The sequence below is a fragment of the Ranitomeya imitator genome, chromosome 2 (genome assembly GCF_032444005.1).
Source record: "Ranitomeya imitator isolate aRanImi1 chromosome 2, aRanImi1.pri, whole genome shotgun sequence".
Taxonomy (NCBI): domain Eukaryota; kingdom Metazoa; phylum Chordata; class Amphibia; order Anura; family Dendrobatidae; genus Ranitomeya; species Ranitomeya imitator.
The window spans coordinates 349,405,052-349,526,947 of record NC_091283.1 but is presented as its reverse complement, the minus strand read 5'-3'; the positions used below and the strand labels follow the sequence as shown (position 1 = coordinate 349,526,947).

At 45.0% G+C, this 121,896-nt stretch overlaps 1 protein-coding gene and 1 long non-coding RNA gene across 2 annotated transcripts; one reads left to right on the top strand and one right to left on the bottom strand.

Annotated features, from left to right (window-relative positions):
* Positions 1 to 223: 223 nt before the first annotated feature.
* On the top strand, positions 224 to 106,562 carry LOC138663750 (zinc finger protein 665-like). The gene is made up of 9 exons (XM_069750079.1): positions 224 to 354; positions 38,464 to 38,631; positions 38,761 to 38,940; positions 39,022 to 39,145; positions 39,225 to 39,322; positions 39,514 to 39,604; positions 53,217 to 54,121; positions 101,479 to 101,487; positions 105,304 to 106,562. Exons 1-9 carry the CDS (start codon positions 301 to 303, stop codon positions 105,988 to 105,990), a joined length of 2,316 nt encoding a protein of 771 aa, XP_069606180.1. The 5' UTR covers positions 224 to 300; the 3' UTR covers positions 105,991 to 106,562.
* Positions 49,642 to 71,356, bottom strand: LOC138663753 (uncharacterized). Its single transcript, XR_011318232.1, has 3 exons — positions 71,316 to 71,356; positions 63,613 to 63,671; positions 49,642 to 50,184 (listed from the first exon to the last, which is right to left on the bottom strand). It is a non-coding gene; the product is annotated as an uncharacterized lncRNA (long non-coding RNA).
* Positions 106,563 to 121,896: the final 15,334 nt, after the last annotated feature.

Below are 121,896 nucleotides of genomic sequence, written 5' to 3'. Positions count from 1 at the left end.
TGAATTTGATGCTGAAATACTGTGGAGTTCGCTGGAGCAGCTGTAGTACTAAAATTGATATGCTGCTTCTCTGAGTGGTCACTAGATGGCAGCAGAGTACTGTGGCTGTATTAGATGATGAGGAACCCAGCCACTCATGTGGCTCACTGTTCACCACTGCTCTGTGTGCCATGTGCAAAGCAGCAGCAGCCCTGCTCCTTCCTTTCAAGATGGCGCCGGAGAAGAAACCGACCACGTGGGGCACCCGGGCAGCACACCAGCACAGCAGCGCCGCATCCACAGAAGAGAGGAGCGACCCGGATGGAGGGGACCCCCCAACCAGCGTGGAGGGCCCAGGACACAAACCACGGGCAGGTAAGATGATTAAGATTAGAAAAGGATGGGTAGTGTGCCCAGTGGGAACACCGCAGGAGACCGGAGGCAGCGGGCAGCCCACAGTCCAAACACCGCCAGTGCCAGAAAAAAACGTCCGGGCGGGCGCTCAGGAAGGGGAGGGGTGTTCGGGGACTATGTGGGGCAGCTGCAGCTCATAGCAGACTCACCGCTGCCCCGCCGGGGATCCTGTCCTGCTTGATAAGGCACCTGGAGCCGAGGGAGAGGACGGCGCCAGACCCCAATCGCCCCAATCACATCCTCTGAGTCCTACTTGCCCAGCTCACCAGGGGACCGATAAGGTCGGTATAACTGGCCCGAAGTCTTCGTCAGGTATTCCAGAGGGGTCTATTCCGGCCCCCGGAGGATTTGGGCCAACAGGTATACTTCAAAACTAGTTTTATAGTCCCAGATGGAGCTCATGTGAAGTTTGTGCTCTCCTCTAGGCTACCAGGCCACGCCCCACAGAAGTAAATATTGATGATACGATCCATAATATGCATATTTTCATTTGCTTTTGTCATATAATTTTGTTGTGAAAAAAAAAATTATAGTAATCAAAATGGCCCTGGCGGCGGCGGCGCCTTCGCAGTAGCATCATTTGGAACACGATAGATGCTACTGCACAGGCACCAGGCTAGAGAAAAAAAATGGCGCCGGCTGTGCCTGAGCAGTAGCATCATTCAGATGCTACTGCACATGAGACATTGAAAAATGCTCAGGTGCAGGTGGCATTTTGATGGAGTTAAAAAAAATTTTTCTAGCAAAATGGGGCTGACGGCAGAGCCCGAGCAATTGCATCTATTGCGTTCCAAATTATGCTGCTGCACAGGCGTGGCCGCCATCGACATTTTGATAAGATAATTAGTTTTTCCCAACAAAATGATATTACAAAACCAAATGAAAATATGCATATTAAAGATTGTATCATACTACAGCACAGGCACGTGTATGATGAATGTACGTTTTTCAAACAATTTGATATGCAGTATGTAAAATAGGGGGCAGGTCACTGAGGGATTAGTGACCTGCCATAAGCCATCAGGATGAATATGTAAGCACAGCACCACATAAGACCCCCCACAGGCCTGCCCCAGAGCATGAGAATCTCATTAACTGAATACTGCAAGTAAAGATTAAGCAACCACAAGACGGATTTCATCAGCTAATGAATCATTGCAATTAGAGTTGAGCGACTTTTACTTTTTTAGGATCGAGTCGGATTTCGCGAAACCCGACTTTGTCAAAAGTCGAGTCGGGTGAAATCGGCCGATTATTTCGAAAAGTTGGGGGCCGACCGAAACACGAAACCCAATGCAAGTCAATGGGGAATCAAAGTCGGCAGTGAGTGGAGGACGAGGAAAACACCTACAGTGCCCATTTTAATGCCAAAAACATCAATTCTTATTTCTTAAGCTTGTCAATCTTAATTTACTTTATAATAGTAGTTAGGCACTGAAAACAGGAGGTCATTTGGCTAAAGTTGTGGGTGGGTGGGGCTGGCTCAAGATTTTTGTGGGCCCAGGAAACGCGGAATACGTCACGGCGGTGGAGCAGGGAGAGGTAAGTATTTCAACTTTGCAAGTGCTGAGATACTGAGCAAGCAGGGGGGCCCCACTCGTTGGCACTGGCACAGGGCCCCTCATAGTACGGCGGTGTGTTTGACGGCGGGTGGCGCCTCCCACTGCCAGAGACACTTTTGCGTACTATGAGGGGCCATGTGACAGTGCCAACGAGTATGCCCCCCTACCTGATGAAGGAACCTGCACTTTCATCTGCACCTTCCTCTTTGTCCCCGTGTAAGGTGGTATAGTATGCGGGAAGGGGAACCTGACTTTCAGCAGGGTCAGATTCTGGCTGTGTAGAGTGCAAGGGGAATATAGTGGTCTGGGTCAATGTACCAGCAGACTCGTATAGCAGTGGCTGGGGAATGGGCAGGATGAGGAGGAAACACAAATATAGGCCCAAAATAAAAAAGTAGGCTAAATGCAGTTCAAAATTGGTAACAGGACTAAACAGGCGGCATTGCTTTGTTCAGTGGAGGACAATTGCAACGAGTGGCGCAGACACAGTTAGTAGGCCCAAAATAAAAAAGTAGACTAAATGCAGTTCAAAATTGGTAACAGGACTAAACAGGCGGCATTGCTTTGTTCAGTGGAGGACAATTGTAACGAGTGGCGCAGACACAGTTAGTAGGCCCAAAATAAAAAAGTAGACTAAATGCAGTTCAAAATTGGTAACAGGACTAAACAGGTGGCATAGCTTTGTTCAGTGGAGGACAATTGTAACGAGTGGCGCAGACACAGTTAGTAGGCCCAAAATAAAAAAGTAGGCTAAATGCAGTTCAAAATTGGTAACAGGACTAAACAGGCGGCATTGCTTTGTTCAGTGGAGGACAATTGTAACGAGTGGCGCAGACACAGTTAGTAGGCCCAAAATAAAAAAGTAGACTAAATGCAGTTCAAAATTGGTAACAGGACTAAACAGGCGGCATTGCTTTGTTCAGTGGAGGACAATTGTAACGAGTGGCGCAGACACAGTTAGTAGGCCCAAAATAAAAAAGTAGACTAAATGCAGTTCAAAATTGGTAACAGGACTAAACAGGTGGCATAGCTTTGTTAAGTGGAGGACAATTGTAATGAGTGGTGCAGACACAAGTAGTAGGCCCAAATACAAAAGTATTGCAAGTGGTAGAGCACTGTTCGAGCTGGGGGGGAACACTCTCGTGGGCGGCGGTACTGGCATAGGGCCCCTCATATTACGACGGTGTGTCTGACGTTGGTTGTGCACCACCACCGTCAGAGACACTTCATTGTACTATGAGGGACCCTGTGCCAGTGCCGTCGCGCAAGAGTGGGCGCACCCACCTGTCCAGGCAAACGGCACTCGCACGGGTGCTTGTGCCAGGTCGTGGGTGACCACGGCCCTGTGGGGGGAGTCAGCCCATTTAGAGAGGTATAAAAATGGCCTATGGTGGACATTCAGCAGCTGCAGATGGAGGAATTGGAGAAGTCAGTATGATGAGGCCAAAAGCAAGACATTTTTCAGGCAAGCTGCGTGTCAACAGGGGAAGGTGGGGAAAAATAAATTGAAATCCATGATTGGTTCATTTTAATGAAGGGTAGATCATCAACATTATGGGTAGCAAGACGTGTCCTTTTTTCGGTCAGTATTGAACCAGCAGCACTGAAGACTCTTTTTGATAGCACACTAGCAGCAGGGCAAGCGAGCTCCTGTAATGCATATTCTGCCAATTCTGGCCAGGTGTCTATTTTAGATGCCCAGTAATCAAAGGGGAATGACCTGTGAGGGAGAACATCGATAAGGGAAGAAAAGTAGTTCGTAACCATACTGGACAAATGCTGTCTCCTGTCACTTTGAATCGATTCAGCAGTACCTGTCGTGTCAGCGGTCATTGCGAAATCACTCCACAACCTGGTCATATAACCCCTCTGTCCAACGCCACTTCGGATTTGTGCACCTCTAACACCTCTGCCATGTTGCCCCCTACGGCTCGTGTGAGAACCATCACCGCCACTGTGTGCTGAGAATGCCTGAACCAAACAGTCTACAAGAGTTGCTTGTTTAGTAGCCAATATTTGCTCAAGGTTCTCATGTGGTATGATATTTTGTAATTTTCCTTTATATCGTGGATCCAGGAGGCAGGCCAACCAGTAATCGTCATCAGTCATCATTTTGATAATGCGGGGGTCCCTTTTTAGGATACGCAAGGCATACTCAGCCATGTGGGCCAATGTTCCAGGTGTCAATTCACTGCTTGTGCTGGGTTGAGGAGCACTTTCTTGCAAATCAACATCACTTGTGTCCCGCAAAAACCCTGTACCTGACCTTGCAACACCACCAGTTTCTATTGCCCCCTGAGAAGCATCCTCCCATAAATATTCATCCCCATCATCCTCCTCCTTCTCCTCTTTATCCGCCACTTCGTCCAGGAGAGTTCCCTGAGCAGACAATGGCTGACTGTCATCAAGGCTTCCCTCCTCGGCTGCAGACGCCAGCTCCTTAATGTGCGTCAAACTTTGCATCAGCAGACGCATTAGAGGGATGCTTATGATGGCGTCGTCTGCACTTACCAGCCGTGTGCATTCCTCAAAACACTGAAGGACTTGACAGAGGTCTTGGAGCTTCAACCACTGCACACCAGACAACTCCATGTCTGCCATCCAACTGCCTGCCCGTCTATGTGTATCCTCCCACAAATTAATCACAGCACGCCTCTGTTCGCACAGCCTCTCAACCATGTGCAGTGTGGAGTTCCACCTTGTTGCAACGTTGATTATTAGGCAGTGCTGGGGAAGATTCAGCGATCGCTGATGGTTCAGCATACGGCTGGAGTGTACGGGCGACCGGCGGAGGTGCGAACAAAGTCTTTGCACCTTCAGGAGCAGGGCTGATAACTCCGGATAATTTTTGAGGAAGCACTGCACCACCAGGTTCAAGGTGTGAGCCAGGCAAGGTATGTGTTTAAGTTCTGAAAGGGCTATGGGAGCCATAAAATTCCTTCCGTTGTCACTGACTACCTTGCCTGCCTCAAGATGTGCACTGCCCAGCCATGACTGAGTTTGTTGCTGCAAATACTCGGCCAGTACTTCCGTGGTGTGCCTGTTGTCGCCCAAACACTTCATTTCTAAAACAGCCTGCAGACGCTTACCACTAGCTGTTTGATAATGGAACACCTCGTGTGCAACACTGGCAGCTGCGGATGGAGTGGTCATGTGATTGCGCTCTGTGGACGAGCTTTCACTTCTGGAGGAGGAGGAAGAGGGGTGGCGAACGCCTACAGCCATCTGTTTCCTAGACCGTGGGCTAGGCAGAACTGTCCCATTATGGCTGTCCCCTGTGGACCCTGCATCCACCACATTAACCCAGTGTGCCGTGATGGACACGTAACGTCCCTGGCCATGCCTACTGCTTCATGCATCTGTTGTGAGGTGCACCTTTCTACTGACTGATTGCCTCAGTGCATGGACAATGCAGTTTTTGACATGCTGGTGGAGGGCTGGGATGGCTTTTCTCGCAAAGAAGTGTCGACTGGGTAGGTCATAGCGTGGCACTGCGTAGGCCATCAGGGCTTTGAAAGCTTCGCTTTCAACCAACCGGTAGGGCATCATCTCTAACAAGATTAGTCTAGCAATGTGGGCGTTCAAACCCTGTGTACGCGGATGAAAGGATGAGTACATCCTTTTCCTAAGGAAAGTCTCTTGTAGGGTGAGCTGGACTGGAGAGGTGCATATGGTGGAACTAGCGGTGGTGGTGGTGGTGGTGGACATGGCGGATTGAGAGAGGGTTGGTGATGGTATTCTCGATGTTGGCCTACATACAGTGTTTCCTACCAATAACCTTGTGATTCCCTGACTGCTTTGGCCTTGCGACGATACCTCCACATTTGCTGCTGGTGGTGTCCTAACCGGTGGGCTTACAGTCAGGGAAGCAATGTAGCGTTGCTGACTACCTTCATTCTGAGCAGGTGCACCAACGGTATGGGACATTTGGTAGTTAGTCCAGGCTTGCAAGTGCATGCTGGTTAAATGTCTAAGCATGCACATTGCATTTAAATTGTGAAGATTCTTCCCTGTGCTAAAGGTCTTTGAGCATTTCTTACAGATAACTTTTGACTGATCATTCGGATCTTGGTTAAAAAAATGCCACACTGCACTCTTCCTACTATGGAATACCTTTTCAGGCATTGCACGCTGTGCTATTTTCACCGGATGGCCACGCTGTCCTACAACTGTTTTTGACAAAAGTTTTTGGCCTGATACGGGCCTGCCAGATGACAGCTGTTGCGATGTAGATGACTGCGGATCATCCTCCTCCACTTCTGAGCTACTGGCAGCGGCACCCTCTTCCCCCAATGGCTGCCAATCTGGGTCAACAACTGGGTCATCTATCACCTCCTCTTCAATGTCATGTGCACCTTCCTCTGTGTCATCGTGTAAGGTGCTGTAGCATTCGGGACAGGGCACCATAGTCTCATCAGGGTCAGATTCTGGCTCAGTACACTGCGAGGGCAATGTAGTGATCTGAGTCAATGGAACAGCATTATAATCTAGCTGTGGCTGTGCATCAGTGCACTCCATGTCCGATTCATCTTGTAATGGGCAATTAACAATTTCCCTTTCTAACCCAGGCACGGTATGTGTAAAGAGCTCCATGGAATAACCTGTAGTGTCGCCTGACGCATCCTTCACTTTTGGTTTTGGTGAAGGACACAAGGAAACGTCTTGTGTTATGATCTGGTGGTTTAGGAGCAACATGGAACGAGCTCTAAAGGAAGTGGTATCTGTACTGACCGCAGTCCCTAAGCTCAACACAACACTAGAAGTAGCCGTGGGATGCTCCTAACTCTCCCTAGGCACCTCGTCACAGCCTAAGAGCTAACTACCCCTAAAGATAGAAACAGGAAAGCTATCTTGCCTCAGAGAAAATCCCCAAAGGATAGATTAGCCCCCCACAAATAATGACTGTGAGTGGAGAGGGAAAAATACATACACAGAATGAAACCAGGATGAGCACAGGAGGCCAGTCTAGCTAGATAGAGAGGACAGGATGGAATACTGTGCGGTCAGTATAAAACAATACAAAAATCCACGCAGAGATTACAAAAATCTCCACACCTGACTAAAGGTGTGGAGGGTAAATCTGCTTCCCAGAGCTTCCAGCAACAGAATTAAATCATACTGACAAGCTGGACAAACATAGCAAGCACAGAACGGATAAGTCCACAACCTGTGGACAGAAAAGAGCAAGCAAGAACTTAGCTTTGCTGAACTGGTCAGGATAACAGGGAAATCCAAAGAGATGTGAATCCAACCAGGAATTATATACAAGTGGCACTGGCTGAAGAAAGAGCCAGGCATAAATAGCCGAGCAGAAAAGACAATCAGTGGCAGCAGCTGAAGACAGCTAAATCCAAGGAGCAGCCATACCACTTGAAACCACAAGAGGGAGCCCAAGAACGGAATTCACAACAGTACCCCCCCTTGAGGAGGGGTCACCGAACCCTCACCAGAGCCCCCAGGCCGATCAGGATGAGCCAAGTGAAAAGCACGAACCAAATCGGTGGCATGGACATCGGAGGCAACAACCCAAGAATTATCCTCCTGGCCATAACCCTTCCACTTGACAAGATACTGAAGCCTCCGCCTCGAAAAACGAGAATCCAAAATCTTCTCAACCTCATAATCCAACTCTCCCTCAACCAACACCGGGGCAGGAGGGTCAACCGAGGGAACAACGGGCATCACATATCTCCGCAACAAAGATTTATAGAAAACATTATGAATGGCAAAAGAGGCTGGAAGAGCCAAACGAAAAGACACCGGATTAATAATTTCAGAAATTTTATAAGGACCAATAAACCGAGGCTTAAACATAGGGGAAGAAACCTTCATAGGAATATGACGAGAAGACAACCAAACCAAATCCCCCACACGAAGCCGGGGACCAACACACCGACGGCGGTTAGCAAAACGTTGAGCCCTTTCCTGAGACAACGTCAAATTGTCCACCACATGAGTCCAAATCTGCTGCAGCCTGTCCACCACAGAATCAACACCAGGACAATCAGAAGGCTCAACCTGCCCAGAAGAAAAACGAGGATGAAAACCAAAATTACAAAAGAAAGGTGAAACCAAAGTAGCCGAACTAGCCCGATTATTAAGGGCAAACTCAGCCAACGGCAAGAAAGACACCCAATCATCCTGATCAGCAGACACAAAGCATCTCAAATAGGTCTCCAAGGTCTGATTAGTACGCTCAGTTTGGCCATTAGTCTAAGGATGAAACGCCGAAGAAAAAGACAAATCAATGCCCATCCTAGCACAAAAGGCCCGCCAAAACCTAGAGACAAACTGAGAACCTCTGTCAGACACAATATTCTCCGGAATGCCATGCAAACGAACCACATGCTGAAAAAACAACGGAACCAGATCTGAGGAGGAAGGCAACTTAGGCACAGGTACCAGATGGACCATTTTAGAGAACCGGTCACAAACAACCCAGATAACAGACATCTTCTGGGAAACAGGAAGATCTGATATAAAATACATGGAAATATGCGTCCAGGGCCTCTCAGGGACCGGCAAAGGCAAAAGCAACCCACTGGCGTGGGAACAGCAAGGCTTGGCTCGGGCGCAAGTCCACAGGACTGCACAAAAGCACGGACATCGCGCGACAAGGAAGGCCACCAAAAGGACCTAGCAACCAAATCTCTGGTACCAAAAATCCTAGGATGACCAGCCAACACTGAACAATGAACCTCAGAAATCACCTTACTTGTCCATCCATCAGGAACAAACAGCTTCCCCACAGGACAGCGGTCAGGCCTATCAGCCTGAAATTCCTGAAGCACCCGTTGCAAATCAGGGGAGATGGCAGAAAGAATCACCCCTTCCTTAAGAATGCCAGCCGGCTCAAGGACTCCAGGAGAATCAGGCGAAAAACTCCTAGAGAGGGCATCAGCCTTAACATTCTTAGATCCCGGAAGATACGAGACCACAAAATCAAAACGGGAGAAAAACAGGGACCATCGAGCCTGTCTAGGATTCAGCCGCTTGGCCGACTCGAGGTAAATCAGATTCTTATGATCAGTCAGGACCACAACGCGGTGCTTAGTTCCCTCAAGCCAATGTCGCCACTCCTCAAACGCCCATTTCATAGCCAACAACTCCCGATTGCCGACATCATAATTGCGTTCCGCAGGCGAAAACTTTCTGGAAAAACAAGCGCATGGTTTCATCAAAGAACCATCAGATTCCCTCTGAGAAAAAACAGCCCCTGCCCCAATCTCAGAAGCGTCAACTTCAACCTGAAAAGGAAGAGAAACATCCGGCTGACGCAACACAGGGGCAGAAGTAAATCGGCGTTTAAGCTCCTGAAAGGCCTCAACAGCCGCAGAGGACCAATTCGTCACATCAGCACCTTTCTTCGTCAAATCAGTAAGGGGCTTAACCACACTGGAAAAGTTGGCAATGAAACGGCGATAGAAATTAGCAAAGCCCCAAAATTTTTGAAGGCCCTTCACAGATGTGGGTTGAATCCAGTCATGAATAGCTTGGACCTTAACAGGATCCATTTCCATAGACGAGGGAGAAAAAATAAAACCCAAAAAAAAGAGACCTTCTTAACTCCGAATAGGCACTTAGACCCCTTCACAAACAAAGCATTATCACGAAGGATCTGGAACACCATCCTGACCTGCCTCACATGAGACTCCCAATCATCGGAAAAAATCAAAATATCATCCAAATATACAACCATGAATTTATCAAATAATTGCGGAAAATATCATGCATGAAGGATTGGAACACAGATGGAGCATTAGAGAGCCCGAATGGCATCACAAGGTATTCAAAATGGCCTTCGGGCGTATTAAATGCAGTTTTCCATTCGTCACCCTGTTTAATACGAACAAGATTATATGCCCCTCGGAGGTCAATCTTAGTAAACCAACTAGCCCCCTTAATCTGAGCAAACAAATCAGAAAGCAAAGGCAAGGGGTATTGGAATTTGACCGTGATCTTATTAAGAAGACGATAATCTATACAGGGTCTCAAGGAGCCATCCTTCTTAGCAACAAAAAAGAAACCCGCTCCCAATGGTGATGAAGACGGCCGAATATGCCCTTTCTCCAAAGATTCCTTAACATAGCTCCGCATGGCGGCATGCTCTGGCACAGACAGATTGAAAAGTCGGCCCTTAGGGAACTTACAACCTGGAATCAAGTTAATAGCACAATCACAGTCCCTATGTGGAGGAAGGGAACTGGACTTGGGCTCATCAGATACATCCTGGAAATCCGACAAAAACTCAGGGACCTCAGAAGAGGGGGAAGAGGAAATTGACATCAAAGGAACGTCACTATGTACCCCTTGACAACCCCAACTAGTCACAGACATAGTTTTCCAATCCAGCACCGGATTATGTTCCTGTAACCATGGAAAACCCAGTACAACAACATCATGCAGGTTATGCAACACCAGAAAACGGCAATTTTCCTGATGTGCAGGAGCCATGTACATGGTCATCTGCGTCCAGTACTGAGGTTTATCCTTGGCCAATGGAGTAGCATCAATGCCCCTCAAAGGAATAGGGCTCTGTAAAGGCTGCAAGGAAAAACCACAGCGCCTGGCGAATTCTAAGTCCATTAGGTTCAGGGCAGCGCCTGAATCCACAAATGCCATGACAGAAAAGGACGACAATGAGCAAATCAGGGTCACAGATAAAAGAAATTTAGGCTGTACAGTACTAATGGTAACAGACCTAGCGACCCTCCTAGTACGTTTAGGGCAAACAGAAATAACATGAGCAGGATCACCACAGTAAAAACACAGCCCATTCTGACGTCTGAATTCCTGCCGTCCTGTTTTAGTCAAAATCCTATCACATTGCATAGGTTCAGGACTCTGCTCAGAGGACACTGCCATATGGTGCACAGCTTTGCGCTCGCGCAAACGCCGATCAATCTGAATGGCTAGAGACATAGATTCGCTCAAACCAGTAGGCGTAGGGAAGCCCACCATAACATCTTTAAGGGCTTCAGAAAGGCCCTTTCTGAAAATAGCAGCCAGAGCATCCTCATTCCATTTAGTGAGCACAGACCATTTCCTAAATTTCTGGCAGTATAATTCTGCCGCTTCCTGACTCTGACACAAGGCCAACAGGGTTTTTTCTGCATGATCCACAGAGTTAGGTTCATCATAAAATAATCAGAGCGCTTGAAAAAATGCGTCTACATTCAGCAATGCCGGATCCCCTGATTCAAGGGAGAATACCCAGTCCTGAGGGTCACCACGCAGCAAGGATATGATGATTTTAACTTGCTGAATGGGATCACCAGAAGAACGGGGTTTCAAAGCAAAAAACAATTTGCAGTTATTTTTAAAGTTCAAAAACTTGGATCTGTCTCCAAAAAACAAATCAGGAGTAGGAATTTTAGGCTCCAAAGCCGGAGTCTGGACAACATAATCTTGGATACTATGTACTCTTGCAGCAAGTTGATCCACACAAGAAAACAAACCCTGAACATCCATGCCAGAGCACAAATCCTGCACCACCCAAATGTCAAGAGGAAAAAAAAGACAAAAGAGTGCACAGAAAAAAAAATGGCTCAGAATTTTTTCCTTCTTTTGAGATGCATTTAATTCATTTTTGGCCACTTATACTGTTATGATCTGGTGGTTTAGGAGCAACATGGAACGAGCTCTAAAGGAAGTGGTATCTGTACTGACCGCAGTCCCTAAGCTCAACACAACACTAGAAGTAGCCATGGGATGCTCCTAACTCTCCCTAGGCACCCCGTCACAGCCTAAGAGCTAACTACCCCTAAAGATAGAAACAGGAAAGCTATCTTGCCTCAGAGAAAATCCCCAAAGGATAGATTAGCCCCCCACAAATAATGACTGTGAGAGGAGAGGGAAAAAGACATACACAGAATGAAACCAGGATGAGCACAGGAGGCCAGTCTAGCTAGATAGAGAGGACATGATGGAATACTGTGCGGTCAGTATAAAACAATACAAAAATCCACGCAGAGATTACAAAAATCTCCACACCTGACTAAAGGTGTGGAGGGTAAATCTGCTTCCCAGAGCTTCCAGCAATAGAATTAAATCATACTGACAAGCTGGATAAACATAGCAAGCACAGAACGGATAAGTCCACAGCCTGTGGACAGAAAAGAGCAAGCAAGGACTTAGCTTTGCTAAACTGGTCAGGATAACAGGGAAATCCAAAGAGATGTGAATCCAACCAGGAACCATATACAAGTGGCACTGGCTGAAGAAAGAGCCAGGCATAAATAGCCGAGCAGAAAAGACAATCAGTGGAAGCAGCTGAAGACAGCTAAATCCAAGGAGCAGCCATACCACTTGAAACCACAAGAGGGAGTCCAAGAACGGAATTCACAACAGTCTTGTTCCTGACCGGGAGCATCCACTGACGACTCGCTGCTTTTATATTTGGAACTTTCTGAAGAGGAGGCGAAAGAGCTAGAGGCTGAGTCAGCAATGAAAGCCAAAACTTTTTCCTGCTGCTCCGGCTTTAAAAGCCGTTTTCCTACACCCAGAAAAGGGAGCCTTCAAGGCCTTGTGTAGCCAGACGATGAGGTTGGCTCAACACCTCCAGCCTAAGGTGCTATTGTGCTTTTGCCACTACCACCAGATGCACCACCACCATCAGTACCAGCTGACAACCATCGTCCACGGCCTCTTCCACGAGACTTCCTCATTTTTTGGAAAATCTAACCAAAATAACAACCATTATATGGTACTGTAAAACAAGGTAGAAGGTGTATATAAACTTGTTGAGAATTTGAATCTCCCTTTTTTGGGGGGGAGACTGACCAAAACTCAGGCCCAGTGTATAAAACAACGCAATCTAAGTGGCAGAAAGTGGATGGCTGACATACACCAAACTAACAGGACTGCAGTAGATCCACTTTGTGAGAATTTGAAACTCCCTTTCTTTGGGGGAGACTGATCCAAAACTCAGGCCCAGTGAATAAAACAACGCAATCTAAGTGGCAGAAAGTGGCTGGCTGACATACACCAAACTAACAGGACTGCAGTAGATCCACTTTGTGAGAATTTGAAACTCCCTTTCTTTGGGGGAGACTGATCCAAACCTCAGGCCCAGTGTATATAACAACGCAATCTAAGTGGCAGAAAGCGGCTGGCTAACATACACCAAACTAACAGGACTGCAGTAGATCCACTTTGTGAGAATTTGAATCTCCCCTTTTTTGGGGGGAGACTGACCCAAAACTCAGGCCCAGTGTATAAAACAACACAATGTAAGTGGCAGAAAGTGGCTGGAAGATATATGAAAAAATACAAGGACTGTAGTACAATTTCAATGTCCCTACAATGATCTCAGGAAAAGTATGGCAGCAATAAAAAGGACTGCTGCACACAAAAGTGTGGACAAATAAACAAGATAACTGCAGAAAGGAGCAACAGGATTTTTGCTTTTAAAAAAGCAGTTGGTTTGCACAGCAGCGTGCAAACAGCAATGCAGCTATCAGGGAGCCTTATAAGGCAGCCTAATAAGCTACAGAGCCGATGCACAAAAATATAGCCTCCACTGTCCCTGCAAACAAATGGTGGTGTTGGACAGTGGAAATCGTTACAGCACAAGCAGTTTCGGGGCTTAATTTTCCCTCCCTAACTATATCCCTTCTTCTGATGAAGCTGCAGCAACCTCTCCCTATGCTAAGATCGGCAGAAGTAAGATGGCGGTCGGCGTGCACGCCCCTTTATAGCCCCTGTGACGCTGCAGAAAGCAAGCCAATCACTTTCATGCCCTTCTCTAAGATGGTGGGGACCGAGACCTATGTCATCACGCTGCCCACATTCTGCGTCCTCCTTCATTGGCTGAAAAATGGCGATGAAAGTGTCATACGAAACGCGACTTTGGCGCGGAGATCGACGACCTCATGGCCGATCCCACACTAGGATCGGGTCGGGTTTCATGAAACCTGACTTTGCCGAAAGTCGGCGATTTTTGAATTTGTCCGATCCGTTTCGCTCAACCCTAATTGTAATCAGTATAATGGCGCCAACCTGACACTGTCTGTAGTTTACTTAGCTCAATCCTGCTTACAGGTTCACTTTAAAGGGAACCTGTCACCTGAATTTGGCGGGACTGGTTTTGGGTCATATGGGCGGAGTTTTCGGGTGTTTGATTCACCCTTTCCTTACCCGCTGGCTGCATGCTGGCTGCAATATTGGATTGAAGTTCATTCTCTGTCCTCCATAGTACACGCCTGCACAAGGCAAGATTGCTTTGAATCAAACACCCGAAAACTCCGCCCATATGACCCAAAACCAGTCCCGCCAAATTCAGGTGACAGAGTCCCTTTAAGACACTTTTCTATTTTGGAAATTATTCTTTTTTTAGGGGACCAGTATAATTACCTATCATTGCATGGGTCTATAATGTTTTAAGAGCTTTCACCAGTTTTAGTGTGTTATCTGGCGACATCAAATAGAGGCTGCAGAGCTTAGTAAAACTTTAGTTTTATTTTTTTTATTTCTCTTCCCCATTTCATACATATACATTAATATAGTGGGGAAAATAAGTTTTTGTTACACTGCCGATTTTGCAAGTTTTCCCACCTACAAAGAATGGAGAGATCTGTAATTTTTATCTTAGGTGCACTTCAACTGTGAGAGACAGAACCAAAAAATAAAAAAACAGTCATATTGTACGATTTTTAAATAATTAAATTGCATTTTATTGTATGAAAAACGTATTTGATCACCTGCCAACCAGCAATAATTCTGTCTCTCACAGACGTGTTGGTTTTTCTTTAAGAAGCCTTCCTACGCTGCACTCATTTCCTTTATTAATTGGACTTGTTTGAACTCGTTACCTGTAGAAACAACTCCTGTCCACAAACTCAATCACCCTTCAACCTCTCTACCATGGCCAAGACCAAAGAGATGTCTAAGGACAAAATTTTAGACCTGCACAAGGCTGGGCTACAGGACAATAGGTAAGCAACTTGTTGAGAAGGCAACAACTTTTGGCACAATTATTAGAAAATGGAAGAAACACAAGATGGCTAATGTAATTGAAGAAACTTGGCACTGACGAAGAAGTAAAGTATGAAGAAAAGTTCCATTTATTGTGCATCCAAAAATTATCGTTGTTAAACGTTTTCGGTCCTGGTATGGACCTTCATGAGAACTGATAAATTTGCAGAAATTCTATTTCCCAGTGTAGTTGTCCTGTCGTCTAGTGGTACTTAAACAAGGACTCGGGCTGCCTGGATGCCACATGAGAGAGAGGAGGAACTCAATGTTTGGCTGGCGCATAGGTAGTCGGCGATCTATGTCGCTGGGGTTGTTGAAGTTGGTTGACTCTATGCAACATAGATGTGAAGCAGTTCTAAAAAATGTGGGTATAAAACTAAATATTAGATTAGTGATTCACAGAAATGTTAAATAGTCAAAACATAGTACATATTGTGAGTTTGTAAAGACAATAACAGTGTCTCAATAACTTGTCATGTGACCTTGAGCATCAATTACAGCTTGACAACGGCATCTCATGCTGTTCTCAAGTCAAGTTATTGTCTGCTGAGGCATGGCACTCTTTTTGAAGGTCAGCTCTCGGATCATTGAGATTCTGGGGTACAGAGTTAAAAGCCTCTACATGGCGACTCAGTTGATCCCATAGGTTTTCTGTGTGATTCAGGTCAGGAGAGAAAGTGCAGGCCGCTCCATTTGAGGTACCCCAGTCTGCAGCAGCCATTCCCTCATGCGACCTCGATGAGCTGGAGCACTGTCCATGAAGATGAAATTATGTCTGTGTTCATGCAGAGGCACAATGACTAGATTAGTGATGTTATTCAAGTAGTAGGGGTTTGTCACTGTACTATTCGCAAAGTGTAGGGAAGTTCTGTATTGCCTGGACAATCTTGACCACACTGTGACACTACCAAAGGCTTTTAACAACAGTGGCTGATGCTTTACGCTCTCCCTAATGTCTATGGCAGCCATCATTTCTGCGCAGCTGGAATTGACTTAAATCAGTGAACAGCACTGTTGCCCACTGGTCCCTTATCCAGCGCAGATGCTCCCTGGTCCATGCAAGACGATGACGTCTGTGCCTGGTGGCGTGGTCTGGTACTCTTTCAGATTGTCTATCACGCAGACCACACTGATGTAAACGTACTGGTGGACACAGACAAGAGAGGGCCATTGTGCAAGAATCATAAACGGACCCTTTGTAGCCCCATAGTTCATCATAATGCACAATTCCACCTGCTTTAGAAGTGGAAATGGCCCCCCTTACCTTTTGGGCCCCTCTGCGACCTCACAGGTTGCAGAAATAATATGTTGGCCCCTGTGTAAACAGTTTTGAATGGTCTGACATGACACTTGGGAGCCTCTCACCTTTTTAAAATGTGCCTGGAGTTGTGTGGCATTTATCATCCTGTTTCGAAGAGCATCAGTGTGGGATGTGGCTAAAGGATGTCCACTTCTCTGCTTTTCTCTGGCTCTTCCAGTCTCTCTGTATCTCTTTTGCAATCTTATGCTGACTCTGTGACACTCTAAGCTCAGTGACAACTTTCGTCTGAGATCCCCCTTGAAGCCTTGCAATGGTGAGGTACTGATAATCAATTGATAGGTGTCATCTTGGTTTCATGATGTCAAAATGTGAACAGCATGATGAGCAGGACTGTTTAATACCAATTTTAATTGAACCCCTAAATTAATTGGCCAACTTATGGATCAAATACCTGTTGTGAATTTCACCGTGCAGCTCCTTGTTGGAGAATAGCAAGTTGTGTGAAAAGTACTGAAACAATGAACAGATGGACATGTGCATTCAAAAGTGTAGAGAAGGTCACCTGAAAAGGTTATACTGTATTTTAGGTTCATCCTAAAATTTCCCCGAAAACCAAATATCCCTAAGGCTAGGTTCACATTGCGTTATGGTGGTACGTTTAACGGACTATGTTACACCGCGGCATAACACGGTGTAACGTAGTCTGTTAACGCCGCCATTGAATGCAATGTCGGGACGCATCGCTAGCGCACGCCCACAATGGGCGTGCGCTAGCGATGTGCCGTCATTGAGTGACGGACCCGAGACGCGGGCTGCAGCGTTTCCGGGTCCGTCACTGCTAGCGCAGATGAGGCTAGCAGATGCTCCATCTGCGCTAGCACTGTGCAAAGTCGGCACTTGCGTTAGCGCAGTCCATTTAACGTATGCGTTGAACGGACTGCACTAACACAATGTGAACCTAGTCTTAGGCTGGTTTCACATTTGCGTTTTTTTGCGTTTTTGCTAAAAAAACCGCAAAAAAAGCATGCGTTTTTTTTCCCTATACTTAACATTAAAAACGCATGCTTTTTTGCATGCGTTTTGATGCGTTTTGACAACGCATGCGTTTTTTCTCTGCATGCGTTGTGTTGCAGAAATGCAACATGTAGTAATTTTAGCGGCCTTTTTTTGCCGCAAAAAAAGCATGCTTTTTTTGCGGCAAAAAAAACGTATTGATGTCTATGTAAACGCATGCGTTTTTATAGAAAAACACAAGAATACACACTGAAAAGCCACCCCCAACCCTAACCCTAAGGGATCCTAACCCTAGGTTCCCTAGGGTTAGGGTTAGGATCCCTAGGGTTACTAGGGATCCTAACCCTAACCCTAGGTATTTCTGTTTATAGTGGGTTTTCTAGTTGATTTTGATGATTGGCAGCAGTCACACACTTCTCATCATGCGTTTCAAAAACGCAAACGCAGGAAAAAACGCATGTAAACGCATCAAAACGCCGCGTTTGTGTTAAAACATGCAAAAACGCATGCGCCTAAAAAACGTAGCGTTTAAACGCGTTTTTTCACCAAATGCGTTTGCGTTTAAAACGCTGCGTTTTTAAACGCAAATGTGAAACCGGCCTAACTTTGTGTGAGTAATGTATGTATACACTGACGAGAAAAATGTTTTAAGCTTTTGTCTTTCACGCACCATATCTCACTATCCACTACTGCTTTAGAATGTGAGACTACATCAATTTAAAGACAATCATCTTGGCTATCTCGTACATAAATTTGACTATTTATTTATGCAGATTCTTCTCATGTCACTTCATTGTTAGGCTATGTGCACACGTTGCGTTTTTTTCGGGGTAAAAACGCTTAAACACTTACAAAACGCTTCCCATTATTTCTAATGGAATTCCGCATTGTTGTGCACATGATGCTTTTTTTCAGTGAAAAAAACGCATTGCGGTAAAAATTGCAGCATGTTCATTAATTTTGCGGAATTTCTGCATTTTTTGCCCCTATTTATTTTTTGGGGACGCTCCGGGAAAAAAAGCGCAAAAAACGCGATAAAAAGTGAGCGGATTTCCGCGAAAGGAGTCAGGTTTTGCTCAGCAAAATTCTTCAGACATTCTGCAACGTGTGCACATAGCCTTACTGTTTTGCTCATAAAAATCTACATTTTAATTTTTATTATTTTGTTAGTATTTTGTAAATCCATTTTTGGCTTTTAAGGCTATGTGCACACGTAGAATGGACCTCTGCGGATTTTTCCACAGCGGATTTTAGAAATCCGCAGGTAAAATGCACTGCGTTTTACCGCGGTTTTTATGCGGATTTTGTGCGGATTCCCCTGCGGTTTTACACCTGCGGATTCCTATTGTGGAGCAGGTGTAAAACGTTGTGGAATCCGCACAAAGAATTGACATACTGCGGAATGTAAACCGCTGCGTTTCCGCGCGTTTTTTCCGCAGCATGGGCACAGCGTTTTCTGTTTTCCATAGGTCTACATTGTACTGTAAACTCATGGGAAACTGCTGCGGACCCACAGCTGCAGATCCGCTGTGGATCCGCAGCAAAATCCGCAACGTGTGCACATAGCCTAACACTGCCTGAATCCTTCTCGGCATTCTCTCAAAAGACTACTTCAGACAGACTTGGCACTAGCCACCCCAAAGTAATCAATGCCAGACTCACAAGTATGAGGTTTCCCTCCTAACTCCCTCTGACAAAGTTCTTACAACCACGGGTCGCATTTCTTCTGACGTTGCTGTTCACTGCCCGTAGTTAGGCAAAGTTTTTCCTCTAGTAACAGAGACTGTGAGAGAGTCCGCAGAAAGTTTGGTTGTGTCATAGAGAAAATTAAAATGCTTACAGAGATGTTAGACAGAGCTTGCACTTTACTCTGTGTGACTGACCCTCTCCTTTGGAATTAGATAACCAAGGAAACTACTAATGGATAACAGATGTGAGGCCCTCCTTCAGGAATGTGGAGCAGATTTACAACCGAGTTAAGACTTTGAAAGAAAAAAATAACTTAAAGACCTGGGATTAAATTAATGTGTCTGTTTACTAGAAATTAAGGGAGGTTTGCATGAACTGTGTCAATCCAAAAGAAAGAAAAATCATATTTTCAGAAACATGATGAAGTGGTGAAAGCAAAGCATGATTTCACGTCACTGAGCGATTATCAGAATCCTTTCAATTGAATAAGGGCTTGATAGACGAGGCTACGCCTGTCATATTTGGTCTCTATGTAAATATAAAATCATGCTAAAATATATTATGCTGATATCAAGCACCTGCGACTCTCGGGAGCAAAGATATCATCAATGTTGTGAATCTCATAATTTTCTGAAACTGAAGCCAAGTCTCATGTCCATCCCTGGTAGGAGTCATGAAGGGTGAGGTGTGTGAGTGTAACTTATGAGCTAATAAAAGGCAAATGTGAACTTCAGGGCATCGTCATTACTTGGAGGCGAAGTTCACTGTTGGTGCTGTCCGTCTTCCTGGAGTGCCTCCCTCCATAAAATCTGAAACCACTGCTGTGAATACAGGCTTAGTAACTTTCTTTGTTTTATTCTTTTTATTTTCTCTTAATTGTACAGTGGGTACGGAAAGTATTCAGACCCCTTTAAATATTTCATTCTTTGTTTCATTGCAGCCATTTGGTAAATTCATAAAAGTTCATTTTTTTCTCATTAATGTACACTCTGCACCCCATCTTGACTGGAAAAAACTAGAAATGTTGATATTTTTGCAAATTTAATAAAAAAGAAAAACTGAAATATCACATGGTCATAAGTATTCAGACCCTTTGCTCAGTATTGAGTAGAAGCACCTTTTGAGCTAGTACAGCCATGAGTCTTCTTGGGAATGATGCAACAAGTTTTTCACACCTGGATTTGGGGATCCTCTGCCGTTCTTCCCTGCAGATTCTCTCCAGTCCCATCAGGTTGGATGGTGAACAGCCATTTTCAGGTCTCCCTGGGAAACAAAGTAATTGAGAGCTATCAGTCTGGAAAAGGTTTTAAAGCCATTTCTAAAGCTTTGGAACTCCAGCGAACTACAGTGAGATCCATTATCCACAAATGGCTATAACTTTGAACATTGGGGAACCTTCCCAGGAGTGGATGGCTAACCAAACTTAACCCAAGAGAGCAGCAACCAAGAAGTCACAAAATACCTCACAACAACATCCAAAGAACCACAGGACTCACTTGCCTCAGTTAAGGTCAGTGTTCGTGACTCCATCATAAGAAAGAGACTGGGCAAAAATGGCCTGCATGGTAGAGTTCTAAGACTAAAACCACTGCTGAGCAATAAGAACATAAAGGCTCATCTCAGTTTTGCCAGAAAACATCTTGATGATCCCCAAGACTTTTGGGAGAATCCTCTGGTATGACTAGACAAAAGTTTATAACTTTTTGGAAGGTGTATGTCCCATTATATCTGATGTAGACGTAGCACAGCATTTCAGAAAAGGACCATCATACAACAGTAAATTGTGGTGGTGGTAGTAAGATGCTCTGGGGCTGTTTTGCTTCTTCAGGACCTGGAAGACTTGCGCACAACACAAACACACACAAGACATAATGATTGGATAAAAAACAAACTGAGCTCAGAGAGTGATTTCTTAACTAGCTTAGATTAGTGGTGTGAAAGTTTTAGGCTATATTCACACTTTGCGGATTTTGCTGCGGATCCGCAGCGGATTTGACCGCTGCGGATCTGCAGCAGTTTCCCATGAGTTTACAGAACAATGTAAACCTATGGGAAACAAAAAACGCAGTGCACATGCTGCGGAAAAAAACGCGCGGAAACGCTGCGGATTACATTCCGCAGCATGTCACTTCTCTTCTGCGGATTTTCACCTGCTCCAATAGAAAACTGCAGATGAAAATCCGCAGAAGAAACCGCAGTAAAAACCGCGATAAATCCGCAGTAAAAACCGCGACGGGTTTTCACTGCGGATTTTGGAATTCTGCTGCGGAAAAATCCGCAGTGGAATCTGCAAAGTGTGCACATAGCCTTATTGTCCCAATATCCATGTAAGATCAGAGACATGATGCCCTCACTGTCTCTGGAGCAGATTCCTTAGATTTAGTCCTGGGTGGAGGATATCACAGACTGTATTTATTTTTTGCTCCCAGACCCTTTGGTGTTTTGTGATTTGAAGTTGCCTTTTAATATGATAACTTTCATATTGGTGATGTGTCCTGGAGCACAGAGATGTTTGGCCTCGGGCAGATTTTTTTGTCTGTAATTATGTGGTGATGAGACTTCCTTCTTGCACTTAGATTCTGTCTTGTTTCTCCAACATAGAGTCCCAGTAGGACAAGTAGTGCACAGAATTAAGTACACCCCATTGGAAGAGGAACATGGGAATGTCCTAGGAATCTTATATTCCTGCTGGGCTGATCCTACTGATCTGTATCCTGTCTGTGGTCGTTACATGAGTGCAGGTTCTGCAGCTCCTCACACTGCAAGGATAAGTTCCTCTTGGGGGATCAGAGGGCACTGATCACGATATTCCTTATATTTGTAGGCTGTCTGTAGTAAGGGAGGGTCTTTGAATATTATTTTTAGCTGGTCACCTTTGTGTAGGATATGGGGAAGATTTTAGTAGTTTTTCTCCGCACCTCAAGTACACGACAGTCACACAGCTCTGCAACATATGCTCAGTAAACGCCTTACACACACGGCTCCGCACACTTCGTTCACACACGGCTCCGCTCCGTACACCTTGTAACATAGTAACATAGTAACATAGTTAGTAAGGCCGAAAAAAGACATTTGTCCATCCAGTTCAGCCTATATTCCATCATAATAAATACCCAGATCTACGTCCTTCTACAGAACCTAATAATTGTATGATACAATATTGTTCTGCTCCAGGAAGACATCCAGGCCTCTCTTGAACCCCTCGACTGAGTTCGCCATCACCACCTCCTCAGGCAAGCAATTCCAGATTCTCACTGCCCTAACAGTAAAGAATCCTCTTCTATGTTGGTGGAAAAACCTTCTCTCCTCCAGACGCAAAGAATGCCCCCTTGTGCCCGTCACCTTCCTTGGTATAAACAGATCCTCAGCGAGATATTTGTATTGTCCCCTTATATACTTATACATGGTTATTAGATCGCCCCTCAGTCGTCTTTTTTCTAGACTAAATAATCCTAATTTCGCTAATCTATCTGGGTATTGTAGTTCTCCCATCCCCTTTATTAATTTTGTTGCCCTCCTTTGTACTCTCTCTAGTTCCATTATATCCTTCCTGAGCACCGGTGCCCAAAACTGGACACAGTACTCCATGTGCTTGTACACACGTCGCTCCACTCCGTACACCTCGTACACACACAGCTCCGCTGCGTACACACACCGCTCCGCTCCATACACTCTGTACACACACAGCTCCGCTCCAAACACCCTCTATACAAACGGCTCCGCTCCGTACACCTCGTACACACAGCTCCTTTCCGTACACCCTGTACACACATGGCTCCGCTCCGTACACCTCGTACACACGCGGCTCCGCTCCGTACACCTCGTACACACGCGGCTCCGCTCCGAACACCTCGTACACACAGCTCCTTTCCGTACACCCTGTACACACATTGCTCCGCTCCGTACACCTCGTACACACGCGGCTCCGCGCCGTACACCTCATACACACGCGGCTCCACTCCGTACACCTTGTACACACGCGGCTCCGCACTTCGTTCACATGCAGCTCCACTCCGTACATATGGCTCAGCTTCGTACACACGGCTCCGCTCCTCGTACAAATGGCTCCGCTCCGTACACCTCATACACACGGCTTTGCTCCGTACACCTCGTACACACGCGGCTCCGCTCCGTACACCTCGTACACATGCTGCTCCGCTCTGTACACTTCATACACACGTGGCTCCACTCCGTACACACGGCTCCGCTCACCTCGTACACACGCGGCTCTGCTCCGCACACCTCGTTCACACGCGGCTCCACTCTGTACACACGGCTCCGCTTCATACACACGGCTCCGCTTCGTACACCTCGTTCACACATGGCTCCGCTCTGTACACCCTGTACACATGCAGCTCCGCTCCGTACACCTCTTACACACGCGGCTCAGCTCCGTACACCTCGTACACACATTGCACCATTCCGTACAACTTGAACACATATGACTCCACTCCGTACACCCTTGGCTCCGCTCCAAAAACACACCTCACTAGTCCTTCCACCTTGTTCACACGCGGCTCTGCTCCGTACACCTCGTAAACACAAAGCACCGCTCCGTACACACACAGCTCCTCTCTGCACACCTCGTGCACACACTGCTCCGCTCTGTACACCTCGTACCCACACGGCTCCGCTCCGTACACCTTGTACACACGCGGCTCCGTTCCGTACACCTTGAACACTTATGACTCCACTCCGTACACCCTGTACACACTCGGCTCCGCTCCACACACCTCACTGCTCCTTCCACCTCGTTCACACGCGGCTCTGCTCCGTACACCTCGTACACACGCGGCTCTGCTACATCCACACTGTAAACCCCTCCTGACCCCACACAGAAACTTCCCCTCATCCAGCACCATGACAACCAGCACAGCAGAGTCCTGCATACACTGAGGCCCCTGATCATGTGACCCCTGACTCCTCCCCTCCTGTGACCTCATCACAGGTCCTGTGCACACAGAGCGGCCATATATGTGGAGTGCGGCTCTGCAGGTGGAGGTAGGTGCTGGAGCTCCGTTATTCTCTATCAGGATTTGCCGCTGGTCACACTCGGCCATTTTTCCTCCCCATCAGAGGCGTAGCTAGGGTTTCAACTTAGGGGGGCGAAACATCTGAGTGGGCCCCTAACCAGTTAACCCTGATTACAGTTATGGTTGCGCACTGTAATTGTGAATATAGGGGAACCTAAGAATATGACCGCGCTGTTATTGAAAATAAATGTATATACAAAAACGAACATTGATTTTACCTCCATATTGTGACAATATGCAACTTTGATGGTCGCAATACTGAGTGCCCCTATAACAATACAGTAATGCTGAAGTGCCCACTTTACATTTAATAATGTCCTCTAAGTTCCCTCATGTACTGCTCCATTATACACAGTATGGTGAGCTCAAAGCTTCCATATACACAGTATAAGGCCCCCACAGCTCCCCTATACACAGTATGATGATTCTATAACTCCCCGATACACCGTATGATGTTCTCACTGCTCCCTTTACAGTATAATGCTGACAGAGCTCCACTATAGAAAGTATAATGTCCCCCAGAGCTCCACTATATACAGTGTAATGGGCCAACAGCTCCCATATGCACACTATGCCTTCACAGTTCCTTATACACAGTATGGTGGGTCCACAGCTCCTTTCTAAACAGTATGATGGGCCCGCAGCTTCCGTCAAACAGTATGATGCCCCACACAGTTCCCCTGTACACAGTATGATGGGGCCACAGCTTCCTTATACACAGTATGATGGGCCCGCAGCTCCCTTATACACAGTATGATGGGCCCGCAACTCCCTTATACACAATATGATGGGCCCACAGCTCCCTTATACACAGTATGATGGGCCCACAGCTCCCTTATACACAGTATGATGGGCCCGCAGCTTCCTTATACACAGTATGATGGGCCTGCAGCTCCCTTATACACAGTATGATGGGCCTGCAGCTCCCTTATACACAGTATGATGGACCCGCAGCTCCTGTATACACAGTGTGATGGGCCCGCAACTCCCGTATACACAGTATGATGGGCCCGCAACTCCCTTATACACAGTATGATGGGCCCACAGCTTCCTTATACACAGTATGATGGGCCCGCAGCTCCCTTATACACAGTATGATGGGCCCGCAACTCCCTTATACACAGTATGATGGGCCCGCAACTCCCTTATACACAGTATGATGGGCCCACAGCTCCCTTATACACAGTATGATGGGCCCACAGCTCCCTTATACACAGTATGATGGGCCCGCAGCTCCCTTATACACAGTATGATGGGCCCGCAGCTCCCTTATACACAGTATGATGGGCCCGCAGCTCCCTTATACACAGTATGATGGGCCCGCAGCTCCCTTATACACAGTATGATGGGCCCACAGCTCCCTGTCATGATTTGGCAGTCTGCAGAGATTTATTCCAAGCCTTTATCAACTTTATAGTAATAAATTGCTCATTATTAAAGCACCACTCTAGCAGGGTTTTTTCCACCACTGGAGTGGTGTTTTAAGCACAAGTCCCCGTCCCCGGTCATTTACTCATCCTCCGGCGTATTCACTATTTTATGGCACTGCTGCAGTCCCATGGCTCAAACTTGTGAGCGCAGCTTCTGACTGGCCAGAAGTTAGAAGCTATGTCACAAGCGCTCAATGTAAGACTATTAGGCTATGTGCACACGTTGCGGATTCGTGTGCGGATTCTTCCACACCGTTTTTGCAAAATCCAGAGGTAAAACGTGCTTCGTTTTACCTGTGGATTTACCGTGGATTTCCTGTGTTTTTTGTGAGGATTTCGCCTGCGTTTTTACACCTGCAGATTCCTATGCAGGAGCAGGTGTAAACCACTGCGGAATCCACACAAAGAATTGACATGCTGCGGAAAATACAACGCAGCGTTTCTACGCTGTATTTTCTGCAGCATGTGCACTGCGGATTTGGTTTTCCATAGGTTTACATGGTACTGTACAACGGATGGAAAACTGCTGTGAATCCGCGGCCAATCCGCACCGTGTGCACATAGCCTGAGAGTGAGAAAGAGGCCAGAACGAGGCTCCCATAGACTCACATTGATTAGTGACCTCTGCGCTGCTCCATGAAACACTGACGCAGCGGACAGGTAAAAAAAAAACTTAAGGAGACGGAGGCGAGCAGAGACAAGATGAAGATGCCAGAAGGTGAGTATCAGACAGGGGGCCGGGGACTTGGATTTTAACATAGTAACATAGTAACATAGTTAGTAAGGCCGAAAAAAGACATTTGTCCATCCAGTTCAGCCTATATTCCATCATAATAAATCCCCAGATCTACGTCCTTCTACAGAACCTAAGTGTATGATACAATATTGTTCTGCTCCAGGAAGACATCCAGGCCTCTCTTGAACCCCTCGACTGAGTTCGCCATCACCACCTCCTCAGGCAAGCAATTCCAGATTCTCACTGCCCTAACAGTAAAGAATCCTCTTCTATGTTGGTGGAAAAACCTTCTCTCCTCCAGACGCAAAGAATGCCCCCTTGTGCCCGTCACCTTCCTTGGTATAAACAGATCCTCAGCGAGATATTTGTATTGTCCCCTTATATACTTATACATGGTTATTAGATCGCCCCTCAGTCGTCTTTTTTCTAGACTAAATAATCCTAATTTCGCTAATCTATCTGGGTATTGTAGTTCTCCCATCCCCTTTATTAATTTTGTTGCCCTCCTTTGTACTCTCTCTAGTTCCATTATATCCTTCCTGAGCACCGGTGCCCAAAACTGGACACAGTACTCCATGTGCGGTCTAACTAGGGATTTGTACAGAGGCAGTATAATGCTCTCATCATGTGTATCCAGACCTCTTTTAATGCACCCCATGATCCTGTTTGCCTTGGCAGCTGCTGCCTGGCACTGGCTGCTCCAGGTAAGTTTATCATTAACTAGGATCCCCAAGTCCTTCTCCCTGTCAGATTTACCCAGTGGTTTCCCATTCAGTGTGTAATGGTGACATTGATTCCTTCTTCCCATGTGTATAACCTTACATTTATCATTGTTAAACCTCATCTGCCACCTTTCAGCCCAAGTTTCCAACTTATCCAGATCCATCTGTAGCAGAATACTATCTTCTCTTGTATTAACTGCTTTACATAGTTTTGTATCATCTGCAAATATCGATATTTTACTGTGTAAACCTTCAACATATTCATTAATGATCTGGTAGAAGAGAACAGGTCCCAATACTGACCCCTGCGGTACCCCACTGGTCACAGCGACCCAGTTAGAGACTATTCCATTTATAACCACCCTCTGCTTTCTATCACTAAGCCAGTTACTAACCCATTTACACACAATTTCCCCCAGACCAAGCATTCTCATTTTGTGTACCAACCTCTTGTGCGGCACGGTATCAAACGCTTTGGAAAAATCGAGATATACCACGTCCAATGACTCACCGTGGTCCAGCCTATAGCTTACCTCTTCATAAAAACTGATTAGATTGGTTTGACAGGAGCGATTTCTCATAAACCCATGCTGATATGGAGTTAAACAGTTATTTCTCATTGAGATAATCCAGAATAACATCCCTCAGAAACCCTTCAAATATTTTACCAACAATAGAGGTTAGACTTACTGGCCTATAATTTCCAGGTTCACTTTTAGAGCCCTTTTTGAATATTGGCACCACATTTGCTATGCGCCAATCCTGCGGAACAGACCCTGTCGCTATAGAGTCCCTAAAAATAAGAAATAATGGTTTATCTATTACATTACTTAGTTCTCTTAGTACTCGTGGGTGTATGCCATCCGGACCCGGAGAGTTGTCTATTTTAATCTTATTTAGCCGGTTTCGCACCTCTTCTTGGGTTAGATTGGTGACCCTTAATATAGGGTTTTCATTGTTTCTTGGGATTTCACCTAGCATTTCATTTTCCACCGTGAATACCGTGGAGAAGAAGGTGTTTAATATGTTACCTTTTTCCTCGTCATCTACAACCATTCTTTCCTCACAATTTTTTAAGGGGCCTACATTTTCAGTTTTTATTCTTTTACTATTGATATAGTTGAAGAACAGTTTGGGATTAGTTTTACTCTCCTTAGCAATGTGCTTCTCTGTTTCCTTTTTGGCAGCTTTAATTAGTTTTTTAGATAAAGTATTTTTCTCCCTATAGTTTTTTAGAGCTTCAATGGTGCCATCCTGCTTTAGTAGTGCAAATGCTTTCTTTTTACTGTTAATTGCCTGTCTTACTTCTTTGTTTAGCCACATTGGGTTTTTCCTATTTCTAGTCCTTTTATTCCCACAAGGTATAAACCGCTTACACTGCCTATTTAGGATGTTCTTAAACATTTCCCATTTATTATCTGTATTCTTAGTTCTGAGGATATTGTCCCAGTCTACCAGCTTAAGGGCATCTCTAAGCTGGTCAAACTTTGCCTTCCTAAAGTTCAGTGTTTTTGTGACTCCCTGACAAGTCCCCCTAGTGAAAGACAGGTGAAACTGTACAATATTGTGGTCGCTATTTCCTAGATGCCCGACCACCTGCAGATTTGTTATTCTGTCAGGTCTATTAGATAGTATTAGGTCTAAAAGTGCTGCTCCTCTGGTTGGATTCTGCACCAATTGTGAAAGATAATTTTTCTTGGTTATTAGCAGAAACCTGTTGCCTTTATGGGTTTCACAGGTTTCTGTTTCCCAGTTAATATCCGGGTAGTTAAAGTCCCCCATAACCAGGACCTCATTATGGGTTGCAGCTTCATCTATCTGCTTTAGAAATAGACTTTCCATGGTTTCTGTTATATTTGGGGGTTTGTAACAGACCCCAATGAGAATTTTGTTACCATTTTTCCCTCCATGAATTTCGACCCATATGGACTCGACATCCTCATTTCCTTCGTTAATATCCTCCCTTAAAGTGGACTTTAGACAAGACTTTACATAGAGACAAACCCCTCCTCCTCTCCGATTTTTACGATCCTTTCTAAACAGACTGTAACCCTGTAAGTTAACTGCCCAGTCATAGCTTTCATCTAACCATGTCTCGGTTATTCCCACTATGTCAAAGTTACCTGTAGATATTTCTGCTTCTAGTTCTTCCATCTTGTTTGTCAGGCTTCTGGCGTTTGCGAGCATGCAGTTTAGAGGATTTTGTTTTGTTCCAATCTCCTCGCTGTGGATTGTTTTAGAAATGTTCTTACCTCCCTTCTGAGTATGTTTTCCTGGACCTTCTTTGTTCAAGTCTAATGTTTTTCTTCCCGTCCCCTCTTCTTCTAGTTTAACGCCCTCCTGATGAGTGTAGCGAGTCTTCTGGCGAATGTGTGTTTCCCAGGTTTGTTGAGGTGTAGTCCGTCTCTGGCGAAGAGTCCATCGTACAAGTAATTCACACCGTGGTCCAGGAATCCGAATCCTTGTTGTCTGCACCATCGTCTTAGCCAGTTGTTTGCATCAAGGATCCTGTTCCATCTCCTGGTGCCATGCCCGTCTACTGGAAGGATAGAAGAAAAAACTACCTGTGCATCCAGTTCCTTTACTTTCTTCCCCAACTCTTCAAAGTCTTTGCAGATTGTCGGTAGGTCCTTCCTTGCCGTGTCATTGGTGCCAACATGTATCAGAAGAAATGGGTGGACGTCCTTGGAGCTGAAGAGCTTTGGTATCCTATCGGTCACATCCTTGATCATCGCACCTGGAAGGCAGCATACTTCTCTTGCAGTTATGTCCGGTCTGCAGATGGCTGCTTCTGTGCCTCTCAGTAGTGAGTCTCCCACCACCACCACTCTTCGTTGCTTCTTGGCTGTACTTTTTGCTGTCACTTGTTGCTGTGTGCCCTTTTCTTTTTTGCTTGCTGTTATTGCTTCATCCTTAGGTGTGCCATCTTCATCCTCTACAAAGATTTGATATCGGTTCTTCAGTTGTGTGGTTGGTGATTTCTCCATGGTCTTCTTGCTTCTTTTGGTCACATGCTTCCACTCATCTGCTTTTGGAGGTTCTCTGACACTTTTTTCACCTTCTGTGACCAGTAGAGATGCTTCTGTTCTGTCTAGAAAGTCTTCATTCTCTTTGATGAGTTTCAAAGTTGCTATTCTTTCTTCCAGACCCCGCACCTTTTCTTCTAAAAGGGCCACTAGCCTACACTTCTGACAGGTGAAATTTGATTCTTCTTCTGGTCGATCTGTGAACATGTAGCACATGCTGCAACTCACCATGTAGGTTGTCACATCTGCCATGTTGCCTCTAGATCCTGCTGACTTGCTGTGTGTTTTCCTTCTTGTGTAATCTACTCAGCCTAGCTCTCTTGCAATAATGTCCTACAGGCAAAAATTCAGCTGGTCCCGGCTGTACCCAACGATCTTCTAGCTTAGGGAGACTCTTCGCTTTTCCCAGAAGGCACCTGGAATATGCAAATTAGCCTCCTCAAGCTTGAATCCCTGGTTTGGTGATTCTTTCCAAGCAGCTGGTCCCGGCTGTACCCAACGATCTTCTAGCTTAGGGAGACTCTTCGCTTTTCCCAGAAGGCACCTGGAATATGCAAATTAGCCTCCTCAAGCTTGAATCCCTGGTTTGGTGATTCTTTCCAAGCAGCTGGTCCCGGCTGTACCCAACGATCTTCTAGCTTAGGGAGACTCTTCGCTTTTCCCAGAAGGCACCTGGAATATGCAAATTAGCCTCCTCAAGCTTGAATCCCTGGTTTGGTGATTCTTTCCAAGCAGCTGGCCCCGGCTGTACCCAACGATCTTCTAGCTTAGGGAGACTCTTCGCTTTTCCCAGAAGGCACCTGGAATATGCAAATTAGCCTCCTCAAGCTTGAATCCCTGGTTTGGTGATTCTTTCCAAGCAGCTGGTCCCGGCTGTACCCAACGATCTTCTAGCTTAGGGAGACTCTTCGCTTTTCCCAGAAGGCACCTGGAATATGCAAATTAGCCTCCTCAAGCTTGAATCCCTGGTTTGGTGATTCTTTCCAAGCAGCTGGTCCTGGCTGTACCCAACGATCTTCTAGCTTAGGGAGACTCTTCGCTTTTCCCAGAAGGCACCTGGAATATGCAAATTAGCCTCCTCAAGCTTGAATCCCTGGTTTGGTGATTCTTTCCAAGCAGCTGGTCCCGGCTGTACCCAACGATCTTCTAGCTTAGGGAGACTCTTCGCTTTTCCCAGAAGGCACCTGGAATATGCAAATTAGCCTCCTCAAGCTTGAATCCCTGGTTTGGTGATTCTTTCCAAGCAGCTGGTCCCGGCTGTACCCAACGATCTTCTAGCTTAGGGAGACTCTTCGCTTTTCCCAGAAGGCACCTGGAATATGCAAATTAGCCTCCTCAAGCTTGAATCCCTGGTTTGGTGATTGTTTCCAAGCAGCTGGTCCCGGCTGTACCCAACGATCTTCTAGCTTAGGGAGACTCTTCGCTTTTCCCAGAAGGCACCTGGAATATGCAAATTAGCCTCCTCAAGCTTGAATCCCTGGTTTGGTGATTCTTTCCAAGCAGCTGGTCCCGACTGTACCCAACGATCTTCTAGCTTAGGGAGACTCTTCGCTTTTCCCAGAAGGCACCTGGAATATGCAAATTAGCCTCCTCAAGCTTGAATCCCTGGTTTGGTGATTCTTTCCAAGCAGCTGGTCCCGGCTGTACCCAACGATCTTCTAGCTTAGGGAGACTCTTCGCTTTTCCCAGAAGGCACCTGGAATATGCAAATTAGCCTCCTCAAGCTTGAATCCCTGGTTTGGTGATTCTTTCCAAGCAGCTGGTCCCGGCTGTACCCAACGATCTTCTAGCTTAGGGAGACTCTTCGCTTTTCCCAGAAGGCACCTGGAATATGCAAATTAGCCTCCTCAAGCTTGAATCCCTGGTTTGGTGATTCTTTCCAAGCAGCTGGTCCCGGCTTTCCAAGCAGCTGGTCCCGGATTTTCAGCACCGCTCCAGTAGTGAAATAAAAAAAATGCTGGAGTGGTGCTGTAAATGTGATGCAGCTCTTGGTTACTATATGGGGGCTTCGTATACTGAGGCTATTTGCACACGTTGCGGATTAGGATTAGGAATTTCTGGTGCGGATTCTGCCTCTCCTGGCAGAAAACGCAGCTGCGGATTTGTTGCATTTTTTGTGTGGTTCCGCAGCGTTTTTTGTGCGTTTTTGCTGCGGTTTTCTTGCGGATTTACTGCGTTTTTTACCCCTGCGGTTTTCTATAATGGAATGGGTACAAAAACGCTGAAGATTCACAAAAAAGAAGTGACATGCTACTTCTTTTAACTCCTTTCTGACATATGACGTACTATCCCGTTGAGGTGGGGTGGGCCCATATGACCACCGACGGGATAGTACGTCATAGCGATCGGCCGCGCTCACGGGGGTAGCGCGGCCGATCGCGGCCGGGTGTCAGCTGCCTATCGCAGCTGACATCCGGCGCTATGTGCCAGGAGCGGTCACGGACCGCTCCCGGCACATTAACCCCCGGCACACCGCGATCAGACATGATCGTGGTGTGCCGGCGGTACAGGGATGGGGCTCCCTGCGTGCTTCCCTGAGACCCCCGGAGCCCCCTGAGGGTCTCTTACCTCCTTCCTCGCTGCAGGCCTCGGATCCAAAATGGCCGCGGCATCCGGGTCCTGCAGGGAGGGAGGTGGCTTCACAGCGCCTGCTCAGAGCAGGCACTGAAGCCTGGAGCTGTGCATGTCAGATCGCTGATCTGACACAGTGCACAGCAAAGTGTCAGATCAGCGATCTTACACTATAACATGATGACCCCCCCCTTCCCCGGGGCAATGTTATAGTGTAAAAAAAAAATTTTCAAATGTGTAAAAAAAAAAAAAAATTTAAAAAAATTCCCACCCCCCAAAAAAAATATATTGTTCCTATAAATACATTTCTTTATCTAAAAAAACAAAAACAATAAAAGTACACATATTTAGTATCGCCACGTCCGTAACGACCCCACCTATAAAACTGTCCCGCTAGTTAACCCCTCCAGTGAACGCGGTAAATAAAAAAACCGAGGCAAAAAGCAACGCTTTATTATCATACCGCCAAACAAAAAGTGGAATAACACGCGATCAAAAAGACGGATATAAATAACCATGGTACCGCTGAAAACGTCATCTTGTCCCGCAAAAAACAAGCCGCCATACAGCATCATCAGCGAAAAAATAAAAGTTAGAGTATGTGTCCACGTTCAGGATTGCATCAGGATTTGGTCAGGATTTTATGTCAGTATTTGTAAGCCAAAACCAGGAGTGGAACAATTAGAGGAAAAGTATAATAGAAACATATGCACCACTTCTGTATTTATCACCCACTCCTGGTTTTGGCTTACAAATACTGACATAAAATCCTGACCAAATCCTGATGCAATCCTGAACGTGGACACATACCCTTATAGTGCTCAGAATAAAGTGATGCAAAAATAATTATTTTTTTCTATAAAATAGTTTTTAACGTTTAAAAGCGCCAAAACATAAAAAAAATGATATAAATAAGGTATCGCTGTAATCGTATTGAGCCGAAGAATAAAACTGCTTTATCAATTTTACCAAACGCGGAACGGTATAAACACCTCCCCCAAAAGAAATTCATGAATAGCTGGTTTTTGGTCATTCTGCCTCACAAAAATCGGAATAAAAAGCGATCAAAAATTGTCACGTGCCCGAAAATGTTACCAATAAAAACGTCAACTCGTCACGCAAAAAACAAGACTTCACATGACTCTGTCGACCAAAATATGGAAAAATTATAGCTCTCAAAATGTGGTAACGCAAAAAATATTTTTTGCAATAAAAAGCGTCTTTCAGTGTGTGACGGCTGCCAATCATAAAAATCCGCTAAAAAACCCGCTATAAAAGTAAATCAAACCCCCCTTCATCACCCCCTTAGTTACGGAAAAATTAAAAATTTTTAAAAAATGTATTTATTTCCATTTTCCCATTAGGGTTAGGTCTAGGGTTAGGGTTGGGGCCACAGTTAGGGTTGGGGCTAAAGTTAGGGTTAGGGTTTGGGCTAAAGTTAGGGTTAGGGTTTGGATTACATTTACGGTTGGGAATAGGGTTGGGATTAGGGTTAGGGGTGAGTCAGGGTTAGAGGTGTGTTTAGGGTTACCATTGATATTAGAGTTAGGGGTGTGTTTGGATTAGGGTTTCAGTTATAATTGGGGGGTTTCCACTGTTTAGGCACATCAGGGGCTCTCCAAATGCGACATGGCGTCCGATCTAAATTCCAGCTAATTCTGCGTTGAAAAAGTAAAACAGTGCTCCTTCCCTTCCGAGCTCTCCCGTGTGCCCAAACAAGGGTTTACCCCAACATATGGGGTCCAATTTCTCCTGTTACCTTTGGGAAAATACAAAACTGGGGGCTAAAAAATAATTTTTGTGGAAAAAAAAAGATTTTTTATTTTCACGGCTCTGCGTTATAAACTAGTGAAACACTTGGGGGTTCAAAGTTCTCACAACACATCTAGATAAGTTCCTTGGGGGGTCTAGTTTCCAATATGGGGTCACGTGTGGGGGGTTTCTACTGTTTAGGTACATTAGGGGCTCTGCAAACGCAATGTGACACCTGCAAACCATTCCATCTAAGTCTGTATTCCAAATGGCGCTCCTTCCCTTCCGAGCCCTCCCATGTGCCCAAACGGTGGTTCCTCCCCACATATGGGGTATCAGCGTACTCAGGACAAATTGGACAACAACTTTTGGGGTCCAATTTCTTCTCTTACCCTTGGGAAAATAAAAAGTTGGGGGCGAAAGATAATTTTTGTGAAAAAATTATTTTTTATTTTTACGGTTCTGCATTATAAACTTCTGTGAAGCACTTGGTGGGTCAAAGTGCTCACCACACCTCTAGATAAGTTCCTTAGGGGGTCTACTTTCCAAAATGGTGTCACTTGTGGGGGTTTCAATGTTTAGGCACATCAGGGGCTCTCCAAACGTAACATGGCGTCCCATCTCAATTCCAGTCAATTTTGCATTGAAAAGTCAAATGGCGCTCCTTCGCTTCCAAGCTCTGTCATGCGCCCAAACAGTGGTTTACCCCCACATATGGGATATCGGCGTACTCAGGACAAATTGTACAACAACTTTTGGGGTCCATTTTCTCATGTTACCCTTGGTAAAATAAAACAAATTGGAGCTGAAGTAAATTATTTGTGAAAAAAAGTTAAATGTTCATTTTTATTTAAACATTCCAAAAATTCCTGTGAAACACCTGAAGGGTTAATAAACTTCTTGAATGTGATTTTGAGCACCTTGAGGGGTGCAGTTTTTAGAATGGTGTCACACTTGGGTATTTTCTATCATATACTGTAGATCCCTCAAAATGACTTCAAATGAGATGTGGTCCCTAAAAAAAAAATGGTGTTGTAAAAATGAGAAATTGCTGGTCAACTTTTAACCCTTATAACTCCCTAAAAAAAAAAATTTTGGTTCCAAAATTGTGCTGATGTAAAGTAGACATGTGGGAAATGTTACTTATTAAGTATTTTGTGTGACATATCTCTGTGATTTAATTGCATAAAAATTCAAAGTTGGAAAACTGCGAAATTTTCGCCAAATTTCCGTTTTTTTCACAAATAAACGCAGGTAATATCAAAGAAATTTTACCACTATCATGAAGTACAATATGTCACGAGAAAACAATGTCAGAATCACTGGGATCCGTTGAAGCGTTCCAGAGTTATAACCTCATAAAGGGACAGTGGTCAGAATTGTAAAAATTGGCCCGGTCATTAACGTGCAAACCACCCTTGGGGGTAAAGGGGGTAAAACCGCAGCGTTTCCGCAGCGGATTTTCCACAAAGTGTGCACAGCATTTTTTTTTTTCTTATTGATTTACATTGTACTGTAAATCAATTGCAGATCTGCAGCGTTTCTGAACTGCAAAAAATGCTGTGGATCCGCAGAAAATCCGCAACATGTGCACATACCCAATACTCATAAAAGACCCAGGTGGTACGTATCAAAAGCCCCCTGCCCCACCCCCACCCCATCTCCAGCCTCCCCAGACAGCAAATATTACATGATGGAGCACATATAATATAACAAAACATTATAATATTCAGCCCCCAGTGCCCTGTTCCCACTCCCCCACTTCACCCCAATGCCCCCATCAACTCACATCCACCCCCTCAGTGCCCTGTCCCACTTCACCCATCTTCAGCCCCCACAACACCCCCATGGTCTCACATTTACCCCCCCAGTGCCCTGTCTCCCCTCCCCCACTTCAGTACCCAATACCCCATCATCTCTCATCCACCCCCTCAGTACCCTGTCCTCCCTCACCAACTTTCAGCCCCCACAATACCCCAATGGTCTCACATTCACATCACAGTGACATACCTGAATTTAATAAACCTAAAATGTTCCATCCCCACTTACTGATAAAGTTTGCAGGCAGGACCAGGAAGTGTCTAGGTGAAATGCAAGATGTGGGCACTAGGACCCAGCGTGCCTGAGCCAATCCCAGCGTGCACAGAGTGAAGAAACTGCAGCTGGGGAAAAGCTTCATGATCAGGTCAGACACAGACAGGCGAAACCATTCACTGCAGGAGGGAAACTGCAGCCGGCCACTGTGCTAGTAGCATGCAGAGTCTCCGTCAGATAGGAGCAGACAGTACACTGCTCTGCTCCTATGCTGTGTTCTGCCTCGTCACAGAAGTGGCCCTGCCTCCCGGTGGGCTCCTTCATGTAACAGGGCCCGGGGTGATGGCCCCCTCTGCCCCCCCCAGTAGCTATGCTACTGCTCCCCATATAATAAATGCCCTTTCCCATCTCTGTGATGTTCCATTTTCCATGTTTTCCCCCTGAATACACACGTTCTCCCCCAGTTGCTGGTCGCTGTGGTCTGACCTGTGACTCGGAGACCCTGAGATCGGGCTCTGCAGTCTTGGGTGTCTGGGGGGTTTGTGCTCAGCCTCCATTCATTATGGTGCAGCATTAGGGGAATCTGTCACCACATCGGACCTGTCTGAGCCGCTAATATCCGAGTTACAGACGGCGGAGGACAGTGACCCCTGTGCGCCTCATGTCAGAGGCTTTGTTCGTGTAATTGACGTCTTCCTGGCTCTGGCAGGATGTTGCGCAGTAGATAAGTCTGCCTCCGCCATTCATCTCCATGTATCTCACCCTCCCATCAGCGTCACTCCGTCCCTGTGATGTCGGCCGCTTGAGAGGAATTCTTGCGTATACGAGATTAATATCTTGAAAGGTGAGACTTACAGACATGTCGACACTGCATACGGTTTATTTTTTACTTTTTAAAATTTCTTATTAGTTTTGTTCCATTTTGTTTATCTTTCCATTCTGTTTTTTCATACATATGACTGTATTAGTTAGCCCCCTAAGAGTATTTGAACTTTTGCTTGTCACTTGGCTTGTAATATATAGTGTAAAATACAGACTTCTATGAAGCCAAGCCTGGAGCTGAGCTTCACATGGGCCCCGAGATGGCGGTAATAGGCTGTGGGGTGACATAAGAGCGCATTATGGGGCACTGACCGGATACATGGGGCATTAATGTGATAGTTGCTCACATTGTGGGGTTGAGAAATGCACAACTATTAAAGAGGCCGATAAGAACGTCCAGCAGCAGCTGCTCCGAGAGTCGGAAAAATGGCAACATAGTATATCTATGGGTACCGTCACACAGTGGCATTTTGATCGCTACGACGGCACAATCCGTGATGCTCCAGCATCGTAACAATATCGCTCCAGCGTCGTAGACTGCTGTCACACTTTGCAATGTACGACGCTGGAGCGATAATTTCATGACGTATGTGCGATGTAGAAGCTGTTGGTTACTATGCGCACATCGTATACAATATCGTGCACACCTTTGTTACACCATGCGATCATGCCACCACAGCAGGACACTAGACGACGAAAGAAAGTTTCAAACAATCTGCTACGACGTACGATTCTCAGCAGGGTCCCTGATCGCAGGAGCGTGTCAGACACTGCGAGATCGTAACTATAACGCTGGAACGTCACAAATCGTGCCGTCGTAGCGATCAAAATGCCACTGTGTGACGGTACCCTAAAGGAAGAAAGAAAAGCAGATTATCTGCTGCTGGTAAATAAATAAACCAAAGCGTGATATGGTAAAGTCATGCAAAACTATAACGACTACATTTAGAAGGATATGAAGATTTTATTTGACCTCGACTACTAATCTGCTATAATCACCAATCCATTCCCATCAGTAGGATCAGAATACTTCCATCTCTTCACTAGAGCCCGATCCCTGGTGTCTTATGCAAGAATGAAACCTATTATGTTGGTTAAACAGGAGCAATAACGGCTAGGACGGATGAAATAAAAATGCTCTTAGGGCAAAAAGTCTCAAGTTTTGCTAAATGGCACAAAATTTGCACCAAAATATCCGGGATACATAAATATCTCGGGGCTGCATTGGAGTTCATTTGTGACAAATTGTGCAACTTTTTAAAAAGTTTCAGTTAATGAATTAGCAGGAAACATCAACCACGGCCACAGTGGTGAACATTAAAAAAACAAAAAAAAACCAGGTAAACATTTCTAAAATAGTCATGTGCCATACATGTTAACATAAATGGATATATAATTTTAAGTAATTGTATCATTATGTGGGATCTTTATGATTTTATGCAGACTCCTATTCTTCCCAATCACCCTACAATATCGGATCCTCTCAGTGGAGATCTTCTATATAACAGAATTTTCCTGACTGACCCATCGAACAGAGATATGGACAAAGACAAGATGGCGGAGAGGATATTGCACCTCACACTAGAGATCCTCTTCCGGCTTACTGGAGAGGTGAGAGATTCTGATGACCTCACATTACATCATTCTTATCTATGGGAATAACAGATGGACAGAACTGGAGAGGTGAGGACTCTGGAAATGTCTGTAGTGAGATTTATTAATGTGTCTCTCCATAACCAGGATTACACAGTAGTGAAGAAGACCTCTAGTGAGCGCTGTCAGGACCCTGTGTCTGAGGGATGGGGAAGACCCCTGAGCCCAATCACGGGGCCTCCACCTCACCCCCTGACACATGAGGACATCAATGATCAGAAGATCCTAGAACTCGCCTACAAGATGATTGAGCTGCTGACTGGAGAGGTGACACTGCTGGGAATGCTGGGACATTATATAGTAACGCTATGAAGGGATTGGGGGTGACAGTATCATTGTATTTGTCAGGTTCCTATAAGATGTCAGGACGTTGCTGTCTATTTCTCCATAGAGGAGTGGGAGTATTTGGAAGGAAACAAAGATCTGTACGAGGACATCATGATGGAGGTTCCCCAGCCCCTCACATCACCAGGTAATAGGACTAAATACACACGGTCTATAATTATCTGTATGTAAAGCATGAATTCAATCCCTGTATGTGTTTCCTTCAGCTCTATCCAGTAAGGGGACAACACCAGAGAGATGTCCCCGTCCTCTTCTTCCACAGGACTGTAAAGAAGAAGATCCCAATGTTCATCAGGATCATCAGGTAGATGGAGAGAAGGTGTCATGAGATCTCCCCCATGATGTGTAGACGGCTGTGAAGGTCTTGTGCTCAGTCTTGTGTTATCCACCAGTATTGTATGTTTTATACTTGTGTAATGAGAACGGTGGAAATGTCAGGATTAGAGCTGATCATAGATGTGACTTCTCCGTCTATTTTTACAATATTTGTCTCAGGGTGAAGATCTGACCCATATTAATACTACAGAGACATATGTGAGGAGTGCTGAGCAGTGTAAAGAGGAGATTTCTACAGATAACCACCCAGGTGAGTAGTGCCCTCTGTATTTACTTATTCACCGGATGGCACAATTATGTTTTAGATTTTGTTGGCTCTCTATTGAATCCTCTTCTATGCCTTTCAAACTCCAACTTAATAAGATTTGTTTTATGAGCGCTCAGGAAATTAACACAGCACAGCCTTGTATGGTGCACCCAAGATTTTCCCTTCACTCATGACAGCACACCTGATAGAGGGATCCGCCTAGCCAGGACAGGAAACCAGCTGAAAATAAAAGGGCAGTACTTCTCCCTCGCTTTAGTTGGGTTTCCTGTCTTGAGTGGGACCCTAGTGCTGAAAACCCGTCAGTTTGAAGACATTTTTTCAACTCATCCACACCTGTCCCGGAACAGTAAGAACAGGCAGAGCACCTGTATGCCGGCCTTCAGGTGATGGAAGCGCTGTCCGCGGGTCCTGTGGGGCCTTGTCGCATGTGTGGGCATAGAAGCAACGCAGTCAGGGGTTCTCTTCTGCAGCTGTCGTGCTGCTCTCCCTCCTCTGCCAGCTGCCTGCTGCTCTGTACAGCTGGCTTCTGGGTCTGCGTGGTTGGTGTTGTGCACAAGGCACGCTGGGAATGGGCGCGCCAACATGACGTCAGTGATCGTGCACCGGATCCAAGATGGCGGCGCCCATTGTGAAAACACCAGCCAGGGTGCGTGGACCTTAGATGCGTTCCGGCAGGGAGGGGCATAGAATGGGCACCGGAGGAGGCAGAGAGCGCAGTGGATCCCTCCTTAAATGGACGGAAGACCACAGAGGAAACGCTTGTGTCCGAAGCTCTCTACTATGGAGGATCACACTGGACAGGGAGCTCTCACCAGGTTCTATGCCTGATCATCAGCCCATTAAGAGGAATAGCCGCTCGAGTGGCCGTCGTCCCGACCGGGGGTCACAGGACTAGGGACGTGGTCCGTACTCCTGATCAGCCTCCATTTCACGTGAAGGTCACCTTTGTGGTAATGGGCTCCATTTTCTGCTTAATTACCAGGGGCCAAGGAAGCCTAGTGCCAAATCAAAGAACAAGGAATGTGCCCTTTGTAAAGTCCTTCTAGCAGTTCAGGGCAGAAGAATATCTGCGCTGAATGTATACAAAAGACTATTCAGAAAGAGACCTCTGACTTCGCCACAAGCCTTAGGGCTATGATTAGGGCAGAAGTTAAAGGTTCCTAAAAATTAGCCTTTAAAAAAGGAAGCAAAAAAGGCCGTGGGCTTGTCACGGATTCTGAAGCCTCACAATCTGGTGAGGAATGTCACGGGGAACCCCTGTCTCCCTCCTCCTCCCCCCCCATCCTCCGACTCCTTCTTGAACAGTAATGTAGGAGGCCGACCGTGCTTTCTGTCCGAGAACGCGGATAGACTGGTTAAAGCAGTCAGGTCTACGATGGGCCTAAAGGAGGAGAAGACACCTAAAGGTACCTTCACACTAAACGACGCTGCAGCGATCCAGACAACGATCCGGATCGCTGCAGCGTCGCTGTTTGGTCGCTGGAGAGCTGTCACACAGACCGCTCTCCAGCGACCAACGATGCCGGTAACCAGGGTAAACATCGGGTTACTAAGCGCAGGGCCGCGCTTAGTAACCCGATGTTTACACTGGTTACCATCCTAAAAGTAAAAAAAACAAACGCTTCATACTTACCTTCCGCTGTCTGTCCCCGGCGCTGTGCTTCTCTGTACTGGCTGTGAGCACAGCGGCCGGAAAGCACAGCGGTGACGTCACCGCTCTGCTTTCCGGCCGCTGTGCTCACAGTGAGTGCAGGAAAGCACAGCGCCGGAGGACAGACAGCGGAAGGTAAGTATGAAGCGTTTGTTGTTTTTACTTTTAGGATGGTAACCAGGGTAAACATCGGGTTACTAAGCGCGGCCCTGCGCTTAGTAACCCGATGTTTACCCTGGTTACCAGCGAAGACATCGCTGAATCGGCGTCATACACGCCGATTCAGCGATGTCAGCGGGAGAGCCAGCGACCAAATAAAGTTCTGGCCTTCTAGCCCCGACCAACGACATCACAGCAGGATTCTGATCGCTGCTGCGTGTCAAACTGAACGATATCGCTAGCCAGGACGCTGCAACGTCACAGATCGCTAGCGATATCGTTTAGTGTGAAGGTACCTTAAGTCCTTAGAGGATGTTATGTTCGGGGGTCTGTAGGAAAAGAGAAAGCGCACCTTACCGGTTAATGCTAGGTTAAAAGCGCTTCTAGAGAAGAATGGAAGAAGCCAGAGAAGTCCAGTAGTCTGCCCTCGTCTTCTAAAAGAAGATACCCCTTTGAGGAGAGAGATACAGAAGAGTGGAATGAAATCCCTAAAATTGATGGGGCCGTGGCTAGGTCATCCAAGAAGTTGTCCCTGCCTTTAGAGGACTCTGGCATGCTAAGAGGCCCATTGGACAAGAAAGCAGATGGGTTCTTGAGGCACACCTGGGAGGTGGCCGCAGGGGGTCTGAAACTGGCTATAGCTGGAACATGTACTGCCCGCTCCCTTATGGTCTGGCTGCAGGCGATAGAAGCACAGCTGAGGGGTAAGGTTCCAAGGAACAAAATCCTAGCCAATATGACCTTGGAGAATGGGCCAGCAGCCTTCCTAGCAGACTCTGTGAGACTGGCAGCTAGGGCAGCAGGCCTGTCTAATTCAGCTAGATGCACCGTATGGCTAAAAGGGTGTCCTGGTGACCTACCTTTAAAGAATAGACTCTGGTCCATCCCATGTGACGATCAATTCCTCTTTTGTCAAGCTGGAGGACATTTTAGAAAAAGCAGGGGATAAAAAGAAGGGATTCCCCGTTTTCCTGTGGAGACTAGGAAACCTTCTTTTTGGAGGAGGAAATTTAATAGAGGCCATCCCCCTGGGGAGAAGAATAGCTGGGACTTCAAAGGCAGAAAAGGGTCTGGTGACATGTTTAGAGGACCCTCTACATCAGTGTTTCCCAAACTCCAGTCCTCACGGACCCCACAGGTCATGTTTTCAGGATTTTTTTAGTATTGCGCAAGTAGTGGAAGTATCAAGGCATCAGGAATTGTCTCACCTGTGCAACACTATGGAAATCCTGAAAATATGAACCGTGGGGTCCGTGAGGACTGGAGTTTGGGAAATACTGCTCTACATCATCAAAAAAAGCCCTCCCAATGACATCAGGTCAGAGGTAGGGGGGAGGCTCTCTCTCTTTCTCCCTGCCTGGGTGAACATCTCCCCAGTCATCAGAGATGGCCTAAAGATAGATTTCATTCGTCCACCCTGGCAGACTTTTGCATTGACACCCCGCAGAAAGTCCCCAAGGGAACAACTAGCCCTGGAGGCGGAGGCGTTGGGACTGATGCAAAAGCAGGTTCTACAAGTAGTCGTGAGGGAAGAGGAAGGAAGGGGATTTTATTTCCCCCTCATTTTGATTTAAAAAAATGGACGGGTCACGAAGAACTATTGTCAGTCTAAGGAAGCTCAACCAGTGGGTTGTGAATTGCTCCTTCAAAATGGAGTGGGTAAACACGGCGGTAGAGATGTTGTTCCAGGACTACTTCATGGCGGTCACAGACTTAAAGGGACACTGTCACCTGAATTTGGAGGGAACAATCTTCAGCCATGGAGGCGGGGTTTGGGGTTTTTTGATTCACCCTTTCCTTACCCGATGGCTGCATGCTGGCTGCAATATTGGATTGAAGTTCATTCTCTGTCCTCGGTAGTGCATGCCTGCACAAGGTAATCTTGCCTTGCGCAGGCGTGTACTATGGAGGACATAGAATGAACTTCAATCCAATATTGCAGCCAGCATGCAGCCAGCGGGTAAGGAAAGGGTGAATCAAAAACCCCAAAACCCCGCCTCCATGGCTGAAGATTGTTCCCTCCAAATTCAGGTGACAGTGTCCCTTTAAAAGATCCCTATTATCACGTACCAATCCATCGAGACCATCAAAAGTTCCTAAGGGTAGCTCTGTATGTCCAGGGACAGATCAGGCACTACCAGTACGTGGCCCTCCTTTTTGGTCTGTCTATAGCGCCAAGGGTGTTTACCAAGGTAATGTAGGAGGTGATGTGTTTCCATCATTCTCGGGTCGTAGTTATCATTCCGTACCTGGATGACTTCCTTGTAGTGGAGAGGTCGGTAGATCACTGTGTAAATCAAGTCAAAGAAGTGACTGTGACATTAAAAGAACTAGGCTGGAAGGTAAATACCATCAATTCAAGGCTAGCATCGGAGAAAATGCAATCCTTCCTCGGGTTGGTTCTGGACTCCAAATGCCAGCTCTGCATCCTATCAGAGAACAAAATCGTCAAAATAAGGGGTCTAGCACGGTCAGGAGTACTGCAGCCCATAATGACACTGAGGAAGGCGATGTCCCTGCTGGGAATGCTAATATCCTGTATACCCGCTGTAGGTTGGGCACAATTTCACCTGAGACCACTACAGTGGGAGGTTCTGTTAGCTCAGAAGTCATTGAAAGGGCATTTAGAAGGAAAAATACACTTTTCCTTAAGTGTAAGAGATTCTCTTATCTGGTGGACTGTAAGGGACCATTTGGCATCCGGGGTCCAATGGTTGAGGCTGGTGGAGGAGGTGATCACGACAGATGCAAGTGGTATGGGAAGGAGTGCACATCTAAGGGACCTCTTGGTTCAAGGATCTTGGTCAGCTCTAGATACAGATCAGGTTTCAAATGTGAAGGAGCTGCGGGCCGTGGAAAAGGTCTTAAGACATTTCCTCCCTTTCCTTCAGGGTCGCCATAGCTGGGTCATGTCGGACAATTGCGCAGTGGTAGCTTATATCAACCACCAGGGGGAACAAGGTCCCATTCCCTTTTGAGGACAGCCACCATTCTGTTCCAGCTCGCAGAACAACACCTTCTATCTCTCACAGCACTCCACATAAAGGGTATCGAAAACACGAAAGTGGACTACCTGAATCACAAAAAAATAAGGCAGGGAGAATGGTCTTTAAACCCTTGATTTGTTAAATATTATTCTTATTCTCAATTCTGTACTGAGCACATTGCTTCTTGCTGACATTACAAAAAGCTATTTCTGTGTATGTAGCTCAGAGTATAAGTTAACACCATATAGAGGGAACACGTGGTCTGTGGGACATATAAATAACGTCTCTTAGGAGGGTGTGGGTTGTCACGTGGGGACTGTCACCTCCTGCCTTCACCATCATTCTCCATGGACGTCAGACAAGTCACACAAGGAAGGAACAGCTGGTAGCCATGATTCTACTCCATGAAAGAAAGATGACTTCTATTACATCTCAGAAATGATGAGTAACAAGCGCTGATATTTACAAATGGACAATCTGTTCGTAACTATTTCATCTATTTTTATGTTTGTGGTTTTTCTGTGGACAATTCAATAAACCACTACATTTTTTATGAAAATATCATGACATTTTTCTTTAAGAGTAACGCACCTGGTAAAAAAGTCTTGATTAAATAAATGTGTGAAATAAGCATATTTAACATGGGTATTCCAACAAATAGTGCAGGCTTGGGGCAGACCTGTTCGCCACTCTTCACAACAGAAAGGTGAAAAACTTCTGTTCGTTAGATCCAAGGGAAAATCCGGTTGCGGTTGATGCCCTTCAGATACCCTGCAAGTTCAGCCTGGTCTACGTGTTTCCCCCGATAGCAGTGATTCCAGTGGTGTTAAGATCAGAGAAGAGCAGGCTTGGGTAATTCTCATTGCTCCAGTTTTGCCGAAAGGACCATGGTTCTCCCTTCTAAGGTGGATGTTGGTTACTGATCCATGGATTCTACCAGAAATACCGGACCTGCCTACCCAGGGACCAGTATGCCACTCTCAAGTAAAGGTCTTCCATCTGGCAGCATGGAATTTGAGAGGGCGTTACTGAGTTTTCAGGGATTCTCACCAGGGCTAGTCTCCACCCTGCTGAAGACTAGAAAACTGATTACATCTAAAATCTATGGTAGAACATGGAAGAAGTTCCTAGGGCAAACTGTGGGGGATGAACCTCCGATAGGAGCTATTCTAGAATATCTACAGGCAGGTTTACAACTAGGGTTGGCAACCAATACTCTCAAGGTACAGGTGTCATCGTTGGGGGCCTTGAACAATTGCAACTTAGTATCCAATAGATGGGTGTCCCATTTTATTAAGTCCTGTAGTAGGTCTAGACCAGTCATAATTCAGAAATTTCCTCCATGGGACCTGAACCTAGTTTTAGAGGCACTAACTAGGAATCCATTCGAGTCCTTACATGAGTTGTCAGCAAAATTCCTCACGCTTAAAACGGTGTTGCTAGTAGCATTGACATCAGCCCGTAGGGTGAGTGATATACAAGCCCTGTCTATATGCCCTCCCTACACACAGGTATTTGAGGACAAGGTGGTTCTAAGACCAGATTCGGCCTATCTCCCCAAGGTAGTTCTTAAGTTGCATAGGAGCCAGGAGATCACATTGCCCTCATTCTGTGATAACCCTAGAAATCCAGGGGAGGAAAAATTTCATACTTTAGACATCAGGAGGTCCATGTTACAATACATATCCATGATTAGTCAATGGAAGAAAGATCAGTCCCTATTTGTAGCCTTCCACGGTAGCAGGAAAGGGTACAGGTATCCAAGAGTACCATGGCCAGATGTATTAGGGAGGCCACTAGCTTGTTCTACTCCCCGAGTGATGCTCCAGTTCCTGAAGGCTCACTCCACCAGAGCCGTGGCTACCTCCTAGGCAGAAAAGGCAGAGGTGTATCGATTGATCAGATATGTAAGGCCGCTACCTGGTCCTCACCATCTACCTTCTTTAAACACTACCGACTGAATATGTCCTCCTCGACTAATCTAAAGTTTGGTAGAAGGGTGCTGCAAGCGGTGGTGCCTCCCTAAGGTGTTTCATTCTCCAAAAATCTCTCAGGTGTACTGTCATGGGTGAAGGGAAAACACCAAGGTTACTTACCGATAGCTTGATTCTCCGGAACCCTTGACAGCAACTGTATATTCCCCCCCTTTCTCACTCTTTTGGTGTGCACTCTAGTTGGGTGCTTTTTTTTTTTTTTATAACATAATGTGATAGTTTGCCATGTGAACTAACCAGGGGGACCTCTCATGCTCTGTAAACCAACTGAAGCGAGGGAGAGGTACCGCCCTTTTATTTTCAGTAGGTTTCCTGTCCTGGCTGGGCGGATCCCTCTCTTGTGCTGTCATGGGTTCCAGAAAAACCAGCTACTGGTAAGTAACCTTGGTGTTTCTGGTTTGTTAATACAGAGCCCATACTCTACATATTGTACATGTTCACCCTCTTGGTCTGTTATAATGAGAAGGTACTGATGATTCTTTCTGAGTCCGTCCAGTCCATTATCAAAACATTCATACAACACATAGTTTCTCCACACTAATCCCCTAATAATCACTTCCTCAGCCACATTTTTTCACTGCTCAGCTTCAACTATTGACTAGATCACACTGCTCTCTATTTAAACAGCCATCCCTTGAACACATACAGACCAGACCCCCATTCTGGTGGAATTTTAGCATTTTTCAACATTTCTTCATAATCTGTTATGGAATCCTTGCCTTCATGTTATCCAAACATTCTCCTTGCTGTCTTTCCTTTAAATGTATCTGTATCTATTTACTTCCAAACTTCTCAGGCCTGGCTCTACGAAATTAACACCCTGGAAGCATATTTCACAGAGCTAGCACATTTTTTCTAATGTAGCAAGTCACATTGAAAAATCTTACAATGTAATTATGGTAGGTAGTGAACAAAAAAATAGGAGTGCTGACTTCATCAGTAAAAATTGTATAAATGTATTGAATATTTTTTGTATAAAAGTTTCAATACATATTAAAGACTCCATAGTAACAGGGTCTGTACCACAGGACTGGCGTATAGCAAATGTGGTGCCAATATTCAAAAAGGGGACAAAAACTGAACTCGGAAATTATAGGCCAGTAAGCTTAACCTCTACTGTGGGTAAAATCCTGGAGGGCATTCTAAGGGATGCTATACTGGAGTATCTGAAGAGGAATAACCTCATGACCCAGTATCAGCACGGGTTTACTAGGGACTGTTCATGTCAGACTAATTTGATTAGTTTCTATGAAGAGGTAAGTTCCGGATTGGACCAAGGGAACCCAGTGGCTGTAGTGTATATGGACTTTTCAGAAGCTTTTGATACGGTGCCACACAAAAGGTTGATATATAAAATGAGAATAATGGGGATAGGGGAAAATATGTGTAAGTGGGTTGAGAGCTGGCTCAGGGATAGGAAACAAAGGGTGGTTATTAATGGAGCACACTTGGACTGGGTAGCGGTTAGCAGTGGGGTACGACAGGGGTCAGTATTGGGCCCTCTTCTTTTTAACATATTTATTAATGACCTTGTAGGTGGCATTCAGAGTAGAATTTCAATATTTGCAGATGACACTAAACTCTGCAGGGTAATCAATACAGAGGAGGACAGTTTTATATTACAGGATGATTTATGTAAACTAGAAGCTTGGGCTGATAAATGGCAAATGAGCTTTAATGGGGATAAATGTAAGGTCATGCACTTGGGTAGAAGTAATAAGATGTATAATTATGTGCTTAATTCTAAAACTCTGGGCAAAACCGTCACTGAAAAAGACCTGGGTGTATGGGTGGATGACAAACTTATTCAGTGGCCAGTGTCAGGCAGAAGCTACAAAGTCAAATAAAATAATGGGATGCATTAAAAGAGGTATAGATGCTCAGGAGGAGAACATAATTTTACCTCTATACAAGTCACTAGTTCGACCACACTTAGAATACTGTGCACAGTTCTGGTCTCCTGTGTATAAGAAAGACATAGCTGAATTAGAGCGAGTTCAGAGAAGAGCGACCAAGGTTATTAGAGGACTGGGGGGTCTGCAATACCAAGATAGGTTATTACACTTAAGGCTATTTAGTTTGGAAAAACGAAGACTAAGGGGTGATCTTATTTTAATGTATAAATATATGAGGGGACAGTACAAAGACCTTTCTGATCATCTTTTTAATCATAGACCTGAAACAGGGACAAGGGGGCATCCTCTGCGTTTGGAGGAAAAAAGGTTTAAGCATAATAACAGACGCGGATTCTTTACTGTAAGAGCAGTTAGACTATGGAACTCTCTGCCATATGATGTTGTAATGAGTGATTCATTACTTAAATTTAAGAGGGGATTGGATACCTTTCTGGAAAAGTATAATGTTACAGGGTATATACACTAGATTCCTTGATAGGGCGTTGATCCAGGGAACTAGTCTGATTGCCGTATGTGGAGTCGGGAAGGAATTTTTTTCCCCAATGTGGAGCTTACTCTTTGCCACATGTTTTTTTTTTGCCTTCCTCTGGATCAACATGTTAGGGCATGTTAGGTTAGGCTATGGGTTGAACTAGATGGACTTATAGTCTTCCTTCAACCTTAATAACTATATATACAACCCCTGACAAAAATTATGTAATCACCAGCCTTGGAGGATGTTCATTCAGTTGTTAAATTTTGTAGAAAAAAAAGCAGATCACAGACCTTGCACAAAACTAAAGTCATTTTAAATGGTAACCATTACTGACTACCACATTTTTTGTTCTTGATTTCTTTTAGTGTTTCTTAAAGCCAGGAAGTTGCCATTTGAAATGACTTTTTTGTGCCATGTCTGTTATCTGCTTTTTTTTCTACAAAATTAAACAATTGAATGAACCTCCTCCAAGGCCGGTGATTACATAATTTTTGCCAGGGGCTGTATATCAATAAATGATACAAGAGGTAAACCAAAGAGAATTCAAATGATCACCCTGGGAATAGGAAATTGGGTAGGAGAAGTTATCAGTCATAGTGCATAAGTCCGATACATTGAGATTTCATGCCACAGAATTTCATAGATGAAATGCATCACACTTTGAAACCCCACCTAATTATGGGGGATAATAAGGTACTTAGGCTGAAATCAAGAAGCGCACCTGAGTATTTACTGAGGGTAATTAATTATGCCATAATGGCAAAATTAAAAGAAGAGAACAGTAAAGTGCATATGCATAGATATCAAATGAGATAACATGGTAACACCGCCGTATTTGTTCTCCAAGAGTAACGGGGACCCGGCAAGACCTGATATCTGAGCATTGTATCTGTATAACCATTATGTATATAGTGTATTGTCTAGTGTGCCCGATTTAAATATGTAATTTAACCTTGGGCTGCTCTTTTATCTCGATCCACGAATCCACACATCTGTATTGTCGGATTAACTTTTCATGTTACCGGGGCTGGTTTGTGGCCCGATATATTCCCGTTAATGGACCGGGCTTATATCTAACAAGGAACTGGTGGCAGTCCTACTGGGCTGGCATCGCTTTGTCTCACTGGTGCTAGTGAAAGGGGCCTGTCAGGGTTGTCAGCGACTGCGTGGGCCATATCCTCTCACTCACCGTGCCTCCCTGTTCCCATGTGGACAGCGGGGTCTGTACCAAGCTGACCTTACGTGTCCCAAAGGGGTGCGGAACTTCACATTGGTGTAAGTGGAGAGATGCACTACTTGGTAGTGACATCAGGCGGGGTGGGCGAGGTGTAGGTTCATCACACCCTCTATGACACTACCCATTCATTGGAAGGCATCGTCCTAGAGGGAGAAAAAAAAACAAATGCTCACAGAGAATGTCATAACAGGCATTTTTAGCTTGATCTTGCTGAGAACTCTTCATCCCCATTGCTTCCTGTCATTACAGTTCTGTGAGAGGAGTAGAGCTACAGTGTGGGGAGCCTGGAGCATTGAAGATCATCGTGTGAGCCGGATTTGTCATATACTATGCTCTGAACCTTCTAGAATTATCAAGGCATACCATCTATCTTCTTTTTTTCTGATAGCTGTAGTAGATCCAGGGAATTTTATGTGACAAATGGTGGCCCCACAATAATGTTCACTGCACTGGAAGCAGTGTGTGTTTTTACATTTTTTTAATTAACCAGTGTACGGCAGTTACCTTCCCTGCAAAGAGCAGAACACTATGCTGAATGAGGAAGCAATGCATAATTTTAGCTGTGAAAAATTGCATTTTTGGGGCAGCTGTTTAATTGTTATAGTACATTGTAGGACATTAGGAGCCTAGGAAGAGCATTGGCTCCTTTAAGTCGTCCAAAATTTTTCTCTCTTTGGGGTCTTTTTGTTAGAACCCTGCCCGTCATAGGGTAAATATATATTTTTTTGGGCTGTTTAGAGGCATTAGCTACAGCAGCAGCAGTTCAGTATAAAACATAATGGACAGGCAGATATATGGGTTTGTAAGGGCTTTACTACTGGTTGCTTCATCAGTACAGTTTTGATCATGATGAACAGGAAGGCCGTGGCATCAATGAGCTGTTTATAAATGACCAGTTCCCACTGTGCCCCACTCATGGTCAAATCATTGGAACTGGCTCTGTTACTTGTAACGGCTGGCCTCTGCCCTTTGCTGTGCACCATGTCAATTTTTACAAGTTGCCTGATGCTTATCTGTCACATCAACTCCCTATGCCAGTTATTTAGAGACACATTATTGTTTTAGTATTGAGACTTAAGAGTTCAGTTGTGTGTATTACTCCATCATTCTTTCACATTGTGCTGTCATCTTGCATTTGTCTGGTGATTCCTGCTTAACCTTGGTCCTGTTGGTTATCCAGCTGTCTGGAAAAAAAAAACATACTGTCCACGGCCATAATTGCTGTTCCATAGGTGCACTTCACAGTGTCAGTTCCAACAGCAGCTTGTATACTTGAGGGCACATGACCGCCTGCCTGCGAAAAAAACGGGCAAATCCTGGTACAGACTTACTTCAGAAATGTATGGTTATCCTGGAAAATCTCTTAAAATCTATTCTCTTCTTCTCACACACTAAGGGTACCGTCACACAGTGCAATTTTCATCGCTACAACGGTACGATCCGTGACGCTCCAGCATCGTAACAATATCGCTCCAGCGTCGTAGACTGCTGTCACACTTTGCAATCTACGACGCTGGAGCGATAATTTCATGACGTATGTGCGATGTAGAAGCCGTTGGTTACTATGCGCACATCGTATACGATATATGTTACACCATGCGATCATGCCGCCACAGCGGGACACTAGACGACGAAAGAAAGTTTCAAACGATCTGCTACGACGTACGATTCTCAGCGGGGTCCCTGATCGCAGGAGCGTGTCAGACACTGCGATATCGTAACTATATCGCTCGAACGTCACGAATCGTGCCGTCGTAGCGATCAAAATTGCACTGGGTGACGGTACCCTAACTCACTGCTGTCACCCAATGTTTGTCCATATACAGTGCATTTTGTGTATTATGTCTTATTCTCTATATCTGTCCAACTGAGAGATAGTCAGAGGCAATTTCAACATCCTAGTAACAATTAGATGAATTAAATTAACGGCAGCTCTGCTATCTAGAAAAGTTGAAACAAAGACAAACAGACATGGCAACAAAAGCTTGAATAACTTAAGTAGATGACAGTTCATCTAGGTAGGTTTCCCAGAAACCAAAGGAGAAGAAATTGACATCAAATCCTGAGATCATTCCACTGAGCATTTTATAGCCCACTGTCTGAGCAAAAAAGGAGAAGTCTTTCACTTCTCACTCTTGTTCTGTTTTGGTAATAAAAGATTTCCACAGATACCAACTCCGGAAACCCAAGAAACAGAGAGAGTGTCCACATTTAAAGATCCTCCTGTAATACTGTTTTTTTTTTCTTTTAAGTCTAGTAGGCTGTTGTTTAGAGTCAGAGGTTTGAGAGCAGATCTTTTACAATTTCACACAAAAGCAAGAATTTCTTGCAATCTCCAAAAAAATCAATCATGTAAGTTTATCTTGAGTTCAGAAACGACATTAGCATGAAGGGTGCATCCTAAGTAGGGATGAGCAGACCTGTGGAAGTTCTGCTTTGTTGGGGTCTAGTGACCTTTAACCTAAAGTTGGGTTTGGCTACCGAAATTGTACCTCCAACTGTATTCCATGAACTTGAGCCACCATAGATTGCAGACGGTCCATTCTAACAGTATCGGCCAGTTATCTTGTTACTATAATTGTTACCACCAAAGTTAGGCAAACTGCAGCGAGATTGGTCAGTTCTAAATCATTTCAAGAGATTCATGGCTTTTACCCTTTGATGCCCAAACATATACAAGTGAAGAACCAATATTTAACTTGTCCTCCTTTTTGTTTCTTTTTGCTCTTTATTTTTACTAATTAAAATGCATGCTAAAGTTCACGTACTACTCCAACCTTACACCTGCTCTAAAGTCTTGACTCCTTCGTACACGACCATCCTGCTTCTCCCTTTTACCTAGTTCTGTGCCATAGTTCATGTAGATGTCAGGGAGTGTAAGAGACAGACACCACCTAATAGCACTGACTTACAGGCCTCTCTTTGTTTCTCCACTGAACATTTCATTACAAAAATATGGTGACAAGCACAGTGAAACATAAAGCTATATAAAAAAAAGCTAGCAAAGTAATTAAAAATGGAAATAGCACAACCTTTTGGCTTAATATGATTTTTTTAGTCCTTGCATTGATTTCTACAGTTTGTATCCGTGTCTTCATAAGCTAGTGATTGAATTTGCATACAATCTGTTTCAAAAGACGTTTATGACAAAAAATTATATTTTTTTTCTTGCCAGATGACTGTGCTTCAGAGGGACATCTGACAGTTACTGATTTTGAAGCAGCCAATTATGGTATCACACCATATATATATGAAGAACATAACATAATTACAAATGTGCCGCCAGCCCTTCACATCAAAAATCTATCATCTATTCCTAATCAACAGAGTCCATCTTTTGATTTATTTCAGACTGTTAAGCAAAATAAAAATAAAAAAAGGGATGCTGAACATCAAAAAGCTCATACAAGGGAGAAACCATACTCTTGTTCAGAATGCAGAAAATGTAATACCAAGAAAGAAAGTCTTACTGTGCATCAGAGAAGTCACACAAGTGAGAAGCCATTTACATGTCAAGAATGTGGAAAATGTTTTACTCACAAAAGAGATCTTGTTAAACATAAAAGTACTCACACAGGAGAGAAACCATTTTCATGTCCAGAATGTGGGAAATATTTTGCCTACAAAACTAGTCTTGTTGCCCATAAGAAAATTCACACAGGGGAGAAGCCATTTTCTTGTTCAGAATGTGGGAAATGTTTTAACAAAAAATCTAATTTGTCTGCACATCAAATATGTCACACAGGGGAGAAGCCATTTTTTTGTCCAGAATGTGGGAAATATTTTACTTACAAAACAAATCTTGTTGCACACAAGAAAATTCACACAGGGGAGAAGCCATTTTCTTGTTCAGAATGTGGGAAATGTTTTAAGAAGAAAGCATATTTTTCTGCACATCAAAGAAGTCACACAGGGGATAAGCCATTTTCATGTCCAGAATGTGGAAAATGTTTTACCTACAAAACAAATCTTGATACACATAAGAAAATTCACACAGGGGAGAAGCCATTTTCATGTCAACAATGTGGGAAATGTTTTACTTACAAAACAAATCTTGCTGCACATCTGAGAATTCACAAAGTATAATCCATTGTAAATTGTAAGATGGCCGCTGGTTGGGTGCTTGAGGGGAGACGTGTCATCGTAGTTATTAGCTGCGGTGATGTGAGCTTGGAAGCATGCACCAGCACATATAGTGCTGAGAGAGTTCTTAAGCTGTTGTAGGGCTGGGTTTTATGAGCAGTCATAAGAGTTGGGTGGGAATGACTGCTCTCATATCCCTACCAGGGGCGTGGTTTAGCAAATAAAATGGAGACAGAGTGTCTCATTCAGTGTCTGGACCTGGAGATGTGTGGATCTCCTGTGTGTGGATCTGTGCTAAGACCTAAAGAACCGGATACTGTCTCGAGCAGTCGGACCCGCTGTATTGTATGGGCTTTTTACTTCGTGTTTTCACCTTGTGCCGGAAAATACTTTTTTGTTTGCTATCCTGAGCAGTTTATGAACTTTAAATAAACATGCCTGGACGTTTCCGCGATACCGCTTCCTGTGCCTACCTCAATAGTAGCTGAGTGAGTACAAAGCTCTACAATTGGTGTTTCGAATGCGGGCAGCAATCCAGTAAAACTCATAGTGGCCAAACCGCATGTCCTCTGTAAAATCTGCCATCCAGCATGAGATGTCCGGCAGTATGAAGGAGCTTGTGAAGCATTTGGTCCAGGTGCAGCAGCAGCACTAGTTCACCAGACAACAGCAGCAAATAGTGCAACAGGAAACGAATAAGCTGTTGGCACAGCAGAACCAGCAACGACAACAACAGGAGGCGGTAACGTGACAAATTGAACTCGCTGAGGCGGTTAGAGAGAGGCTGGCGGTCTCCTCCCAAACTCCAGGTGATGACTCGTACGCCAGGAAGACTGTAAGAAGATCATTGCAAAAGATGACCCCAGGAGACGACATTGAGGCATTCCTGACGGTTTTCGAGAGGGTGGCGGAGAAGGAGAAATTGCTTCTGGAGCAGTGGGCGGAGGTTCTGGCGCCATATTTAACTGGTGAAACGAAAAAGGCCTATTATGACCTGAGCTTGCAGGACACTAAGGAGTATACTAAGTTGAAGACTGAGATCTTGTCACACTTAGGAGTAACTCTGACTGTCAGGGCGCAGCGGCTATACTACTGGGCCTATTGCGGTGACAAACCTCCCCAGTCCCAAATGTTTGATCTCCTACAACTTGTCCAAAAATGGTTACAACCTGAATCTTCCTCCCCAGCACAGATGGTGGAGAAGGTTGTCATGGACAGGTTCTTGCATTCCCTTCCTAGGCCAGTGCAATCCTGGGTTGCCCAGGGAGACCCCCAGAATGCAAATGAACTTATCATCTCCATATTGTGGTTCCCAAAGGGGGGAGACACCCAAAAGCGGAACTAGATCCACATCTTGGGGGTGCTTCCAAGAGCCCAGGAAGCGTCAGAGTTATTGTCCAAGGGCCCATTCCATAGTGTAATTTTATGAAGATGTGATACCCCAGGACACAGCTGCCTGTTGCCCCATGACTACCGAGACAATGGATTGCAGTGTAGGACGGCGCTGCTCGTATTTTGCATCTCCTGCCTGCGGTGCTGTCCCTCCACCAGGCGAGGGTTCGCAGGCATGTCCCATCTCACTGAACGGAGTGCAAGTGACTGGTCTGCTGGACTCCGGTAGTTTTGTAACCCTAGTGTGGGCTACAAAACTTCATCGGCTGGTTCCTGGGAATATGGTGGGCTTCCGCTATAACCACAGGGACGATAAGAACTACCCTGTGGCTCGAGTGGTCATAGTCATAAACTGTGGTACCGAGTCCCATGTGGTGGGCATAGTCCAGGACCGATTGCACCCCATTATAATAGGGCAGGACTTTGCGTTATTTTGGTTGCCCGGACAAAAGTCAGGTCCCTCCCAAAGAAATTGGTCGCAGGTCGCACCTGATGGGTTTCCTTTTTTGTTTGCTTGTTGGCGATGAGGATGAAGACTGTCTAAAAAGTCTTGCAATGGTAGGCTTGGATGCAATACAATAGATCAAACAAAACGACAGTGTATCCATTTAAAGAAAGAAAATGAAAAAATTTAACAAAAAAAAGGGACAATAATGGGGCTGTAGGAGGAGGTCAGTCATGGAAAAGCACAACGATTTATCACAGTATGTGGGCTATTATATTTTTATTAATAGTGGTTGGCAGTGTGAGTATATGTTTTTGATTTTTTGCATCGGATGTTATTGCAGCAGATGCTCAGCTGCGACACAGTATACACAGGCTGCAATAGATGTTATTGTAACAGATGCTCAGCTGTGACACATATACACAGGTTGTACTGGATGTTATTGTGGCAGATGCTCAGCTGTGACACAGCCCAAAATAGACTGCAGTGAATCTCATTGTAACAGATGCTCAGCTGTGACACATCATATACAGGCCGTACTGGATATTATTATAGCAGATGCTCAGCTGTGATACACAACACACAGGCTACATTGGATGTTATTGTAGCAGGTGCTCAGTTGTCACACACAGCATTCACATGCTGCAATGGATATATATATATATTCTTTATAATCCATAGAGTTGTTACATTGAGTAAGTACAGATGTCTCTTACAACCTTATTTTGTGTGGACAAGGAGGCGATAATCTGTGTAGGCGTCATGCTTTCTGGTAGGCTGTTTCAGATTTGATTTTGTAATGAATGTAAACCAATCCTGTCAAGCAACAGGTGTACATGATTTTATTTAATGAATGGGCATATCAGAATGTTTTATGTATTGTTCATATGCCTATGACTTTGAACTTTGTTCGAAACGTGTCAAGTGTTTAGGGGCTGCATCCCCGTACGATGTTTTCTTTCTTGACATGAGAAATAAATACTGAAGATTTTATAACATTTTATGAAGAGATGCCCGGTGCTGGAACTTTAATTTCCTTTTTTGCTATTGCTACTTAGTGGTATCCAGCCACTTGTTCCTGGCACCTGTGTTCATTTGGATTCCTGTGAGGCACCACTAATCCCTTTCCCTGCTCCCTGTATGATGTTGGACAGATTAAATGTGGTGGGCATTACAGAAACCTGGCTGAATGAAAGCCATGACTAGGTGACAAATGCAAAGGGTTACACTACCTTTATGAAGGACCTTAAAGACAAAAAAGGTGGAGGGGTGTGTACTTTCATTAAACCCAACTTATAGTATTGGGATTGATGTCACCTTTGTATTGTCAGGTGACGTCAAGTCTAGAGGTTAGTAATGAAGAGGCATCTATAAGACACCTATCCATTACTAACCCCATAGTGATATTATAAAAAGCACTCAGCGAGAAGAATCCTTTGATTGAAATAATGACACAGACTCCTTTGTTGAATCTAAGTTAAACCATACTCACTTAATCGCCCAGTCCACTGAAGCCAACGTCTCCTGTAAATGAATTAAAATAATAAACATAAATATTCCTCACCTGTCCGAAGTCAAGGGGTAATCCATAATGTCCCATGATGATCCTGATGACTTTGACAACAATGACTGGTCTCAAGCACACAGTTGGCTGCAGGGCCACAATCAGGGCATTGCTGTCCATACTGGTGTAAGGGGCCCGGAGAGCAGAAGCAAAAGAGGAAGGGCCCGGACTGCCTGAGACATACTGGCAGAGTGTCTGTCGCAGCCGGGCCCATCCTCTTTTCCTTCTGCTCCACGAGCCCCAGGGGCAGCATCAGTCAGCCATCTTTATTTGCTAATACAGACGTGCACACGTGCAGGATGTATAAATACAGCCCTGAATGGTGCGTGTCTGTAATGCCTGTGAAGCTCCTCTTTGGCTCCAGTGACAGGAGAGGTTTCCCTCTGTGAAGAGCGGTGCACAGAGTCCAAGGCAACAAGCAAGAAAGGGAACAGGTGAGTGGAGCCAGGTACGTAGGGTAATGAGATGTATGGTATTGAGACAGTTCTGAGGTGAGGGGTGATGGGAGATGCTGCTGAGGAAAGGAGAGGGGTGATGGGAGAAGCTGCTGAGGAGAGGGGTGATACAGTACTGTGGAGAGGGAAGTGGGAGTAACATTCCAGGGGAAAGGGGAGGAGCCTGACGGGACTTTTGCCTGTATGGCTGCTATTCACATACAGGAACCCCCTCTCTCATCTAATGATCTCAGCAGTCCGGATGCGGGAGGTGTGCAGTGGTGACAACAGGGCTCCCTGTGCTGCTGATTCCTAAATACATGACTCCTCCCATTTCCTGTCTTCAATTTTGAAAACAGTGAGTATATATGTGTGTGTATAGTGTGTGCAGGATGTGTGTTGTAATGTGAGTATATATGTACAGGGCCATCAGGGCATTACTGGTGTATGGCCCCCCATCTTCTGTTCACCAGGCCCCAGCGGCAGGATTCTGTCGGTGCAGTAACTGAACCTGTGTCTGAGATGCAGGTTGTTAAAATCCATTGTCATGCGGGCCCGCACAGCAATAGTTGAAAGCCGCCAAGCCAATCGGAGGCTGGCAGCTGATGTCAGAACACACATCGCCGGCATATGACGTCATTGTCATTCGCCGGCAAGTCCACGCTTGAAATGGCTGGAGGGGACATCGCCGCTGGACCGCGGCCAGGTAAGGAGAAAGTGTTTTTGCTTTCATTTTTTTTAATTGAAAGTGGCAAGCCCCAATTTGTTTTGGTGGGAGAATGGAGACACGTGGCATAATGGAGACAGATGGAACAGCATCATGAGGCACGATGGAGACAGATGGGGCAGGCTGGAGACAGATGGGACAGGATGGAGACACACAGTGCATGATGGAAACAGATGGGACAGGGTGGAGAAAGATGGGGCAGAATCATGGGACAGATGGTTCAGGATGGAGACAGATGGGGCAGGATGGAGATAGATGGTGCAGCATGGAGACAGATGGGGTAGGCTCATGGGGTAGAATCATGGGGCAGGATCTAGACAGATGGTGCAGGGTCATGGGGCAGGATGGGGACAAATGGTGCAGGATGGAGACAGATGGGGCAGAATCATGGGGCACGATGGAAAAAGATGGGACAGTATGGAGACAGATGGGGCAGGATGAAGACAGATGGGCAGGAGCATGGGAAATGATGGAGACACGTGGGGCAGGATGGAGACATGGGGCAGGATCATGGTGCAACATGGAGACAGATGGGGAGGGATGGAGACATGGTACAGGATCATGGGGCACGATGGAGACAGATGGGACAGGAAGAAGACAGATGGGGCACGATGGAGACATGGGACAGGATGGAGACAGATTTGGCAGGATGGAGATAGGTGAGGAAGGATGGAGACAGATGGGGCAGGAGCATAGGCCAGGATGGAGACACATGATGCAGGATCATGGGGCACGATGGAGACATGGGACGGGATGAAGAAACATGGGGCACGATGGAGACAGGGGGCAAGATCATGATGCTAGATGGGGAGAGACGGAGACAGATGGGGAGGGATGGAGACAAGGGACAGGATGGAGACACATGGAGCAGGATGGAGACATGGTGCAGGATTGTGGGGCACGATGGAGACAGATGGGACAGGATGGAGATGTGGCAGGATGGAGACAGATGGGACAGGATCATGGGGCATGATGGACAGGTTGGAGATAGATGGAGCAGGAGCATGGGCCAGGATGGACACATGGTGCAGGATCATGGGGCACAATGGAAACAGATGGGGCACAATGGAAACAGATGGGGAGATCATATTGGGTAGGATTGGGCATCACATGGGGCAGAATGGATACTTATGAGGGCAGGATGGGAGAACATATGGCTGGAGACAGGAATGAGACAAGGGGGTTAGGATGGGGGTTATTACCACTGTAGGGGTTAATTAAGGGATATTATTGCAATGATATATTTTATTTTTTGAGGATTCTGTTTTCAATGGGGGGTCCTGTTACTGTGCAGAGCGACACTGTTGCCTTTTTTTCTTCATCTGGTGTAGTGTAGAAGTTGGGAAAAGATTAAGTAATGCGCTCTGCAAGTGGTGCTCTAGATAACTGTGTTCTTTCCTGCAGAGATGAGTCCTTGCTGGAAGAAATTATAGCAGACTATGCTGGATGAAGATGAAAAGCGAAGATGAAGGACTTCACCTAGAGACATCATTGAGTCAGTGTATTACATGTATACACACACTATACAATGTACTGTATATTATATACAGAGCTCCTGTGTATAATGTCACTAGTGCTCACTGCATTACCTGTACACTGACAATATATATATAGAGAGAGCTCCTGTGTACAATGTCACCAGTGATCACTGTATTTCCTGTACACTGACGTATACAGAGCTCCTGTGTATAATGTCACCAGTGATCACTTACCTATACACTATATACAGAGCTCCGGTGTATAATGTCACTCGTGATCCCTGTATTATCTGTACACTATATACTATATGCAGAGCTCCTTTGCATAATGTCACTGATGATCACTGTAATACCTATACACTGACACTGTATACAGAGCTCCTGTGTACAGTGTCACCAGTAATCATTGTATTACCTGTACACTATATACAGAGCACCAGTGTATGTCACTGGTGATAACTATTACCTGTACACTATATACAGAACTCCTGTGTATAATGTCACCAGTGATCACTGTATTACCTGTACACAGACACTGCAGAGCTCCTGTGTATAATGTCACTGGTGAACACTGTATTACCTGTACACTATATATTATATACAGAGCTGTGTATAATGTCACTGGTGATCACTGTATTACCTGTACACTGACACTATTTACAGAGCTCCTGTGTATAATGTCACCAGTGATCACTGTATTACCTGTACACTGACACTATATACAGAGCTCCTGTATAATGTCTCCGGTGATCACTATTACCTGTACACTGATACTGTATACTAATTGCAGATCTCCTGTGTATAATGTCACGGTGATATTAGTATTGTTTTTCTATTAATGGTCAGTATTGTAGTATTCGGTCACTGTTTTGGTAATATGTGGTCTGGCGGTATTTGTTCCTTGCGTGTGGTTTTATTTGTTCACTATGTGGTGGTAATCTGTGTTCCGGCCATGGTGTGGTGGTTTTTGTACCTTGCATGTGGTTTTATTTGGTCACTATGTGGTGGTAATATGTGGTTTGGCCATGTTGTGGCGGTATTTCTACCTTGTATGTGGTATTATTCGGGTGCTATGTGGTGGTAATATGTGGTCTGGTCATGGTGCGGTGGTATTTGTTCCTTGTATGTGATATTATTGGTCATTTAAATAATTGAAAAATAAATAAAAATATTCCTAAAGAGTACAGGATATTTTAATAAATGTTTAATAAGTTACAGTAAAGTAGGGCCCGGCCAGAGGAGTCTACCTTGTTGTGGTGGTGGATTAAAAAAATCTTGGCCAAAACAAAAGCTGCTTTCTATGTATGTGCTCTGGTGTTCGATGAGAACTGTTAATGTGTGATTAGTGATGATGTGCAGAAGTGGAGTTTTTCCATGAGAAGGTGGTGGGACTGTGGATGGTTTGAGGGGTGAGGCTGGGGTAGATCCAAGGCAGAGTCTCAAGGGGCCCCCGAAAATTATGCCAGTATGGGGCTCCGAAATTCCTAGTGGCAGCCCTGGCAGCCGCCTACGTTTAAAAAAAATATGTAATATGGACTAACAGGGACAATGACAAGTTCCTTTGGGTCTGGATCTGGCAATAATAGAAACAGAAGTTCGAAATCAAGTGACTTCAGGATTCTACACGCCACAAACACGTTCAGCGCTCTGGCACACCAGGATCATGGTTGAGTCGGCGGCCAAGACAAAGAAGATATCCCATTGTAAGTATTTCATGCTTTTCTTGTAGGGGACCTATGTGAGTAAAGTTTTTAATCAACTGGTGCCAGTCTACAGGGGCAGTGTGGGTATGGTCAGTCAAAAAACTCAAATAATATTGGAAAGAAAATCTGTGGCTGACATCTTTATTTCTGCTGCATGTTTGCTTTTAATACAGCTGCTAATCCACCCACTTAAAGGATTATTCCAAAAACATCAAGCAGAGGATAACTTGCTGATCGCTGCGAGTCTGACCAATGGTATCCCCAGTGATCGGAGATTGGGGCTTTGGAACCCCCGACTTCCCATGTCCTGAATGAATTCCATTACCTCAGCTCCATTCATTGTCTGTGGGACTGCTGGGAAAGTCGAGCGCTGTATTTGGCAGTGCCGTAGACAATGAATAGAGTACATAAATCTGTATCATTCAAGACGGGCTGCAGTGCTTCGATCTCATAATTGCTGGGGTGCCAGCGGTCAAACTCCCAGCAATAAGCAAGTTACTCCCCGTATTATAGCATCTTACAGATTTTCTAGAATACAATAATCTCTGGTGTCATCGGAGAATAGATTTCAAGGACTCCTCTATTTGGGCCTTGGATAAAGGCCATTACTAATAGATTATATGACATTTATGTGGCTCATGATGCCACCAAGGTTGGCCAAGACAATGCAAATTGTTATATACTACGTGGCTGTGCTCTACACTACGTGGGCTGTGCTATATACTATGCGGCTGTGCAATATACTACGTGGCTGTGCTATATACTACGTGGCTGTTATATACTATGTGGGCTGTGTTATACACTATGTGGCTGCGCTGCATACTATGTGGCTGCGCTGCATACTATGTGGCTGCGCTGCATACTATGTGGCTGCGCTGCATACTATGTGGCTGCGCTGCATACTATGTGGCTGCGCTGCATACTATGTGGCTGCGCTGCATACTATGGCTGCGCTGCATACTATGTGGCTGCGCTGCATACTATGTGGCTGCGCTGCATACTATGTGGCTGCGCTGCATACTATGTGGCTGCGCTGCATACTATGTGGCTGCGCTGCATACTAAGTGGCTGCGCTGCATACTACGTGGCTGCGCTGCATACTACGTGGCTGCGCTGCATACTACGTGGCTGCGCTGCATACTACGTGGCTGCGCTGCATACTACGTGGGCTGTGTTAAATGCTATGTGGGCTGTGAGACTCTTTCGCCTGGGGCCCTGAAAAACCTACAGCTGGCCCTGGCTTCACTGATTGGTCGCGGCCGGCCGTGAACAATCAGCGACAGATGCAGTCCGGACGCGAATTGGCACGGGATTTGAACCACGCTTCGCTAATTGGTCGCGGCCGGCCGAATCCTGTGTATTCATTGCATTATTCTGAAATCTTCATAGATAAACACATACATATTCTAGAATACCCGATGCGTTAGAATCAGACCACCATCTAGTGTGTATATATCTATATGTGTATATATCTATCCATATTATCTATATATATCTATATCCATCTCTATCTATGTATATCTATCTAGCTTCTCCACACGGCCCATTATTACCCTCCCCCCCTCTCCACACGGCCCCTCATTATCTAGAGAAATATTTAGTTACATGAACTCTTCTGGTGGAGGCACCAAAGGAACTTTTCCTAAAGTGAACCTCTTAGCCTCAAACTGCTGAAGGTCTTCTTGTGACAGTTCATATACAGCGGTTGGTAACAGTCCCAGGAGAAGAAACACTGCTGGATCTACCTGAAGTTGTTCCAGCTGTAAATAAAAATAACACCGATACTTCTTGTCAGCTGAAGTGCCTGGAAAAAATGGAAATCTAAGTTTCAATATAGATACAAAAAAACAACACACAACCCAAAATATTGTGAAATGTAATTAGCAATGTGGATGCTAGAAGACAGAGCTTCTTACACTGGTTTACATTTGTAAAATTAGAGCTTCTGACTATCGATTGGCAAGGCCTTGGTCCATCGATTACATCAGTAATCTCTGGCTGCAGGACGGGAGCCCCGAGAACTGCCTCTTACCTGACAGTTCTTGCTTTGACTAGCCGGCTTAGCACACTGTCACATGTGCAACAATTATATTGCGGTAGAACAGCTAATCAAAACAAGAGCCGTAGATTGATAAATATTAATTGTTAATTGAATTATTCTTATTCTCAATTCTGTACTGAACACATTGTCTTTTGCTGACATTACAAAAGTTATTTATGTATATATAGCTCAGAGTATAAGTTAACACCATATAGAGAGAACACGTGGTCTGTGGGACATATAAATAATGTCTCTTAGGCCGGCGTCACACACAGCGTAAAACAATACGGTCCGTATATTACGGCCGTAATACGCTGAAAAGTCCCGAAAATAGTGGTCCGTAGCTCCTCCGTAGGCAGGGTGTGTCAGCGTTTTTTGCGCATGGCATCCTCCGTATGTAATCCGTATGGCATCCGTACTGCGTGGTTTTCTCGCAGGCTTGCAAAACCAACATACCGCTATAGAAGTGATCCATGTGTCCCAAAAAAAAAAATATATATATATATACTGTCTATATATATATATATGTCAGTAGACACATATATGTATATATATTAATATGTATTCCAGCGCTATACAGCTTGAAAGCCAGTAATTCAATTACCGGCTTTTTCTTTCTCCTTCCTAAACCCAACATGATTTGAGACATGGTTTACATACAGTAAACCATGTCTTCTCTCCATTTTTTTTGCAGATTCCACACTACTAATGTCAGTAGTGTGTATCTGCAAAATTTGGCCATTCTATCTACTAAATTAAAGGGTTAAATTGCGGAAAAAATTGGCGTGGGCTCCCGCGCAATTTTCTCCGCCAGAGTAGTAAAGCCAGTGACTGAGGGCAGATATTAATAGCCTGAAGAGGGTCCACGGTTATTGCCCCCCCCCTGGCTAAAAACACCTGCCCCCAACCACCCCAGAAAAGGCACATCTGGAAGATGCGCCTATTCTGGCACTTGGCCACTCTCTTCCCATTCCCGTGTAGTGGTGGGATATGGGGTAATGAAGGGTTAATGTCACCTTGCTAATGTAAGGTGACATTAAGCCAAATTAATAATGGAGAGGCGTCAATTATGACACCTATCCATTATTAATCCAATACTAGTAAAGGGTTAAATAAAACACAAACACATTATTTAAAATTATTTTATTGAAATAAAAACAATGGTTGTTGGAGTATTTTATTCTACGCCCAATCCAGTCACTGAAGACCCTCGTTCTGTAACAAAAAAAACATAATAAACCAACAATATCCTTACCCTCCGCAGATCTGTAACGTCCAACGATGTAAATCCATCTGAAGGGGTTAAAATATTTTGCAGCCACGAGCTGTGCTAATGCAATGATGCTCATGGCTGCAAAAACCCCGGAAAATGAAGGTGAAGTAGGTCAATGACCTATATTTACCTGCATTTGCAGTGAGGCGCCCTCTGCTGGATGTTTCTAGATCGTGGGAACTTTCCTAGAAAGCTCCCAGGCTCGAGTTCATAAGAGGCGCCCTCTGCTGGTTGTCCTCATATGAACTCGAGCCTGGAAGTTTTCTAGGAAAGTTCCCACGATCTAGAAACATCCAGCAGAGGGCGCCTCACCGCAAATGCAGGTAAATATAGGTCATTGACCTACTTTACCTTCATTTTCCGGGGTTTTGCAGCCATGAGCATCATTGCATTAGCAAAGCTCGTGGATGCAAATTATTTTAACCCCTTCAGATGGATTTACATCGTTGGACATTACAGATCCTCGGAAGGTAAGGATATTGTTGGTTTATTATGTTTTTTTTGTTACAGAACGAGGGTCTTCAGTGACTGGATTGGGCGTAGAATAAAATACTCCAACAACCATTGTTTTTATTTCATTAAAATAATTTTAAATAATGTGTTTGTGTTTTATTTAACTCTTTACTACAATTGGATTAATAATAGATAGGTGTCATAATTGACGCCTCTCCATTATTAATTAGGCTTAATGTCACCTTACAATAGCAAGGTGGCATTAACCCTTCATTACCCCATATCCCACCGCTACACGGGAATGGGAAGAGAGTGGCCAAGTGCCAGAATAGGCGCATCTTCCAGATGTGCCTGTTCTGGGGTGGCTGGGGGCAGATGTTTTTAGCCAGGGGGGGGCCAATAACCGTGGACCCTCTCCAGGCTATTAATATCTGCCCTCAGTCACTGGCTTTACTACTCTGGCGGAGAAAATTGTGCGGGAGCCCACGCCAATTTTTTCCGCAATTTAACCCTTTAATTTAGTAGATAGAACGGCCAAATTTTGCAGATACACACTACTAACATTAGTAGTGTAGAATCTGCAAAAAAAATGGAGAGAAGACATGGTTTACTGTATGTAAACCATGTCTCAAATCATGTCGGGTTTAGGAAGGAGAAAGAAAAATCCGGTAATTGAATTACCGGCTTTCAAGCTGTATAGTGCTGGAATAAATATTAATATATATACATATATGTGTCTCAATGATATATATATATATACCTATTCTATGTGTAGACATTAATTCTACCTATTCTACTGTAAGCTGTCAGTGTGATTTTACTGTACACCGCACTGAATTACCGGCTTTTCTCTCTAACACCGCTGCGTATTTCTCGCAAGTCACACTGCTTGTCCGTGTGTAATCCGTATTTTTCACGCTTCCATAGACTTTCATTGGCGTATTTCTTGCGCAGTACGGTGACAAACGCAGCATGCTGCGATTTTGTACGGCCGTAGAAAGCCGTATAATACGGATCAGTTTAATACGGCAGATAGGAGCAGGGGCATAGAGAATAATTGTGCCGTATGTTTTGCGAGTTTTACGGACGTAGTTTCTGCGCTCTTACGTCCGTAAAACTCGCAAGTGTGACGCCGGCCTTAGGAGGGTGGGTTGGTCACGTGGGGGCTGTCACCTCCTGCCTTCACCATCATTCTTACAGGGTTACAGTCTGTTTAGAAAGGATCGTAAAAATCGGAGAGGAGGAGGGGTTTGTCTCTATGTAAAGTCTTGTCTAAAGTCCACTTTAAGGGAGGATATTAGCGAAGGGAATGAGGATGTCGAGTCCATATGGGTTGAAATTCATGGAGGGAAAAATGGTAACAAAATTCTCATTGGGGTCTGTTACAAACCCCCAAATATAACAGAAAGCATGGAAAGTCTACTTCTAAAGCAGATAGATGAAGCTGCAACCCATAATGAGGTCCTGGTTATGGGGGACTTTAACTACCCGGATATTAACTGGGAAACAGAAACCTGTGAAACCCATAAAGGCAACAGGTTTCTGCTAATAACCAAGAAAAATTATCTTTCACAATTGGTGCAGAATCCAACCAGAGGAGCAGCACTTTTAGACCTAATACTATCTAATAGACCTGACAGAATAACAAATCTGCAGGTGGTTGGGCATTTAGGAAATAGCGACCACAATATTGTGCAGTTTCACCTGTCTTTCACTAGGGGGACTTGTCAGGGAGTCACAAAAACATTGAACTTTAGGAAGGCAAAGTTTGAACAGCTTAGAGATGCCCTTAATCTGGTAGACTGGGACAATATCCTCAGAAATGAGAATACAGATAATAAATGGGAAATGTTTAAGAACATCCTAAATAGGCAGTGTAAGCGGTTTATACCTTGTGGGAATAAAAGGACTAGAAATAGGAAAAACCCAATGTGGCTAAACAAAGAAGTAAGACAGGCAATTAACAGTAAAAAGAAAGCATTTGCACTACTAAAGCAGGATGGCACCATTGAAGCTCTAAAAAACTATAGGGAGAAAAATACTTTATCTAAAAAACTAATTAAAGCTGCCAAAAAGGAAACAGAGAAGCACATTGCTAAGGAGAGTAAAACTAATCCCAAACTGTTCTTCAACTATATCAATAGTAAAAGAATAAAAACTGAAAATGTAGGCCCCTTAAAAAATAGTGAGGAAAGAATGGTTGTAGATGACGAGGAAAAAGCTAACATATTAAACACCTTCTTCTCCACGGTATTCACGGTGGAAAATGAAATGCTAGGTGAAATCCCAAGAAACAATGAAAACCCTATATTAAGGGTCACCAATCTAACCCAAGAAGAGGTGCGAAATCGGCTAAATAAGATTAAAATAGATAAATCTCCGGGTCCGGATGGCATACACCCACGAGTACTAAGAGAACTAAGTAATGTAATAGATAAACCATTATTTCTTATTTTTAGTGACTCTATAGCGACAGGGTCTGTTCCGCAGGACTGGCGCATAGCAAATGTGGTGCCAATATTCAAAAAGGGCTCTAAAAGTGAACCTGGAAATTATAGGCCAGTAAGTCTAACCTCTATTGTTGGTAAAATATTTGAAGGGTTTCTGAGGGATGTTATTCTGGATTATCTCAATGAGAATAACTGTTTAACTCCATATCAGCATGGGTTTATGAGAAATCGCTCCTGTCAAACCAATCTAATCAGTTTTTATGAAGAGGTAAGCTATAGACTGGACCACGGTGAGTCATTGGACGTGGTATATCTCGATTTTTCCAAAGCGTTTGATACCGTGAAGAGGTTGGTACACAAAATGAGAATGCTTGGTCTGGGGGAAAATGTGTGTAAATGGGTTAGTAACTGGCTTAGTGATAGAAAGCAGAGGGTGGTTATAAATGGTATAGTCTCTAACTGGGTCGCTGTGACCAGTGGGGTACCGCAGGGGTCAGTATTGGGACCTGTTCTCTTCAACATATTCATTAATGATCTGGTAGAAGGTTTACACAGTAAAATATCGATATTTGCAGATGATACAAAACTATGTAAAGCAGTTAATACAAGAGAAGATAGTATTCTGCTACAGATGGATCTGGATAAGTTGGAAACTTGGGCTGAAAGGTGGCAGATGAGGTTTAACAATGATAAATGTAAGGTTATACACATGGGAAGAGGGAATCAATATCACCATTACACACTGAACGGGAAACCACTGGGTAAATCTGACAGGGAGAAGGACTTGGGGATCCTAGTTAATGATAAACTTACCTGGAGCAGCCAGTGCCAGGCAGCAGCTGCCAAGGCAAACAGGATCATGGGGTGCATTAAAAGAGGTCTGGATACACATGATGAGAGCATTATACTGCCTCTGTACAAATCCCTAGTTAGACCGCACATGGAGTACTGTGTCCAGTTTTGGGCACCGGTGCTCAGGAAGGATATAATGGAACTAGAGAGAGTACAAAGGAGGGCAACAAAATTAATAAAGGGGATGGGAGAACTACAATACCCAGATAGATTAGCGAAATTAGGATTATTTAGTCTAGAAAAAAGACGACTGAGGGGCGATCTAATAACCATGTATAAGTATATAAGGGGACAATACAAATATCTCGCTGAGGATCTGTTTATACCAAGGAAGGTGACGGGCACAAGGGGGCATTCTTTGCGTCTGGAGGAGAGAAGGTTTTTCCACCAACATAGAAGAGGATTCTTTACTGTTAGGGCAGTGAGAATCTGGAATTGCTTGCCTGAGGAGGTGGTGATGGCGAACTCAGTCGAGGGGTTCAAGAGAGGCCTGGATGTCTTCCTGGAGCAGAACAATATTGTATCATACAATTATTAGGTTCTGTAGAAGGACGTAGATCTGGGGATTTATTATGATGGAATATAGGCTGAACTGGATGGACAAATGTCTTTTTTCGGCCTTACTAACTATGTTACTATGTTACTATTCTCCACGGATGACAGAGGACACACAGAAGGAAAGAACAACTGGTAGCTTTGATTCTACTCCATGACAGAAAGATGACTTCAGACTTTACACAGACGGCTTTTACCATTCAGAACTTTGGGAAAGATGTGAAACAAACGCTGATAGGAACAAATGGACAATCTGTTCGTAACTATTTCATCTATTTTTATGTTTTGCTGCAATGTGGTTTTTCTGTGGACAATTCAATGAAGCACTACATTTTTTATGAAAATATCATGACATTTGTTATTTAAGAGTAATGCACCTGGTAAATAGTCTTGATTAAATAAATGTGCAAAATAAGCATATTTAACATAGATACCGAAGAGGTAGGAGGCAGTTCTCAGGGCTCCGGTCCAGCGGCCAGAGATTACCAACGTGGCCAATAGACCAATCATGTGAACCAATTTGCACCAACTCTTGTCAAAACCTGTAACATGCCAGACGTTAATTATAGGGGTTTTGTCTGTGAGCTGGGGGCTTAGAACAAAGACCAAACTGTTTAATGCACAGAGCCACTTTTGTGTTGGCAGAGATATGTATACCTATTATTCTCTATGTCACCATTAAAGGGGTTTTGTTTGCACAGAGGGCATTGACAGCACAAAGGTGGGATATGCTAATGTTCTACAGTGCAAAGTCCACCTGCTGCGCCTCCCACCAACTGCAGGGACAAACTGGCCATCAGTTCTTTGCTTTTTAGACAGCACATTGTTGGTTACCATCTCTAAGGCCTCTTTCACACATCAGGTTTTTTTTGCCATCAGTCACAATCCGTCTTTTTTAGAAAAAAAACGGATCCAGCAAATGTTGCTGCTGGATCCGTTTTTTTTCCCATAGACGTGTATTAGTGACGGATGGCCTTCCGTTTCATCCGTCGTAAAGTCTTTGTCTGTCTGCCGGAGACAACGGACAGTAACGTTTTTGTGAACGTCGAAAAATCCGACAGCGATGGATCCTGCGCCGTCCGTCGTTGGCTATAATGGAAGCTTTTGACGTAAACCAAAAAGAGACAGGTACATGCATATACTTGTAGGATCAACGACGAGACAGCAAAGTGCTAATCACAAAAATTCAAGTTTTATTTGACACATCAAAGAAAAAACAGACAGAACACACTATTAAAAACATTTAAAACTTGTTCCACATTGAACAATCAGTTAGATCCAAACGGCATATAATTGATGACAATCAGTACATATCATAGCAAAAAGTGCCCGGCTGTGAAATATATTTAAATACAAGAAAAGTCCATAGTTTATACTTTCTATTTTTCAATGCGCTAGGTTATAATATATACCAATCAGAGTGGTCTCTGGTAGTCCATAGGGCATAGGCAGCACCTCACAATATGGTGATTACAATCCGAAACCATACAATGCTAGAACCAAGTGCCCTCATACATATATAAATTCCTGTTAGTGTGGGCATCCACATAGAGTCTTGTATAGAGGGTGTCCCAGAGCACAGATTAACACATGAATACTCCCTTTCACCCTAAGAGTAACAGAAAAACAAGAGGTACACTGCCTGAATAGCGAGTTGGTCATACTCCACCCTATACCGTCTCCAAGTCCACTACCGTCATCATGGTCCTAAGTGCACTGTTACAGTCCGGGCATGATAGCTGGACCCACGCGTTCCGGCACACCCTGTGTCTTTCTCAAGGTGGTACTGTCTGAGATTAACTAAATGTGTCTATTTATAGGTACCTTAAATTATGTTCATGTTGCAGCTGTGAGACACAGCTCCGCAAGCATGCAGATGAATCTGTGCGCTGCTGCCCCGGAAGTGGAGTTCACAGGTCACATGGGTTACTGACGCCGAGAGTGGAGTAGTAGAAGACGCCTCCCACAGAGTTTCATATTGTGGAGTGCGCCTGCGCATCCATTCACATCTCAAAATCACCCACACGGCTTAGTTTTTAGCAAAGGGCACCTACAATGGGGTGCCCCAATGGCCAATAGTACTTCCACGTTTATTACACCAACATTTTACTCATTTTGTAGGTACTGTAGGAGACGATCCTCCCTTGTATAGAGTGCGCGTGCGTACTCTTTTGGCGTCCGTATGGGCGCAAATAGCGCATCTATACCACCACTGACTGCATGCAGCGAAGCTCCTCCCCTGTATCGAGGAATAACGACGCCCACAGTCAGCCAGCAGCGCTCGGCGCTCCACCCCCCCTGTATACATTGGGCAGGCGCAGTTAGATGGAGCCCATGTGGGCGCATATGGCATGAATGCCAGCGTTAGATGTGTACAAGAATTTCACCCCTTGTTTATATATTCGCGAGCGCTTATACTACATAGAGAGCGCTCCAAGTACACCCCCCCCCCCCAGAGTGCCATAGATATGCATCATCACTAAGGGCCTGTGTGGGCGCAAATGGCGTAGGACCCGACGTAAAGTACGTCCAGCACAATTACCTCTACGCCTAGAATGCATACACATCTTCAGTCCGCCTGGGGCACCACAGCATACTGTCCCCACGGTTTATAATACGCATACTTGGTCGCCCAAGCCTCAATGGGCTCGGGCGGCTTAAGTGCCATCAGTACGTACAGTAGCGTTGCCCCAGTATCCTACATGCGCAAGCGCCTTGCTCCTGTTGGAGGTGTTTAAAATACAGAACCCCCCCCATCCCAATAGACGAGCATGGTTAAACAGAACCCATGTGGGCTCAGGTGGCGCATGTGGCCGAGTCAAATATGTACAATAGGGGTTTAACCCTTGGCCATACTTGCGCATAGCCTTATTCCTCACTATGGGCGCTCAAAATAAAGATCCCACAGTATACAAGAGTACACATCTAAACACTGTGAGCCCATGTAGGCACACATGACCTGAACACTAACACTAAATGCGCACATCAGTCTTACCCCTATCATCATGGGTAGAGAGACCTACATTGACAAGAAAATTAAAATTAGAAGAAACTTCATTTATCAAAAAGGCCATCCATCCCCCCCATTGGGGGTTACAAACATTAGTGAACTGGCAGAGGGTGCTCATCCCCTATAGACCTGCCGTTAACCCCCTTAGAGCTTTCAGTCCATGCATAACTCAGTTTTGGATTCTTGAGTGCTCCGGGTTTCAATGCAGTGTCAGATGCGGGTTCGTCTTCTTCTCCCATCCTTGGTCCATAATTTTGGTTAGAACTAAAAAAGGGGGGAGACAAGACATCAGGAGAGAGAAAAAACCTAAATAAATATAAGTAGATGAAAGAGTGTTAATAAAGGGGAAGACACACGGGGAGGGGGAGGAAGAAGAAGAGGGGGGGATATACACCAGTATAATAGAGCCCCCCATATATATACCCAGAAGTGGGTCCGTCTAGACCCCACTCTAAACTATTTTCTTCTATAAAAGCCTGAGTACAGTAGCTCCTCATTGAGGCCCTGCGGTACTAGGCAGTCCAGTTCGTAAATCCATCTTGCCTCACGGCAGAGGAGGTCCTCCACTGGATCCCCCCCTCTAATGTTGGTATTCACTTTCTCTAAACCCATGACTCTCAGAGACGCTCCTGACCCAGCATGTACCTCTAGAAAGTGTTTTGCCACTGAGGTAATAACCTTGCCCCTGGACCTGTCTGTCCTAGCAGTGGCTATATTGGACAGATGCTGCTGGGTCCTGCGTCGGAGCTCCTGAGTGGTTTGTCCCACATAGATCTTATCGCAGCTGCAGATCAGTGCATAAATCAGATTCCGCGTGCGGCAGTTGAAGTATGCCCTCGACTGCACCCGCGCCGGAAGGTTATGAACCTTTACCCCCTCTCCAGCAATCATCCGTGGACAGATAGAACAGCTTCCACAAGGGAAAGAGCCCTTGGTTGAGTGGCTCGTTTCAATTTTGGTGGTGGGGCGTCTAAAGTGACTATTAGTCAAGTGATCTTTTAAGTTCCTTGCCCTTCTTGCCACCATTTGCAGTCTCTCCCCTATAAATGTTCTCAGTTTCGGCTCACTCCTTAGAATCCCCCAGTTCTTTTTTAGAATATGGTAGATGTCATTCCATTGATTGTTAAATTTTGTAATCAGGTTTATTTTGCTCGTCACTGATCTTACCCTGGGTTGAAGGGCCTCCTCCCTTGTTTTTGTTCTTGAAAATTCAAAAGCACCCGAAATGATTTTCTTAGGATATCCGCGTTCACGGAACCGGTTGGTCAGTTGGCGGGCTTCCATGCGGAAATCCTCGGTGCGTGTGCAGTTCCTCCTTAATCTGAGGAATTGTCCTTTTGGGATTCCTCTTCTCAGATGTAGCGGGTGAAAGCTTCCAAAGTGAAGCAAATTGTTCGTAGCTGTTTGTTTTTGAAACAGTGTGGTCACAATGCGATTCTGGTCCATGGACACTCTCAGGTCCAGGAAGTCAACTGAAATAGTAGAAAAGGAAGTTGCGAGTTTGATATTCCAACAGTTGTTATTGAGCTCCTCAATGAAAGCACCCAGTTCATCAGATGTTCCCGACCAAATTATGATGATGTCGTCTGTGAAACGTAACCATTTTATTACATGCATTAAGTAGCCTCTGAGTTTTTGTACGTGGGTCTCCTCCCACCACCCCATAAATAGATTGGCGTATGAGGGCGCGCATTTGGCCCCCATGGCCGTACCCGAAGCTTGTTTGTAGAAGGTTCTGTCAAAAATAAAATAGTTTTTTTCGAGTACAAATCTAAGCAGCTCCAAAATAAATGCATCATGACCCCTGTCGCCTGTAGAGTATTTCTCCAAGAAATAGGAAGTTGTTATCATACCTTGTTTGTGTTCAATATTCGTGTACAATGCCTCCACGTCTAAGGTCACTAGGATGGCATTGTCCGGTACCGACAGGGGTTGGAGGAGTTCTATGAGGTGCAATGAATCTCTTACGTGGGAGTCCAAGGTCTTCACTAGTGGCTGCAAAAAGTAATCAAGATATGAACATGGTTTTTCATAGAGACCCCCCAAACCCGAGATAATTGGTCTACCTGGGGGTACACTGATGGACTTGTGTATTTTAGGTATCAAATAAAAAGTCGGGGTTACCGGGTGAGCTGTGGTTAGGAAATCCCGTTCCCTCTTATTAATGATACCACAGGAGAAGGCCCTTTCCAGTAGTCTATCAAACTGTGTTTTGAAAATAGGCGTAGGGTCTGATGTAAGTTTTAAATAATATTTTGTATTGTCCAGCTGTCATCTGGCTTCCAGGCAGTACATGTCCTTAGGCCAAAGGACTATGTTTCCGCCTTTGTCCGCCTCCTTTATTTCCAGTGTGTCATTCTTTTTTAGGTTGGATAACGCTATCCTCTCTTCTTTAGTCAAATTATTTTGATTGTTTTTGTCCAGCTGCAATCCCCTAATATCTTGACATGTGGTCTCAAAAAATACCTGGACAGCCGGGCATAATGCAAACTTTGGGGTTGCCTGAGATGGTAATCTGCCACCGAACCTCTTCCTTCCCTGTGCACTCTCGTTTTCTGTCAACAGGTCTAACAGGTCTCTAAATGTCTGTCTGTCCTGATCTGGTAGATCGTCAATTAAAGATGGCTGATGGTACAAAATTTTAAACATTAACTGTCGACAAAATAGATATAGGTCCTTAGTAAGTTCAAATTTATCCAAACCATTCATGGGTGAAAAAGATAACCCTTTTGTCAACAGGTTTGTTTCTACATGTGACAGTTGGTAAGTGGACAGGTTGACAATTCGTAATTGATTGTCTACACCACTGGATTCCACCCCCGGGCGCTCAACAGTGGGGCACTCCGGGGCGGAATTCAGTAAAGTTTCCGATTGCCGAGACGTGTCACTCGCCTCGAGTTCGGAGGCCAGGCCCCAAAATTGCGTGTTCTCTTGGTTCGATTTTGTAGGCTTTCTCCGCCCCCTTCTGCACCGCTTTCGCGGTTGCTTGTGTCTGTGGATAAAAAATCGCTACTTAGATTGGGGCCCGTCCCACTGTTACTATCACCTCCCTCCCTTCTCTCCTTGGGTCTTGCTCTTTGTCTGTCTGCCGGAGACAACGGACAGTAACGTTTTTGTGAACATCGAAAAATCCGACAGCGATGGATCCTGCGCCGTCCGTCGTTGGCTATAATGGAAGCTTTTGACGTACAGCGACGGATCCTGTGCCCATAGGCTTCTATTTTTTTATGTGCTATGAAAATGATGGGCCATGTAATTTTGGCAACTAAAAGTGTTTACTTATTGTGACAAGGTATATACTCATAGTTATTTATATATTTCCCCATTAGGATCCATATGAAATTTGTCTGTATTATGTATACATATGATTACTTACCATTGAAAAATTTGATTATGACATTCCTTGTGAATATGCTGTTTATGTGGCATGTTCATAGGATTTTTATATTCTAATAAGGACTAATATCCATTCAGGGTGCTTGCTTCATCGCTATTTACACCCCTTGGGCGGTGGGGGTGAATGCATGTTGTCATTTCTGCATTGTTGAACACAAGCTCGGTGCTTCCTGCAATATGGAATGCACAAAACAGATCTGAGCATGCGCAATTCACCTTCTGCTCTTTCCTGACTTTCTTTGACTGGGGCACACAGCTAACGCCGCGCACAGGTCACAGCGAACTCTGTGTGTGATACGCAAGTGCACTTGTAAGGGCTCATACTCACCTGTGAGAAACTCGGATGAGTCTCGCATGGTAATACCCGGCACTCAGATCGGAGCGTGCGGCCGCATAGGAATACGTTCAGCCGCACGCTCTGCTCCTGAGTGCCGGCAGCAGCGCAGTGTATTGACGTGCGAGACTCATCCAAGTTTATCGCAGGTGAGTATGAGCCCCTACTTAATAATACCGACCTGATCCTGACCATGACCACTTCCCCTGACAAAGCGGCTACGGGCGGCGATACGCGTTGGGCTGACCGGGCATTACCACACTCCATTGGGTAAATATGGCTTATGCTTATTTTTGATTATAATCATGTGATACCGATGTGAATGGGGGAGTACCTTTTCACCTATGTGTTGTTCCCATTTCATTGCTGGGCTGATTTCTGCCTTACTAGTCCTCTCATTCTTGCATTGATCACATAATTTGCCATCTTTCAATTGTCATCCCTTTAGTGATGGTCTTTTCATTTTATATTATTATTACATCTTGTATTGTACATAGAGAATATTTTTTGCCTGCTCGCCATCTGTTTGTATGTTTTTCATACTGTTGTTTTTAATTGTTTTTAAATGTTCATTCTCCTTGGCAATTTGTTGTCTTAATAAAGCCTCAACTATTGATTAAACATGGCGTGTGCACTGTTCTTGTGCTCCTTTTCTCTTGCTTGTGTTCATACTGCCCTAGCACATTGGTTGCACCAAGCTGTATGAATTTTTTGATACTTCGTGGTGACCACAATTTTTTCATATATCGATTTATCTCTTCTACAGACACAGAGTGCAATGTGGGCATGTCTGCGGTTGGACGGAGGCAGCTTACAGGTACAGTGTCAGCATTCAGCGTCCTAGGGGACGTATACTCTTATGCCACCGGTCTATAGAACAGACAGCGGTAGTGCAGTGAGATCATGTCTCCCTGCAATACAGTGGCGTGCTGCACACACTGACATAGTTAGCAGAGGTAGTAACTCCGGGTGGGCCACTCAGAGCAAGTGGCCCGGGTTGATCGCACTCTCTGCCCCCCCTGGTAGCTACGCTACTGACATGCAGCAAATGGTTAATAAAATTGGCTGATTAGAGTTTGGCTTCAAAGGAAGCCCGATGTAGCAATATACACCCCCGGGATCCAAGGAGAATTAGCATGCAAGTAACAGTGGCCCAAAAAGGGGCTTTAAATCCACATACTTCATGGACCAAGTCAGAGTACAACCCACATGAAAAGAATCCTATAAGGAACAGACATTGTGCTGTGGGTTAGGGAAGTGGAGGAGACAAGGACACAGGATATGCCCAATGCGTGCCACCAGAAGGACTGGCTTCATCAGGGGCAGTGGGGTGTATATTGCTAGGCACGGCTCTATGGTGGGCCATTGTGTTATGTTGCTACATGTTGTTGTAAATGTTTTTAATTATGTAGCGTTGTCATGTCGTCACTTTAATAAAGATTGATGTATTTATATGGTGATCCCCATGCTTTGCATGCTACTTTTTCTCTTTCTTATGGTGTATAGACATCTTACTGTGTAACTGCTTTTCAAGGTACAATGGCTGAATAATGGGAGCAAATGATTTATCCAATGTAATAATCGCCACTTGAGACTTCTGGCCACTGTCCCCATATCCCATAAGGCACTACGGCAGTGTCACTCAGGCCTGGACCCAACACCCTACACTGCAGTCCGCGCTCACCTCACAGCCTTCTCCTCCACCGCCAGCTCGGATATGGGGCCCGCGACACCTCTCCGTCAGCCTCCTAGCGAAGCCAACTGGGGGTAGGGGGACAAGCGTCGCCTCTGCTGCCCCGGCACGGCAATCTCACTGCCACCTCCCCCCTCAGCTAGGGAAACATAGGCTGCCTCTATTCGCCAGTTGGGACTTCCGGCCGCTGTCCCCGAATCCCATAAGGCACTGCGGCAGTGTCACTTGCACAGGCGCAGTTTGTGGTCTGTGCAAGTGACATACACGTCTCCGCTATTCCCACGCAAGTACAGTAACAGCTGCGTCGTTACTTTGCATGCGCGGGAATAGCGTTGACGTGTACATCACTTGCGCAGGCGCAGTTCGTGGCTGCAAGGCCATGAAATGCGCCTGCGCAAAAATACAAAAATGCAGAGGGATGATAAAGAACATATACCGTATGTTGGAAAGCGCAAACGGTGCGAGAGGTGTCCGCTGCTGCTGTCAGCACCACTAAGCATACACAGATGTAAATTTCACCACACTCCCGATGCAATCGCATCAGGCCTATTTCTAGTAGATTTTATAAAAAGCAATGAATTATATGGAGCTGATTCTCTGCTACAAGCAAGGAAACAAGTGACAATAATCCCTAACGTAACATGTAGCAGCGAGTCAGCAGAATTAATTCTGCTCAGTATAAAGTGATACAGATAATATAAAATAGTAATAATTATATTAATATTGAGCAGAATTTCAGCCTATTGGTTTGGCCTCCACAACAGTCACAGACTCTCATGTAGCCCCTCGGAAAATAAATTGGCCACTGCTGGTATACAGAATACTAAAATCTCACTATGAGGAAAAACTGGATCTTATAACGATGCTTCCATGTATGAATTGAGAACTTGTTTTCATCAGACGACCCATTTATCACCAATCCAAGGTGATCGGTGTCCTTCAGCTGGGACCGAAACTGGCCGGCAGAATGGGGAAAACTTATCTCTGTATGGCCGCGCTCACACTGGCATATAACTCGGATAAGTGCAATTCGATCAAAAAATCGGATTGCTCTCGGACCAATGTTATAATGAGGCCGTGCAGATCTGTGTATTTTTTCACAGCTGTATTTGGCATGCTACAATTTCACTCTGAAATGTGATGTGTGACAAAAAAATCAGATGCCATATGGACCATCAGTATATGGATCACCAGGATACGGACCACCAGTATGCGAACCATCAGTATGCGAACCATCAGTATGCGAACCACCAGTATACGGACCACCAGTATATGGACCATCAGTATGCGGACTATCATTATGGCATCAGATTTTTACAGATACATTACAATTCTGTAAGATGGGAAACGGTAAATGATCCTGTAACTGATTAATAGCTGCTGAGTAAAAAAACAGATTGTACACGGATGACAAGTGAACAACAATCATCCTACTCTCCTGGATGAGAATGGGACCGATTATACACTAGTGTGAATGAATCACTATAATTGAGCAGCACTGCACATGCTCAGTCTGAGCTCCAATCTTTGAGCAGCACTGCACATGCTCAGTCTGAGCTCCAATCTTTGAGCAGCACTGCACATGCTCAGTCTGAGCTCCATTCCTACTCTAGGGGGCCACAGAGAGCTCTGCTTCTTCCAGCAGCTCCATTGAGAATGAACGGAGTAGCGGTCGGCATACAACCAGCCAACTCTATTTTCTAGCGGGGATATAAAGTCCACGTTTTGCCAAATCAGTGCTGGTCCCATCGGTCGCACACTCACTGATCAGCATGTTATCACCTGTCCCATAGTTAGGTGATAACTTGTTTTCACTGCACGACCCCTTTAAAAGGACTTTGAATGATTATTCAAAACAAGCACAGGAGCTCGGTGCACCCTTGTGGGCCAGACATTTAAAGGGGTTGTCCACTACTAGCACAACCCCTTCTTAAACTAAATGTTCTGCCCTCATAAAATAATAAAGCCTAAACTCACCTCCTGTGCCGGCTCCATTCCAGCGATCCCGGGCCTGTGATGCAGTGGAATGGCACTGTTGACCGATGCCCAATCGGGGCTGGCATCACTGTCTCCACGTTTGGACAAACTGAACACGAAAAGGAAGTCTGGGCTGCAGCTGATCCCTGTCTTCCTCTTCATGTTCAGTTTGTCTGAAGGTAGAGATAGTGATGCCAGCGCTGATTGGGTGCCGGCATCACGTGTCACAACACGCATCGCAGCCTCAGGGAGAGGGAGTGCCGACAGCGCAGGGGCCGAACCTTTCTTTAAGGCCAGTCTCACACGTCCAGATAATTCCGGTACCGTAAAAATCGGTACTGGAATTATCCGTGTCCGTGTGCCCGTGCGTTTCTGTGGCACATCGGTGTGGCACACGTGCGGCACACATGTGCCGCCCGTGTGCTGACTGGGTACCACACGCACCGTGCAGGAGACAGCGCTAGAGATAAGCGCTGTCCCCTGCATCTGGTGCTGAAGCTGCCATTCATATCTTCTCTGCAGCAGCGTTTGCTGTAGAGAAGATATGAAAAATCCTTTTTTTTTTGTTTCTCATGTTTAAAATAAAGATCCCTGTCCCCACCCCCCTCCCACCCCCTATGCGCCCGCCCGCTGTTATTAAAATACTCACCCGGCTCCCTCGCAGTGTCCTGTCCTGGCCGCAGCTTCTCCTGTATGAGCGGTCACGTGGGGCCACCCATTACAGTAATGAATATGCGGCTCCACCCCTATGCTGCAGAGAAAATATGAATGGCGGCTTCAGCACCACGTGGGGGGACAGTGCTGGTACGTGAGGAAACTGTCACCTCACGTACCGGAGCCACTGACGTGTGAAACCGGCCTAAAGAAGGGGTTGCCCTAATAGTGGACAACGCCTTTAATTGCTCTTTCCCATCGACTTTTCTCTATCTCTTTTTTCTCTATCTCCGCCCTTCCTCTATTTTGATTGACAGCTCTGCTTTTATAGAACCAGAGAAGGTCGGTGACAGATGGGAAAACAAGTTGCACGTAAATGTTTTGCTGCACCAAGGGTCCTGCATTGAGCACCTGTGTTTGAACAGTCATTCTGTGCAGACAGAGTCCATTTAGGGTTACGCACATGAGAGTGGAAGAAGAACCCGTGGTTGGAATGAGCACTACCGAGTGAAGCAGAATTCCACCAATAAAAAACTTTTTTATAGAGCTAGTGGAATTCTACTTTACTCAGCATCGCTCAATCCACCCATGGGTTCCTCTTCCACTCTCATGTGATTCCTTGTGGACTTCTCGAAAGATCCAGCGTGGGGAGCAGCAGCCGTCAGGAGACTCCTTCCTATGCACTTTCCTCCAAAGTTGTGCCTGCCTCGCACACCCGCCAGAGGTGAGTACGCTCACCACATTGCCCCATCACTACTGGATGATCTGTGCATTGTGCGCACATTCAGTATTTGGTCAGCATTTTATCTCAGTATTTGAAAGCCAAAACCAGGAGTGGGTGATAAATGCAGAAGTGGTGACGTGTTTCCATTGTCATGGTAAATATTTATACTTTGCTTTGATTATTATTTAGACAATTAAATATATTTATATATCGTTGATAATTTTGTATTGTACAGTTGAAGAAAATATTATTTTTTGTTCATATAAAATAAAAAATAAATACAACTGAAAAAAATGTCAGTTTCTTTAACCTCTTCATCCCTCCCAGACTTTTTTTTTTTCACTTTAATGACCAGACCACTCCTGGGAAGGTTCACTACTGTTCCATGTTTTCTCTCTTTGTGGATAATGGATCTCACTGTGGTTCCCTGGAGTACCAAAGCTTTAGAAATGGCTGTATAACCTTTTCCAAGCTGATAGATCACAATTACTTTGCCACTCATTTGTTCATGAATTTATTCGGATCGTGGCATGACATTTACCTTTTGAGGATCTTTTTGTCTACTTCACTTTGTCAGGCAGGTCCTATTTAAGTAATTTTTTGATTGAGAACAGGTGTGGCAGTAATTAGAGATGAGCGAATCTGTTCAGGTCCCTCCTTATTTGGCAAATAAGCTGCAGAGGGAACCTGTCCGACGCTGCCACGCAATGTGTCGCGGTTGTTTCACTGTTGCAACACATGCATGGAGAGCCTGTTTGTTGGGCTCTCCATGCATGTGTTGTGACTTTCACCCCAGGGTACAATCAGACCCCACAAGCGTGCATTTAGCTACCCCCCGGGAGCCCAGCCAGACCCCACAAGCATGCATTATTCCACCCTCCCCTCAGGGACCCCAACCAGATCCCATAAGTGTGTTTTGACCCCCAGGAGCCAAATCAGACCCCACAAGCATGCATTAAACTCCCCAGGAAGCACAACCAGACCCCACAAGCGTGCATTAATCCCCCCATGGAGCCCAACCAGACCCCACAAGTGTGCATTAACCCTCGAAATATGGCGGCTTCTGTGGGTTGTTGCCGGTATGCGGCAGCTCCTATGGGGTATTACCGGTATACGGTAGCTCATGTGGACTGTTCCCAGTATACAGCGTCTCCTGTGGAGTGTTCTCAGTATGCGGCAGGTCACGTGAGGTATTCCCAATATACGGTCGGTCCTGTGGGGTGTTCCTTGTCTACAGTCAGTCCTGTGGGGTATTCCCATTGTATGGTCGGTTCTGTGGGGTGTTCCCAATATACGGACTGTCCTGTGTGGAGTTTCCGGTATACGGTAAGTCGTCTGGGGTGTTCCTAGTATTCCGTTGGTCTTATGGGGTGTTCCCAGTATACTGTCAATCCTATAGGGTGCTCTAAGTCTATGGCTGGTCCTGTGGGGTATTCCCGATATGCGGCAGGTCCTAAAGGATGCTTTTTGGTTTATGGTGGGTCCTATGGGGTGCTCCCAGTATATGGCGGCTCCTTTGGGATGTTACCAGTATACAGAGGCTCCTGTGGCATGTTACCAGTATACAGAGGTTCCTGTGGCATGCTACCAGTATACAGAGGCTCCTGTGGTGTGTTCCCGGTATATGGCGGTGGCTCTTGTGGGCTGTTACCAGTATACAGTGACTCCTGTGGGGTATTATCAATATACATAGGCTCCTGTGGGGTGTTCCCGGCATACAGCGGCTCCTGTGGTATGTTACCAGTTTACAGCGGCTCCTGTGAGGTGTTCCTGGTAGACGGAGGCTTCTATGGGGTGTTCCCGGTATGCGGTGGCTCCTGTGATGTATAACAGTGTACGGCGGTTCCTGTGGGCTGTTCCCAGTATATGGTCGCTCCTGTGGGGTAACTGTGTTACCAGTATACAGAAGCTCCTGTGGGGTGTTTCCGACATACGGTGGCTCCTGTGGGGTGTTCCCGGTATACGGAGACTCCTGTGGGGTGTTACCAGTATACAGAGGGTCCTGTGGGATGTTCCCAGTATACGGCGGCTCTTGTGGGGTATTACCATTATACGGAGGCTCCTGTGGGTGTAACCAGTATATGGCGGCTCCTGTGGGTGTAACCAGTATACGGCGGCTCCTGTGGGGTGTTACCAGTATACAGCGGCTCCTGTGGGGTGTTCAAGACCATCAAGTTCCCCTCGCAGGGCACCGTCTTCGACTATTACATTGACCCGGAGACCAAGAAGTTTGAGCTTTGATTTAAGCTCATCCCTAAGTTTGAGTTTGATCCGGACTTGCCCCTCCAGGTCTGTGCCTATCACATTGTACATGTATGACGTCTCTCCATTCACAGCCAGAGCTGCGCTCACACATCTGGAGTCTGCCATAATTGTATTGCAACATCCGCAGGCCGAGAGTAAAGTGTGAGTGCAACAATGGATGTGACTGCATTATGAGACCTGCACTTTATAATGAATCAGGTGACTTCAGGTCTATTCCTGATGTTTACTCCAGTCACATCCAAATCTGTAATCACAGGTCTGATTGGCATCTGTTGTAACAAAAATAAGCGGTTTGGTGACCATGTTCTCGGCCTTTTGGCCCTTACTCCGTACCTCTACTTCCTGCCTGTGACAATAAACACGGTGGATGGAAGAAGTTACAGAACGTTTCACTACTTCCTCACCTGCAGTCAAAAATGGCAGCTCTAGACTTTCTCTCTAGGTTTGTCAGGCTTGCTTGGTTCACACGACTGAAACCATCCAAGTCTGATATTTCATGGACAAATTGCTAGAGAACAAGAGGCCAGTGATGCTGGTAGGCAGCGTGGGCACCAGGAAGTCCGTACTGGTGGGAGACAAGTTGTCATCTCTGGACCCGGACAAGTATCTGATCAAGAACGTGCCCTTCACCTACTACACCACCTCTGCCATGATTGCAAAGTGAGGTGTGCTCCGTATCCCTCATGTCTGTGCCCCGTACCTAGCGTGCATGCAGTGCTCCCCGAACCACGCGTGTCTGTGCCCTGTACCCCGTGTGTCTGTGCCCTGTACCCCGCGTGTCTGTTCCCTGAACCCCACATCTTTGTGCCATGGACCCCGGGTGTATGTACCAAGGACCTCGGGTGTCTGTGCCATGGGCCCCGGGTATCAACAAGCAGGTTCTGTGATGTGTGGTGAATAGTGATGAGCGAATATACTCATTACTCGAGATTTCCCGAGCATGCTCGGGTGACCTCCGAGTATTTTTTAGTGCTCGGAGATTTAGTTTTCATCGCCGCAGCTGAATGATTTACATCTGTTAGCCAGCATAAGTACATGTGGGGGTTGCCTGGTTGCTAGGGAATCCCCACATGTATTCAAGCTGGCTAACAGATGTAAATCATTCAGCTGCGGAGATGAAAACTAAATCTCCGAGCACTAACAAATACTCGGAGGTCACCCGAGCATGCTCGAGAAATCTCGAGTAACGAGTATATTCGCTCATCACTAGTGGTGAATTGTGAGTGAAATATCCAGAATATCCAATAGATGGCAGTGTAATATCAGGCAGAATCTAAGGCGCTGGAGAGCAGTAATGGCGCAATCTGCTGTGCACTCCCCACCCTGTGCTCTCCAGCCCTGCATCCAGGGAGCAAGGTCCGGTACCAGTGCCATCTATATATACATGCAGAACCCAAAAAATATACAGAGCAGCTCTCACTGGTATTGTTAAATAGTGCACATTAATTTCCACCTGAGACCCCAAATGTCATTATCCTGTAGCCCAAGTGTCAGTGTTATTATCCTGTACACTGTTTTTTTTCATACCGTTCCCTCTTCCTCCCCTCCCCCACACCAGTGCCATCACTGAGATCCAATTATTTGGTGCTTTTTTCGTCATTTGTAAGGCTATGTGCCCACGTTGCGGAATCGTGAGCAGATTTTTCCGCACCGGTTTTGCAAAATCCGCAGGTTAATTGCACTGCGTTTTACCTGCGGATTTACCGCAGATTTACAGTGGAATTACTGCAGTTTTTGTGTGGATTCCACCTGCGGTTTTACACCTGTAGATTCCTGTTGTGGAGAAGGTGTAAACCGCTGCGGAATCCGCACAAAGAATTGACATTCTGCGGAAAATACAACGCAGCATTTCTGCAGGTATTTTCTGCAGCATGGGCACAGCGGATTTGGTTTTCCACAGGTTTATATGGTACAACGCATGGAAAACTGCTGCAAATCCGCAGTGGTCAATCCGCTGCGGATCTGCAGCCGAATCCACAACGTGTGCATGTAGCCTAAGTCTATGTACAAATGTAGGTTAAGTTCCCAGGTATTGGCCTTGTCTCGTTCTGCACATCTCCAGCTCAAACGCAGACATACAACCGCCTTTATCCGCAGTGCGATCAAGCCACTGACTGGAAGAACGTTGCACACAAAGGGCACAGAAAGGCTATGTGCACACGTTGTGGATTTTGCTGCGGATCCGCAGCAGCTTTCAATGCGTTTACAGTACAATGTAAACCTATGGAAAACGCAATCCACAGTGCCCATGCTGCGGAAACAAACGCGCGAAAACGCTGCGGGTTACATTCCGCAGCATGTCAATTCTTTGTGCGGATTCCGAAGTGGTTTACACCTGCTCCATAATAGGAATCCGCAGGTGGAATCCGCACAAAATCCGCATAAAATCCATGGGAAATCCGCAGTAAATCCTCAGGTAAAACGCAGTGCCTTTTACCTGCGGATTTCTCAAAACAGCTGCGGAAAAATCCGCAGAGCTCAAAACTACGTGTGCACATACCCTAAGGCTAAGTGCACACGCTGCGGATTCCATTGTGGAATTTTCCCGCAGCGGATTTGCAAAATCCGCAGTGAAAAACCGCTGCGGATTTTACTGATTTATCGCAGTTTCTTTTGCGGTTTACTCTGTGGATTTTAACCTGCAGTTTTCTATTGGAGCAGGTTGAAATCCGCAGAGGAATCCACACAAAGAATTGACATGCTGCGGAAAATAAACTGCAGCGTTTCCGCGCGTTTTTTTCCGCAGCATGTGCACTGCGGATTTGGTTTCCCATAGGTTTACATTGTACTGTAAACTCATGGGAAACTGCTGTGGATCCGCAGCTGCGGAAACGCTGCGGGTCCGTAGCAAAATCCGCAGCGTGTGCACATACCCTCAGTCTGCACTTCATGAACGAATCATAATTACATGCAAACTGCTGAACGAACAGAAAATCAGAAATCAGGTTCATCAAATATGTCACCGACTGCCTGTCCTAATCCCGAGCTCTGAGAAAGGGCAAATCTATATATACATTGTGCCAGAATCAGAAAGAAAAAAATGTACGCAAGAACCATTAATAATAAAAAGTACAACATTTTATTTATAAAAAAAAAAACAAAGTTTTTAAAAAGTGGGAAACCAAAAAAATGGCACCAATTACCCATCACACGTTATACAGAGGTTGTACATAAGAGTTGATGGGATAATAACATACTTCACAAGGTAATACATGCAAGAAAAAAAAAATCCTAAAAGAGTGTGAAGAGCTATAAAAGGAGGTAAAGATGGTACAAACATTACTGCTAGTGGGTGATGGTGCCTGCCCATCTGCTTCATGTTCCTACTATAATACTGCCTCTATGGTGTTCCAGAAGCTAATCCGAGCAGCTCAAGGCCAGAAAACGTCGGAAGATGGAAGAGTCCTGGGAAAAGTGATGGTAACAGCGGCTGCAAAGATTACCTTACCGGCCGGCCAGTCAGTGCTCACATTGCCAGTGTGGACTTATAATCCTCTGGAGGGAGTGAAGGTGCAAATCGAGCCAGCAGAGATGGACCAAATACTCCCTGGATTGCCCGTCACTCGGACATTAGCCACAGTTCAAGACGGCAAAGTTGTAGTGCTGTGTGTCAACCTGGGGACCGGAAGTTTCACCCTTCTACCTCAAGAGTGAGGTGGCCCAAATCCTGGGCATGCCGAAGAAGCTGATGCCACCCAAAGTAGTGCAACTGGCCGTTGTGCGAGGGGATCCCTGGACTCTAGCTGTTACAGCCACATCATAGTCTCTGCCTGGTAGCCAGAAAGAAGGTTGTAGAATTTTAGATGCGGGCAGAATTGACGGGACTATCACCTCAACAAGTGCAGCAAGTAGAGGACGTATTGGAGTGCTATCAGGAGGTTTTTGCCCACCATGAAGATGGTTTCGGTTGCACTCAGACCGTCGCTCATGAAATTCATACCTCGCCAATCTGAGAGAGATATCATCAAATACTCCCCCAGATGTACAAGGAGGTAAAGAAGATGCTGGCTCATATGCTGCAAAGTGAAGTAATCCGAGAGAGTCAGAGTCCGTGGGTGGCTCCCATTGTGCTAGTCCAGAAAAAGGACAGGACCCTGCAGTTCTGTGTCGATTATAGGCAGCTGAACGTCTGCACTGCGCGAGTGGTCTTGTGGCTCCAGGGGTCTCTACAAGTCTTAGCACAGGGCTGCAGGGGTCTTGTGGCTCCGGGGGTCTCTACAAGTCTTAGCACTGGGCTGCAGGGGTCTTGTGGCTGCACCTTATATTATAGCGGCAAAGTGAATAATGACCATCAGGGACCCTGAACCATCGGCCGCGGAGCCAGAGGGGATTTAGCAGAGTAGTTTGGGGGACATGTAGGACAAATTTTTTAATTGCTTTTTAGTCTGCTATTTGTGAGGTAGACTGTAGAAAAAGATGACAATTCTGCTGTTTTCTATTATGTGACTGTACAGCATTTTTCACAGATGCTACGTGTCTCCTATTTAACCTATGGTGCTGCACTCATGTCCGTGTATTCCCAGCAGCATAGATGACAAGTGTCAATACAAGTCTGAGTCCGTGTAAACATGCCGTCCGTGTTTAGAGTATGTGAGAAGCTTTCTAATGTCATTTCCATTATCCATACCGGAAAAACACGGATGGCACACTGATTGAAAACACTAGTGACACCGATATCGGTGTAACATGTACGTGTTTTATATGGACATGGGGGTCCACTTTGAATTTTGCCCGAGGCCTCAATTTGTCTAAAACCGGCCCTGACTACACGGACATGATCCTGGTGAGAATCCAAATCAGGAGAGAAAATTACAGATCATCAAGGGAAATCACAAGAAATCTGCCAATGTAATCAGAGAAATCTCATTCAGAAAGTTGTGAGATCCTATTGGGGCATTGGAGACTCCGAATGGCCCGATGAGATTTCCGAATAATCCTCAGATGGTAAAAACGCCATTTACCACTCATCACCCTTCATGATGTGTATCAAATTGTAAGACCCACTAAGGGCAAGGTCAGAAAACCATTTACCCCCAAAGGCTGATTATAGTCACGACTCCGCTCTGTACACGTGTGGCTCCACTCCGTACACCTCGCACATGCGTGGCTCTGCTACATCCACACTGTAAACCCCTCCTGACCCCACACATAAACTTCCCTTCATCCAGCACCATGACAACCAGCACAGCAGAGTCCTGCATACACTGAGGCCCCTGATCATGTGACCCCTGACTCCTCCCCTCCTGTGACCTCATCACAGGTCCTGTGCGCAGAGCAGCCATATATATGGAGTGCGGCTCTACGGGTGGAGGTAGGTGCTCGAGCCCCGTTATTCTCTATGCGGAGTGCAGCTCTACTGGAGGAGGTCACATTAGATGCACCAATTTTGGCGGTTTGCCTGGCTCTTCCCATCAACTGTGTATTGTCAGGTAGATTCAATCTCAGGGGTTAGTATTGGTGAGACATCTATCAGAAACCCTCGTTACTAACCCAGTAAACTAAAAAAAAAACACAAAACAAAGATTGCCTTGCGCAGGCGTGTAGTTCGGAGGACACAGCATGAACTTCAACCCAATATTGCAGCCAGCATGCAGCCAGCAGGTAAGGAAAGGGGGAATCAAACACCCGAAAACCTCGCCCCTATGACCGCAAACCTGTCCCGCCAAATTCAGGTGACAGGTTCCCTTTAATTTAAAAAAAGCCATGCTGGTCCGAAGTAGTCCAAGGGGCCTGACATAGTCCACAAATGGCAACCTGAAAGACATAAAATGAGAGAACTAAAATAATTAAGACAAGACTGTCACTCCTTCACCAATTTATTATCCCTGCAGTGCCGACGTAGTCCACGACATTCCCACGGCATCCACCGATTCTGTAGTATAATCTGTGGAGCCTCTTTCTGAGATCGAAATTTCACAGGTCACTCCCGGTCAGTCTACGCTCCGCGGCAGCAGTGATTTCTCTGTCCCCCATGACAGCACCATGGAGAGAAGGGATCCACCCACCAAGGACAGGAAACCTACAGATAAAAAGGCGGTACCTCTCTCCCGCATCAGTTTGGTTTCCTGCCCTTGATGAGGAACCTACAGAAGCTTACCTTGATCTTCGTGGGATTCCGGGGCCAATCAGTCCGATCCAGGCAGCGGGGGTTCCTTGCCTCAGCTGGTGTGGTCACCCAATCACCACCGCTGGGGTTAGTAAGCCTCTAGGGTGTGCGAGGAGAGGCAGCAAGAAGATCGCGGCCGCCTCTCCAGGTGAGAACTCCTCATGGCGCAGCAGCAGCATCCCGGACACCAACAGTTGCCTCTGGGCGAGGAGGAGGCAGTATGAGGAGCTGCCTCCCCAGGTGTAATGCTGCTATTACTGGGGTCCCGGGGTTTCCGGGAACCAGAATTCACACACGGTAATGCGCGGCGCCATTTTGGGGGCAGTACAGCCGCAAAGCGTTCCCGGCTGGCCAGTGCGCATGCACGAGAACAGGGATGCGATTAAGCGCAAAGCATGACTGGGTATCCAGTCAGTGCGTAGGCCTCAATATCGCGCGGGCGCAGGACTGGGTAATCCAGTCAGCGCGCTATTTAAGGGGGACAGCTCTCTGGTCGAACGCTTCTAAATGGAGCTTGACCAGCATTCCCCAAGCATCATGAGCGACCTGGACCTGCAGGAGAAATCCCCTCTATCTAGATCGCCGCCGCAGCAGCAGCAAAAACGGCAGCCACAGACAAAAGGAAAACAAGCCTACCACCACGAGCAGCACGAGGTTACCGGCAAAGGACGCTCAGGATCGCAGTACAGCAAAGGCTCCAGCGCAGTGTCTGGCGTAAGGATAAATCTGACGGCAAATATGGATCATCCCCAGCTGGTACTGATGGATCCACCAGGTGGTGAGTGATCTTCGTGAAAGTTAGTGGTTAATGAGGCCCTATATTTGTTTTCTTTTTGTTTCTTCAGGGGAGAAAAAGTTCAGGAAAAACTAAACACAAAATCTGTGCCCTTTGTAGGGAGGATCTTACCTCTACATGGGGAAAAAAAGACTTTGCAGTTTGTGTAGAACAGACAGTGTTTGAGGGGCTTCCCGGGTTTGCTGCAGATCTTAGGTCATTAATAAAAAAAACAGGTTGAAGACACCTTTTAGATCCCTACAGGAGGGGAAAAAGTGAAGGATAACCAGGCACAGATCCCCGACTCTTGGGTCCAGTGACACGGGTAGCGAAGATGGGGACTGAGACACCTCCAACCCTTTCTCAATGTCATCTTCATCTTCCACTGGGGGTCGTAGTTGTTTTCCACTAGAAGAGACTGATGGCCTTGTTAAGGCAATTAGGAACACCATGGGGCTAACTGACCCTCACCCTAAAAAATCAGTCCAGGACATCATGTTCGGGGGTCTCGAACAGAAAAAGAGGAGGGCCTTTCCACTTAATGAGAAAATTCAGGCCTTTTTTAAAAAAGCGTGGAAAAAGCCCATAAGAAAGGCACTTCTTACACCCAAGAGAAAATACCCTTTTGTGGATCCGTCTTGCTCCTTTTGGGAAAAAGCTCCCAAATTAGATGTAGCCATCGCCAAGGCATCTAAAAAATATCGAAGCAAGAAAGGAGAGAAGCCAGCGCTGCCTATGGTCAGAACGCAATACATAAAGTGCAAATGCACATATTGATTTCTAACTGTATTTCAAAATGAGACATTTAGCAAACAATTGATCAATTCTTCGAGCTACCCCGCCACCTCACGGCAATCTCATAATGGGGCAGTCCTACTCTACGTTTTTTATATTCGCTGTGCCATAAAGCCCTCCTAAATAAATTAAAAGCAAGACCACATTAAATGCAGGCTGTACCTGGAGCATTTCTGAATCACTCCCATGGCGTCAGAGGGGCAGGTAAGGATAAAGGTTGACCAGGTCCAGACACAGACATTTCAGGTCCAACCTCCACACTGCCCAGCCAGCACCACAGATAAAGGGTGAGACAGGCTGAGACACAGGTGCATAATTATTCAGAGCCTAGGGCAGGGCTACTGTATGTGTGTACAGCAGTCTATCAATCACAGGTAACACAGAAAGAATGGCGCACGTGACCTGCCCTAGGCTCTGTGTCTCAGCCTGTCTCACCCTTTATCTGTGGTGCTGGCTGGGCAGTGTGGAGGTTGGACCTGAAATGTCTATGTCTGGACCTGGTCAACCTTTATCCTTACCTGCCCCTCTGACGCCATGGGAGTGATTCAGAAATGCTCCAGGTACAGCCTGCATTTAATGTGGTCTTGCTTTTAATTTATTTAGGAGGCCTTTATGGCACAGCGAATATAAAAAACGTAGAGTAGGACTGCCCCATTATGAGATTGCCGTGACGTGGCGGGGTAGCTCAAAGAATTGATCAATTGTTTGCTAAATGTCTCATTTTGAAATAGTTAGAAATCAATATGTGCATTTGCACTTTATGTATTGCGTTCTGACCACAGGCAGTGCTGGCTTCTCCCCTTTCTTGCATCTAAAAAATATGCCCTTCCATTTGAGGACATGGGAGTCTTGAAGGACCCCATGGAAAAGAAAGCAGACGCTTTCCTAAAAGGCTCATGGGAAGCAGCTGGGGGAGGGCTGAAACCAGCAGTGGCAGCCGCCTGCACATCCCGTTCCCTGATGGTCTGGCTAGATCAATTAGAATCCCAACTTAAAGACAGGTCGTCTCGGGACACTATTCTAAACACCTTGCCAGTCATGAGGGGGGCGGCCTCTTTCTTGGCAGATGCTTCCGCAGACTCAATTAGACTAGCTGCTAGATCAGCGGTCTTTTCCAATGCAGCCAGGCAGACGCTTTGGCTTAAGTGTTGGCAGGGGATCTCCAAGCAAAATCGAAGTTATGTACCATCCCCTGTGAAGGAGAATTCTTGTTTGGCTCCACCTTAGATGACATCTTGGATAAAGCGGGGGGTAAGAATAAGTCCTTCCCTATTCTCGATTATCCTTCCTACAGGAGGCCATTTCGGAGCAAGACGTTTATCTGTAGGAAACCAGGCAAAAATCAGGATAGATGGGAGGACAAGAAAAATAAAAACGAGGGGTTCATGTTCAATAAGAGCCCCACCGACAATAAAAAGCCCTCCAAATAAATTTTTGCCCCAGGTGGGGAGAAGGTTGTCCCTCTTTCCCTCAGCCTGAGGGAAAATTACCAACAGTCCATGGATATTAGACAAAATAAAATCGGGACTAAGACTAAAATTTCACATCCTTCCCCCATCCTTCCTTCATGATAACATCTCAGAGATCGTCAGTGGAGGAACAACTGGCTTTAGAACAAGGGATTGTGGGACTATCGGAGAAAGGCGTTCTCCTGGAGGTTCCCCTGCAAGAAAGAGGGAAAGGGTATTACTATCCCCTTTTCCTAAGAAAAAAAAACGGACGGGTCCTACAGGACAATTATAAACGTAAAATATCTGAACAAACCTCTAAATGTGCAGCCATTCAAGAGTGAAACAATAACAACATCAATTAAAATGTTGTTTCCACTTTGTTTTATGGCAGTGGTAGACCTGAAGGACACATATTACCACGTCCCTATCCACAATGATCATCAGAGATTCCTCAGGATAGCAGTCCATATCAGGGGGGTGATAAAACATTTCCAATTAAGCAGCCCTGCCCTTCGGGCTAGCCATAGCACCTAGAGTTTTCACCAAGCTGATAGCAGAGGTTATGGCTCACCTAAGGGAACAAGACACCCTGATTGTGCCATATCTGGACGATTTCTTAGTGATCGGCAACTCTCCTCAGCATTGCGAAAGCCAATTAAAAAAAATCATGCACTCCTTATAAAATGTAGGCTGGCTTGTGAACTTGACAAAGTCCAAATTAGTACCAAGCCAGGTACAGGAGTATCTGGGCATCACATTAGACTCTGTCCAGCAGGAATGCCGTCTTCCCTCGGAAAAAAATACAAAACTGATGGGAATAGTATACCGAGTGAGGGATCTCCCCTCCATATCCTTACGTCATGCTATGTCCCTCCTGGGCTCCATGACAGCGTGTATTCCTGCAGTCCAATGGGCTCAACTACATACGAGAGATCTTCAATGGCAAATCTTGTCAGAGGAAGTAGCTCTAGAAGGAAATTTAGAAGGTCGGTTCAGTTTATCACCAAATACAGTTCTCTCTCTAGAATGGTGGATGACGATGAACAATCTGTCCAGAGGTGTCCCTTGGCTAACCCCAGTCTCAAAAGTAGGGACTACAGACGCAAGCCCTAGTGGGTGAGGGGCCCATCTGAATGATCTCATAGCTCAGGGAGTCTGGTCAGATGACCTGAAGGGAGTATCTTCCAACATGAAAGAGCTACTTGCAGTCAAATTTGCACTCTTAGAATTCCTAAATCCCCTTCACTCTCATCATGTTAGAGTACTGTCAGACAAGAGTAGTAGTAGCTTACTAAAATCACCAAGGAGGTACCCGTTCCCAGTCACTAATGGAAGTAACAAAATCAACCTTCCAGCTAGCCGAGAGCAACTTACAGTCCTTGACAGGCCTTGACATAAGGGGGTGGACAATTACAGAGCTGACTTTCTGAGTCGATCCCTTCGTGTGAAACAGGGGGAATGGGAGTTGAACCAGTCCATATTCAACCAAATCTCGAAAAGATGGGGGGCACCAGACATAGACCTCTTTGCGAACAATCTGAACAAGAAGGTAGATATTTTCTGCTCTATAACCCCATTGGGGAACCCCGTTGTGTTAATACGCATTCCTGATTCCGTGGAACTATCAGCTGGCATACGCTTTTCCCCCAATCGCACTAATACCAGCAGTCCTAAGGAAAATACGGGAAGACAAAGCTTGTATAATCTTGATAGCCCATTCTGGCCAAAGAGGATTTGGTTTTCTTGGATGAGAAGGATGTTGATCTCCGACCCCTGGGTACTCCCTGTATCTTCCAGATCTCCTCTCCCAGGGACCAGTACAGCATCCACAGGTTGCAAAAGTTTACACTTGACAGCCTGGTATTTGAAAGGGAGCTGTTAGGAAATAGAGGGTTCTCGCTGGGGCTGGTGTCAACCCTGCTGCAAAGTAGGAAACCGATTACGACCAAACAGTATGGGAAAATATGGAAAAAATTCCTATCGTCCTCGGGCGCTAAATTAGATAAGGGAGTTCCTCTTAAAGCCATACTAGAGTTCCTGCAGAAGGGGTTGGAAATAGGTCTGGCCACAAGTAGCCTATAGGTCCACACAGCAGCTTTGGGGGCTCTATTCAATTACGATCTAGCGGGGAATCGTTGGGTTTCCAGGTTCATTAAAGCAGCAGGAAGGTCAAGACCTCTACCCTTACGGAGTACCCCTCTGGGATTTAAATTTAGTCCTTACGGCCCTGACTAAACCTCCCTTTGAACCCTTGGCAGACATTCCATTGACAATCCTATCTCATAAAACATCCCTATTGGTTGCCCTCACCTCTGCACGCAGGGTTAGTGATATACAAGCCTTATCAGCCAGCCACCCCTTTCACACAATTCTTGGATGATAGGGTTGTTCTCCAAACTGATCCATCCTACCTCCCAAAAGTAGCTTCTCGATTCCATAGAGCACAGGAAATCTCCCTTCCCTCCTTTTGTCCTAACCCCAAGAATGAGGAGGAAAAGACCTTACACACGTTGGATGTTAGGAGATGCCTGATTCATTACATAGAAGCCACTAGGGAGTGTAGGGAGGATATATCTCACTTTGTATGTTTCCAGGGTTCCCGGAAAGGGGGGAAAAAGCCTCCAAAAGCACCCTAGCAAGATGGATCAGAGACGCCATCAACCTGTCGTATACATCAAGTGGGGTGCCCGTCCCGGGAAAAATCAGAGCTCACTCAACGAGAGCAGTAGCAGCCTCCTGGGCGGAAAAGGCTGGTGCTTCAATTGATCAGATATGTAGAGCCGCCACCTTGTCTTCACCCTCTACATTCTTTAAGCACTATAGATTGGACATTATCTCTTCTTCATACCTTACTTTTGGGAAAAGGGTGCTGGAAGCGGTGGTCCCTCCCTAATGTACAGTCTCTGCAATTCACTACGTGGTGCCGTCATGGGGGACAGAGAAAAATATAGTTACTTACCGATAACGGTATTTCTTGGAGCCCATGATGGCACCCGTACATTCCTTCCCTTCACGAGTGGGTGTGCACACTAGTAAAAATTTTCTTTTTTGCTAATACTTAAGTAAATAGTCGTGCAGTATCTCGGTTAAGACTTTGAGTAATGTTGAAATTATATTTTGGTTCCCATCATGCTCTGTAAACAACTGATGCGTGAGAGGTACCGCCTTTTTATCTGTAGGTTTCCTGTCCTTGGTGGGCGGATCCCCTCTCGGCCCGTGGTGCCATCATGGGCTCAGAGATATACCGTTATCGGTAAGTAACTACAGTATATTTTTCAGTAACATTACTGACGTAATCACAGCTGTTGCTTCTCTCTCGGAGCGCAGCCTGACCGGGAGCTGTACATCTACTACAAGCAGCGTTTCATGGAGACATCATGGAAAGGGAGTTGTGGTGTGAGCACACACCTGTTACAATATTTCAGGGTCAGCATGTGTCCTATCCCTTGGGTATTCCTTATATAGTGATTGTCGCATGATAACAAGATTCCGAATGTCAGAACCAATACACATATCTGACATGAAGATAATAAATGACACAATAAACAACAACAAACAAGGGAAAGAAACAACCACCGCACATTGAGTGACATGATTAATAGTAGAAATATATTGTGACGTCACACAGGTCTTTCGTGGTGCGCAATGCATCCCTGGGAACGGAAGAAGCCGCATGCATCGCGAAGAGCCGGGAGAACTCCGGGGGCCGTCGGAAGGTAAGTATATCCATATTTTTTATTTTTATTCTTTTTTTTTTTTTTACACGAAAATGGATCCCAGGGCCTAAAGGAGAGTCTCCTCTCCTCCAGACCCTGGGAACCATCCGGGACCGCTCCCTGCACACCCTGTATAAGACGACACCCGGTGTATAAGATGACCCCCGAAAAGTTGGGGTCGTCTTATACGCTGAAAAATACGGTAGATGTAAAGAAGAAAACTAAAAGCTGTAAAATAATAAATCTCCTCGTATGTTTCCCTTATTATCTCCAGTAATTGTATTATTACACAGGATTTTTATGATGATACATCGGCTCATCTTCTCATTCAGGTCTCTACAATATCAAATCCTCTATATAAGTGAATTTTCCTGATTTACCCATCAAAGATGGATATGGACAGAGACAAAATGGCGGAGATGATATTACCCCTCACCCTTGAGATCCTCTTCCGGCTTACTGGAGAGGTGAGAAATTCTGATGATGTCACATTACATCATTCTTATCTATGGAAATAACAGGTGGACAGAACTAGAGCGGTGAGGACTCTGGAAATGTCTGTAGTGAGATTTATTAATGTGTCTCTCCATTACCAGGATTATACAGTAGTGAAGAAGACGTCTAGTGAGCGCTATCAGGACCCTGTGTCTGAGGGATGGAGAAAACCCCTGAGCCCAATCATGGAGCCTCCACCTCACCTCATGATACATGAGGACATCAATCACCAGAAGATCCTAGAACTCACGTACAAGATGATTGAGCTGCTGGCTGGAGAGGTGACACTGCTGGGACATTGTAGAGTAACGCTATGAAGGGATCGGGGGACGATGGTAACATTGTTTGTGTCAGGTTCCTATAAGATGTCAGGATGTCGCTGTCTATTTCTCCATGGAGGAGTGGGAATATTTAGAAGGACACAAAGATCTGTACAAGAACATCATGATGGAGGTTCCCCAGCCCCTCACATCACCAGGTAATAGACAGGACTAAATACACACGGCCTATAATTATCTGTATGTAAAATATGTAAAGAATGAATTCAGTCTCTGTATGTGTTTCCTCCAGTTCTATTCAGTAAGAGTACAACACCAGAGAGATGTCGCCTTCCTCTTCTTCCACAGGACTGTAAACAAGAATATCCCAATGTTCCTCAGGATCATCAGGTAGATTGAGGGAAGGTATCATGAGATCTCCTCTATGATGTGTAGATGGCTGTGAAGATCTTGTGTTCAGTCTTGTTTTATCCACCAGTATTATATGTTTTATACTTGTGTAAAGAGAACGGTGGAGATGGCAGGATTAGAGCTGATCATAGATGTGACTTCTCCATCAGTCTGTGACTTATACAATATTTTTCAGGGTGAAGATCTGACCCATATTACTACAGAGACATATGTGAGGGGTGATATATGGTATAAAGAGGAGATTCCTACATATGACTACCCAGGTGAGGCGTAACCACTAAATGCAGAGAAGTCACAGATTCTTCTTAGTCATCGGCTGTGGCTTCTTTATCAATGGTGTAGTCTGGCCATATCACAATTATGTAATTACCATCTTTCCTCTAGACCACAACATTCTCAACCACCCAAAGCTGTTTTAATGACTTTGGGATTTATTATTATCATTATTAGTTTATATAGCACCATTAATTCCATGGGTTGAAAGCCGTTTTCTATAGAACTTACAAACGGGAAATTCACCAACCAATTGAAATTAGAAGACGCTGACTGTTACCTGCCCAGATCTGTAAACTACAAAGCCAAATGACAGCGTACGTAGAATCTGCTGACAACTTAGAAAATCACTTGAAGCAAAATGTCACAATGGGCCTGTAAGAGAAAGCGGAGCATAATGTTGCTGTTGGCTTCCCAGATCCCTGATATTTTATTGGATGAATCTACCTTCTCTCCCTTCTGTGTTGCTGAATGTGCTCATGAGGACCCTATAAGACCAGGTCCAGTCTTTCTTTCCAAACTTCGCTTTTATGATCGACAACATTTAACCCCTGCAAGACACACGCCATACTAGTACTGCTCTGCGGGAGGTGCGTTCCCGCAAACAGCAGTACTAGTACAGCACACCGTTCGTGCGAACTCTCACGCTAAGTGCCGTGATGATCGGGTGTGAGTGTCAGCTGTTTGGGATGCAAAGAAAAACCCACAAATAATATCAGCTGAAACACTGGACTCTCTGAAAACTAGCGGTGTGGCTGTTTCAAGATGCACAGTAAGGAGGCACTTGAAGATAAATGGGCTTCATGGTTGAGCCGCCAGAAGAAAGCCAAATTACCCTGATCAAAAGTTAACAAACCCCATTTCTTAATACCGTGTATTGTCCCCTCTAACATCAATGACGGCTTGAAATCTTTCGTGGTAGTTGTTGTTTGTGGGTTTTTCTTTGCATCCCAAACAATTTTCCTGGCAGTTGTCACAGGTGAGGATATTACCTTTAGTAGCCATTCAAACACACTTTTGTCAACTTCTGTGCATGTTATCAGGCCAAAATCACCAGGGTATGTAAACTTTTGATCAAGGTCATTTGGATGTTTTGGGTTGTCATTATGATTTAAAAAGAGAAAGCACAGTAGTTTGACAATAAATGGCTTCACCCAAAAACTAAGTGGAGAAAAAGTTTTGGTGTCATCATTCATATTTTCTGAAAAAAAGGTCAAGAAAGCAAAAACTCTGCCGGGGTATGTAAACTTTTGAGCACAACTGTACATTCAAAAAGACAAATGGTACTCCTTCCCTTCCAAGCCCTGCGGTGCACCCAAACATTTGTTTTCCTCCACCTATTGGGACAAATTGCACAACAAATTGCATGGAGCATGTTCTCCTGTTACACTTACGAAAATGCAAAATTTGGAGCTAAAAATGATTTATCCGGGAAAAATGCAATTTTTTTTTCATGGCTTAATGTTATAAACTTCTGTGAAGCACCTGGGGGTTCAAGGTGCTCAATACATATCTAGATAAGTTCTGTAAGGGGTCTAGTTTCCAAAATGGTGTCACTTGTGGGGGTTTTCCACTGTTTAGGCACATCAGGGGCTCTGCAAATGCAACATAGCAACTGCTAATTATTCCAGCATATTTTACATTCAAAAAGTCAAATGGCGCTCCTTTCCTTCCGAGCTCTGCCGTGCGCCCAAACAGTAGATTTTCCCCCACATATGGAGTATCGGCATGCTCAGGAGAAATTGCACAACAAAATGTGTTGTCCATTTTCTCCTTTTACCCTTGCAAAAGTAAAAATAAAAAGATAGGTCTAAAGGAAAATTTTTGTTAAAGAAAAGTAAATGTTTATTTTTTTTCTTCCACATTCGAAAAATTCCTGTGAAGCACCTGAAGGGTTAATAAACTTCTTGAATATGGTTTTCAGTACCTTGAGGGGTGCAGTTTTTAGAATGGTGTCATGTTGGGGTATGTTCTGCCATATAGGCCCCTCAGTCACTTCAAATGTGATGTCCCTAAAAAAAAAAAGTTTTGCAAATTTTGTTGTAAAAATGGTCAACTTTTAACCCTTATAACTTCCTAACAAAAATAATTTCCAAAATTGCTGATGTAAAGTAGACATGTGGGACATGTTATTTATTAACTATCTTGTGCGATATGATTATCTGATTTAAGGACATAAAAATTAAAAGTTTGAACATTTTGAAATTGTCACCAAATTTTCATTTTTTTTTAACAAATAAATGCAAGTCAAGAATGTTACCACTATCGTGAAGTACAATATGTCACAGGAAAACACTCTCAGAATCAACGACATCTGTGGAAGCATTCTAGAGTTATCACCTCATAAAGTGACACTGGTCAGAATTGTAAAAATTGGCCTGTTCAGTAAGGTAAAAAGAGGCTTCGAGTTGAAGTGGTTAAATGAGAAGTGAGAGCCAAGTGTGAATTTCTGTACAATAGCAGCAGATTTCCCTTTTACCCTGACATTTCAGTTTCTTTTAAAACTGACCACAGGATTGTGGCAAAATAGTAAAAACATTACATCTGTGCCATGATATACGGGTGCTTCTCACAAAATTAGAATATTATCAAAAAGTTAATTTATTTCACTTCTTCAATACAAAACGTAACACTCATATAGAATCATTACAGCATGATCTATTTCAAGTGTTTATTTCTGTTAATGTTGATGATTATGGCTTAAGGTACCTTCACACATAACGATATTGTTAACGATATCGTTGCTTTTTGTGACGTAGCAACGATATCGTTAATAAAATCGTTATGTGTGACAGCGACCAACGATCAGGCCCCTGCTGGGAGATCGTTGGTCGCTGAAGAAAGTCCAGAACTTTATTTCGTCGCTGGATCTCCCGTGGACATCGCCGGATCGGCGTGTGTGACACCGATCCAGCGATGTCTTCACTGGTAACCAGGGTAAACATCGGGTAACTAAGCGCCGGGCCGCGCTTAGTAACCCGATGTTTACCCTGGTTACCATCCTAAAAGTAAAAAAAACAAACAGTACATACTTACCTACCGCTGTCTGTCCCCGACGCTGTGCTCTGCACTCCTCCTGTACTGGCTGTGAGCGTCGGTCAGCCGGAAAGCAGAGCGGTGACGTCACCGCTCTGCTTTCCGGCCGCTGTGCTCACACAGACAGTACAGGAGGAGTGCAGAGCACAGCGCTGGAGGACAGACAGCGGTAGGTAAGTATGTACTGTTTTTTTTTTTTTACTTTTAGGAAGGTAACCAGGGTAAACATCAGGTTACTAAGCGCGGCCCTGCGCTTAGTTACCCGATGTTTACCCTGGTTACCGGCATCGTTGGTCGCTGGAGAGCGGTCTGTGTGACATCTCTCCAGCGACCAAACAGCGACGCTGCAGCGATCCGGATCATTGTCTGTATCGCTGCAGCGTCGCTTAATGTGAAGGGGCCTTTACAGGCAATGAAAACCCAAAAGTCATTATCTCAGTAAATTAGAATAATTAACAAAATAGACCTTCAAAGGCTTCCTAAGCATTTAAAAATGTACCTTTAGTCTATTTCAGTAGGCTCCACAATCATGCGGAAGACTACTGACTTGCCAGATGTCCAGAAGGCAGTCATTGACACGCTCCACAAGGAGTGTAAGCCACAAAAGGTAATTGCTAAAGAATCTGGCTGTTCAGAGTGCTGTATCCAAGCATATTAATAGAAAGTTGAGTGGAAGGAAAAAGGTGCACAAGCAACTGGGATAACCGCTGCCTTGAAAGGATTTTTAAGAAAAGGCCATTAAAAATTTTTGGGGGAGATTCACAAGGAGTGGACTGCTGCTGGAGTCATTGCTTCAAGAGCCACCACACACAGACGTATCCAGGACATGGGCTACAAGTGTCGCATTCCTTGTGTCAAGCCACTCATGACCAATAGACAACGCCAGAAGCGTCTTACCTGGGCCAAGGAGAAAAAGAACTGGACTGTTGCTCAGTGGTCCAAGGTGTTGTTTTCAGATGAAAGTAAATTTAGCATTTCATTTGGAATCAAGGTCCCAGAGTCTGGAGGAAGAGTGGAGAGGCCACAATCCAAGCTGTTTAAGGTCTAGTGTGAAGTCTCCACAATCAGTGATGGTTTGCAGAGCCATGTCATCTGCTGGTGTAGGTCCGCTGTGTTTTATAAAGACCAAAGTCAGCACACCCGTCTACCAGGAAATTTTAGTGCACTTCATGCTTCCCTCTGATGACAAGCTTTTTGGAGATGGAAATATCATTCTCCAGCAGAACTTGGCACCTGTCCATACTGCCAAAAGTACCAATACCTGGTTTACAAACAACAGTATCACTGTGCTTGATTGGCCAGCAAACACGCATGACCTTAACCCCATAGAGAATCTATGGGGCATTGTCAAGAGGAAGATGAGAGACACCAAACCCATCAATGCAGATGAGCTGAAGGCTGCTATCAAAACAACCTGGGCTTCCATAACACCTCAGCTGTGCCACAGGCTGATCGTCTCTATGCCACTCAGCATTGATGGCATAATTGATGCAAAAGGAGCCCAGACCAAGTATTGCGTGCATTTACTGAACATACATTTCAGCAGGCCAACATTTCAGATTTTTAAATAATTTTTTTTAAGCTGGTGTTATAAAGTATTGTAATTTACTGAGATAATGACTTGGGTTTTCATTGGCTGTAAGCCATAATCATCAACATTAACATAAATAAACACTTGAAATAGATCACTCTGTTTGTAATGACTCTATATAATATGAGCTTCACTTTTTGTATTAATTTATTTTAAAGTTCTTTTAACTTTTTGATGATATTCTAATTTTGTGAGAAGGGCCTGTATCTCTAATCTGTACGTGGCTGATGGCTGTAATATACATTTATTCACACCTGCAGAAGATATGTTTTACATGGTTTGAGCCCTGGTTTCATGGAGTCACTCTGCAACATAAATTTCATTGTTTTCGATCCTAAGGAATTCCGATTACTGCACAATCTCTCTTGAAATGGGGAGCACTAATACTTTGTCTACTGTTCTTGTCAGGACTTATAGTAGTTGCAATGGTCCACCATAAATGAGTGCTACTCCAGTTTAGTGTTGAGTTCTCCTCCCATACATTCGTTGTTGTTGGGGATGTAACATAGAATAAAAAAATGCCTTTTTTTACAGGTTCATTCTGTATGATACTTAGATTCTGGGGGATCAGCCTGCCTCACTTATGTGAGTCTGTAACTCCTTGGTAGTCTTTAATAAAAGGTCTCTTTTTCCTCTTCCAAATGTCCGAGATCTCAATTTAAGACATCTCAGCTCTGCATTATTATAAAAAGTTTTCTTTAAATGTCAATATTTCTTCTAGAAACTCATCTGATAGAAAATATTGGCCCTTATGATAGTTTGGATTGTCAAGGCCATCATCGAGCCCCATACTCTAATTACCCCAAGAGGTTTCACCACTAGCTACTAATTTTTTCTCTGAATAAAATGGCTGAGTTTGCTTATGTCAGTAGATGTTGTTATCTATATTCCCAGTTTTTTAGTGCAGTAGTTAGTGCCCAAAGTACTCTGATTTAACCAGGATAATAGGAAATAAATAAACCTTAAAAATGTTTTTCCAACTTCTCTTGAATCCGACATTACCCTATATACAGTTGTACACTAAAGTCTGGGCACATGGCAGTGTTAAGAAGGGAAGGAATGTTATTTAGATATTTGAATTCAGATTTTGCTGGAATAGTTTGCAGACACAATATATTGGGGGCACTGTTCATAGTCACGTGGCAGCTCAAAAGATGGGCACCACGAACAGGAATGGCACTATTGACTCCATTTTCCTGATACCCGGGGATTGTCTTAACTTTCAACCCCACTACATGGCTTTGGCCACAGTGATACCTGCTGTTCTGTGGTGTGAGATTGCAAGAAGAGTAGTCAAGTAGCCAGGTCAGAAACAGAAGGACAGAAAATTATACAAAATCACAAGACACAATAGTATTCAGTAAATGGGCCAGTGTCACAACAGGAAACAAATACACAAGCTGGGAGCTGACCACAGAATACTGAACCAGAGGAGAACAAGGCTGCATCTGGCAGCTTCCAGTAATATGCTTTGGGTTTTAGTAGGGTGTAGTGCTTTCCAATTGGTATATGCAGGGAGTAGATTACTCCAGGTGGACAACACATACTCGTACTGCCACACTGGATGGCACTACTGTTCCCGGGTACCCTAATCTTAGTGGCTGGACAGAGCTTTTGATTGTGACATCTTCATTACCAGCGCTGCCTGCAGAATAAACAAGGCGTCTCCTGGTGACACCATCAGACGTCGCAGGAGCAGATCCCAGAGGAGATTGGACACACCATTTGCAGAAGCCCTAATATGACAAAATGGCAGAAAACCAGAGCAGTCAAAATCCCCAGATAGTGACTCCATTTTGGAAATTATAAGTCCCAGTGAATTAATCTTTAGGAGTAGTGACTTTTGACTCTACAGCCATTTTCTGGAAATTAGTAAGCAGTGAATGTTGGACAGTGAAAATTGCACATGTGCCATTTTATTGCTCAACACATAGTGCCCAGATTGTGCTTCAAGAGGCACACATCACATAAATTAATTAGGTTGTTCTCACTATAGTAATGCCAAATACATGTGGTTTGGACACACTGCGAGGGGGAGATATGACTTTGGGTGAGCGGATTTTGCTGGATTACTTTACAGAAGCCATGTTGCTTTTCAAGAGCCTTTCAGCCACTAATAAAGTGGAGACCTCTGTTTTACATTGACAGATGATGGACCTGAGTGCAGACTTGTTTTTTTGTGAGATGAGTAGAAGTTTTTATTGGTATTATTTTTTCCTACTTAACATTTTTTTGGGTGCTGTACTGGTTCATCCTGTGAGGGTTTTCTATCAGACTGTGAACTGTCATTGTCTTTGTGAACAAATCAATATTTTTACATAACTTGTCAATTTTATAGACAGTTTAACTAGAAATGTTCAAAAATATAAAATTCAAGGATACTTTATTCAAAAATAATAATTGATTTTATTCTTGGCAGATAACTGTACCACGAGATCAGAGGGACAGCTGAAATCTTCAATTTTTAAATCCGATGATCTTGAGATCTCACACAATACAATTGAAGTAAATGCCATTATTGCAGATATAGCATCAACCCTTTACACCAAAGATCTGTCATGTGATCCTTTGAAACAAGTGCTATCTTCTGATACATTACTGACTACTAAGGAAAATCAAAGTCATAAAAGAGGCATTAAAAAACAAACTGGTCCTACAGCAAAGAAACCATTTTCACATGAATATGGAAATACTTTTTCCCTCGAAAAATCTTTTCTTAAACATCAAAAAGTTCACGTGGCAGAGAATAGATTTTCTTGTTCCCAGTGTGGGAAATGTTTTAACCAGAAATCAAATTTTGTTAAGCACCAGATCCGTCACACAGGGAAGAAGCCTTTTTCATGTTCAGAATGTGGGAAATGTTTTACAGATAAATCAAATCTTGTCACACATCAGAGAATTCACACAGGGGAGAAGCCTTTTTCATGTTCAGAATGTGGGAAATATTTTAACTATAAATCACATTTTGTTAACCACCAGAGAACTCACACAGGGGAGAAGCCTTTTTCATGTTCAGAATGTGAGAAATGTTTTAACCAGAAATCAGATTTAGCTAAGCACCACAGAATTCACACAGGGGAGAAGCCCTTTTCATGTTCAGAATGTGGGAAATGTTTTAACTGTAAACCAGATTTGGTTAAGCACCAGAGATCCCACACAGGGGAGAAGCCTTTTTCATGTTCAGAATGTGGGAAATGTTTTAAACAGAATGCTCATCTGGATAACCACAAGAGAATTCACACAGGGAAGAAGCCATTTTCATGTTCAAAATGTGGGAAATGTTTTAAACAGAAAGCTCATCTTGATAACCACCAGAGAACCCACACAGGGAAGAAGCCATTTTCTTGTTCAGAATGTGCAAAATGTTTTACAGATAAATCGAATCTTATCAAACATCTGAGAATTCACACAGGGGAGAAGCCTTTTTCATGTTCAGAATGTGCTAAATGTTTTACAGATAAATCAAATCTTATCAAACATCATAAAACTCACACAGGGGTGACTTTTTTTTCCTTCTAGTCTATTATTTGTTTTTGTATTTTTGATATCCTTCTTTGCTATCCCTCATAGACTGCATAACATAACTAAGGTTACCTTTGTTATTTTTAAAAAATTGCATTCTCAATCTAAAACTTCAACTTACATTAGCCATGATTATAATAACTGTGAAGTCTATATGTCATAATTGATGCTACCAATGCTGATAGGTTGTTGTTTTGTTATATATTGTTGTTTCTGTAATATTTTCAATAAAAATTTCTATTAAAAAAAAAAAAACTCACATGGGGAAAATCCTTTTTCCTGTTCAGAATGTGGAAAATGTTTTGTGCAGAAATCATCTCTTCAGAGTCACCAGAGAAGTCATACTGATGAGAAGCCTTTTTCATGTTCTTAATGTGGGAAATATTTTACACGCAAATCAACTCTTAATAAACATCAGAGAAGTCACGCAGTGAAGAAGCCTTTTTCATGTTCAGAATGTTGGAAATGTTTTAACTGAAAATTGTTTCTTGTTAAATGGGTAATCCACTTCTAGGACAACCCCTTTTCATTCCTCATGTTTGGCGTTAAAATAAAAATACTCATACATAGCTCCCGTTTTGGCGTTATTCCATTGGTGCTGCAACTCACATTCCCGTGGCTCACAAAGTTATTACATCACACAAGCACTGCTCCCAATCAAGCCGACTTCACTGTCCCCCGCCTTCAGACTTTTTGAACATCAATAGAAGCCACATGGCCTGGATATCGCACACACTGAGAACACTCTCTGCAGAGAATTATAAGCAATTTACAGCCTCCATCGTGAAATCTGATATAGGAAACAAAGACGAGATCAGAGATTAATCGGAGGTCCTCCACCTCCATCAGCATGTCTGGTATGCAGTATTTCTTATTGAAGGCCTCATCTTCCCGCTCCCACACCATTATTGCCTCTCCTCAGCTTGGAAAAAGTAGCAGTCTTAACCCTTATGATGCCAGACAGCTCAAGTCTGTAGGTCCTGCACAGACTTCTCTCTTATTGTTGTCCTTACTAGAGATGAGCGAATATTTCAATATACGGTTTGAGTTACGTTCACCGAATTTGCAAATATTCGACGATTAATTTGGCGAATATTCACCGAACATTACTGAATGCCATTATAGGCAATGGGAGGCAAAAACAAATTCATGCACAACACCTTAGAACAGCCCCAAAATGCATCAAATGAGGGACATACGCCAGGAAAGTGGCCTCAATTCACCTACAGTACAAACTGCAGCATGGAACTGCAGCAATCAGCCAGGCGTGAGGTATTGGGATCTGGGACAGCATTTACAGCTTTCCAATGAACATCCCAGTAACACGAAGTGGGTGAGAGATCAGTGTAGGGGTCCTTTGCTGGAAGCCCTGATAACATACAAAACCTCTACATGCTTTCATGCTGAGCAACACTCTTTAGCCCAAACAAGTCTCTTCTGCTTGTTGCCTGTCCTTAGCAGTGGTTTCCTAGCAGCTATTTTACCATGAAGGCCTGCTGCACAAAGTCTCCTCTTAACAGTTGTTGTAGAGATGTGTCTGCTGCTAGAACTCTGTGTGGCATTGACCTGGTCTCTAATCTGAGCTGCTGTTAACCTGCGATTTCTGAGGCTCGTGACTCGGATAAACTTATTCTCAGAAGCAGAGGTGACTCTTGGTCTTCCTTTCCTGGGGCGGTACTCATGTGAGCCAGTTTCTTTGTAGCGCTTGATGGTTTTGCCACTGCATTTGGGGACACTTTCAAAGTTTCCTTAATTTTTCGGACTGACTGACCTTCATTTCTTAAAGTAATGATGGACACTCGTTTTTCTTTACTTAGCTGCTTTTTTCTTGCCATAATACAAATTCTAACAGTCTATTCAGTAGGACTATCAGCTGTGTATCCACCAGACTTCTGCACAACACAACTGATGGTCCCAACACCATTTATAAGGCAAGAAATCCAGCTTATTAAACCTGACAGTGCACACCTGTGAAGTGAAAACCATTTCCGGTGACTACCTCTTGAAGCCCATCAAGAGAATGCCAAGAGTGTGCAAAGCAGTCATCAAAGCAAAAGGTGGCTACTTTGAAGAACCTAGAATATAAGAAATAATTTTAGTTGTTTAACACTTTTTTGTTAAATATATAATTCCACATGTGTTAATTCATAATTTTGATGCCTTCAGTGTGAATGTACAATATTCATAGTCATGAAAATACAGAAAAATCTTTAAATCCGAAGGTGTGTCCAAACTTTTGGTCTGTCCGGTGTGTGTGTGTGTGTATATATATATATATATATATATATATATATATATATATATTTTTTTTTTTTTTTCACATATATACAGCCACACACACATACATGTATATACATTACATAGTCTCCTTTATTGTGTATATTGCCGTCCCTTATTATACAGTGCCCTCTCTTGTACAGTACCGCCCCTTACATATTCAATTATATAGAGCTCTGTTTTGTATTACATACCATCGTGTCTTGTTAGATGTATAATTCAATGATCGCTGTTGGAGCATGGGAAAGCTTTTCTAATGGAGGAGCTGATGGACTGGTCATCTGGTCACCAGCTCCTCCATCAGCAGTCATTTTATATCTAAAAGGAGAGGGGACTATGTAATAAAAGAGGGCGCTGTGAATAACAGAAATATCAAGAAAACACTAAGTAAAAGGCAGTACTGTACATAACAGCAGAGGAATCTATATAATAAGGGATGGCACCATACATAACTAGAGAGGATGGTATGTAATAAGGGACGATGTTATACATAATAAAAGAGGAAACTATGTAACTAAGGATGGTGTTATACAGAATTAGTGGTGAGTACACTATATACTAAGGGACTGTGTTATACATAATAAGTAAATACACTGTATACTAAGGGACTGTTAGACATAATCGATAATAATGTCTTCCTCCATCTCCCCCTGTTCCTAAGTCCATTATAAGTCCCCCTTCCTCTCATCCCAAACCCCCACACCCCTCATTGTCCTCCCCCCGTATCCCATTAATGTCCTTTCCCCACCCATCATTGCTCTCTTCACCACCTCCATCATTGCCTTCTCCACCACCACTATCATTACTTTCTCCCTCACCACCCCATATCATTGCCCATTCATCACCTCCATCATTTCCTCCTCCCTCATCATTGTCTTTTCCCCACCACTCCCATCATTTCCCATTCCGCCACCTCCATCATTTTCTCCACCCCCACCATCTCCATTATTGCCCTTTCCACCATCACCATCATTGTCCTTTCCACCACCACCATCATTGCATTCTCCCCCACCGCCCCATTGTTCTTTCCACCACCTCCATCATTGCTTTTCCCCCACCACCCCATCATTGTCCTTTCCACCATATCCATCATTTCCTCCTCCCCACCATCCCCATCATTGCCCTTTCCACCACATCTATCATTTCCTCCTCCTCCACCCCCCATTACTGCCCTTTCCACCACCCCCCACCATTGCCTTCTCCCTCCACGATCATTGTCCATTCCACCACCTCCATCAATTCCTAATCCCCCACCATCCCAATCATTGCCCATTCAACCACCTCCATCATTTCCTCCTCCACCATCCTTTCCCATTCCACCACTTCCATCATTTCCTCCTCCTCCGCCATCCCCATCATTGCCCTCTCCATTACCCCATCATTGTCTTCTCCACATCAGCCCCATCATTGCCTTTTCCACCACATCCATCATTTCCTAGTCCCACACCATCCACATCCTTGCCCATTCCACCACTTGAATCATTTCCCCCCCCACCATCCCCAACATTTCCCTTTCCATCACCCCATCATTACCTTCTCTCCTGTTATGATGCGGTGGTCTAGGAGCAACATGGAACGAGCTCTGAAGGAAGTGGTAACTGTACTGACCGCAGTCCCTAAGCTCAACACAACACTAGAAGCAGCCGTGGAATGCTCCTAACTCTCCCTAGGCATCTCATCACAGCCTAAGAGCTAACTACCCCTAAAGACAGAAGCAGGAAAACTATCTTGCCTCAGAGAAAATCCCCAAAGGATAGATTAGCCCCCCACAAATAATGACTGTGAGTGGAGAGGGAAAAGACATACACAGAATGAAACCAGGATGAGCACAGGAGGCCAGTCTGGCTTGATAGATAGGACAGGATGGAATACTGTGCGGTCAGTATAAAACACTACAAAAATCCACGCAGAGTTTACTAAAAATCTCCACACCTGACTAAAGGTGTGGAGGGTAAATCTGCTTCCCAGAGCTTCCAGCAAGACAGAATTAATTCATACTGATAAGCTGGACAAACATAGAAAGCACTGAACGGATAAGTCCACAATTTGTGAACAGAACAGAGCAAGTAAGAACTTAGCTTTGCTGAACTGGTCAGGAAAACAGGGAAATCCAAAAAGATGTGAATCCATCCAGAAACCATTTACAAGTGGCACTAGCTGAAGGAACAGCCAGACCTAAATAGCCGAGCAGAAGAGAAGATAAGTGGAGGCAGCTGATGACAGCTAACTCCAAGGAGCAGCCATACCACTTGAAACCACAAGAGGGAGCCCAAGAGCAGAACTCACAAAAGTGCCACTTACAACCACCGGAGGGAGCCCAAGAGCGGAATTCACAACAGTACCCCCCCTTGAGGAGGGGTCACCGAACCCTCACCAGAGCCCCCAGGCCGATCAGGATGAGCCAAATGAAAAGCACGAACCAAATCGGCGGCATGGACATCGGAGGCAACAACCCAAGAATTATCCTCCTGGCCATAACCCCTCCACTTGACAAGATTCTGAAGCCTCCGCCTCGAAAAACGAGAATCCAAAATCTTCTCAACCTCATATTCCAACTCTCCCTCAACCAACACCGCGGCAGGAGGGTCAACCGAGGGAACAACGGGCACCACATATCTCCGCAACAAAGATCTATGGAAAACATTATGAATGGCAAAAGAGGCTGGAAGAGCCAAACGAAACGACACCGGATTAATAATTTCAGAAATTTTATAAGGACCAATAAACCGAGGCTTAAAATTAGGGGACGAAACCTTCATAGGAACATGACGAGAAGACAACCAAACCAAATCCCCCACACGAAGCCGGGGACCAACACACCGACGGCGGTTAGCAAAACGCTGAGCCCTCTCCTGAGACAACGTCAAATTGTCCACCACATGAGTCCAAATCTGCTGCAGCCTGTCCACCACAGAATCAACACCAGGACAATCAGAAGGCTCGACCTGCTCAGAAGAAAAGCGAGGATGAAAACCAAAATTACAAAAGAAAGGAGAAACCAAAGTAGCCGAACTAGCCCGATTATTAAGGGCAAACTCGGCCAAAGGCAAGAAAGACACCCAATCATCCTGATCAGCAGACACAAAGCATCTCAAATAGGTCTCCAAGGTCTGATTAGTTCGCTCAGTTTGGCCATTAGTCTGAGGATGAAACGCCGAAGAAAAAGACAAATCAATGCCCATCCTAGCTGTTGTGGATTCTGTTTTCGGGCTCCCTCCTGTGGTCGTGAATGGTACTTCGGCTGGTTCTGTCCATGGACTTTCTCTGATGCCTGTGGGTGTTTCTGAGTTTCCTTCCACAGGTGACGAGGCTAATTCGTTAGTGGGCTGCTCTATTTAACTCCACTTGGATCCTTGTCCAATGCCAGCTGTCAATGTTGTAGCATTGGTCTAGTTCGCTCCTGGATCTTCCTGGTTTCCTGTTTTCTCCAGCAGAAGCTAAGTTTCGCTTTGCTTTTTTCTTGTTTGCTATTTTTTCTGTCCAGCATGCTTATGTGAATTTTGCCTTGCTTGCTAGAAGCTCTGGGACGCAGAGGGGCGCTTCCGCTCCGTTAGTCGGTGCGGAAGGTATTTTTCCCTGCACTCTCTGTGTGGCTTTTGTAGGGTTTTTTGCTGACTGCAAAGTGACCTTTCCTATCTTCTGTCTGTTTAGTAAGTCGGGCCTCTCTTTGCTAAATCTATTTCATCTCTGTGTTTGTGATTTCATCTTACTCACAGTCAATATATGTGGGGGGCTGCCTTTTCCTTTGGGGAATTTTCTCTGAGGCAAGATAGGCTTATTTTTCCTATCTCTAGGGCTAGCTAGTTCTGAGGCTGTGACGAGGCGCCTAGGCCATGATAGGAGCGCTCCACGGCTATTTCTAGTGTACGTGATAGGATTAGGGATTGCGGTCAGCAGAGGTTCCACTTCCCAGAGCTGGTCCTGTATTAATGTGCTATCAGGTCTTTTCTGGTGCTCTAACTACCAGGTCCACTATTAGTTCTAACCACCAGATCATAACACCTAGCACAAAAGGACCGCCAAAATCTAGAGACAAACTGAGAACCTCTGTCAGACACAATATTCTCCGGAATGCCATGCAAACAAACCACATGCTGAAAAAACAATAGAACCAGATCTGAGGAGGAAGGCAACTTAGGCAAAGGTACCAGATGGACCATTTTAGAGAACTGGTCACAAACAACCCAGATAACAGACATCTTCTGGGAAACAGGAAGATCCAAAATAAAATCCATGGAAATATGCGTCCAGGGCCTCTCAGGGACCGGCAAAGGTAAAAGCAACCCACTAGCGTGGGAACAGCAAGGCTTGGCTCGGGCGCAAGTCCCACAGGATTGCACAAAAGCACGGACATCGCGCGACAAGGACGGCCACCAAAAGGACCTAGCAACCAAATCTCTGGTACCAAAAATCCCAGGATGACCAGCCAACACTGAACAATGAAACTCAGAAATTACCTTACTTGTCCATCTATCAGGAACAAACAGCTTCCCCACAGGACAGCGGTCAGGCCTATCAGCCTGAAATTCCTGAAGCACCCGCCGCAAATCAGGAGAGATGGCAGAAAGAATCACCCCTTCCTTAAGAATGTCAACCGGCTTAAGGACTCCAGGAGAATCAGGCGAAAAACTCCTAGAGAGGGCATCAGCCTTAACATTCTTAGATCCCGGAAGATACGAGACCACAAAATCAAAACGGGAGAAAAACAGGGACCATCGAGCCTGTCTAGGATTAAGCCGCTTGGCCGACTCGAGGTAAATCAGATTCTTATGATCGGTCAGGACCACAACGCGGTGCTTAGCTCCCTCAAGCCAATGTCGCCACTCCTCAAACGCCCACTTCATAGCCAACAACTCCCGATTGCCGACATCATAATTGCGTTCCGCAGGCGAAAACTTTCTGGAAAAAAAAGCACACAGTTTCATCAAAGAACCATCAGACTCCCTCTGAGACAAAACGGCCCCTGCCCCAATCTCAGAAGCATCGACCTCAACCTGAAAATGAAGAGAAACATCCGGCTGACGCAACACAGGGGCAGAAGTAAATCGGCGTTTAAACTCCTGAAAGGCCTCAACAGCCGCAGAGGACCAATTCGTCACATCCGCGCCTTTCTTCGTCAAATCAGTAAGGGGCTTAACCACACTGGAAAAGTTGGCAATGAAACGGCGATAGAAATTAGCAAATCCCAAACATTTTTGAAGGCCCTTCACAGATGTGGGCTGAATCCAGTCATGAATAGCTTGGACCTTAACAGGATCCATTTCTACAGACGAGGGAGAAAAAATAAAACCCAAAAAAGAGACCCTCTGAACTCCGAATAGGCACTTAGACCCCTTCACAAACAAAGCATTATCACGAAGGATCTGGAACACCATCCTGACCTGCTTCACATGAGACTCCCAATCATCGGAAAAAATCAAAATATCATCCAAATATACGACCATGAATTTATCAAGATAATTGCGGAAAATATCATGCATGAAAGACTGGAACACAGATGGAGCATTAGAGAGCCCAAATGGCATCACAAGGTATTCAAAATGGTCTTCGGGCGTATTAAATGCAGTTTTCCATTCGTCACCCTGTTTAATACGAACAAGATTATATGCCCCTCGGAGGTCAATCTTAGTAAACCAACTAGCCCCCTTAATCTGAGCAAACAAATCAGTAAGCAAAGGCAAGGGGTATTGGAATTTGACCGTGATCTTATTAAGAAGACGATAATCAATACAGGGTCTCAAGGAGCCATCCTTCTTAGCAACAAAAAAGAAACCCGCTCCCAATGGTGACGAAGAGGGCCGAATATGCCCCTTCTCCAAAGACTCCTTAACATAACTCCGCATGGCGGCATGCTCTGGTACAGACAGATTGAAAAGTCGGCCCTTAGGGAACTTGCAACCAGGAATCAAGTTAATAGCACAATCACAGTCCCGGTGCTGTGGAAGGGAACTGGACTTGGGCTCATCAAATACATCCTGGAAATCTGACAAAAACTCAGGGACCTCAGAAGAGGGGAAAGAGGAAATTGACATCAAAGGAACGTCACTATGTACCCCTTGACAACCCCAACTAGTCACAGACATAGTTTTCCAATCCAGCACCGGATTATGTTCCTGTAACCATGGAATAATAATAATAATTTTTATTTATATAGCGCCAACATATTCCGCAGCGCTTTACAAATTATAGAGGGGACTTGTACAGACAAGAGACATTACAGCATAACAGAAATACAGTTCAAAACAGATACCAGGAGGAATGAGGGCCCTGCTCGCAAGCTTACAAACTATGAGGAAAAGGGGAGACACGAGAGGTGGATGAAACCCAATACAACAACATCATGCAGGTTATGCAACACCAGAAAACGGCAATCTTCCTGATGTGCAGGAGCCATGTACATAGTCATCTGCGTCCAGTACTGAGGTTTATCCTTGGCCAAGGGTGTAGCATCAATACCCCTCAAAGGAATAGGGCTCTGCAAAGGCTGCAAGGAAAAACCACAGCGCCTGGCGAATTCTAAGTCCATTAAGTTCAAGGCAGCGCCTGAATCCACAAATGCCATGACAGAAAAGGACGACAATGAGCAAATCAGGGTCACAGATAAGAGAAATTTAGGCTGTATAGTACTAATGGTAACAGACCTAGCGACTCTCTTAGTACGCTTAGGGCAATCAGAGATAACATGAGCCGAATCACCACAGTAAAAACACAGCCTATTCTGACGTCTGAATTCCTGCCGTTCTATTCTAGTCAAAATCCTATCACATTGCACAGGTTCAGGACTTTGCTCAGAGGATACTGCCATATGGTGCACAGCTTTGCGCTCGCGCAGACGCCGATCAATCTGAATGGCTAGAGACATAGATTCGCTCAAACCTGCAGGCGTAGGAAAGCCCACCATAACATCTTTAAGGGCTTCAGAAGGTCCTTTTCTGAAAATAGCAGCCAGAGCCTCCTCATTCCATTTAGTGAGCACAGACCATTTTCTAAATTTCTGGCAGTATAATTCTTCCGCTTCCTGACCTTGACACAAGGCCAACAGGGTTTTTTCTGCATGATCCACAGAATTAGGTTCGTCATACAATAATCCGAGCGCTTGAAAAAATGCGTCTACATTCAATAATGCCGGATCCCCTGTTTCAAGAGAAAAAGCCCAGTCTTGAGGGTCACCACGCAGCAAGGATATGATGATCTTTACTTGCTGAATGGGATCACCAGAAGAACTGGATTTCAAAGCAAAAAACAATTTGCAGTTATTTTTAAAGTTCAAAAACTTGGATCTGTCCCCAAAAAACAAATCAGGAGTAGGAATTCTAGAGCTGGAGTCAGAACAACATAATCTTGGATATTCTGTACTCTTGCAGCAAGTTGATCCACACGAGAAAACAAACCCTGAACATCCATGCCAGAGCATATATCCTGAACCACCCAGATATCAAGAGGAAAAAAAAAAGACAAACTAGAGCACAGAAAAAAAAATGGTTCAGAACTTTCTTTTCCTTCTTTTGAGCTGCATTTAATTCATTTTTGGCCACTTGTACTGTTATGATGCGGTGGTCTAGGAGCAACATGGAACGAGCTCTGAAGGAAGTGGTAACTGTACTGACCGCAGTCCCTAAACTCAACACAACACTAGAAGCAGCCGTGGAATGCTCCTAACTCTCCCTAGGCATCTCGTCACAGCCTAAGAGCTAACTACCCCTAAAGACAGAAGCAGGAAAACTATCTTGCCTCAGAGAAAATCCCCAAAGGATAGATTAGCCCCCCACAAATAATGACTGTGAGTGGAGAGGGAAAAGACATACACAGAATGAAACCAGGATGAGCACAGGAGGCCAGTCTAGCTTGATAGATAGGACAGGATGGAATACTGTGCGGCCAGTATAAAACACTACAAAAATCCACGCAGAGTTTACTAAAAATCTCCACACCTGACTAAAGGTGTGGAGGGTAAATCTGCTTCCCAGAGCTTCCAGCAAGACAGAATTAATTCATACTGGTAAGCTGGACAAACATAGAAAGCACTGAACGGATAAGTCCACAATTTGTGAACAGAACAGAGCAAGTAAGAACTTAGCTTTGCTGAACTGGTCAGGAAAACAGGGAAATCCAAAGAGATGTGAATCCATCCAGAAACCATTTACAAGTGGCACTAGCTGAAGGAACAGCCAGACCTAAATAGCCGAGCAGAAGAGAAGATAAGTGGAGGCAGCTGATGACAGCTAATTCCAAGGAGCAGCCATACCACTTGAAACCACAAGAGGGAGCCCAAGAGCAGAACTCACAAAAGTGCCACTTACAACCACCGGAGGGAGCCCAAGAGCGGAATTCACAACACTCTCCATCATTGCCCTTTCCCCATCATTGCCCTCTCCTTCCCCTACACACACAAAGACAGCACCATTCACCTCTCTGCACATTGCCCCGCAGTGCTACGCATGCATGCACACACATACACACAGCACACACACAGCACCTCTCCGCACGCTCTGCTGCAGCATCACCGTTGCCTTCCTCTCTGGCACAGCCGGCCACTGAATGATGACGCATCCAGCGTCGCTGCTGTCTGTGTGAGAGGAAGCGCGGGCAGGAAGCAGAACAGATCGCTGCAGCTCCGCTGCCATTCTCTCTTGCAGGCAGTGGAGCTACAGGGATCTCTCTCTGCCCGCCGCACATGAGGGCAATCTGGCCAGGGGCCCCCCAGAGCCAGATAAACAGGCCAGATTGCCCTCATTATTAGCCACCCTGCAGGGGCCCCCTCCACCTCCGGGCCCCAATGCAGCTGCACATGCGGTATGTCCGCCCATGTATGATGGCTATATTATATTATATGGGTGGGATGTATTATATTCTATTGGAGCTACATTATATTCTATGGGGGCTGCATTATATTCTATGAGGGCTAGATTATATTGTAGGGGGGCTTCATAATATTCCATGGGAGCTGCATCATACTTTTTGAGGAGGGCTACATTGTATTCTATGGAGGGGCTACTTTATATTCTGTGGGGGGGCTGCATAATACTCTGAGGGGGCTACCATATATTCTATGGATGGGCTGCATTATACTATATGAGGGGGGCTGCATTATGTTCTATGGGGGTTACATTAAATTGTATGGCAGAGCTGTATTATACTCTGAGGTGGCTGCATTATACTCGGGTGGCTGCATTATACTATGTGGGGTAGCTGCATTATACTCTGGGTTGGCTGCATTATACTCTGGGGTGGCTGCATTATGCTCTGTGGGGTGGCTGCATTATACTATATGTGGGCTGCATTATGCTGTATCGAGGACTATGGGGAATACATTATACTATATGAAAAACTATGGGGTGCATTATACGATTGGAAGTGAATTGTACTACATGAATGACTATGGCAGTGCATTATACTATATGGAGCAATACGAGGAGTGTATCATAATTAATGGAGGACTGAGTAGTGTATTATACTATATGGAGGACTGAGTGTGTTGTAATATATGGAGGGCTATGAGGAGTATATTATACTATATGGAGGACTGAGGAGTGTATTATACTATATGGAGGACAGAGTAGTGTATTATACTATATGGAGGATGGAGGAGTATATTACACTATATGGAGGACTGAGGAGTGTATTATACTATATGGAGGACTAAGGAGTGTATTTGAATATATGGAGGACTATGAGAAGTGTATAATACTATATGGAGGACTGAGGATTGTATTTTAATATATTGAGGACTATAGGGAGTGTATTATACTATATGAAGGACTATAGGGAGTGCATTGTACCATATGGAGGACCATGGGGAGTGTATTATACTATATGGAGGACTATGGGGAGTGTATTATACTATATGGAGGACTATGGAGCACATTATAATATATGGAGGACTATGGGATGTATTATAATAAACAAGCAAAATGCTGCATATTCATTGAGTGATTGTTTATGTTGGAACAAAAAATCATTGATCTCAGCAGCACTTCGCTGGTGTATGCTGCAGATACTGTATGCTGCTGATAACATGATACTGTATAGGAACAGATTGATCTAATAGTGATCTGTTATGACCTGGTGGTTAGGAGCACCCAGCACGACCTGATAGTTAAACTCACACAGGACAAGCTCTGGAATGTGGGAGCTCTGCTGACCGCAAGCCCTAATCCTATCACACACACTAGAAATAGCCGTGGAGCGCTCCTGACTCTACCTAGGCACCTCATCACAGCCTAAGAGCTAGCTAACCCTAGAGATAGAAAATAAAGCCTACCATGCCTCAGAGAAATTCCCCAAAGGAAAAGGCAGCCCCCCACATATATTGACTGTGAGTAAAGATGAAAGTCACAAACGCAGAAATGAAACAGGTTTCAGCAAAGGGAGGCCAGACTTACTAAATAGACAGAGGATAGGAAAGGTATCTTTGCGGTCAGCACAAAAAACTACAAAAGACCACGCAAAGTGTGCAAAAAGACCTCCGCACCGACTAACGGTGCGGAGATGCCACTCTGCATCCCAGAGCTTCCAGCTAGCAAGACAAAATCATGATAACCAGCTGGACAAGGAAACAATGAACAAATAATAACTATCAGGAACTTAGCTTCTGCAGGAGAAGACAGGTCACCAGAAAGATCCAAGAGCGAACTGAACCAATGCAGGAACATTGACAGCTGGCATGGAGTAACGATCTGAGTGGAGTTAAATAGAGCAGCCAACCAAAGGATAAACCACGTCACCTGTGTAAGGAACCTCAGAAGCAGCAGCTTCACTCACAGCCACCAGAGGGAGCCCATAGACAGAACTCGCCGAAGTACCATTCCCGACCACAGGAGGGAGTTCGACAACAGAATTCACAACAGTACCCCCCACTTGAGGAGGGGTCACCGAACCCTCACCAGAGCCCCCAGGCCGATCAGGACGAGTCAAATGAAAGGCACGAACAAGATCGGCAGCATGAACATCAGAGGCAAAAACCCAGGAATTATCTTCCTGACCATAACCCTTCCACTTGACCAGGTACTGGAGTTTCCGTCTCGAAACACGAGAATCCAAAATCTTCTCCACCACATACTTCAACTCCCCCTCAACCAACACCGGGGCAGGAGGATCAACGGAGGGAACCATAGGCGCCACGTATCTCCGCAACAACGACCTATGGAACACATTATGGATGGCAAAAGAAGCTGGAAGGTCGAAATGAAATGACACAGGATTAAGAACTTCAGAAATCTTATATGGCCCAATGAGACGAGGCTTAAACTTAGGAGAGGAAACCTTCATAGGAACGTGACGAGATGACAACCAAACCAAATCCCCAACACGAAGTCGGGGACCAACACAGCGCTGGCGGTTAGCGAAACGTTGAGCCTTCTCCTGGGACAATGTCAAATTGTCCACCACATGAGTCCAAATCTGCTGCAACCTGTCCACCACCGTATCCACACCAGGACAATCCGAAGGCTCAACCTGCCCTGAAGAGAAACGAGGATGGAAACCAGAATTACAGAAAAAAGGAGAAACTAAAGTAGCCGAGCTGGCCCGATTATTAAGGGCGAACTCAGCCAAAGGCAAGAAGGACACTCAATCATCCTGATCAGCAGAAACAAAGCATCTCAGATATGTTTCCAAAGTCTGATTAGTTCGTTCGGTTTGGACATTAGTCTGAGGATGGAAAGCCGAAGAAAAAGACAAATCAATGCCCATCTTAGCACAAAAGGACAGCCAAAACCTCGAAACAAACTGGGAACCTCTGTCCGAGACGATGTTCTCTGGAATGCCATGCAAACGAACCACATGCTGGAAAAACAATGTCACCAAATCAGAAGAGGAAGGCAATTTAGACAAGGGTACCAAATGGACCATCTTAGAGAAGCGATCACAAACCACCCAAATGACCGACATCCTTTGAGAAACAGGGAGATCAGAAATAAAATCCATGGAAATATGCGTCCAGGGCCTCTTCGGGATCGGCAAGGGCAAAAGCAACCCACTGGCACGAGAACAGCAGGGCTTAGCCCGAGCACAAGTCCCACAGGACTGCACAAAAGAACGCACATCCCGTGACAAAGAAGGCCACCAAAAGGATCTAGCCACCAAATCTCTGGTACCAAAGATTCCAGGATGACCAGCCAACACCGGACAATGAACCTCAGAGATAACTCTACTAGTCCATCTATCAGGGACAAACAGTTTCTCCGTAGGACAACGGTCAGGTCTATCAGCCTGAAACTTCTACAGCACACGCCGCAAATCAGGGGAGATGGCAGACAAAATTACCCCCTCTTTAAGAATACCCGCCGGCTCCGGAACATCCGGAGAGTCAGGCACAAAACTCCTTGACAGGGCATCAGCCTTCACATTCTTAGATCCCGGAAGGTATGAAACCACAAAATCAAAACGGGAGAAAAAGAGCGACCATCGAGCCTGTCTAGGATTCAACCGTTTGGCAGACTCGAGATAAGTCAAATTCTTGTGATCCGTCAAAACCACCACGCGATGTTTAGCTCCTTCAAGCCAATGTCGCCACTCCTCGAATGCCCACTTCATGGCCAACAACTCTCGATTGCCAACATCATAATTGCGCTCAGCAGGCGAGAATTTTCTAGAAAAGAAGGCACAGGGTTTCATCACCGAGCCATCAGAACTTCTTTGCGACAAAACAGCCCCTGCTCCAATCTCAGAAGCATCAACCTCAACCTGAAACGGGAGCGAAACATCTGGCTGGCACAACACAGGGGAAGAAGAAAAACGACGCTTCAACTCCTGAAAAGCCTCTACAGCCGCAGAGGACCAATTGACCACATCAGCACCTTTCTTGGTCAAATCAGTCAACGGTTTAGCAATACTAGAAAAATTAGCGATGAAGCGACGGTAAAAATTAGCAAAGCCCAGGAACTTCTGCAAGCTCTTCACAGATGTCGGCTGAGTCCAATCGTAAATGGCCTGAACTTTAACTGGGTCCATCTCGATAGTAGAAGGGGAAAAAATTAAACCCAAAAATGAAACCTTCTGAACTCCAAAGAGACACTTTGACCCCTTCACAAACAAGGAATTCGCACGAAGGACCTGGAACACCATTCTGACCTGCTTTACATGAGACTCCCAATCATCCGAAAAGACCAAAATGTCATCCAAATATACAATCATGAATCTATCCAGGTACTCTCGGAAGATGTCATGCATAAAGGACTGAAACACAGATGGAGCATTAGAAAGCCCGAATGGCATAACCAGGTACTCAAATTGGCCCTTGGGCGTATTAAATGCTGTTTTCCATTCATCACCCTGCTTAATTCGCACAAGATTATACGCCCCTCGAAGATCTATCTTGGTGAACCAACTAGCCCCCTTAATCCGAGCAAACAAATCAGACAGCAGCGGCAAAGGATACTGAAATTTGACTGTGATCTTATTAAGAAGGCGGTAATCAATACAAGGTCTCAAAGAGCCATCCTTCTTGGCCACAAAAAAGAACCCTGCTCCCAATGGTGACGACGACGGACGAATATGACCCTTCTCCAAGGATTCCTTTATATAACTCCGCATAGCGGCGTGCTCAGGCACAGATAAATTAAACAGACGGCCCTTAGGAAACTTACTACCAGGAATCAAATTAATAGCACAATCGCAATCCCTATG

What these genes read in the sequence shown, in the direction of transcription:
- LOC138663750 (XM_069750079.1), top strand. Translation starts at nt 301, where the DNA reads ATGGAGGGGACCCCCCAACCAGCGTGGAGGGCCCAGGACACAAACCAC. An exon ending in AGGACACAAACCACGGGCAG is followed by an intron (nt 355 to 38,463) that starts GTAAGATGATTA and finishes GATTTTATGCAG; the next exon opens with ACTCCTATTCTTCCCAATCA. An exon ending in TCTTCCGGCTTACTGGAGAG is followed by an intron (nt 38,632 to 38,760) that starts GTGAGAGATTCT and finishes CTCCATAACCAG; the next exon opens with GATTACACAGTAGTGAAGAA.